Source organism: Centropristis striata, chromosome 20, assembly GCF_030273125.1.
Source record: "Centropristis striata isolate RG_2023a ecotype Rhode Island chromosome 20, C.striata_1.0, whole genome shotgun sequence".
NCBI classification, from domain to species: domain Eukaryota; kingdom Metazoa; phylum Chordata; class Actinopteri; order Perciformes; family Serranidae; genus Centropristis; species Centropristis striata.
This window is the reverse complement of record NC_081536.1, coordinates 30326319-30440571: the sequence shown is the minus strand read 5'-3', so window position 1 is coordinate 30440571 and position 114253 is coordinate 30326319. Positions and strand designations below refer to the sequence as shown.

Here is a 114253-nt window from a genome sequence, read left to right as displayed (position 1 = left end):
TAAATATAAATGCGTCCTTGATTTTGAGGCAGTTGTTTAAGTAACTTTAATATAAAAATGTTTGAGATAGAATCTACCTATTTTGATCACATTAAATATAATCTTTATGTAAATCTAAGTCAAGAGAATTTTGAATTAATCCAACACAATAGAATTAGTCCGTTTTTATTGACAGGCACTTCCTGTTAAGTTGTTATTAACTCAACTTGTAACGTAGTTAGATTTAATTAATAATATTGCGTGCAATCTGTTGCCTCAATTTTATTGAGTAGTTATTGTTTATCTTTTTTTACAGATACTTTCACTTGACAAGATTTCTTAAATCAAGATTATTAAATCTAGAAATAAGCATGTTGAACGCTTAAAATAAGAAATTAACTCTTAAAACAAGATAAATTATCTAACACTTCTAAATCTAAGTTTGTTTTATCTTAAGAACCAAATAATTTGCAGTGTATAAAACAGTATAAATAGGAATACAAAAGGTTTGATGCAAATAAAAAATTACCACTTAAGAACAGCAGACCAACATTAATTGCAAGAAGTAGTTTTGTGCATTTTAAGATTTTAGACTTTTAAGATTTCATGCTCAAATGCATGTAGTTACTGAGGGCCACTTCAAGTGAGGGTGCGGGCCAAATGTGGCCCCCGGGCCTCCAGTTGCCCATCTCTGGTTTAGACTCTGAGAGCTGTGTGCAGCAAAGTGTTGCTCTGCTGCCTAATATAGCTAAGGAAGTTAAAAAAAACTCATTTTCTCTCATTGCCCTTCCTCCTCCTTTTCCTCTTTCACCCGTGTCTGTCTGACAAAACTTTCCAGCGAGGATGTTGACTGAGACAGACGTCCAAAAGGAGAAGTCCGGCTTTGTAAAGACTGGCACGACACCAGTTCAACCAACCCTTTCAGCACTGGATGGCCCTGTTGATCCCACAGAACCGTGGTTTTTTAAAGAGATAATGGACGATACTGTCAGAGCTGGGAGACAAAGACCCTGTTCAAACTTCCAGTCAGCTCCCTGTTACAGTATTATACATACAGGTACATCTCAAAAAGTTAGAATATGGTGAAAAAGTTCAATATTTTTTGTCAATCATTTCAGAAAGTGAAACTCATACATTATATAGATTATTACACGTATAGAGTGAAATATTTCAAGCCTGTTTTTCTTGTAATTTTGATGATTCTGGCTTAGAGATAATGAAAAAACCCCCAAAAAACTCAGTGTCTCAGAAAATTAGAATATTGTGCAAGAGTCCATTGACTTTTCATCTCAAAATTATGACTTTTTATCTTATAATTTAAACTTTTTATTTCATAATTGACTTTAATCTCATAATTATGACTTTTTATCTCATTATTTCAACTTTTTTTAAATCTCAAAATTATGACTTTTTATCTTATAATTATGTCTTTTTATCTTATGATTTTTTAATCTCACAATCATTACTTTTTATCTCAAAATTTTAACTTTTTATCACATTATAATGACTTTTTATCTCATAATTTCGACTTGTATCTCATACTTATGACTTTTATCTAATATTTTCAACTTTTTTAATCTCTAAATTAAGTCCTTGTATCTCATAATTTCAACGTTTTTATCTCATAATTTTGACTTTTTTATCTCAAAATTTGAGAATTGCAAAAGACCAATTTTAAAAAGTATGTTGTAAAAGAAAAATCACAAGAAATACAGGCTTGAAATATTTCACTCTATACGCGTAATGAATCTAATCTTCTATAATGTACGAATTTCACTTTCTGAAATAATTGACCAAAAATATTGAACTTTTTCACGATATTCAGACTTTTTTGAGGTACCTGTCCATGCTGAGCTCACTCAGGTGGCTCTGGCAGTAAATTGAGGTTGGCCTGGGAGTCAGAGGCCACAGAGAGGTCTTTGATGTTGGCTGTGAGATCAAAGCAAGCTGATGACGATGATGATGACGAGGCGTTGCTGTTGGCGACGCGGCGGAAGACAAAGTGGAAGGGCGTGGCCTCGGAGCGGCTGAGGAGCTCCGCTTTGATCTTCTGAGGGTGTGTGTCCGGGGCCAGCTGCTGGCTGCTGCCCTCCATCACCAGGAACAGGCCGTAGTTCTCCGGGTCCGACACTTTAAACTTCTGGGCGCAGAGCCAGCACACCTCCTCCACCGAGGCGTACGGCCGCACCTGCAGCGTCTTGGCCGTGCAGCCGCTGTCCAGCTCCTGCAGCGCCACGCGCAGGTAGTTCTGAGGGAGGAAACACAGTCAGATACAGATAGAGCTCTGGAACACACTGAACACAAGGTCTCGGTGGTACACACAGAATGAAACATTTTATTTCTTAATTTATGTAATTTCTACTAATTATAAAATTTGAATACTACAAAAGACCAACTTTAAGTATGTTTAATATGGAAATGTTGGCCTCTGAAAAGTATGTCCATCTGATAATGACTTTTTATCTCAAAATTATGCTTTTTTATCTTATAATTTCAACTTTTTAATCTCTAATTATGACTTTTTATCTGATAATTATGACTTTTTATGTCATGATTTCAACTTTTTACATTTTTAAAAAGTATGTTTAATATGTAAATGTTATCCTCTGAAAAGTATGTTCATCTATATGACTCAATACTTGGTTGGGTCTATTTGACTTGAACTACTGTAAATGGACTTTTCCGTCATATTCTAATTTATTGAGATACATCTGTATTTGTTAAGTCATACATTGTAGATCCAGTCATGAAGAAATCTTTTATGTTGATCACAGCAACTTTCAACATAAAGGAAGTCCTCCTCACCATCATGTGAGGTGGACTACTGATAATTACTCCCCTCAGAAAGAAAAATCATCAGAGATGTGGGAGAACCAATTCTATTTAAAAATAAATCTTGACTATTCTGGGCCAATAGCTGCCTTCACACAGGTTGGAGCAAGTCAGTGAACTAAGACAAACTACATTACATGTCCTGTAGCCCATTTTTTACTTTAGTCTTAATGTCCATTTGTAATTTATTTAAGTTTTTTTATTTTTATTTGTAATCATTTTTTATTTGTTATAAAAACCTACCTGTTCAGAACTGCTTTTAATGTATGACCAATGCTGTAGATTTTTTTATTGTTTGTTTTTATTTGTAACTGCGTTTTCACTGTGTTTTAACTGTAAAACGTCTTGTAGTACCATGTAAAGCGCTCTATAAATAAAATGTATTATTATTATTATTATTAGCAGTAGTAATAGTAGTAGTAGTATAATGTGGGTTTAAAAAGATCAGTCAATGCAACTTAACAAGACAAGTGAATATAATCTGCTTTTTTACTACACCTTAGAGATAAGAGGCTCTCTTTGGAAGTCAACAACATGTGTCTTTTGGATAAAGAGGACAGACGGTTTGAAAGAGGAGTGAAGGAGTCAATCTGTAGAGAAACCATCTCTCACCAGAGGAGACTTATGACTCCACTTATCCCTCCCCTACAATGCCTCCTTTCATCTCCTCCCAGGAGATTTAACATCCATTCATTTGGCCTCGTGTGGCGACTCTGACCGACATTTAGACTCGGCCTCAGGTGATTCTAATGACACTAATGACTGTACTATGTCTGCAGGGAGTGAAAATTATACCTTGCAATCGGATTTAGCAATAAGGAAATACTGGTGGTTTAAGCCCAGAATCACCATATTATCATAAGTATCCAGACTTTGATAGCGTGATAGCTTTTCTGCATCAGGAACTACAACACAATGGACGGATGAAGGATATCGCTGGATACATCTATGGCACTTTGATCTCATAAATCTGCTACTTTTATCTCACAAATCTGAAACTTCTTTCTCATAGATATGCCACTTTATTCTCATAGATCTGCTACTTTTTTATCCCAGGTTTGCCACTATTTTCTCATAAATCTGTAACTTTTTCGTAGATTTGCCACTTTTAAACTCATAAATCTGCAACTTTTTTCTCCTATGTTTGCCACTTTTTTTCTGTAAATCTGCTACTTTTTTCTCCAAGATTTGCTACTTTTAATCTCATAAATCTGCTACTTTTTTCTCCTAGATTTGCTACTTTTTTCATAAATCTGCTACTTTTTTCTCCTAGATTTGCCACTTTTAATCTCATAAATCAGCTACTTTTTTCTCCTAGATTTGCCACTTTTAATCTCATAAATCAGCTACTTTTTTCTCCTAGATTTGCCACTTTTTTTCATAAATCTGCTACTTTTTTCTCCTAGATTTGCCAGTTTTTCCTCATAAATCTGTGACTTATTTCTTGTAGATTTGCCACAAGTGGTACCTATGGCCCTGTTCAGTGCTGGCATTTACATGCTTTTTTGGGTGATCTGATGCCTCGACAGCCTCAGTACAGATGTAAATTCAGCTGATATGCATTCAGGACGAATTGAGAGTCACTGTGTGATTCTGTTGCTACCTGGAAGTCGTCGATTGACGGTGCAGAGCGTTGCGTGGTGCGTCGGCGGTGCCACTGGTGCAGCGTGTTTCTGGTTTCAGAGCTCAGCACTCTGGCTGCCTGCTCCTCCTGGAAGTTTTTAATCAGGGACATGGCTCCGTAAGCACTGGTCAGGTAATAGCCCCCTGGATGGACAGAGATAAAGGGTTAATGATATGTACATAGAGGGTTAAAACAAATGAGTTTATGGTCTCCAGTTTACCATACAGACCTTCTCCGTGCAGCAGAGAGGGGTCCAGCAGCTCCATCATGTAAAGGATCTCGTTGTCCAGCTGGGGAGCGTCGCACTGAGCCAGAACGTAGGTCAGCATGGGCAGGAAGTCATCAGCACCGTAGAGACGACCTGAGACACAGACAGAGAAGACAATCAATTTACAGATCAGATGTGCCTCTAATATTGAAGAAAAATTCAGAGCTCAGAGACGCTGGTACTATGTGTACTACGTCTGCAGGGAGAGACTTCATTAAATAATACTTTGCAATCGGATTTAGCTTCAAGGAAATACTCATGGTTTTTCTCATAAATCTGCAATTCTTTTCTCCTATATTTGCCACTTTTAATCTAAAAAATCTGCTACTTTTTTCTCCTAGATTTGCAACTTTTTTCTCATGAATCTGCTACTTTTGTTTCTTAGATGTGCCACTTAATTAATCTAAAACTTTTTTTTTCCTCATAGATTTGCCACTTTTAATCTAAAAAATCTGCAACTTTTTTCTCATTGATTTGCCACATTAATCTAAAAATAAAAAAAAAATCTGCTGCTCTTTTCCCCTTTACTTGCCACTTTTAATCTCATAAATCTGCAAAAAAAAATTCATAGATTTGCCACTTTTAATCTCATAAATCTGCTACTTTTTTCTCTAAGATTTGCCACTTTTTTCTCATAAATCTGCTACTTTTGTCTCTTAGATTTGGCACTTTTTTTCTCATAAATCTGCTACTTTCTTCTCTACCTGAGTTGTCCTCCATGATGGTGTAGATGAGTTTGCAGACTCTCAGCAGCATGGTGACCTTCTTCTCGGGGGAGTACATTTTGCTCATGGTGTGGAACTTGTGCTTGATCTTGTCCATGGCCACGGGGTCCGGGGGCACCGCGTCGGCCACGCCCATCTCCTGCGGCTTACGGGCCTTGGCCAGCGACAGGTTTTCCTTCAGCTCCTGCCACTCGCCGCTGCGCACCTGGAACTCCTGCAGGGCCACGTTCACCACCGGCTTGAGGGGCTTCAGGATGCACTTGTGCATGGCCTTCTCCAGGACGGCGTCTGGGGGGAGCACGATACAGGGTTTTCACACAATTTACTTAATTTTTTTCAAAACTGTCCATGCTTCTGTCCATTCTTTGAGAAATGGCAACTTCATATTGTCAGTCTCTTGGGCTTTTTAAAGCCAAAAGTCAATTTTCTCATCTTTATAAGAGCCCTCTCCTTCCATAGCCTCAGTTTGTGCCTCTCATGCATTACCATTAGATTTGAGTTACAGAGCCAAGCAAACATGGATGCCTTACACACATCTTCAACCCGATAGCCCATAAGATCTGAACAGTTACCACAGTGTTAAGGTAGGGCTTAAAACTTTGTGTTTACATGGGCGTTTGTGCCAAGTTTGAAGAGGGTTAGGGTATTCTAGAAACTTAACAGCAGTGAGTGTTGTTAAAGCAACCTTTTCAAATACTGCAGGTTATTACATTTTTTTTATATTCCAAATATATTATTAGATTATTTGTATTGATGGAAGGATGAGCAAAATATCATATTCATTTTCACTTTTTGTTTTAAAGCTTAAAAAACATAATATTTTACTGGAATTTCCCCCATTTGTCCCGGATATCTGGCAGGAACCAGAAATCCTGGTTGTGTTCCTACAACTACAGGATGAATAAATAAATACGCCCAGATAAGACCAAAGACTCTTTGACTGGCAAACTTTTACTTGTATTCTCCACTGAAGACGTGCATTTGTGACTTTAACCCTTGTGTTGTCTGAGGGGTCAAAAATGACCTGCCACCATGTTTAACAGCAGAGGACACCCCCTTAAAGATCTTTTTACAGCTTGAAATTCAATGAATTTTCCTACGAGGACCCCAACATGAGAAAAAGTCAAACACTGCCTCTGTTCATATATGAAAGCTGTTCACCAACAGGGTGCAAATCTTGTTTTAGGGGTCATTTTTGACCCTGCTTCTACAAAAAAATAACACAAAAACCATAAAAACAATCAAAACCGTGCATGCATGCGACCACGTATTCATGCACGCTTGCTTGAAAATTATGTTTACACCTGTGCAGTACCTTTAGCAATAAAAATAATAAAAATAAACCCCTATAGTGAAATAGTAAACCAATTATGTCAGGTGTGTTGTAATAAAATCAAGTGGATTCCACTGATTAAACACATTTTTCTGCACTGTAAAGAGGGAAAACCTCAATATTGGCATAGATTTGTGACGGGTTGTTTCTTCATGCAAAATAGATTTAGGTTTTAAAATTCAATCAAGCTGCTTTATTTAAGGCTGGGGTCTCAAACTCAAATTACATGGGGGCCGCTGGAGGCAGTACAACACACACAAAATTATTTTTAAAAAGACACAAAATTATTTTTAAAAAGACACAAAATGACCAAAAAAAGACAGAATGACCAAAAAAAGACAGAAAATTATTAAAAAAGGCACAAAATTACCAAAAAAGACACAGAATTACCAAAAAGACACAAAATTATTAAAAAAAGACACAAAATTACCAAAAAAAGACAGAATTACCAAAAAGCCACAAAATTATTAAAAAAGGCACAAAATTACCAAAAAAAAGACACAAAATTATTTAAAAAAAAGACACAAAATTATAAATAAAAAAAAGACACAAAATTACAAAAAAAGGACACAAAATTACAAAAAAAAGTAATTAAAGGGACCTTCCACACACAGCATGGTAAAGTGCCATTCATATAAAACTCACATTAAACTTTCATATCAAGGTGAGGGCCACAAAATATCGTCACGAGGGCCACAACTGGCCCGTGGGCCGCGAGTTAGACACCCATGATTTAAGGGGTTTAGTGAAGGTGGGGCGTTTTTGACCCTTAACACGAGGGTTAAATGGTCTTTCTCTTTGTCTGTCTGTCTGCATTCAGTTGCCCGTTTGTCTACTGTCAGTCTATTTTGAGTTATCTACATTTCAGAGCAAACACCACGCCACATTCCTTATCCGTCTTGTTAGTCAGGACATACAAGCTTCCTGCAGACAAGGTCACATTCATCACAATCCAAGACAGCTGTGTTGTTGTTGTTGTTGCTGCTGCAGAGCGTGCATGCATCCACACACTGACAGTGTCAACAACAGCTTTTACAAGCTCAGCGCATGCAACACAACTAACGCAAACCAGTGACACCATAATACAGACAGGATGCATGCAGAGAGGGAGGCCAAACCACAGCCCTGCTGAATAAGGACCATGTGTCCATGCTGTGTGTGTGTGTGTGTTGCTGACTTTCCTCTAGAAACAGATCCAGTCAGCAGTTTATTTGGCTGAGCACATCTGCAGACGCAGATTTTACTTTTCCACCACAGCCTGATGGCATCTCGGTCACAACAGCCGGTCTCTTATGAAAGTCGTTATGAAATGTTGATATTCCACCTTTTCTCGCTGGTTTTACTGGAAACTTTCTCCACACCCACATCACCATTACCATTACCTATGATAGCTTCGCTGGAACCGAACCAGACAGCTCCAACCAGCTCTCACTTCCTCATTCTACGACGTCGTACTCATTGAGAGTTGCCGGTAAGTAGGGCGACCAGCGTCAGCACAAATCACTATTGTTTTTGTTCTGTTGCCAAGACTATGAGACTGAGAGGATTTGTTGGTCTCTAACAGCTTATTCTAGTATTCCAGGATAAGACTTTATTCATGATTGAAAATGGTTTAATATGGCAGTCGGTCTCATTGGAAACTACGACCGTGTAATAGGGCCAAGTATGAAAAAAATAATAAATACGGACCCAAGGGAGAGGGGGAATATTTCGAGAAAAAAGTGGCACATTTACGAGATTAAAAGTGGAAAATCTAGGGGGAAAAGAAGCAGATTTTTTAGAAAAAAAGGAACCTCAACACACCACAGACCTCCAACTTTTTTTCTCATATATCTGCAACTTTTTACTCCTATATTTGCCACTTTAATCTCATAAATCTGCAAAAGAAAAAAGTAGCAGATTTATGAGATCAAAAGTGGCAAATCTACGAAAAAAAAATTGCAGATTTAAGAGATTAAAAATTCATCTCTGAATTAAAGATAAAGTTGCAGATCACAGTACCACTTTGCCACTCATAAATCTGCTACTTTTTTCTCATAGATTTGACACTTTTAATCTTATTTATCTGCAGTTTTATTCTCGTAGATTTGCCATTTTAATCTAGATAAATTTGCTACTTTTTTCTCGTACTTTGCCACTTTTAATCTCAAATCTGCTACATTTTACTCATAGATTTGCCACTTTATCTCATAAATATGCAAAAAAATGTAGTCGATTTGCCACTTTAAATCTCAAATCTGCTACTTTTTTTCGTAGATTTGCCACTTTTAATCTCATAAATCTGAAAAAAAAATTCTCAGAAATTTGCCACTTTAACCTCAGAAATTTGCCACTTTTGATCTAATAAATCTGCTACTTCTTTCTCATAGATTTGCCACTTTTAATCTCATAAATCTGCAAAAAAAATTCTCAGACTTGCCACTTATTACCCCCCTCCCGCAGGTCTGTTTTTTTTTTCATACTTGGCCCTAATACACCTTCGTAGGAAACTACCTATAATTCCATGGCATCCTGAAAGAGTTACTGAAACTACCTGTGGCTCTGATTCATGGTGGACAAAAGTTCTCACCTTATACTCACTTACAGAGATTAAAGGAGAACAAAACTATGTTACAGAACAAGTTCATTATAAAACAGGGGAGTTTCACAACCTGCAACAGGAACAAGGAAAATGTTTTTTTAAGGTTATGATGAAAAAAATTGGAGCCCAAATGATATTGGCAACTATCAATATACATGTTGTCTTTATTAGTGTTTTTTTCAGTTGTATGTATAACTGTTAAATATTCATTAATAAAATTATTTGTTTTTTAAAGCAGCCTTGTGAGTACCTTTGCAGAACCGTATCAGGCAAGCTGCAACTTACAGTTTTTTTGATTACCGACTAATCTCACTTTTCTTGATTAGTTTTTAAATCGTTTGATTTAAAAAAAATGTAAGAAAGTAATGAACAAAGTCCATCACAAGAGCCTGTTGCAGATATCTTGTTTTGTCTATTTAGAAGTCCAAACATAAAGCAATTTAATTTACTACAATAGAGAACTGAGAAAAAAAGCAGAAATGTTCACACTGGAAAAATTAGAACCAGTCAATTTAGGGCACATTTGCTTGAAATGTTACTTAAAGAAGACGCAGATACATTTAAGATTTAGTTTTAGCCATAGTACGCAGTGAAGGGCCTGAATGATGTGAGAAACAAGAAATTAAATGCACACTATGCCTCTGTTATGGCTAAGCAACAAAATGTTTCTTATTTCCAGCATCAGCGACACAAAGTTTAGCGCTCTCTTTGTGTAATTCTAGTAAAAAAAAGTCCAGATTTAAAGACATAGGCATGAGAAAGTTGTGGATGTTACAGGCTGGTAAGTGTAGTTTCACTCTGGTCAGACGTTTGTCCACAACTTAGAGGAATTGATAAGAGTGAAAGCTGACGCCTCTGCATGTTTGTGTCCCGTTCTGGCTTCAAAGTCACAGTCTCCCTCGTGTTGTGTATTGAAACACAGAGGAGTCAGTCAGTCAAGGTCAGCCGCAACAGAAATGACAAAAAAACACTTCCCGCTTGATATAAACATCCTCTGACAAAACATCCTCTAATCATCCACAAAACGGTCCTCTTCTACCCTGAAAATAAGCATTCTGTCAGTCTCAATATTGTACAAATGATTGTTTTTATCTTTATCACGGTGGCCTTCGTTATTATGACGGTGTATTAGGAACAAGTATGAAAAAAATTAAAATATGGACACGTGGAGGAAGGGAATATTTAGAGAAAAAAGTGGCAAATCTACAAGAAAAAAGTATGAAAAAAGTACCACTTAAATCTCGTAAATCTGCTAGTTTTTTCTCCTAGATTTGCCACTTTTTCTCATAAATCTGATACTTTTTTCCCTCGTAGATTTTCCACTTTTAATCTCATAAATCTACTTTTTCACATAGATTTTCCACTTTTAATCTCATAAATCTGTGACTTTTTTCTCCTAGATTTGCCACTTTTAATCTCATAAATCTGCCATTTTTTTCTTGTAATTTTCTACTTTTTCCTCATAAATCTTCTACTTTTCCCTCCTAAATTTGCCACTTTTAATCTCATAAATCTGTGACTTTTTTTCTCCTAGATTTGCCACTTTTAATCTCATAAATCTGCCATTTTTTTTCGTAATTTTCTACTTTTTTCTCATAAATCTGTTACTTTTCCCTTTTGAATTTGCCAATTTTAATCTCATAAATCTGATAGTTTTTTCTCGTAATTTGCCATTTTTAATCTCACAAATCTGCGACTTTTTCGTATATTTGCAACTTTAAATCTCATTCATCTGCTACTTTTTTCTCCTAGATTTTTTTTTCATACTTGGCCCTAATACTTCATTGTACATTCTGTATTCAATCCTTCCAGTTATTAAAAATATATATATATTTTATGTGTGCCAGAGGGTTTTCACCCAACAGATATTTTTTTTTATACTGACCAGTCGACCGAACACAATGAGACTTTATCTTCTAGTGGTAAAGATAGTCTGGTGTAATCAGGAGGAGAGGTGTGTCTGACTGGCCTGTCACTGAACCAAGGATTGCTTACTTCCTGCTTGATAATACCCTTAAAATAGCCTAAAAATAGCCTTAGTATCTCTCATTGAGTCATAAAAACACACAAAACTAGTTCTCTCTTCAGGGCCACCAGACTCCTCTGACAAATCAGTAAAAATAACTTTCAGAACCCCAAAATTGTTCATCTACTGCTGCATCATTCATGTGACTTTCTAATCAAAACTAACATGGCATTGACTGCAATACATGGGTGATTCTCATGAAGCCAGTCTAAGTTCTGTCTGTGAAGATTATAAGGACATACTTTATTAAACTAAATATATTTCACTTTTATATGAATGAACAGTATAGCCATAATGAGGCACAATTCATTGTTTTGTGTTAAAATAATATTTTTGATTCACAAATTCATTACCGTAATGCGTCCAGATAAATGGTTTCATGGTTTCCCCACACTTATATACAATAAATATTTAATAAACTTTATAAACATAAATATACATTTGTTTAAAAATGTATAATTTAACACAATGTAATCAAACATAATGGTTTTTAACAGTGTATAAAGAACAAAATCTGAATGAAAATTGATGAGAAAAAATGGTTAAATGTTACGGTAATGATAGAATCATTTGAATTAAAATATGTGTATTTTTTATTAAAATACATTTTGGTGATACCAGCTACCCTTGATCATATTTAAGTGCTTGCCAAAGGAAAAAAAAAAACTTTCCTTGTTTTGTTTTTTAATTTAAAAATGTGTCACGGTAATAATTTTGCTCACAGTGTCTCTAAAAATGTCAGAAAATACCTTAAAATGTTTTAAAATAGATTATAAATTCATATTAAACAGTGACTTTAGATTGTATATGTTATAAAGGGTCAAAGAAAATATGTATTCAATGCTCTTGGATTTTTGCTATGAGCTGCACCATGTTCATGAGAATCACTCACATGACCTGGTGTCTATGCCATTATTTCCAAACTTATCACAGCTAGGTTGACTCAGCTAGTGGCAGTGTTTACACTACTGATACCCGTACTAGGGGTAGCCTACGTCACTGTTTTTAGGGGCATTTCCACTTGAAAAAGACTGAAAGTGATGCAGACTGAGTGAAACTTTAATACAATCCTGTGCTGCTGACATTCAGGATTCCTGTAATGTGATGACTGCTGATAAAAGACAACAGTTTTTCAACCAATTCATGACTGGATAATTATAGCCCTGTGGTGAACTGTTTGAACAGGGCCAGTAGAAACAGGTTGGCTTCAACAGCTCCTTTCCTCTTTGAGATAAAACCTTCTTTGTGCTCTCTGTTGACGTGTTCCTCTTGTCCAAGGTCTAATGCAGCCACTGAATCTTGGCCTGAATGATTCACAGCGCTCTTCCGGCAGGTGTGTGTGTGTGTGTTCATGTATCTATGTGTGTCCTTTCATACTGCTGTTGTTGCATTGTAAAATGCAAAGGATGGATATAATGAAGGGCAATAAAAGGGGAAATTCAAATGTCAGAATTAGATTACCGGACATTTACATTCAGTCTCAAAAGGTCAGATTGATTTGACTACTTGTGTACTTACTTTCTTTTCAAATAGATACTGACACCATTATTGTTTGATCTTTTTATCAAACTTTTTTAAAACTTTTCATTGTTATTATTGACTTTTACTTTATATATATTATTTTTATCTTATCTTACTTTATTTTTCATCTAATTAATTTCTAACCTGCCTCCAGTGTTTCCTCACTGCTCCATGTTGAGATGGAGCTTCCTCAGTTTGTGGAAGGGAGGGTGTTTGCTTGTTTCTATGTTTCGTTATTTTTTTTTTACATTATTATCGTTATTTTCTCCTTTTTTATGTAAATCGTTTTGTGTTGCATCTCTCTTGTATGAAAAGTGCTATACAAATAAAGTCTGATTGATTGATTGAGCATACAATTAAGTAGAATTAACCTGATGATGATGGCTTCACTAGGAATATATACATAGGCATCAATGCACGTGCACACTTCCAGCTGCAAACACGTGAGGACGAAGTTTTCCGACGTCTTTGCTGCTAAAATACTGAAATGAAACTGCTGCGTCTGCACTGAGCATGCTTTCAGTGACATATCGTTGCAGTAAAAAATTAAGATTTCTACATAAATACATCAATCATTCACACTTCCTAAAAATAACCACAACATAATTGCAAACACAAGCATAAAATGACTTCCACCACCCACAAGGTTGAGTTGAGAATGAGGTCATCACTCTGGAAAAAGAGAGAAATGTTGCAACCGATCAGGCCCAGCAGTTCAGCAGTTGACCCGACTTTTAGCCACATGACATACTGACTATTACAATTCATGTATCCATGTCATGATTCAAATCCACTCCAAAGGGTTCTTCATTGTTCAATGCTCCCTTCCACCAAGTTTAATGAAAATTGGACGAGTAGTTTCTTTCTAATCTTGCCGACAAACACGATAAACGAACCAAGCTTAACCCTGTTATGTTGGGGGTCAAATTGACCCATTTCAAAGTTTAAAGTTTATTTCAAGTATTGTTTGATAAAAAATAAAAATAACTAAAAATGTTTTCTCCTAGATTTGCCACTTTAAATCTCATAAATCTGCAACTTCTTTCTCGAAAAATTAAAAATGTATTTTAATTCCTGTGTGCTCGAGGATTTTTACCCAACAGTTATTTTTCATTAGGATTTTTCTCTGTACAGATTGAGCTTATCAATGCTACTGAAAAATTTAAAATGTAAAATAAAATTTATAAAAAAATCAAAGTCATGTTAAACTATTAGGTTTTATATGTAGGAGTAAAACATCTTGGAACTCACCGATCTGCTCTTCAGGAACCAGGCTCTCGATTGGCGGCTCCAACTCGGAGCTCTGTCGCAGGTAGATTTTCATCTGAGTGATAAACTGTCGGAGAGTCTGCAGCAGCTCCAGTCCCGAGTTGTAGCCCTGCCAGGCCTGGGTGCCTGCACCCTCGCCCATGTAGCTCAGGTAGTCCTGCACCAGGGAGCCGAAGTACGAGCTCCTGTCCCTGGACAGCTCCACCACCCTACGGATCACCCTCTTCTCCGGCGTCAGCAGCGAGTTGAACACCCCGCTCATCTTGCGCAGCTGCCCCTGCAGAGCCTTCTGCAGCACCAAGGCGCTGGCACTCGCACGGCGTTTTGTGCGGTAACCCGGCGGCACCATGGTAAGGTCCTGGTCCTGATCGCTCTCGACGCTTGCACCAAAGTCCGGCTCCTCCTCCTCGTCGTCATCCTCGTCATCATCATCATCCTCCCTCCACGGCAGATGCGACGGAGGGAGGGAGAGCGGGAGGTGGGTGTCGAAGTCTTCCACAGTGGGGGGACTCGGGTCGTGCAGAGGAGGGAGGAAGAAGGCCGAGGACTGAGAGAAATCCAGAGAGTCTGACGAATCCGTGGAGAAGCTCATGTCACTCTGGCGCTGGCCGCCACCACCTCGGCTTTCCTTGCTCGCCTCTTCTTCTTCTTCTTCTTCTCCACCACCTGTCACGTCGGCCTGTTTGCTTGTAAGTGAACCATCAGGAGGGCTGCTGGAGTCCTGTGCACGGGCTCTGGCGGCATTACACTGAGACAGTCTGGCTCTTATGAGGGCCTTCTCAATAGTCTGGTCCTCCAGCGCCAAGTGGCACTGGGCATCTTCCTGGCTGGACGATGGCGAGGCCTTGGCCCGACGTGGAGAGTAGGAGAGAGATGGGAAAGAGATGGGCAGGGAGGGCCTGGGGATGGATATGGGGGAGCTGATGCTGAGTCTCTTGGGAGGGGAGGATGAGGGGCTGATGCTGAGCGAGGAGCCCAGACGATAAAGGAGGCTGGTGCCCCCTTCCAGCTTTTCATTGATCCAGGGAATCTTCTCTGGCATTTTGCGCTGTCGGGGAGGAGGGCCAGGCGTTGCGGCACAATGCGAGGTGGAGGTATGGACCGTTTTTAAGCACTTAGCTTCTGAACTTTGATCTGAGCTACAGACCTGGGGACTGTCCTTCTGTTGAGTGTCCTTATTGGTGGTTTCTAGGCGGTCACTAAGGACTGCTGCCTCCCTCGGCCCTTGCCTTGCTGTAGCGGAGGTATCTGAAGTGGTGCTGTGGACGCCATCTGCTTGGTGCACCTTTATGAAGAGGGGGTTGATGAAGCAGAGTGCTCCGTTGGACTGGCTACATCCAAGCTCAGATGGGCTGCGAGTTTGAAGCTGAGGGCCTCCCGGTGTGGTGGACAAGTGGACAGGTCTCGGGGCAGGGGGAGGTGGTCTGTCAGGAGCAGCTTTTCCTGACGAGGACCCACAGCCCTTCCTCACGTGGCACAACGGAGCATCCCAGAAGCCTGTAAGACAGCGAGAAAACTATATTGTAAGTGTGTGATACAACATGGGGTTAACATTTTCGTGTTGGTAACATTTCTATTGTTTTTATCTTTACCGAGGTGGCCTTTCATTCTTACAACGGCATGTTAGGGCCAAATATGAAAATAATTAAAATACGGACCCCGGGGAAGGGGGGTAATATTTTGAGAAAAAAGTGGCAAATCTATGAGAAAAAAAGTTACAAATTTGTGAGATTAAAAGTGGCAAATCTAGGAAAAAAGTAAGACTAAAGTAGCACTTTAAGCTTGTTAATCTGCATCTTTTTCTCTGAGATTTGCCACTTTTAATCTCATAAATCTGCTACTTTTTTCTGATAGATTTGCCACTTTTAATGTCGTAAATCTGATACCTTTTTTTTCCTAGATTTGCCACTTTTAATCTCGTAATTTGCTTATGTTTTCTCCTAGATTTTGACACTTTTAGGCTCATAAATCTGCCATTTTTTTCTCCTAGATTTGACACTTTTAATCTCATAAATCTGCTACTTTTTTCTCCTAGATTTGCCACTTTTATTCTCATAAATCTGCTACTTTTTTCTTTTAGATTTGACACTTTTTTTCTCATAAATCTTCTGCTTTTTTCTTGTAGATTTGCCACACAGAAGCGAAACAGTGAGAGAAATATATCAAGTGTGTGATACAACATCTAAGTGCCTGGGCCCTGTCCTTTCCCTTGGGGTTATTATTTTCATATTTGGTTTGTAGCCAACATTGATGCCTTTTCTCCAACTGTGAGACAAAAGAATTAGGACTACTGCACTAATCTACCATTGCACGCCAACAGTTGTGAACAGACTTGTGTAAAAATTGCTGGAGTTCCCCCTTTGATAAGCATCAATTTGAGTTATTTTCAGTAGATCATGGAAAAGCTTTGAAAAAAAAACAACCTTTCACTCAACTATTGCAAGCCAAAAGACTGAGGTTTAACAGTACTAGGGTTGGGCTGATGGACAAGATTTATGGACAAGATGATGATTTAAAAGCCCCGCCAACCATCCACCCCTATTAACATTTCTGATTTATTTAATGTTTAATGTTTTATTTAATGTAATGTACAGACTGATTTTACGAGTGCAAACTACTGCTGCCACATCAACGATTCTGGGGTGAAAGAGAGAATTTGTTCACACTAATTCACGCAAGAACTCCCTTTTCTTAACAGTCTATGTAATGCACTAATTTCTTTTTTTATAATTATTTTTATTGGATTTTTCTTTTCAAACAATAAAACAAGACAGCCATTCAACAAACAACAGACACTTCAATCAGAAAGGGAAAAAAAAACATACAGACTCAGACAGACAGGTAGTTCAGGGCTCTTTTTTTCCCCCCATCATGATGGGCTATAATGGCTTAAATAAATAACAGTAGTCATATATTGCAGGCTTAGTCTGGAGATACGTACAGGAAAGTGGGAAGTTTAAAGCTTGGTTTCAATGTAATCCATAAATGTTTTCCAGGTATTCTCAAAGTTATCTGGGGAGCCTCGTAACATAAATCTCAATTTCTCAAGTTTAAGGTGTTGCCTCACATCTCTCAGCCACTGAGTCCAGCTAGGTGACTGAGGATTCTTCCAATTGAGGAGGATCAATGCACTCATTTCTGATGATTTCCGCATGATTTCGTATGAATTTGTGGTGACAAGATCATCGTCCATCACGATGGCTGACAGTCATCAACTGTGTCAACACTGTGGACATTTGGTGGTCATTGCCCAACACTTAACAGCCCATTACTCATAAACTGTGCTCCATAGTAGGTGGCTTACCAAACCAAATAAGATGTGTATAGTCTAATAAGTCCAATGTAGTCTAAGTAAAGTCAATGTCACAGCATGCAAGGACATTCAAAACCTGTTGGCTGTGTCTAAACTTTGCTATTGTGACTATTCCAGCTCACAGCATCAAACATGGGGAAGTAATCAGGCAGAAATAGTTTCACCACTGTTGGCAAAGATTGGAAATATTTTGTTTGTTGGTTTGGAGCGGTTATTCCCTGTCAGCACCTGCGATACCTCCTGCTTTGCTCAGCCTTTTACTTCACATTTTATACTACATATCCACACGCATCCACATAAACAACACTAACATCATTGACTAACACCCCTCAGATCTGCACTGACCTCAAATGTATCTGCTTTATCATAATTATTAACATATCATTGTGCATTTTGCAAACATAAGCAAATTCCATGTCTGTGGAAGAAACTTTATCACTTGTTTTTCCATCTATAACGCCATAAAAAGCAAAGTACTCTCAGGAAAACAAACAGCACAATAATATATATTAATAATAATGCCAAATAGCAGAAATGTATGTATAGAATGTGTATAGAATGTATGTATATGTCTTATTTTTCATATTCTGTTCCTATATGCAATTGTTTTTTTTCTTTTTTTCTTTTCTTATTCTATGTTTTAACTGCATTCTCAACTGCTGTATGTTTCTAATGAAATTCTGAATCTTTACAGTGAGCCGAAGGCAAATTTCCACCATGGTGGATAATAAAGATGTATTGTATTGTATTGTATATTTATGTGTCTGTATCTTGAGCTACTGCGACAACTAAATTTCCCCACTGCGGGATAAATAAAGTCTGATCTTATCTTAAAACTGAAAATTGTACGGACTCTAAGTATACCGAGTATGCAGCAAAAATATATACACACCGAAAAATACTTATCCAAACATTTGCGATAAGTTAAGCATTAAATTATCCCAAATGTGTCCACTCTGTCCATCAGCTCCTAATATGTCAATAAAAGTCCTGCAATTATCTAAAAAATATCTAAAAATGCTGCTGTGCACAAATCACTGCTGTTCACTTTTTGCCGACTAAGCGGTTTCACCTTTCAGGGAGCTTTTCCCCGGGCAGCAAGAAGGAGGAAAACAGCTCTAAAATAGCGTAACACAACTATTAGTTGAAGCTTTAGTACCAGACAGAGCACAATAAGAGAGACAAACAGATAATGCAATGACGGACACTCGTACCAGACACAGAGCAGCTCCTTCACAGCCACCGAGCAGAAACAATACTCACTGTGATCCCAAATCTCAATGACACGTTCACTCTAACTTCTCTTCACAGGCTGAAACTCGGCTGCCTTCTCTGGCTCAATCTGTGTTATGACTCACTCCTTTTAATGTGTGGGCGGGCTGTTAGCGCAGCCCCCTCCCTCCCTCCCTCCCTCTGTGGTCTGTCTCTCTCTTTTCATTTCCCTCTTTCTTTCTGTGACGGCATGAGACACGTTTTCCTATTCCCCTCCTACTCTGCTCTTGTTTACCCCCCTGACCTGTTAGTGCAGGGGTGGGCAATTCATTTAATCCAAGGGGCCACATGAGACAATGTGAACTTAATTCTGCTCAAAATTAATTTAATCACTTTATAAAATACAGTAAATTATCTGGTTTTGAGCTGCTACTGATAATAATACATGTTATGATAGGACTTTAATGTGGAGTAAATCAAATATAGCAGTAAAAAGTAGTAAATACTCCAATCACTATATCACTTTAACATTTATTTTAAACACAACTGTAAATGACCTTTAGCAAGGTTCCTATTGGGGTGTTTGTATTATATAGCTTGTTTTTTTATGTTTGGACATTTTCTAGGTGTTTTACAATGTTGTGATGCTTTTATTTTGAAAAGGCGCCATCCAGAGTGAAATGGGGGCTTTTATTTTGAAAGGTAGTGACAGGAAATAACAGGTGGAACGGTAAAATGAAAACCGAACGGTAAATAATAACAGTGCGTCATAATTCATATAAAGTTGTTATAAAGTATGAAAAAGGCTTCTATGGTGGCTGGCTGACAGGACACAAGGTTTGATAAAGTTTATTTTCTTCTGTCATATATATATTAGTGGCTATATTTGTTGTCTTAACTATAGTAAAAGTGTTAAAAAGTGTTAAAATAAATCTTGTGAACTATCAGTTAAAGAGTCGACCGTCATTCAGCCAGGAATGATACTAAACATACATTCAAACCACAAAAACAATATAGAGCATGTATGTTATGCAGTAAACCAGTAATTTATTAACTTTATGCAAAAAGCAACACATGTTTTTCACAAGTTAACAAGGTAACTCAGTGTTTTTTGTGAAATGCATTTCTGTGCAGGTGTGTATGCACACTTGCACATAAGTAAATCGCCTTCAAAATAAAAGCACTGCGGTTGAATTGGTTTCTAATTTCCGGGTAACCTCACTCAGGCTGAATAGGGACACGCAGGTCTGTGTCAGTGTCTTCTTATTAGGGCCTCGGGGCAATCGCACCGAGCACTGGTCCCATACAGCAATAGCTGTAGGGACCAGTGCTCGGCACTACTGTTATACTGTGGATTTTTTCTTATTCCTCTTCCGGACGCAATTTCGTCCCGCTACTAGTCCAACAACTTGAAGAGTTGCAGGACAAATTATATATCAAAACGTGCGGTTTGATCGGGATTGGTGTGCTATTACTTTTCTCTACAGAATACGAACTACCCAAAATTTTGCATTGAAATGAATGGGACGGGCGACAAAAAATTAGCGAAAAAGAACAATAATTGGAGATTTTTAAACGTCTACTTCTCCGGCATATTTTCACCTAGAGACTCCATTTAAACTTTAAACAGTAGACACAAGTCTTGTGTATTGGTGTATTAATCCACGTGTCGATAGGTCATATAGTTTTTTATCAATCCCTGTTCAATGACCATGATCATTTTTGGAGAAATTCTGAGATTATAATGGGTGTGTATTGCACGGAATGTTCGTGTCACAGTGTGTGACATCATCGCCAGAGTGTAGAGGGAGAGAAAAAATTGTCAAAAAATAAATTTGAAAACTGCACTCCAGGCCGCAAATTCCCCTCTACAGAAATAATTTATACATAGAAATGTAGGAAAATTTGTCTTCTCACTCACAATCCTCTGGTAAAGCTGTCAGAGTTATAGTTTGGGCGTACGACGCACAGATTCGCCACCAAAACCACCAACAGCCTCATTGGCTCCCATATTAAAAACGCAGGGAGATTTCGGAAAAAAGGAAGATGGAACAGTTTTTTTAGATCGCTCTAGCAAAGCTATTTTTTCATTTTTCTTAAAAAAAATCGCATGTAGACATTCAGGAAGAACTCAGGACGCTCAAAGTGAAGTCAGATCAATGATAGGTATTATGGTTTTGCCAAAAATGCTTTCTGTTCGAGGCCAGAAATTTCAGTCCACCTCTGGCTGCTGTCACTCTTTCATTAACAGGTGTCAGTTAATTCTGTTGATTGCTTTGATCTTTGATGTGATTACAGTTACAGATACACACACACACACATGCTCGTAAGCACGCACACTCCTCACACATGCATACACATGCTTCAAGCATGCGCACACACGCACGCACACACACACGCACGCACACACACACAGTAACTTTATGTGATTTTAATTACACACACACACACACACACCGGCAGTAGCCCCCGTGGCCCTTTCAAAATTTCCCCAGAGGAAATTTTCTAGTTCTTCTTGTTACATGCTCAGATTGTATTACCTTTTACCAGTGATTGAAAGTAACACTTAGTAACCAAGCACATTTACTCAAGTACTGTACAATTTTGAGGTAACTTTATACTTCTACTTCACTATATTTTGAGGCAAATATTGTACGTTTAACTCCACTACATTTAGCTGACAGTTTTTTTCAGGTCAAGATTTAACAGGCAAGTGTTTTACAGTCATGGAAAAAATGATCAGACCACCCTTGTTTTCTCTAATATCTTGTTCATTTTAAAACCAAAAAACATTTTTTTCCCACATGCTCTCCATCTCCATAAATTCCCATTTTTGATGGGAGCCATAGAAAGTCTATGAGAACCAATGCATCTTCCAAACCACTTAGAAGATCAATCTTGGTGTCAAAATCTACATTTTCTGGGTCAAGGAAATCCAGGAAAAAAGTATGAGATTAAAGTACCACTTTAATCTCGTAAATCTGCGGCTTTTTCTCAGAGATTTGACACTTTTAAACTCATAAATCTGCTACTTTTTTCTTGTAGATTTTCTGGGTCAATGAATACTTTAAAGCTATGATTTTTGATCAAATAAATTATGTTCATTTTAACCATATATTTATATAACTTCCAACTCAGTTCTAAGCCGCTGGACAAACAGTCATGGTTTTTCAATAAAATTTGATTCAAACATTGAAGGTGTATGCTGTGAGTAATAAAAAAAATCGGTATCTGCCAAAATTGGAGGTCAGGCTTTTTAAAAAATTGGTGATAATTGCAATCAGTTAACCCCGTCTTTACAAAACTTTTTACGTAAGTTTTGAATGCAGGACTTTTACTTGTAGTGGAGTCATTTCACAGTGTGGTGTTAGTACTTTTACTTAAATAGGGGATCTGAATACTTGACACTTCTAATTTTGAGGACTTGTTTTGATTACTCAGTTATGCATACAGGCATGTTCACACAAGTACATGCAAAGTGCTACTGTATAGTAAACCACACACACACACACACACACACACACAGATACTCATACAGCAGGGACTGAGAGCAGAGAGGAATGTGGTTTGGTGTGGTAGGTGTGAGGAAAAAACGGGGGAAAACCAGGTGAGAACAAGGGCAAAGTGTAGAGAAATACGTATGACGGCTGAACTGGAGCCAAAAATACACAAAGATAACACTATACAGGTCATAAAGGCAGTCTTGTTGAGATAAATATAATTAATGAGTGGGTTTAAGAAGAATTTACAGCAACTAGGTAGATCAAACAAACATGCTTCTCACACAATAGACGTGCATTGACTCTGTATTTCCTCTTATCGTGCTGCAACACTTGAGCTGAGTGACCACACTACATGAGCCCAGCACAGTCTGGACCGAGCTGCTCTTAGGTGTGTCTCTAGTTGACTCGTGGTCAAAGGAGTGGCTGTTAAACACTGCATAAATACATTTAATATCCCTGAACGTAATGAGGCCTTTTCACAATAAAAGTCCCGTCTGTCTGCAGCTCTTCATCTGACTCACTGTACCGGTTTCTGCTGGAGCTCATCCTCCCTGCAGCGTTAACAGATTTGTTTTTAATAATGAAAAGTTGCTTTCAAAGCTAATTCGCTGATTAACGCATTTCATTTCCTATACTGTATTCACCTTAAAAATTCCCTTGTTAGGAAATATTGAGTTTTCATGAGCAGTAAATCAACCCTCTCTTGACTTTCCATCTTCCACAGGCTGTAAACAAGCTACTAATATCAAATAAAACTGGGAAAGCTCTTTAATATCAAAGTGTTTGTTATTTTATTTTATGTTATTTTATTTTTCAATACATTCCTATTATACATATTATATCATTTTATACTGTTTTGCTTTTGTTACACAGTCTGACGGATAATGTCTGCTTCTTTAAAGAAAATCATAAATTGAATGATTTTGATGGTTTTCATTGCAGTAAAAATTACTTCACCCAACACACAAAGATCTACATCATGGGTCTCAAACTTGCGGCCCGCAGGCCAATTGCGGCCCTCGTGACGATATTTTGTGGCCCCCACCTTGATATGAAAGTTTAATGTGAGTTTTATGTGAATGGCACTTTACCATGTTGTGTGTGGAAGGTCCCTTTAATGACTTTTTAAAATAATTTTGTGTCTTTTTTTAATAACTTTGTGTCTTTTTTAATAATTTTGTGTCTTTTTTAAATAATTTGTGTCTTTTTTAATAATTTGGTGTCTTCGTTGGTAATTCTGTGTCTATTTTTTGGTAATGTTGTGTCTTTTTTAAATAATTTTGTCTTTTCTTGGTAATTTTGTGTCTTTTTTGGGGGTTTTTTTGTGTCTTTTTTTAAATATTTTTTTGTCTTTTTTGGTAATTCTGTGTATTTTTTTGGTCATTTTGTGTCTTTTTTAAGTCATTTAGTGTTTTTTTAAGTCATTTTGTGTCTTTTTCGTAATTTGCGTCTTTTTTGGTCATTTTGTGTCTTTTTGGTCATTGTGTGTCTTTTTTAAGTAATTTAGTTTTTTTCTGTCATTTTGTGTCTTTTTTTAGTAATTTTGTGTCTTTTTTGGGTAATTTTGATACTGCCTCCAGCGGCCCCCAGGTAATTAGAGTTTGAGACCCCTGCTCTAGATGATCCAGATTATGTGAATGAAAGTGTCGTGGCCAAAGCCTTCCACAGCTGGGACCTTGGAGGGCAGAAAAAGCTCCAGAGGCAACAACAAGCTGTGGCTGAGTCAAAGGCCAGCTGAGCAGGACTCATCTGGACCCGGAAGAGGCTTTTTGTCCCCGGGGCTGAGTCATTTAGCTCAGGAATGCCACTAAATCCTTCAAGCAGGGGGGGTGAGATGGTTGGTAGTTGAGCTGGACTTACAGTATATATATCAGGCTATAGTATATTCTATGTTTTATGTGTTTTACATGAAATAACCACATATAGTTCCACTGTAGCAGCCCTGCAATGTGCAAGAATCACAAGAAAAGTGTCGTCCAGCAGGGGGATTATATGCATTATGTATGATTATATACAGTCATGGAAAAATTGATTAGAAAACCCTTGTTTTATTCCATTTCTTCCACTTCATTTTAATGCCTGGTACAACTGCCTGGTGCCTGGTACATTTGTTCGGACAAATATAATGATAACAAAAATAGCTCATAAGAGTTTAATTTAAGAGCTGATATCTAGACATTTTCCATAGTTTTCTTAAACCTTTCATTAAAATGAACAAAAAATTAAGAAAACCAAGGTGGTCTAATAATTTTTTCCATGACTGTATGTCCAATGGCTCAAAACTGAGTTGGAAATTGTATAAATACATGTTTCAAATGAACATAATCTATTTGATCAAATAATCATCTAGTCATATTCGCAATAGCTTTAAAGGATTCCTCGACCCAGAAAATGTAGATTTTGACACCAAGATTGACCTTCTAGGTTGCTTTGAAGATGCATTGGTTCTCATAGACTTTATATGGAAACCATCAAAAATTGAAACGTATGGTGATGGAGAGCATGTGGAAAAAAATTGGTGCTTTTGGTCCGGCATGTCCAATTTCATCTCAAATCTGGTCTTAAGCCACCTGACTATGTAGACATAAATAAACAACATCTAACTCTACACATCGAACAACAGAGAAACTCTACTCACCCTCTCTCCATTTCTGTCTGATTTCCTCTCTTATCCCCATATGGATGACACACATGGTCCAACAGCTGACATACTCTGGCCTACAGCATGCTGTGTTTGCTGCTCACTGTGTGCACTTCAGGTTGTGGACTGATGTGCAAAAGGGAAATGTAGCGTTTAAAAAAGGGGGCAAGGAGAAAATGCACTTTCACTGTTGAGCAGGGAGTTAAATATGGGTAAAGGAAACACTAGTGAGGCTAGCATCGGTCACGTCTTTCACACATTATTTTCTCACCTTTCTCATCTGTTTTAAAGGGGCCCTGTTGCTGCACATAGGGCCAGGCATTGCCAAACAAAACTGTGGTTGGTTTAAAGAAATACAAACCAAGAAGAACAATCTAAGCATCTAAATTCTGTCTGTGAAGATTATAAGGACATATAGCCATAATGACGCACAGTTCATTGTTTTGTGTTAAAATAATATTTTCTATATTTTTAAACATATTTTTGATTCACAAATTCATTACTGTAATGCATCCAGATAAAAATGTAATGGTTTCCCCACACTTTTATACAATCTTTAAATTAAAAAGGTTGATGATGATTACCTGAGTTAAAACTTAACACTATATATATATATACTATATATATATATATATATATATATACACACACACACATATATATATATATATATATATATATATATATATATATATATATATTCGTTCATCGGTGTGAGAATGAATTCCCAATGGTGGCAGGGTAGGGTAACCTCTGCCACCAGTATGAATGTGTGTGTGAATGGGTGAATGAGAGCAGTCTGTAGTGTAAAGAGCTTTGAGTGGTCAACTAGAAAAGCGCTATATAAGTGCAGGTCCATTAACCAATTATATCCCCATTGGGCCTAAAAATACCAGGATATGAGTTTTGGTCCGTATCGCCCAGCCCTAGATAAAAAGGAACTGCCCTCAGCATAAAGTGCAATCATTTTTACTTATTGCAATTTTAATCTACACTTTTGTTTTATCTCCTGCAGTGGAATCATGAAACTTCACCATCATATCTCACCTTCAGCCCATTAGTTCACAGATTGCATGATGAAATATACTTTTAAAATTGAAACACAAACCTGCTGGTAGTTGGGCGAGCTCTCGGGGATTAGCAGACGTTTTGGCAGGAGGGATGGCTTCAGTTAGCTTCAGCGTGCACGGCAACACATCCCTGTGAAAAATGACAAAAGAGATCAAAAAGAGTGAAATGAATGACTTGAATGCAAACAGAGGGAAAGGGAAATGTGGGTGGGGCTGAGTGTGTGAGTTAAAGAGGGCGGGACTGGAAGCCTTCCAAATAAGTGTGTGTGTGAGTCACTGCACTGGAAAAGAGAAGCACAGTGTGTAGCCGGGGTGTGTGGTGAACGTTCAACCACACTAACCGGCCTCAGTCACGCAAACCTGAGAAACTTATCTACAGATTTGTAAAGGACAAAACCTCTCAGTGAACCCTGGACACTGTAAATGTGATGAATCATTTACAATTGTTCAACCAATAGCCATTTAAAAACTGTGTTTTTCACCTGTGAAGAGCTTTTTCTTGGTTTTGGGGAGCCTGTTTTATTAGTCTCATGTCCACTTGGCAGAATGCATACACTGGAATAAAAGGATCTTTATATTACGTACTTATTCCACACACACAGAAGCAAACGGACAGAGCAAGAGGTGGTGCAAACAGACTTTAATTTGTCATAAGTTTACAATAATACTGTGAAAGTACACTTTCACACCTGAACCTGGCAGCAAAGAGACACAAAACGACCACAAAGAGACATAAAACAACCACAAAGACGCACATGTTGCCTATAGATTCCTTATAAAAAGGAGGCAAAACAACCACTGAGAGATACAAAAAGATCACAAAGAGACAAAAAACATCCAAAAAGAGATGCAAAACAACTTCAAAGAGATGCAAAACAACTACAAAGAGATGCAAAACAACTATAAAGAGATGCAAAACAACTATAAAGAGATGAAAAACAACTACAAAGAGATACAAAACAACTATAAAGAGATGAAAAACAACTACAAAGAGGCGCAACACCACTACAAAGAGGAAAAACAACTACAAAGAGATGCAAAACAATTAAAAAGAGGCAAAACAACTACAGAGAGATGCAAAACAACTACTAGAGACACTAACCGGCCTCAGTCACGCAAACCTGTGAAACTTATCTGCAGATGGACAAAACCTCTCAGTGAACCCTGGACAATTCAAATGTGATGAATGATTTACAATTGTTCAACCAATAGCCATTTAAAAACTGTGTTTTTCACCTCTGAAGGGTTTTAGGGAGCCTGTTTTATTAGTCTCATGCCCACTTGGCAGAATGCATACACTGGAATAAAAGGATCTTTATATTACGTACTTATTCCACACACACAGAAGCAAACGGACAGAGCAAGAGGTGGTGCAAACAGCCTTTAATTTGTCTTTTTAGGCATTACTATTATCAAACGCTAACTCAGTGTAGAAAGAAAGAGCCGTAGTGGTAACGCTGTCTGTGTGAAGTAGCTGTTACACACAGTGGTGGTGGTCAGTGTGGCCGAGGCTTCTTTGCAACATGCAACAGTTTGGTTTGCAACTTGTATTGAAAATGAACCAAGTCCCATCATTATATGTTCACAAGCTTGAGGCTTCAATGCAAAAAAACACAGTGCTGTTTCTTTATTTGCATGAGCTGATCATGCAGAATATATGCATGCAAATATTATAAACACTAGAGGTGTGAATCAGCAGAGACCCCATGGTACAATTTTATCCTGAGTCACAATACAATATTATTGCAATTTTAAGTTTTTAAATAAATTGCATACTGCAGAGAAACCAAAAGGTCTCAAACATCACAAAAACATGTTTATTAGAACATTAGAGTTACATAAGTTTACAATAATACTGTGAAAGTACACTTTCACACCTGGAACTGGCAGCAAAGAGACATAAAACAACCACAAAGACGCACATGGTGCCTATAGATTGCTTACAAAAGGAGGCAAAACAACCACTGAGAGATACAAAAAGATCTCAGAGAGAAAAAACATCCAAAAAGAGACGCAAAACAACTACAAAGAGATGCAAAACAACTACAAAGATGCAAAACAACTACAAAGAGACGCAAAACAACTAAAAAGAGGCGTAAAACAACTACAAAGAGATGCAAAACAACTAAAAAGAGGTGTAAAACAACTACAAAGAGATGCAAAACAACTACAAAGAGGCACAAAACCACTACAAAGAGGCGCAAAACAACTACAAAGAGGCAAAACAACTACAGAGTGATGCAAAACAACTACAAAGAGATGCAAAACAACTACAAAGACATGCAAAACAACTACGAAGAGGCACAAAACAACTACAGTAAGGATGTAAAACAACTACAAAGAGACAAAAAAATTCAAAAAGACACAGAAAACAACTACAAAGAGGTGTAAAATGACCACATAGATGCAAAATGACCACAAACACACCCCAAACAACTACATAGAGACAAAAACAACCACAAAGATGCACATGGTGCCTATAGATTCCTTTGATCTTCTAGTTTCATATGATGCCAGTATCTCCAGTATATTAATAAAAGTGAGCCTGCTACGGCCTTCTTTTAAAAAAAAACGGCAAAAATACTGACACTAAATATGGATACTTGGCGACCATGAATTGATATAATATCTCCACGCAAAATATCCCGATACTCCCGTTCCAATTGTTTCCTCCAGCTCTAATGCATGCATATATTCTAAACACATTACACTTATTCAAAAGGAGGTGACCATGGTGTGAGGCTATTGCACTCTGTCTGAATTCCTGACCTGTGAGTGTGACACAGGTTGGAGGTAGACGACTCAGCACTATAAGCACATTAGCAGATTTCTGAAGGGATTGAAAAACCATGCAGCGTCCCTCTGCCTCTACCAGGAAATAAGCTACTTTTCTGCATAGCCGAGATGATACGATGTGTGTTAGTTTAGGTTACAGTCCGAGAACACTGCAGAATGCCTGGGAGCAGTTTTTGGAACAGCAGTCTAATTACCGTGCAGACAATAGATGAAACAACAAACTGTGAGATAGAAAGCAAACAAAAGTCTTAGGTCACCAGCTACACAACACCGCTGCAGGACAGTGGATCTCTAGGCTGGACTGAAATATCACACTGCTCATGTATCAACAGATGCTCCAGGCAGCTGAGATGTCGGGATCTCTTCAACCACATCTCTCATTCAAAGCTTAATCTGCAGCTATAAAAAGATAAAATGAAAAAAAGAGTTGTGGAACGTCTAATAATTTGTTATGTAGATGTGTTAAGACCAGGGGTCTCAAACTCAAATTACCTGGGGGCCGCTGGAAGCAATATCAAAATGACCAAAAAAACACCAAATTACTGAAAAAAAAGACACAAAATGACAGAAAAAAAACGAAATTACTTTAAAAAAAGACACAAAATTACCAAAAAAGACACAAAATTACTAAGAAAAGACACAAAATAACTAAAAAAAGACACAAAATGACCAAAAAAGACACAAAATTTAAAAAAAGACACAAAATGACTGAAAAAACACTAAATTACTTTAAAAAGACACAAAATGACCAAAAAATACACAGAATTACCAAAAAAGACACAAAATTACAAAAAAAATGTAATTCCTTAAAAAAGAAACAAAATGACCAAAAAAGACACAAAATTATTATTTTTTAAAAGACACACAATTATTTATTTTTTTTAAAAAGACACAAAATTATTTAAAAAAGACACAAAATTACCCAAAAAAGTAATTAAAGGGACCTTTCACACACAACACGGTAAAGTGCCGTTCATATAAAACTCACATTAAACTTTCATATCAAGGTGGGGGCCACAAAATATTGTCAGGAGTGCCGCAATTGGCCCACGAGCCTCGAGTTTGAGACCCATGATTAAGACTGTCAAAAATCTCTACCGCAGTTATGCTTCAAAGGAGAGCAGTAAATTAGAATGATGCCATAAGGTTTAAAAAACAATTATTACAATAAAAGATAAATAATAAAAGAAAGAGCAGGAACAATCACAAGATGTTCTCAGATACACAGAATAAAAATGTCAAAGAAGTAAAAAAAAAAAAGTAAAAAGGACAGTGGTGGAAGAAGTATTCAGATCCCTTACTGCAGTAAAAGTACTAATACCACACTGTGAAATGACTCCACTACAAGTAAAAGTCCTGCATTCAAAACTTACTGAAGTAAAAGTACAAAAGTATCAGCATCAAAATGTACTTAAAGTATCAAGAATAAGCATTCACTATGCAGAATGGCCCTACTGATGTTTTATTACTGTATTATTATTTTTATTGCAGTTATGTAAGCACACAACAGTATATTAAGTAGTTAAAATGCTCCCTACCTTGACAACAGTATCAATAATAATAATAATAACAACAACAATAAAATAATATAATTAGAATAGGCCTATATAAAACTATCTGAGTGGGTCCATTCATACATACATTTTGACGCTGATACTTTTGTACTTTTACTTCAGTAAGTTTTGAATGCAGGACTTTTACTTGTAGTGGAGTCCTTTCACAGTGTAGTATTAGTACTTTTACTGCAGTAACGGGTCTGAAAACGTCGAGAAACTTAAAGTTTAACCCACACAGAGCACAGCTTACGGTCTGGTTTTATGAATGAAACATTTGCATATTATCTGGTTCGGGTAAAACTACTATTTATTTATTTATTTAGCTGACTGCGAAAGAAACAAATCACAGTTTAAACACTTTGTAACCTCGCAAAGAAACACACATTTTACTGCAAAAATGTAACATGGCTGGAAACATTGACATCACGCAACAGGTGGCGAGAACTTGTGCGACACGTCCCGCAGGATTCCTCCACGCAGAATGTCGCTTTATTATTGACGGTGCAACAGTAAATAATGACATTATAATAATAAATAATGCTTTATCAAGACACGAGAGCTCAGTTTGAGTTAGAGAGTTTCTACAGAGGACGTAAACATGGTGTGAGAAGCGCAGTTTCAACACAAAGGAGAGCTTTGAACGGATACTTGCCTATTATACTTGCGGTGTGAAAGGTTTTCCAGTTTGGCAAAAGAAAACTCCGCTTCTCCGACGAATTTCTGGATACGTAGATGACATTATAGCTCCACGTCCGGTAGCTTCGGTGGTTATATGATGTGATAATTATTAAGGGTTTCTTGGGAATTTCTTTCAGGAAAAGCAAGTCCGCCCACCGGCTTCTTCCATGGTCCTCTTCTTGTGAAAAGCTATTAACTGGAAGTGTAAACAACAACTCTTTGTGTCAAAGCGGCCAGAACAACAAGGCGCTTCCGGTTGGGCTTTTCAAAATAAAAGTTGTCATTGTAAAGTAGAAAATATTAAATTAAAACTTGATTTTACCTACGACACGATCGATAAAATGTTTTAACTAGGCCAAGTAGAATTTTTTTAACTTCCTGTGGACTTGCCAATGGTCACTATTCTGCGATAAAATAATATTTTAATATTATTATATACTGTTTATATTCTGCCCCCAAATGCCTTTTATATCTGACAAATCCCAGATTCTACAGTAGGTTATTTCTTGTTTAATCCAGCTGTTACATGATCAAGAGGTAAAACTGGGGCCTTTTAGTAAAGCACACAACTTAAAGTGTAACTGAAAATATACCACACCACTTTTACTGATATCTTTTTAACCAACATGAGTCCTGGTCATCACCACCAAATATTAATTAATTTAATAGAATTTAAAATAAAAAAAAAATAAAAAAAATAAGTAATAATAATATAGAATGGAAAAAATAACCTTGATTTGAGTAAAAGTTCAGTTCTTAAGACATAAACGCGCAGACGCACAGACACACACACACATCACACACACACACACACACACACACACATACATAAATAGACACGCACACATAGACAAACACACACACAGATGCACACAGACACATTTGTGTACAATTTTGAGGTACTTGTACTTTACTTGAGTATTTCCATTTTATGTCATTTTATACTTCTACTCCACTACATTTAGCTGACAGCTTTAGTTAGTTTTCAGGTCGAGATTTAGCATGAAAAACATGATACATTTAAAGTGATTAGACATTTTTTTAATTAAACCTCATAACAGTATATTAAAATTAGCCTTGTCTTTGCAAAATCGAATCTTTACAAAATTTAAACGCCACTTACGTAAATGTATCAATAACAATAATAATAATAATAATAATAATAATAATAATAATGATAATAATAATAATAATAATAATAATAATAATAATACAGTAATATATTTTTGATATATATAACATTCTGAGTGGATCAACCTGCATAAGTACTTTTTCTTACTGTTGATACTTTAAATACATTTAGTTGCTGATACTTTTGTACTTTTACTTCAGTGAGTTTTGAATGCAGGACTTTTACTTGTAGTGGAGTCATTTCACAGTGTGGTATTAGTACTTATACTTATGTAAAGGATCTGAATCCTTCTTCCACCACTGGAAGCAGCATTTCTTCCATGACATTTTTTAAATTCCATGCTTTTATTTTTAAGGCAGAGTCAGACTACTTCCGCAGGGTTTGTTGTGACTGGCCAGCTTGATGGCACTGCCTCCTTTTCGGAAAAGAGGCAAAAACAAACTGCATTAACTTTCATGTCACGTGTCCCAGCTGAAAAAAATGTCCCTTTACAAAGCTTGAGTGTTTCCTCCAGTTCAGAGCCATAACATAACACTGAGGGTCCCTTCTCTAACCTCCTCTACTCCACCAGGGAGCTATAGAAACAGGGAGTCGATGTGTACACCATCTGGAACATGAAGATTAATTGGAAATGCAAAGCAGCACTGTGTGACAAGTTGTTCTAATCATAAATCTATATTTCTGCTGCTACACTCTGTGCAATATAAATATCGTCACCCTGGTAAAATAATCCCCATTTGTCAGTTTTGGAGATTTAAGCAAGTAATGCATTTTTTTTAGCTGAGAAACCTTTTTATTGTCCTCATATCGAGGGAAACCATGCATCCATTAAGTATCTCTGAGAATCTTTAACAGCACTATATCAATCATAGCAATTATTATTATTATTATTTATAATGTTGTCATTACAGTGTTGGGACAATGATGAAACTGGAGAGCATCTATGGGCTACAACCAGAGGTGGAAGAAGTATTCAGATCTCTTACTGCAGTAAAAATACCACACAGTGAAATTACTCCACTACAAGTTGAAGTCATGCATTCAAAACTTACTTAAGTAAAAGTATAAAAGTATCAGCATCAAAATGTACTTAAAGTATCAAAAATAAAATAACTCATTATGCAGAATGGCCTTACTCAGATTGTTTTATATTTTCTAAATATATTATTAGACTATTTGTATTGATGCATTTATGTAAGTATCTTGTGGCTTATTTTAACTAAAATAAAAAAATGTCTAATTACTTTAATTTATCATATTTTTTATCTTAAATCTTGACCTGTTAAATAACTAAAGCTGTCAGCTAAATGTAGTGGAGTAAAAAGTACAAATATACAGTGACATTAATACGTGTTTAAAAGAATGGGATCAAGCCAAATTAATCTGGAGTTTTGTTTTGTTGTCTTTTTTTTGCCTGCATAAAGTTTCTCGATCCGCAATCTAATTTAGTCCAGTTGGTGGCGGTAGTGCACTTATAGGCAGGTTTGCCAACCGCCATAAGCACCAACGAAGAAGAACAAATTCAAAACAGAAGAACCGCTTCTGATCGGACTGAATCAGGTGACATACAAATAAGTTGTTTTTATACCTTAACGGGCGTAATGTAGCTTCAAGGTTTAGTTTTAAGATCAGAGACAAACAGTCCGACACAACCTGAGATAACGTTAATTCGTTTAACGCATGACTGTGTCAGGATTTAGTCACTTAGCACTCAGTTAGCAGCTGGAAGCTAACACTAGCGTTACCAGGGCAACACATGTAATTACCTGAATTTAAAGTGACCCTTGTTATGGTTTAACTGGTTACCGGTGTTATGGTTTAACTGGTTACCGGTGTTATGGTTTAACTGGTTACCGTTGTTATGGTTTAACTGGTGACCGGTGTTATGGTTTAACTGGTGACCGGTGTTATGGTTTAACTGGTTACAGGTGTTATGGTTTAACTGGTGACCGTTGTTATGGTTTAACTGGTGACCGGTGTTATGGTTTAACTGGTTACCGGTGTTATGGTTTAACTGGTTACAGGTGTTATGGTTTAACTGGTGACCGTTGTTATGGTTTAACTGGTGACCGGTGTTATGGTTTAACTGGTTACCGGTGTTATGGTTTAACTGGTTACAGGTGTTATGGTTTAACTGGTGACCGTTGTTATGGTTTAACTGGTGACCGGTGTTATGGTTTAACTGGTGACCGTTGTTATGGTTTAACTGGTGACCGGTGTTATGGTTTAACTGGTGACCGGTGTTATGGTTTAACTGGTTACCGGTGTTATGGTTTAACTGGTTACAGGTGTTATGGTTTAACTGGTGATCCATGTTATGGTTTAACTGGTGACCGGTGTTATGGTTTAACTGGTGACCGGTGTTATGGTTTAACTGGTTACTGTTGTTATGGTTTAACTGGTGACCCATGTTATGGTTTAAGTGGTTAACGTTGTTATGGTTTAATGGTTATGGCAAAAACTCAACATTTAGGTATGTAGAGGAGCTGCTGAAGTTCAAACCGAGCATCAGAATTTAATTTTAAAACACTCAGTTTGGCAATAAAAAAGTGAAAAATGTCCCCCCTAGTCACAAGTCCAAGGGGACGTCTCCAAATGTCTGGTCCGACCATAGAATGTAAACAGTCATCCAGTTAACTGACATATATAAAACTAAATACAAAATCTGACACACTGGATGTAATATGAACAATAGATGGAAATGTTTCGGGCTGTTAGGAAGTCTTTGATTTATTTATTTTATTCCTTTTTACTTTATAAATAGTATAATAGTACAAACACATTGTTATTACGATGTACAGGAAGGAAGAAGGGCTTTAAGGATCCGGTGTTTTCATAAATGATTATGTATTTGTTTGCTTAATCAAATTTTTTCTTTTTTTTGTAAATATGCATTATGTAAATATGCATGTTTTGGGAGAAAGATTGTCAATTGAGTAGTAGAGAAGGGGTAGGTTTAAATAAGCATATGCTTCATCCTACTGCTTTTCGGACATGTTGGGTTCACATTATTACTTTTGTTTTGACTATTGTTATTGTTGTTTTGACTATTCTCATTGGATTTGGTGTTTTTCAGTTTACTTTGTCGTGTTACTCACACAAAACAAAACTAAATATTCCCCCCCATGTTAACTTTTGTATGTCATATTTTATTCTAGAAATATTGATTTTTAAAAAGCTTTTTTTATTAGTTATTCATGAAGCTGTGATGACTGGTTACTCTGTAATGTAGCAGCATAAACACTTGGTAAAAGAAAGCTCTCCACTGAAAATCAATATCTCTCTCTGTTGTTTCCTGTCAGGATGAGTTCCTCCTCCCTCCTCTCACCCCCCTCCCCTCCTCCCCCCGCCCCGCTCCCCCTCTCGTCCTCCCCGTCTCTGCGTGGCTGTCCTGAACTAGACCTGTCCGTCACGCTCAGTCCTGCACCCAAGACCGTCCACACACACCTAAAACCCCACCTACTGAAGACGAGTCAGCAGAGTGAGCAGTCGATGCCTCCTCGCCTCCAGGGACAGACGAGAAGAAAAAACTCACAGGTGAAGACATCATGTGGACCTGGAGTACATTCAGCCCCAACAAAACAAAGCAAAACCTTGTCAAATGTAAACAGCAGTGCCTTGAACTCCTTGTTTGTAACAATAGTACATTAGACAACGATATTCTTTTTAATCGGCTTGTCCCATCGAGAGAAATTTACACTTGTGATGTCTTCGAAGAGTTTGTAAAGTACTGAAGTTTTACACACGTTGTTGGTGATGACGTGCCGTGTGTGTGTGTGTGTGTGTGTTTGAGTGAGTGTGTGAGAGTGCGTGTGTGAGTGAGAGAGTGTGTGTTCTTGCACTTCCTACTAAAATTCACAACGCAATTAAAACTAAAACTAATGAAAAATGTAAAACTATTATAACCTTGCTAGGGAATTCACTATTACAATGAGGGTCCTCACAAAGATAGAAGTACAAGTGTGTGTGTGTGTGTGTGTGTGTGTGTGTGTGTGTGTTGTGTGTGTTTGAGTGAGATGACATCTTCATGTGTTTGGTTTCCAGCAGGTGTGTTTTGATGAGAGAGTGGTCGTCACGGTAACGCCGGAGCAGAGCAAAGACACTTTGCCTCAGCAGCCAATCAGAGGTCAGAGGAGAAGCAGGGGATGTAACCAAGGTAAAAAAAAAAAATAATGATTTAAAGAACGGATGGTGGCCGCTCTAAGCACCATGACTAGTGTTTTTATTTCTACCGCTCCCTGAAAGTCACTGTATAAAATCAAAATTGTGTTCTGGATACATTAAGCATTGCGAAAATCAGTTGGCAAGGTTGTCTTAAATGATTTTGACACAGTCTTGGGAGATTTTGAGTACGGCTAACGCTATTTATATTGCCATGTTAAGACAGAGACAGGTCTTGAACAATTTTTTCACCAATTGCCCGTCTATAAAATGCCATTTTTGTGTCAGAATGTTCAGCAGATATGTGGCCTGTGAAAAATTGCTCCAATATTTACTGTGGTAACTCTGGGACAAAAGACTCTGTCATAATCCGTGCTCCCTTTCATTTCTCCCATTGGAATCAACAGAGTGCAGATAGTCTCCTAAAGGGGGAAACAGTAACTAAACCCATGTGACACAGATACAGGAAGTGAGTGGTCAGTGAAGCTTCTCCCTTCTTAACGGTCTCAGTCTGTAATCAGACAGAGGCAGCAAGACACAGTAACTTGGCTGGAGTTAAAGGAGTTGTAGAGTTAATTCAGTGGCAAAAAGCCTAAACTGTGCACACACTGACTTGTGTAAACACGGCGGCAGTGAAGGAGAATTTGTTTCCATTTTCTTCTCATCGTTCAGACTGTCTCAAAGGAGGCTAAGTAAGAGAATGATCAATTAAACCTGTTTTTTCTTTCCTCTCCTCTGCTTGGTGCAGCCAACACATGGTGGGCGGAGCCTCCCGTTGCAGTGACCAGTCAATATCCGAGCGGTCTGGAGAAGGCGGGGCTAAACACCACTCTGGCGCTGAAGGCGGAGCTTCAGTCACTGCAGGTTCACACTGTTTATCAGTAGGATTAAATCAGTACGTTTACATGACACTTGAAAAAACAAATTATGGCTTCAATCTGACTACAACTGGACAACTGAAGTGCATGTAAACATGTTAGTCCGACCAATGTCGGAGTTCTCCAACTCCGATGCGTTTGGAATTCGATTTTTACCGGCATGTATGACCAGACAACGTGTGCTCCACTCCTGTTTTGGTTTTAGTTTATTTATTTATGTTTTATTTATCTAGGATATATTAATATTTCTTTTACACATTACAATTCAAATGTTTAATATTCTCGAGATTTAAAAAAATCGATCTAATTTTAAGCATAGCTCGATTAAACTGTGCATGTAAACGCACTGAGTGATTCAAAATAGAAAACATTAGCAGCTGGTTCCCATTGTAACCTGTCTGTTGTCCTGCAGGGGGCGGAGTTTAACTCCCAAAAGGTTCTTCAGGAAACCCTGCAGAAGTCAAGGAGTACCAAAAACCTGATCAACACCAGAGCAACTGAAGGTAACACACACACACACACACACACGCACACACACACACACACACACGGGCTGCCTCTTATTTAATTTATGTCATGTCTCTATAAATATATGCTTGTTAATTTAGAAGTTAGCAAACATTAGAAAATGTAAGTCGGGGTGCACAGTGTCATCGAGCTGAAGCTCAGTAACCCTGAAACAGTTTGTGAAGCCTGCACACAAACACAATAGTGACAACTGGTTAAATGCCATTGTTACGACCTTAGTTTGATGTCTAGGGGACACAGGAAGTAACATACTTAGTAAACCCAAAACTAGGCCGAAAAATGGCTGCTGGGTTTAACAATTATCATATTTATTAACATGCAAAGGAATAAACAGAGATGAACAAACAAAACACCACAAAAAAGGAAGCAACTAAATCATCAGGGTCTCCAAGGCCAAAATAACAAACAAAAGTCAACCACTAACTGGAAAATAAGATTCACCTAATCTACAAAACAACACAGACAATACTAAGCTTCCTAACTAAGCAGAAACGGGAGTGAAGGGATGAACAAAAATTGCAGAGAACCCCTACCAGGCTTCCAGACACTCTATGCAAACAAGTTGACTCACAATGGAGCTGTAACAAAAAACAGTGAAATATGATGCAAGGATAAAAAACATTGATGCGTTGCTCAAAATGCTACTTCTCCAACTGATTTCTTGCCCTTTAAGTCTTGTTAAATGCATTAACCCTTTGATGCACAACATCTTGACACCCTTTTTAATGCACAACATGGTTCAAAAATGACCCACATTCATTTTCCATATTATTTAATGTTTGCTGTGTGTTTCTGTGCTCTATCTTTTGACATCAACTTATTTTATGATTGAATATTCCAAGTATTCTTTAAATATCTTGTTTCTGATAACAACAGATCATTATTTCCATTTTGCCACTCATACTTTATGAAGAAAAAAAGTTTTTGTATTATTACATAGCTAACTACTTGGCTAAGTAGCTTGCTAAGCTAACTACTTAGCCAAGAAGTTAGCTAAGTATTTAGCTTAGCTAACTACTTAGCCAAGAAGTTAGCTAAGTATTTAGCTTAGCAAGCTACTTAGCTAAATACTTACCCAAGGAGTTAGCTAAGTAGTTATCTTAGCAAGCTACTTAGCTAAAAAATGGATATGGGTCATTTTTTACCCATGTTGGACATTAGAAGGGTAGTGACACAAAAATGGATTTTATTCAAAAATAAATAAAGGAAAACCTAAAATTAGGATGTATGATGATCAAAAACAAACTAATTGAGGAAAACCTGGAATACTGAATGATGAAAATAATTTATTGCAAAGATATAAAACATAAAAACTATCAGGTCAGTTTAGACCCATGTTGTGCATGAAAGGGTTAAATCAGTTAACAGGCGGTTAATATGTTCTCTCTCTCTCTCTCTGTCTGTGTCTGCAGAAGTGAATGTCTCTCGCTCTCAGCTTCTCTTCACCTCATTGGTCAGTGTCAACGTGCAGCAGGATCAGCTGATCAGCCAGCTGCTGCCCACCAGGCTGACCCCTCCCCTCCCCTGCCACGGCAACCAGACGCCATCAGACGGACCTTCCCTCCTCCTCTTCATGACCTCAGACCACCTCAGACAGAAGTCCGTCCCACTGGAGGAGGAGCCTGTCAACTATAAGCCCCGCCCATCAACGTATCCCGCCTCCTCGACCTTTGACCTCTATAGAAGAGGGAGATGCTGAAAGGCTACAGGAAAGCTCGGATTGGCTGGACGTATTGGTGCACCAGTTGGTCAGACAGATGATAATAATGATCTATTTTTGTAATTAGTATGAACTGTAATCTGTTTTATTGTTGTTTTGTTTTTCTAATAAAGTCTTTAAAGTAAAATTTGTCTGACGTGACACTGTCATAACTATGGCATGACACCTGTCATGAGAATGAAAGTTTTTATGACCTGTCATGAGAATGAAAGTTTTTATGACTTGTCATGAAGTGTAATTCTGTAAATAACGACATGTTTAATGCAAAGTTGACATTGTTTGAGATGTCTTTGCTATCATGACTTGATCAGGGTATCCGCGAGGTCTTAAAAAGTCTTAAAACGTCAAAATAATTTGAATTTAAGGCCTTAAAATGTCTAAAATTCTCTTAATATCTCATAAAATGTCTTAAAAACAGATTTTTGAAAGGTGTTAAAAATGTATTACTGTTATTTTACTTTTATCTTTTATTTAAAACAAATACATAAACTTCAGTCTTCCTTTATAAATGTTTAGATTTTTGAGGACGCTATAACATAACTACATAATTAAGTACATGTGCAGCCCGGTCATAATTTATCAAGCACAACCAGCCAGTGTGTTACAATCAAATCATATCAAAATTACTTTATTCATCCCCGAAAATTTAGCGAAAGCCCACAGCAAAGCCAGATTACTTGTGTAAGATGGGTAAGTGCAAGTTCAACGATTTGTGGCTCCAGAACGGATATTTTAATATTTCTTTTACACATTACAATTCAAATGTTTAATGTTCTCGAGATTAAAAAAAACATTGTTGGGGAAAAGGATGTACTTGTTATGCTCTAATATTGTTATAAAACAAAAACATCGGTACAACGATACTATCGTTTATCATGATAGTTTCTGAGAAAATATATCGTCCTAAAAAATTTGTAATCGTGACAGGCCATCATTAAGCCTCATAACTTTTCACCCCTTTCATAGAGATTTGCAGGTGGAAAAGGTACTCAAAACAAGTGAAATTATTTGTCCATGCAGCAAGATAATTTCACTTGACAAGATTTCTTGAATTAAGATTGTTAAATCTAGAAATAAGATTATAGCGTAAAGTTGAACACTTAAAGTAAGAAATTAACTCTTAAAACAAGATAAATTAACTAACACTTCTAAATCTAAGTTTTTTTTTATCTTGGTAAGAACCAAATCATTTGCAGTGTAGGGAAGCTATACAAAGCATTGTAAAGTGTCATGGGGCTGTGATAATCCTTCAGGTCAAAGCAGGTCATTTTATACAGTGAGGTCAAATTTCAAGAAATGCTCTCACTGCAGTGAAATGGCTACTATGGGGACCAACATCGTCACACTTCATTAAAATTGGGCTCAATGAAACCACAAGATTCCCAGCTTTCTAGTCATATCCCATTTATGTAATTCCAAGACTATTTATGGACTCCAGCATGCAGAAATATTCAACATCCACAACCCAATAAGAGAGCCTTGTCTTGGTGACTGGTTGCCCAAGGCAGTTAGGTTTTTTATCAAAGACGGTCTGTCGTCATGTGGGCATGTATCTGATGAAGTTACACTGTTACACTGTTACTGCCAGCTTAACCCTGCTCAACTATCCTAAAGGAGGGTGGCAAGGTCTGCAGCTCAAGAGGCCGACTGACTGGTTGTGGCTTTCACCAGACCTCAGCAAGAAGCCACAGCAAACCTCATGCAATGAAAGTGCCCCTTTCATTGAGCCGTTTCATGCCGGGCCATTTACGGCTCTGGAACGTCTCGCCTCCGCTATGAACACGCCCGAAGCGGGATGACGGGATCAAATGATCCTACCAATTTTCCGTTTTCAGAGGTAGTCACAGAGGTGGAAAGTGTTGGAAGCGGGACCACCATGAATGGGCCATCCCGGCAAGGAGGAATATTTGATGTTGCGTGTGACGTCTCCACTTGGTCCGACAGTCATCAAATCACCGTTCAGCTAACTGTGCACAGTGGATTTGTTCCTTGTAAACAAACTGGCATGCTAACTGTACATGTGGTGTCCGGTGCTTGTTTTAAACAAACGGAGGTCACTAGGTGAACACGTACTCCTGCAGCACACTGTACTGGTACAAAGCTAACTGTGTGGACTCTTACCACTATGCTACTGTGCAGCACTGCTGCTGCTCTGACTATTGTCTCCTCCCATCTCGTTCCATGATGCCGGGCTGCACTATGAAAGGGCATGAATATCACACCTTCGCGGCAGCACTAAAGTTTCGACGGCTACCATGAAACTTTGGTGGTGGTTCCTCAGCTCTTGCAGGAAGTGCAAAGTGCAAGATAGATAGCATGCAACTCCAAAAGATTGATTGGAGTGTTGTGCTAGCTAAGGTCCATGCCACTGGCTGCGGATGCCTTACTGTTTTGGATGGCTCCCCAGCCCACCAGAGAGGCGCTGGATAGCACCACCTAGTAGGCGTGTTTCCACTGAGTACTTTTTTGGAAAGCGGCTAACTGTTTTGGCTACGCCCACTAGTTAGTTCCCCTCGGCCTCTGTTCCCATACAGGTACTTTTGTAGCGGCTAACCAACAGAGTCCAAATGTGACCACAGTGTTGCCAACTTAGCGACTTTGTCTCTATATTTAGCAACTATTAAGACCCCTCTAGAGACTCTTTCTGGTGTTATTGGAGACTTTTGAAGACTCGTTCCTACTCTTCTTAGTGAGTAGCAGGCGCTGTCCCAAAGCACTCACAAGCGACCCAGTCCTCCTGCAGCAGTCTCTCCCAGCTGCAGTCAGAGCAGGAGATGTTAACCCCTCAGCGTCCAGTTTGCAAATGAATCACGCATTCGCAAAATCGCTGCTGAGACACTTCCTGAGCCGTTAACCGGTGGAGTTGAGCGGATCTTGGGTGGATCCTCTCTCCAAAGCCTCACCCATAGCGGCTCACTAGAGGGAAAAGTACCCAATGGAAACATGCCTATAACCTGTCTTCCAATTGTCCAGCAAGGTGGTGCTAATACAAGGATAGTGCTGTGTATTCAATGGGAGCTGTCCCTGTAGCTGCAGGGGACAGCACCGCCAACGATTTCATGACAGCCACACGGAGGGTATGAAGTGATTAGGACTCCAGCAAGGCTCTGTCTTTCCAAATCATTACTCTTGGCTGCTTCGCTTCACTGCCCAATGAGAGTGGCTGGATTCTGGCAAGAAAATGCTAGAGCCCCTAGCCTCCCTGCCTCACTCTATAACAATTGGTGCAGCAGGCCTGGTCCTGACTGGCCATTCATTCATGCATGGTCCAATTGTAAACAATGAACATATTGAACATGAACATTATATCACAGGCCATTTAAGGTTTAGATGCCCTTGTTAGTCCCACAATGGGGAAATTCAAACTCTGCATTTAACCAATCCTTTTTTACACACTAGTGAACACACCCTGCTTAGGAGCACTGGGCAGCACATTTCTGCATGCCCGGAGAGCTGCGTTAGGTGCCTTAGTCAAGGGCACTTCAGTCCTTGACTTGTCAGTCCTGGGATTTAAACCGGTTACAAGCCCAATTGCTAACGTCTAGGCTAAGGACTGCCCAATATTGTCTACATAAACAAAAAGTCAAAACAAAGAAAATATTTGAGTTATTTCAAACTTAGAAGGGCAATAATATGCAGGCAGTGGCACCATCCAACACACTGATACAGAAGCCAAGGTGGAACGTGGAGGCATGCCAGTTCACGGTTTGCTTTGTTTACACTTTCTTGCAACCTTCGACTGGGCCAATACACACAACCACAGTGGTGCAGAGATCAGCGAGGATCAAATTTTTCGTGAGACAATGCCAATTTCAAAACAGACTGTTGAAGCCAATGCTGCGAGCTGGTATGCCTTCACCACCAGGCTGTGTAGAAACGAACATGCAGCGAAGCAGAGAGGTGCCTGTAAAGCTGCTCTTCTAGCAGACAATGCTGATGTCAAAACACACATGCTGGAACACAAACAACTTTTGCATCTTGGCATTTGACTACTTGAAATCACACAACAGAAGCTTATAAAGCCACGTGTTGCTAATCAACGCATGACCAGCAGAGGGGATGTAGAGAGAGAAAGTGTTGACACAGAAAACAACAATTAAACACAATAAAAAAATGCCTTTTTATAAACGACCACCACCATCTTTAAACTCACTGAAATGCTTTGTTTACATACCTTTATCCCTTAACCTTCACAACGTCTCTACCAGTGGTGGACGAAGTATTCAGATCACTTAGTTCAGTAATAGTATTAATACCACACTGTAAAATTACTCCACTAAAAGTAAAATTCCCACATTCAAAACAAAGTATCAGCATCAAAATGTACTGAAAGTATCAAAAGTAAAAGTACATGTTATGCAGAATGGACCCACTCAGATTGTCTCAATATATTATTGTATTATACTTTTGATGCATTTATATAAGCTTTAATGTACTGTTGTCAAGATAGGGCTAATGTTAAATACTTAATTTACTTTTATGTGGTTTCATTAATAAAAATGCGTAATTATTCTAAATGTATCATGTTTTTTATGTTCAATATTGACCTGAAAAGTAACTAAAGCTGGCAGCTACATGTAGTGGAGTCAAAAGTATGAAGTTACATAAAATGGAAATACTCAAGTAAAGTACCTCAAAATTGTACTTAAGTACAGTACTTGAGTAAATGTACTTGATTACATTCCACCACTGGTCTCTACAGCCCTTTTTTTGCTCTAGGGGTTAAAAAAAACAACTCACCCCACTAAAGTTGAGTGTATGTGTAGGGAAAAGGATTAGCAAGGTGGGAGAAAAAAATGAATTAAGCATTTTGGAAAAAAAGGTAAAAATTAAGAAAATAAAAGTTGAATACAATGATGAGGAAAAAGCCAAAATGTTGTGAAAAAAGTCACCTTTTCAGTTGGTAAAGTAGACTACAACCTGATTTTCCTCAATAAGTCTAATATATGTCTAAAAATAACATAAATTACATTAAAAGAAGATTTTCCCAAAACAATAGTTGTAGCAGCTGCTCCCAGGAATCGCTAAGTCTGTGTCGGGGGATTTTAGTTCTAGTACACCTTAAATATTGTGCTTATTGTGCGATTTTATGACATTGATGTAAATCAGGCTGTAGCTGCAGGAACTGTTGGATAGGGGAAAAAAAGTTACTCTGATGACTTACTGACAACCAATCTGTGAATATCTTTCCAACTTCAAGCATTGCCCTGACTCCACTGCTAGGAAATAATACTCTCATGCAAGAGAGGATTTATGATGAGATCTTTTTTTACTCTGATTGAGGTATGAAATGTAAATGATGATGCACTAACACGACAAAGTTTTACTTAAAAAAAAAACATGACCACAAACATTCTATTTTTAACTCATTTACTACACTTTATAGTTTTTATAAATAAATAGCATTATTACATATTTTTATCTGTTTGAAATTTAGAAACGACAGACCTTAAAGTAATCTTTGTACCCAGTTGTGGAAGAATTAAATACCTAAATAAGAAAAAAGTCAAAGAAATAACATAGTAAAAATAGCAATCAGATTTTAAAGATGTTTCATAATTAAATGAAAAACTTGTTAAAACCTAAGTTAGATTTTCTCTTTAATCAATGAATTATTTTTTTCAGTGCCACAGCAAAATTAAAAAGAGAAAAAATAAAGCAAGGAGGTGTATTATATGAGGGGCCTTATAGGCAATAATACCTCTCACATACACAATATTTTTTAAATTGTGTATGTGAGAGGTAATTCTTCCTTATGTGAGAGGGGAGAATGGATTATTGCCTATACAGCCCCTCATATGTATTGTGTGAAAAAAAAAAACAATCCAATCACAGCTTGAGGGTGGGAGCTGATCATCTCTGGCACAAGCTTGGCACATTAACTTACATTAGTACTTGACTGTTTGCAAAAGCTCCGCCCCCTTAGTTACTGTTGCTATGCTGCCGTTAGCAGCCGTGGAGCGGACCAGCGACATGTTAGCGAGCGTTTTTGGAGTAATACCTCGGCGAGCTAGGCTGCCCATTCATTCATATGTAACTATAGTTACAAACACCTCATCTGTAGGCTACACTCTAGACACTCTAACATGTAAAATAAGATGTCACAGGGCTGTACAATGCTTATAGCTAGCGTCACCGAATCCCACACTGGCTGGCTGCGTTATGTTACGATGTGTTTCTAATTAACTTAGTGGTGTGCAACTAGAGTCTAGTCTTAACTTTCAAACCCTATATTGTTTTAACCGTGTACCTTAGCCTCGAGTTTACCAGAGTCAGCAAAAGGACGCTAACGCTGGTGAATTAGCCTAGCGCTATCGTTTCACTCTCATCTCCCCCTTTAAAACAATGGGCTTTGCTGATTTTTGGGGGGGGAAATGGGATGTTTCTGGTAAATATCACAGTCATCAACCATCATTATCGACACACCCGGTCCAGTTCTGTATTTATTCAGTCCTTCACAATAAGTCACAGTACAGTAAAAATACAGACGTTGCCTATAGCACATGCTACATCAGTATGGGTGATTTACAATCAGGGCACCAGTGAAATCTTATTTTACATGTTTTCTAGAGTGTAGCCTACAGATGAGGTGTTTGTCACTATAGTAACATACCAATGATAGAGATGTTATCAACCTCTGTAGCACCAGTGCTATAAGCAAAAACAGTTAATGTACAGCCCTGTAATGTATCAATGTTCAACATAACGTCCTAACAGGCCATTATGAACCTATTTTATTTTAATCTTTGTAGCATTTTGTGAATGGGCAGCCTACCTCTAGGAGGTATTACTCCAAAAACGCTTGCTAACACAGCGCCAGTCCGTTCCATGGCTGCTGACGGTAGCTTGACGGGCATAGCAACAGTAACTAAGGAGGCGGAGCTTTTGAAAACGGTCAATTGTGATTCATTTAATTAAAACATTCAACAATGTGTATTCTATCCACTTTTTCCATTTCTTTTATTTGTTTTTATTTTAGCATTTTAAGTCTTCCATATCTGATGATATCTGTACAGGTTTTGTAAAAATATAAATCACTTTTTGTAATGCTTCGATCAGTTAGGAAGCAGCGTTACTGTAGTTGTCACATGCAAATATTGTAGAATGAAGTAAAAAATATAATTCATCATCAGAATAATCCATGTTCAACGTTCACAATCACTTTCATTGTGACTTTCCCTTTTTTTTGCAACTCACCATGGTAATATTTACACACGCTCCCATATCCATCAGACTTTTTCCGATCATTCCAATGCTGCAATTTAAAGCTGGTTTTCAGCCATTAAACTTAATCCATTCCCAAAACTCAAACCTAAGTGACGTCCTAGTAATCTACACTAATCCCCAACAGATTCTCGTTTCATGTGATTCACAGTGGCTGTTATCTTTATCTTCGTAACCTCTTTATGTCCTTTCCACGCAGCCACACGACGTCCACACATGTAGCTCTGCCTGTGCTGGAGTCTAGAGAGGACACGATAACTCCAGATCACTGAAGGGGGACCTCAGGCAGCCCAGCACGTCCCCCAGAGAGAAGAGCTTCCTGGCCCCAGCCGCTAGGGTCTCTCTGGACCCCCGAGACTGGCTCACACTAACATGACCAAGTCAGCTGTCCTAGAAAAGAAGAGCAGAAGGATTTAGTCATTTGTATCAGGAATTATGGCATTTTTAGTATTAGCCTTTTATTATAATTTTGGGTTCATTGTGTTTAAATCGTCTTTTCATTATTGCTCTGTATGCTTATTTATGCTTTATCATATCTGTCTAGGGACTCCACAGAAATGTTTATTAATGTGCAATGTCCCATTTCATCAAATGAGATAAAATTAAAAATTATGACAGCATATTACGGCCAAGTATGAAAAAAAAATATGGACCTGGGGGAGGGGGTAATATTTTGAGAAAAAAGTGGCAAATCTACGAGAAAAGAGTAGCAGACTTATGAGGAAAAAAAGTTGGGTTTTTTTCTCGTAGATTTGCCACTTTAAATCTCAAATCTGCAACTTTTGTCATAAATTTGCCACTTTAACTCCTATAAATCTGTGACTTTTTTCTTTTGGTTTTGCCACTTTTAATCGTATAAATTTGCAACTTTTTCCACCTACATTTGCCACTTTTATTCTCATAACTCTGCTACTTTTTTCTCCTAGATTTGCCACTTTTGATATCCTAAATCTGCTGTGACGAGGTCTGGGATTGAACTAGATCAAACCCAGTTGCAGCCAGCTTACATCTATATATTATATTCTGAACAATTCATATTCACTGGAGCATGTTTAAAGTAGGGTGTCATTTCTTATTAGTGGTGTATCTGACTAAGAATTGTCATAGTCAAAGGACATTGGTCAAACCGTGTCCATAGACAACTCATCAGCAAAACTTTTTTGTCTTTTGCCTCACTGATCCCCCTGTGTTTAGCTTTATATTGGAGGAGAAGTATTTTGGAGAATGGCAGAGCCCGTGTGTGTGGGGAGTGAGTGAGTTAGTGAAAAAAGAGTGAGTGAGCAGCAGGCTATCAGCTGCTCCCATGGGCATCATTTATGGTATGGACAGTCGTCATACGTCCCTACCACTTTCTGATTACTCAAAATGATTCTCAAACAGAACACACAAAAGGAGGAGGGAGAAAATCAGGCTTACATGTGTGTTGACTTAGCAGAGATAAGTTTAATTGAGAAAGGTTTATCTACACGAATAAATATTTAAAGCAATACTGAAGACCTGAGAGCTCTACTGCATTATATTCATTATGTTAAGTGTATGATAAGTGTAATTCACTTAAGAAAGGACATTTTTCTACTACAAATTAGTGTATACAAACTCACCAGAATGCAAGACAATAAAATGTTTAGTGCTAAAAAAGTTGGAGAATTCCCAGACGTTCCACTTCACTCACAACATAACATCTTTAAACTAGAACATTTCCTCCCGGGAAATTCTGAAAGGGTCACGGGGGCTACTGCCGGTGTGTGTACACTATGATGAGATTCTTCAGAGATTTCAAACAATTAATACTAGTAATGTTATGATACTATATTATATACAAGGAGCACACCTACAACAAGCATTCCTCTTCAAGTATTTATTTATACAGCAACCTATGACCTTTAACCTCAAAATGTGTGTGTGTGTGTGTGTGTGTGTGTGTGTGTGTGTGTGTGTGTGTGTGAAACGTGTATCTGGAGGAGTGCGAGTGTGTGTGTGAGTGTAACGAAAATCACATAAAGTTACGTGTGTGTGTGAAGCATGTGTATAGGGAGGAGTGTGCGCGCTTACGCGTGCATGTGTGTGTGTGTAACTAGAATCACATAAAGTTACCTGTGTGTGTGTGTGTGTGTGTGTGTGTGTGTGTGTGTGTGTGTGTGTGTGTAACTAAAATCACATTAAGTTACCTGTGTGTGTGTGTGTGTGTGAAGCATGTGTATCTGGATCATGTGTTCTCAACTCAAAGAGTTGCAGGACTAGTAGCGGGAAGAAATTGTCTCCGGAAGAGGAAGAAGAAAAGAAGAAAAAATCAACAGTATACAGTAACAAAGCCCCTCGGTGCGATTGCCCCGTGGCCCTAATGAAAACCTCCAGCCAGCTGTTCTCTCACCTTCCCTTTGTGTGTGATCCCGTTCTGTACGAGCTCTCCGCAGACGCCCGACTTCTCCTGAGAGTCCACGTTACGCCGTGAAGAAACCGTCTGCTCCTTCTGGTTTTCCCAGTGGGCAAAACCTTTATTTTTGGATGTTTTTCTGTGAGTCCTGTATTTCATTTTGGGGAAGGTGTGGGAGCCGCCGTCAGTGCCCCCCCAGCTGTGTTCGGGCCACAAGGAGTCGGTCTGGGTGGCCTGGCTGGTGGTGGCCCTCTGCAGGCGCACAGAGATCCTCTGGGCCGAGCCGGTCATCAGGGTGATGGACTTGGTGTCCCGAGCCGGACCTGCTGACGTCACAGCTGGGAACTCAAACACCTCATCCTCATCTGAAGGAGAGAATGCAGAAAATGATCAACAAGTCAACTGTCCATCATAGTAAATCTGTATCTAATATGTAAAATGAGGTGTAACACTACAATTTGTAGCTGAAAATGACCTTTACAGGTGGGCAGCGCCGGGCTGCTGGGCAGCGAGCTGTGGGTCAGTCTGGCTGGAGAAACGTTTCCCACAGAGCCGGAGCGGATCAGCTTCCTGCAGGCCAGAACCAGCAGCTCCCGACACTGTTTATGACAGTTAACGCCACAGTCTGCAACAGAAATACACACACGTCAGCTTTTAGTCAGGGCAATGTTTGATTGAATGAATTATTCAGTTTCTTCACATTAATCATCATTATTAATCTGAGATTGTTGTTAAATACACAAGATATACTGTATATGTATATATTATAGCATGCCGTTCAGGAAATTATTACATATATGGAATGAAAGTTTGAGAAAATGGATGGAATAATATATATATTTAAAGTCTGAGAATATATATAGGAACCTGAGAATATATAATAAAAGTCTGAGAATATATATATTAAATCCCAAGAATATATGATAAAAGTCTAAGAATATATATAGAAACCAAAGAATATATATTAAAAGTCTGAGAATATATATAGAAACCAGAGAATATATATTAAAAGTCTGAGAATATATATAGAAACCTGAAAATATATATTAAAACCTACATATTGAAAGTCTGAGAATATATATTGAAAGTCTGAGAATATATATAAAAACATGAGAATATATATAGAAACATGAGAATATATATAGAAACCTTTAGTTAAAACCTTCAATATTGCTGCAATTGCTTTAATTACAGGTAAAGTTCCATGTTTATATTCAAGTAATTTTTGGATGCAATTAAATAATACCTTTGCACTTGTAGCCCTGTTTGATGATTCCCCAGAGCTGCAGGTCCAGAAATGTACGGAAGGGCGAGACGGGTACAGAAAAACACCATTAGAAAATAATGTTCATCACATTTCCTGTAACAACATGCATGAGAATGTGGCCTCACACTGTGAAAGTGAATGTTACAGAAACAGAAAGTTAGAGGTACACACAAATCCAGCACAGTGTTCACAGAAGGTGGGCTTCAGGTACGTCATCTCCTGGAAGTTGTGGATGAAACCTGGACCCATCTTACACTGAAGCAGCGGGTTGGCCCGGAGGAAATACGCGATCATCTCATCCTTACTGATGACTCCATCTCTGAGAAAAGACACATGGAGAGGGAGGAGGGAAAGAGAGTAATTTAAAGGTGTACCATGTTGGAAAAAAAAATATCATCCCTAAGATTGAACTAAAATTACAGAATGATAGCAAAGGAGCATGTAGAACCTGATAATGTAATAACCCCGATAATGTAATAAAAATCTGCACTTGAGTCCATTGAAAATATAATAAAACCTGATAATATAATAACTTGCCGATAATGTAATAAAGTGCATTTCCCAATAATGTAATACACTTTTTACCAATAATGTAATAAAGTATAACACCAAGCACCTTTAGATTTCAAGAAGCTGTTGAATGCATTCGTGTGTCATGGATACCTCGTTTGTGAAAAACGGATGAACAGGTCAAAAGTTAATAAACATTCAACTTTGACCTGTTGGTGGCGCTAGAGCTCTTGAGCTAGAGTTGATACACAGTATCACCACTTGAACCCAAGTAATGGGTGGTCTGCTGTTAAATTATTACAATATTGGGGAATTATTACATTATCAGGACTTGCAAAATGAAGGCTAACCTGATAATGTAATAACCTCCCATTAATGTTATACTTTAATGAAAACACAGCTACTGTAAATAATCACTTGAACAGCTACACTCACTGATCTTTGTCCAAGACACAGAAGGAGTCCAGAAAGGGAAAATTGGCAGCAATGCTCTCAAAGTCCTCTTGAGAAATATAGCCATCATGGTCGTGGTCATAATTCCTGAAAACAGACTTCCCAACAACAAAAAACAAGTTAAGCACACACAACTTTACATATGAAAGGCTGTATAGGCCATAATTCATTCTTCCTTCTCACATACACAAAGAATACCTCTCAAATTCACAATTTTACCACTCACATTCACACTTTTACCTCTCACATTCATAATTTGACCTCTCACATTAACAATTTTACCCCACATTCACAATTTTACCTCTCATATTAACAATTTCACCTCTCACATTCACAAAAAATACCTCTCACATTCACAATTTTACCTCTCACATTCACAAAACTACCTCTCACATTCACAATTTTACCTCTCACATACACAATTTTACCTCTCACATTCACAATTTTACCTCTCACATTCACAATTTTACCTCTCACATACACAATTTTACCTCTCACATTCACAAAAAATACCTCTCACATTCACAATTTTACCTCTCACATTCACAAAAATACCTCTCACGTTAACAATTTTACCTTTTTGTGAATGTGAGAAGTTAAATTGTGAATGTGAGAGGTAAAATTGTGAATGTGAGAGGTAAAATTGTGAATGTGAGAGGTGAAATTGTGAATGTGAGAGGTAAAATTGTGAATGTGAGAGGTGAAATTGTGAATGTGAGAGGTAAACTTTCTACATGTGAGAGGTGAAACTGTGAATGTAGCTCTAGCTGTTTTTCTGCATTTTCTGTTCTGTGTGTAAAAAGGATGATTTCTACTCACATCCACCACCTTCCTGATGTGTTTGTTGACCACAGAAGGGTCTGGTTTGGTGGTGACACCGGAGGCCCAGTCCAGTGGGACCAGTGGTTTGTTAGGGGTAGTTGGAGAGGTAGGCTGTGAGGAAGGACACAATAATACATGTACACAGTAAATAATCTGTTAAAGCCAGAGTACACATTCCCAATTCTCCCCAAATTTCCACAGGAGCAAACACATAGTAAAAGATAGAAATATTTTTACATTTTCAAAGTATCATTGTACAGGACGTTTGTTGAATCTGCACCAACTCAGTGTAAACTAAATTGAAGACAAAATACAAATAATTTCAGCTGAAACTTACCAACAATTTGGGGTTTCGTGGTTCCCTTAGCAACGACAGCTCGTAAATTTCATCCTCGGTATAATAAAGGTCTAAAGAAAGCTGAAAATACAAGGAATAACAAACAATTAAAAGCAACATAGTAAGCTTGCATCTAATGTATTGGACTACTGCATATTTGTGAGAAAACAGTTGGAAATATGCAAGTGCTGATTTTTTTCCCTATTACAATTGTATGTATTGCAACTTGGTGCCCCTCCATTAATCAATCCACAGAGCATTATACTGTTGAGTTGTGTTATTCAGTAAAACATGCTAAATGTGCACAAACAAAATAAAAAGAAACTGTCTTATTCTCAAAGAACAATCAAAGGATGAAATGCAGCTGTAAATGCAAAAGTGGTCCCTTTCTATGCAAATGAGCCTCACTGTATAAATTCATGGTCAAATTCATGGAGACCAGTGCCGAACCAAACCATGACAGAAAATAACAAGTCAACTAAGTCTAAATATAAGATAGAAATCCCAGTCTCCTGGATGAGAGTCCTATTTTATGCCCATTTAGCTACTGCAACCTCCTCCCTGCATGGACTTTGTTGCTCTTTATACTACTACTGTGGGACCCAAGTTACATTTACATAAGTAAATTAATACATAACAGTTTGTGTGTTTGTTTGTTTTTGCCACTTAAGTTTTTATTGACAATTTTCTTGCAACTATTAAACAAATACAAGCAAACCAAACACAAAGCTGCCTTGAATGGCATATATCTTTCAATTATTATTTCAGTCCAGTATCAGCATTTAAAGTCCTGTATAGGGTCCATTTTTCCCATTTCCTGTCCAGTTGTTCTTCCTGCAGCCTCAATATATGTGTCAATTTTTCCATTAAAAAGATTTCTTCCACAATTGTTATCCATTGATCCTTCGTTGGTGGTAGTTTGCATGTTTTTAAGGTTAAGTTAAAATCAAAATTTGTTAAAGTCAGATAAAAAATTATGTAATTCATTTTCATGTAAGATCGCTATTTGTACAAAGATTCTTTTGAAGCTTTTGTTTTGAGCAGGTTACTGTGACTTTAAGAGGGTTTTTTTGTTTTGCTTATTTTGGCCATGAGACTGCTTTGAAGTGAATTCCAGTAGTTGAGGGTCAATGAAGGATCGAGCCACATGGTTACCCTACTGTAGTTGTAGTTATTGATTAGGAGAAGTCAATGTTGAACTTTTACCAGAACTGTGGAAAAAAGAAGTATGTTTTATAAGTATTTTATTTTAGTGTTTCTCTCTTCAAGTAACATAACACGTGTAAATCCAAGGTCTTCTGGGCTTCAACCAATACAACTACTATTACTACTGCTATCTAATCTTTCTGGCAGCTATTTATGTGGTGGAAAAGACACGCTGGCGCCTCCTGACACTTCCACACAGCTAACAGCCGGCTCTATATCCCAGCTTTGAGGAAACAAACAAGAAAGTTCTGTCTGTGAAAAAGGAGAACCTGAGGAGCCCTCAATGTACGAGGGGCTGTATAGGCTATAATTCATTCTTCCCTCTCACATTCACAAAAGATGTGTGAATGTGAAGGGTAAAACTGTGAATGTGAGGGGTATTTTTGTGAATGTGAGAGGTCAAATTGTGGATGTGAGGGGTATTTTTGTGAATGTGAGAGGTAAAATTGTGAATGTGAGAGGTAAAACTGTGAATGTGAGAGGTATTTCTTGTGAATGTGAGAGGTAAAATTCTGGATGCGAGAGGTTTTTTTTGTGAATGTGAGGGGGAAAATTGTGAATGTGAGAGGTAAAATTGTGAATGTGAGAGGTAAAACTGTGAATGTGAGAGGTAAAATTCTGGATGTGAGAGGTATTTTTTGTGAATGTGAGGTAAAATTGTGAATGTGAGAGGCAAAATTGTGAATGTGAGAGGTATTTCTTGTGAATGTGAGGGGAAAAATTGTGAATGTGAGAGGTAAAATTGTGAATGTGAGAGGTAAAACTGTGAATGTGAGAGGTAAAACTGTGAATGTGAGAGGTATTTCTTGTGAATGTGAGAGGTAAAATTGTGAATGTGAGAGGTATTTTTTGTGAATGTGAGAGGTAAAACTGTGAATGTGAGAGGTATTTCTTGTGAATGTGAGAGGTAAAATTGTGAATGTGAGAGGTATTTTTTGTGAATTTGAGAGGTAAAATTGTGGATGTGAGAGGTATTTTTTGTGAATGTGAGGGGGAAAATTGTGTACGTGAGGGGTATGGTCTTGTTGTTCGTATGTAATATCCTCCAATATTCTCTAGGGTTGAAATTTGGAATTAGCAAGTGTTTCAATGAGTGCCCTATTAAGGCTTTCAGATACTAGATGGAGTGGTTGTTGCTCACCGTTAACAGGTAGATGAGGTCCATGTTGGGCTCCACTTGGGCCGCTGCACTCTGTAATGACACCAACTCATTGAAAGTCATGTAGAGCTGATGCATCTTCACCAGGTTCACCTTATTACTGTCATGAACCCAGTCAGGAAAGACTACGTGCACCGCGATCAGGTCTTTAAGGTGCACCCCCAGGATGGGAATTTTAAAGCCCGGGCATTCACTGAAAGCCTTTCGGTAGCAGGAGTAGTTGTTGTTGGAAGAAACCAGCTCTATCATGTCGCTCCAGATCTGGGGCAGGGGAGAGGAGAACGTCCAGGTCAGTTTGATGATCGAATCACAAAGACATCAACCTACTGGAAGACTCAGGTAAATCAACAACAGCTGCCTTGAAGCAGCACTCCGTTTGGTCTTCTTTCTTAACTGCGCCACTTCAAGAGTCAGTCGACAGAAACACTCTTTTTCCACGCGAGCGACAAGACATGACAACGTCTTTGTCTTTTAAAATGTTTACTTAAAAACAACAAAGTAAATTACAAGTCTGACGCACGGTCAAAAGACTGTGTTGCTTCCGCCATGTTCTGACTCTAAACGAAACTTAAGATACACAGTCAGTTACCGTAGTTACCACTCTATAGTGACATCACAATTTAAAATTTAAAGCATAGAAACATTTTTAACCCTTTAAACATTACTTATTGTATATTTTAAACTAACATACTCTTAGCATTGCATGAATTACAATGAAATTATTATCATTCATTTTTTTAACTGTTTTTAACTTAAATTATTATTGCTAAATTGGCCCTTATTGGCCCTTACATGCCTGCTCTGTGGAGCTAAATACTGGTTCTTTGTGGGTTACATATCGGGATGAACGAGAACCTCATATACAGTGGTATGCTTTTTTGCATGTTCATAAGCTGCTGGGATACATGTGAACTTAATGTTTTTGTGGATAATCATGGAAGCGTATTTAAAGGCTGGTCTTGACTTACCTTCACAACTTCTGGAGCCAGATAATAGTGAGTCTCCTTTAGTCGAGAAATGGAGCTGTGGCTCAGCCCGCCAACCACCGCCATCAGAGTGTTGAAGTTCTGCAGCTGCAGAAGTTTCTGATGACACAGAGGAACATGTTGAAAACTTCTGTTCTGTTCTCTTGCTAAGTAGGTCAGTGTGTAACATAATGGCCCATTTAGGTGGCATTATCATCTCACTCATATATTTCAGTGTTGGATGATGAGAATGGTAGCCTCGTACTGTTCATGTTTTATGGACAAAAAAAAACAACCTTGAAACACTGAAGATCAAAAAGCTCTGTCCTACCTGAGCAACATGGATGTATTTGGTAATGACCTCTGCGCGGGTCTGAGGCGTTAGCTTGCTGAGCACCATCAGCTGGACCCACTGCGAGACTCCGTTGAACAGAGCGATGGAGCGTTCCAGAGTCGGGTTGTCCACCAAGCATCCGTGGATCACATAGCTCTGGTAATCAGTGAACTAGGGACACAAAGGGGTATTACAGATCAGATATCCAGCTGGTCATCTTCAATCTAATCGTCAGGGGCCTTCTTAGGGTCCCAAAGTCTGCAATGGTCGTTGTACCAAACATATGAAAAATAGAATAAACTTCATACAGACAGTTTGTTGGTGGCTTAAAAAAGTGACATTTCTGGGGGTAAGGGAAAAAGCACAAGAATTAGCCGCAAAGCTATCTATTTGATTACTTTATGTGCATGTTATAAATATTCAAACGTCAAATAAAGCCAAAGTAAACAATTTGTTCATAATAAACATCTGCTTATAGTGTTCACTTTTACCCCTTTTCGACCAGAGCTGGTTCCTGGCTGGTGCCCAATTGCGAACTGTTTTTTGGTTTTCCACCGCCAAAGAGCCGGCTCCCAATTGGGAAAACTGGTTCCACAGCAACACCAATTCTTTGCTGGTCTTGAACCGCGAACTGCGAACCGCTCACGTCAGGGGCTGGGGGCAGGGTTATCCGACCAACAAGACCAACTCGGTGCCGTTAGAGAGACCAACTAACGTGTATCATTTATTTATTTGATTTGTTTAACTGCAATGTGATTGATATGGGGGAGCTAGCGTGCCAAAGTTATCGGGCTAGCGTTAACATTAACATCTTACATTCAGTGTTAATGAGAATGTATTCGTCGTCCATAGTAATCAAGAGCAGTACAGATGTGTTGAAGAGACATGTATAGTATTGATGTGGCTCTAGAGCCTGTGGAAAAACAAACAGGTTCAGAGTTGGTTCACAAGTTGAACCAACTGCGAACCAGCACAGGCACCGGCCTTGAACCGGCCGGGAACCAGCTCTGGTCGAAAAAGGTTATTCAACATGGACAGACTGATCACTGTAAGTGGTTCTAAGTGTATTTATATAAACCAAAGTATTGGACAGGTTGAAATCTTGACCCTTTTAAAGGAAATAGATCACTCAGGGGATGGCCAAAATTATTACAGTTTGTGATGAATACCAAAGTTTGAAAAGTCAAAGTTAGATGATCACCAGAGTCAGTAGAATTCATCCTCTGGACGAATGTCTGTACAAAAAGTCACAGCAGTCCATCCAATAGTCGCAGAGGGACTGACCAACCCTTGAGACCTGGTGCTAGTGTGGCAAAAAACAAGAAATCATTGGACAGAAACCGAGCCGTTTCTAGACATACCGATATCCTCCGGATGGACTTGAACTCCAGGAAGGTGAGATGCTCGGCCAGCTCCATGGGCTCCAGGTGGTCGAACAGCAGCGAGGCCTTGCCCTTCTTAGCCTGCTTCTTACGCTGGGTCAGCTTACGCATCCAGTCGTACGACGGACTACAAATAAAATGCATAAACGATAAGCACAGTCAGGATTAAAATGTCAGAATCACTGTGGTCCTTACAGGTGTTAGGATGTTTGAGCATTGCCGTTGTAGGTTTTCTGTTCTGTTGGTCCTGTGTTATGCAATTAAATTGGCAAATCTACAAGAAAAAAATTATGTGAATTTGTGAATCTGCGAGAAAAACATTTTTTTTTTCACTTTTTCTCATAAATCTGCAACTTTTTTCGTGCAGATTTCTCACAGAGAGACATGGGGACACCATTTAGATATCCACTGAAGTTACCAAATACGGTTCTTTGCCTGTAAAAGGGTTAAAGAGCTTGTCATCTTATTGGTATGCATGATGTATAAATATGCGTTTATGATGCCCATTTTTCAAGCATTCTGACCAGACTAAGATCCCAGTAGGACTGAAATTTTAGGGAAAAGGCTATTCCAAGAAGTCAGAAAAATGTGCAAATGTAACACTGGATGATAATGTGTAGATATCTTTGGTATTTTACTTAATATGCATGTATCTCACCCATATTAAATCACGCCTGAGGGAAATGGGGTGCGAAAGTTGTAGAATAGATTCCATACAAAACAGATGCTCGCTGTTTTTTTAAGAGTTCATGAGTTTGTTCCTGTTTTGGCCGTGAAGTGTGACACGGGTTCGATCCCTGGATCAATATGGTGCAAAATGTGAATTTATACGACCATGTAAGCTTTTCTTAATACGTCATGAAAACAGGGTCAATAAGAAGGTTTTCGTTTGGAGTAACTTGCACAATTTATATTTCCCATGTATGCATGCAGCGATTATCAATTAATTGAACACAGTTTTTCTCATTTGATTGATTTTATTGTAAGCCCATTTGAGTTTACAATAAAATCAATCAAGCAAATCAACAATATAATTGGTGACACTGATTGGGTAGATGTTTTCTGTGTACCCTTGGTGTCTTACATGGTGGAGATGTCGAGGAGTTTGAAATGCTCCTGGCTGCCGAGCTGAGAAGCCACGTGTCTGAACTCCTCTGTTATCTGGATCAGACCCAAGTCCAGGTTGAACTCTGCTGGGAATGTCACAATCCAGTACCTGAACACACACACAGGAACTTCAGCACCATTAAAAAAATATGATATTACTGCCACAATGGAAAACATCCCATTTTAGCTCCAAGGAACTTTCCACGGAGCCATAAAATGACAGTTAGGACCTTGTGACATGTGAGTCACATGTGATGTCCATGTATTGTGGTGGTATGGCGCAGGAAATTCCCTGGAGCTAGTGTCACATTTATAACTAAGAATAGTGGGATGTCCCCACCCTTTGTGACCCGGCTCCAGAGCAGAGTTACTCACAGGTTAAAACAAAAGACAAATGTTCATTGTGAACATTGTAAAGACGGAATTTAACCGCGGCTTGATTTTAATTTATGTGAACTTGGAACTGTATGCCAAGCTAGTGGATCTGGATTAATGAGGGGTCGAATAGGGTATAATTCATTCTTCCCTCTCACATTCATAATTTTACCTCTCACATTCATAATTTTAACTCTCACATTCATAATTTTTAGTGTATGTGAATGGTAAAATTGTGAATGTGAGAGGTATTTTTTGTGAATGTGAAGGGTAAAATTGTGTATGTGAGGGTTTTTTTGTGAATGTGAGAGGTATTTTTTGTGAATGCAAGAGGTAAAAATTGTGAATGTGAGAGGTATTTTTGAGTATGTGAGGGGTATTTTTGTGGATGTGAGAGGTAAAATTGTGAATGTGAGGTATTTTTTGTGTATGTGAGGGGGATTTTTTGTGTATGTGAGGGGGATTTTTGTGAATGTAAGAGGTAAAATTGTGAATGTGAGAGGTATTTTTTGTGAATGTGAGAGGGAAGAATGAACTATGGCCTACACGGCTCCTCATAGTAAAGTGTGAAGTGAAATGAGGTTAAAGTAGCCTTGGCTTCTTTTCTCTGTTTGTTTTGGCTTAGATTAGATTTCCCAGAGGCTGAAAAAAATCCACAATAAAAACTGCTCATGTGTTGCTATGGATGAATGTGTTTGGTACACCTTACCTCATTAAAAAACAGATCTTCAGCCTGGTTCTCTGGAAGTTCTCGCCTTTGCAGTCACGGTACGTGGGGCTAGGTTAAGGACTTTTTTTCCCCAAGATTTGGCAAACCCAACCGTCCACTTCCCAGGACTGAGGGTTTGTATGATTCACTGTGTCTTACCTCTCTTTATGAAGACAGGATTTTGATTTGGCCATTTGGAAAAGGCATAGATACTTTTGTCTTTAGACGTGGTTGCACAACACTTTGTATGAACTGTTTTGTTTGAAGCATACTGAGGCTTCTGCAGTCACAAGAATGGGCAATTTAGAGTCTCCAGCCACTTTTAGCACAGAGAGAACATGAAACATTGGGAAAAAGTTGATTAGAAAAGCTCTTTTCTCTCACATTCTCCTGTGTCCATGCAAACTCAGATGCATGATGCTTCCTTAAACCTAACTACACTGTAAAAAATGTCTGTAGATTTTACAGTGAAAAACTGCTAAACCATGACAGTAAAAGACCGTAAAATGATAAATGGGCTAATTCAGTTTCAGTAACAATGAAACACTGTAAATGTATATATCAGCCAAAATAGTATTGTTTACAGTTTCGTTTTTTGAAAGATACATTACTCCACTGTAAAATACACTGTAATATGTACTTAATGTAATACATATATATATATATATATGTATATATATACATATATATACAAGCCACCACTGTAATTTTTGCATTTATCTTTTGTAAAAAATACTATGTTAAATGTACTAAAAACCATATCTCTAACTAAAATATACTGTAATATTTAATGGTAAAATCTTTAATTTATGCATTTTCATTTATAAAGTATTTTCTTGTCGATTATATGGCAAAACAGTGTTTCTTTTGATGGAAAAACCTTCTATTTATACAGTTAAAAATGGAATAAAATGGCAATCTTAAACGTGAAATCAACAGTGCCAATAGATTTTTACCGTAATATAAAAAAAGTTCTACCGTATTTACAACCAAACATTGACTCTAGTGTGATTAAATCTTAAAACAGATCGCTTGAGAGCATGTACTGTTTTTCCACAAGATACGACCATTCTAATATATTGTCCTTTTTCATGAATGCAGATCTTAAAATCTCGTAACCTGTAGAAGTGGCACAAAAATGGCCTTGTAAGGTAAGTAAGGTGCTCAATGACTGTAAGAACATGATCTGCTACGTTATCTTAACCATGAGATTTAGGTTGGATATTGGTGATATCTTTAACAAACAACACAGTAGAGTAGAAGAACATATTTAAAAGTAAGGTTTTGCTTGAGCTGTAGTTTCACAGGCTTTCTGCCAGATGGGATATATCATCAGTAGTTTTTCCGCCAGTTCTGAGGAGGTAATGTACCAGCGATGCATCAACAGCAGGCTGCGCGGAAGCAGGTTGGCCTGCAGCTCCCCATTGTCATCTATGAATAGAATTGGGTCAAAATATGTATCATAATTATGTCATTAATGTCATGTACAAAGCCTTATCATGTTGCTTTCTTACTTTATTATATTAAAGGATAACTGAGGATGAAACAGATGGAAATAGTCCCAAGCAAATTTCTTTTAAATATACAAAATGTTAGTATAAAGATGAAATAAATGACCATAAACTAAATGCGTTCTGGCTTTGTCAGGTAGGTTAATTTCATGTTCACTTACCGAATGCATGAATGCACTCATTAAGGAGAGCATCAAGAGATGCTGCCTTCTCCAGTGTGGATGATCCCATACTGCCAAGCTGGAGGAAGGACTCAGGTCAGCACTTCCCGCTCACTGCTCCGGACCAATCAGGGTTTTCCTGGAGCAGGAGAAAGACACCAAGAGTCTTTATACAATAGTACGACAATAAATGCATTTTGCTGGTCTGTAACCACAACCAATGATAGCTCAGCAAATGACAAAATAAATATCTATGTGCTGCCTTATCAGTCAGTTAAGTTCATTTTGTTAAAGAGCACCTCCTGCTGGTGGTTTTGTATAGCAGTCATTTAGTGCAGGTAATCTGTGTCTCTAGTTGATGACATCATCAGTATGTGTCTGGACAGTTCTCCATGTCGGAGCAGAGGGAAAGTTCATGCCTTTTTCATCGGACATCATCCAGACGTTTAAGTCTTTGAAAGCATCGTCGGTATGTGAAAGCAACCCTTTAGTTTCTCATTTATTGATGTTTATGCATATTTCTTATAAAGCAGAGACATTTGAACGGATAAATGTACAGGTAGTAAATTTATGTCAACCACACCTTTTTTTTTTTTTTTTGACTTTAGTCCAAGTCATGGCAATAACTATTTCTTTAACTTCTCTCTCCAAATCATGCCGCTCAGTCATGAGTTAAGAGTTCCCTACATCAGAACTTATTTGGAAAAAGCGTTTCCATCTCCCATTTAGCGCAAACAAAAACCATCTCAAGCGAGTGTAAAAACTTGAGGAGTAATAAGAGATACAGTAACACGACACACAGCTTTATTTACCAGCAGTCACTTGGATTTATCGTGAGGGATCCAGCTAAAAACAAGTCTGCCTTTGGTATGTCCATGCTTTGTTTTAATGTCACAGCAAGAAAATTACGTCTCTTGGTTAATTTATTTATTTGTGAGATGGGTTAGCCTGGCTAACACCAGACTATATCACAAATGAGATATAGTCTGGAGGCCACCTATTAATTTTTCTGTAGAGGAGGCGTGGTTTACAATCGTCCAGAGCCGTTTACTGGAAGCTACGAATGTCTATCATAAGCGTCTGTACGTAGCTCTTGGCCAATCGTATCAATTATACCAGATGACGTATGTAGAGCGACAGAAATTTGACGAGGAGGCAGGAACACAACGACCGGGGTCTCGCTAAACCCCATTAGCTTAGCTACTAACGGGGCTAGTTGGTAGATTAGGCTTTTGCCAAATCCTGTTGGAAGCAAGGTTAAAACATCCTTTTTGTTGGTGAAACCGGAGTGTAAAGTCAAACGTTGTTCTTCTTTTAAAATAAACTTTGGTTTATTCTCAAAGTTTATTAAAACTGTCTACAGCTAGATCCAAAGAGAGCTTGGCGTCTGCTGCAGCCATGTTGGATCCGTAAGTAAACTACAAGCTTCCGTCTGTCGAACAGTACGCTTCATCGTCTTGCCGTCCCTCCCCGTTCTGTCATTGGATACCAAAAGCAGAGCTAGAATCGGCCATGGACACCATGCCGCCTTGCAGTTCGAAATGAAATCAAACGCGCAAGGCAGCATGGGTATCCACAGGCTAGAGATGGCTGGGTGAGCAAGCAGAAATCAGTGACTTTCTCAATAGATTTAGCAGCTTTCCATACCCTCTTATTGACTATCTCTTAAAAGCAACTACCAACAAATTTAGTGAAGTATTTAATACTATTTTTTGTTCATTCCTATGCATACTACATAGTCAGCTTTGCTGCAAACAGCACATAATTATACATTAATTATACATACATTTCCTCTCGTGCTCCATTATTCCATTATCCAAGTCAAGTTTATTATATGTTGGTGTCTGCAGTTCTGCATGCCGGAAGGTGAAAGGGCCTGTTCAGGGCTTTATACAGCTTTAGTTTGACGTTGGAGCTGCTAGATAAGACATTTAAAGCCACCTTGTGCCATAGAAATCTGGAACATTTTTTCACAGTATTCAGACATTTCAGAGACGAGTGTTAAAGCTCAGTATTACTGGGTGCAACAACAACAACAAAAAAGCCTTTGTTTTGTTTGCATTTAAAATAAATTTCATTTCATTAAGGACATGCTACACTTGTCAGACTGCAAATTGCATACATAGGTACATAGATTGTGATATAATAAAACATTAGTAGAGGACCAAGAATAGATCCCTGGGGAACTCCCTTTTGCAGGACAACAGGAACAACATTACCACACCTGACAAATTGCACACTATCAGGTCTGAAACCTGAACCAGCCATCACCAGATTGTTAATTAACAAGCATTAATATACTGCACTGAATATCTTGGTCATGTCTAGAAATATAGCAACTTTTACCTCAGCCTGCCTCACTTGTGACAGGTTCTACTGAATAATCAATCAGTTTACTTTATTGCTGACTAGAGTACGACAACGTGGGATTCCAAGATGCTTACAAGTTAAAGCAAGACAGTCGATCTACTGTATACGTGTCCTTACAGGGTCATATACGGGGTTTTGCTGAAGGGGTTTTGCTGGAAACTTTCTGAACATACAGTGAACAGTGTTGCCAGGCTTCTGGCAGAATAATTACAAAACCCCAGCTGATCAACATTCTTCCTGTAGCCTTAATGACAGCCTTACTATGTGCTTTATGGGAACTTTGTCCCAATTACGACATTGCCTCGGTGACTCTACTGGTTACACCGTCTTTAAATCCTCAATAGCCATTATTACAAACATGTTAATTCACTGAAGAAATAAAAGTTGTGAATACTTATGGATTGTGTTTTAGAGAGCCAGAGACAGCTCCAAATAGTTTTTATATCCAACAATTTTTTACACCTGCTCATCCTATGTGGTAAAGGTGTGAAGCCCCAGAGGCCCCATGCTTAAATCCAATCAAGAATTTTTTTCAAACATGTATGGATGACAACAACTGCAGCATTTTATCAAACTTTCAAAAACAAGCTTCACTGCTTTAATTTTTTTTTGAATGAAACATAAAAAAGCTGAACTTTGCAGCGTTATTTCGACAACTTCCCGACATGATATCCTGACTCTTGTCAATATACCTAGACAAGCTGCACATCCTCTGAATGCTCCAGGTCTCTAGTTTATGGTTGTACAGTTTCATGAGGCTGTGATTATCCCAGAGGTCACAGCAGCTCATTTTATACACTGAGGTTGAGACTCAAGAAATGCCCTCACAGCAATGAACTGGCTACTACTGATGACTAACATCAACCCACATGAAGAGAACTGGCCTCAATCCACCAATCTTAGCTTTCCAGTGCTATGCAGTTTATGTCATTCAAAGCCTGTTTAGGGACCTCAGTGTGCACAAATATTCAAATACAGTAGGCGGAAATACACATTTTACTACATCTGGTTATTGCCTAAAATCGCATGTATGTAAAGAGGAGACTTGTGGGAACCTTCATTGAGATAGCATGACATCAGAGGTCACATGACCGCTTTGAAAATCACCATGAAACTTAAAAAAAGCCTAACTTTGCAGCGTTATTTCGACAACTTCGCGTCACGATATCCTGACACACAAAACAACCTCTGAGAGATACAAAAAGATCACAAAGAGACAAAAAAGATCCAAAAAGAGATGCAAAACAACTACAAAGAGGCGTAAAACATCCATATAGATGCAAAAATGACCAGAAAAACATCCAAAACAACCACAAAGATGCACATGGTCCTATAGATCAGTAGTTCTCAACCTTTTTGAGTTGCGACCCCCAATTTAACATGCATGTTGTCTGTGACCCCAGCTCACTGAACAGAATCTCACAGTTCAGATCAGACAAACTCAGTTGATACAACGAATTTTGGACAAATAATGAAGCAGAGAACAACTAAAACATCTGTCTGTGCATTTATATAATTTTTATATTTTATTATAAAATAATAAATCATAAAAATATTATTTTATTGTTTCTTTTAACTTTTACTTTTCCTTTGCTATGAGTTTAAAGGTCCATTCTGACCAAAAAAAGACACAAAATGGCCCAAAAAAAGAAACAAAATGGCCAAAAGACACAAAATGACTAAAAAAGACACAAAATGACCAAAAAAGACACAAAATGACCCAAAAAGACACAAATTGACCACAAAATGATCATAAAAAGACACAAAATGACCCAAAAAATACACAAAATGACTAAAAAAAGTCACAAAATTACCAAAAAAGACACAAAATGACCAAAAAGACTAAAACACATTAACACAGTGGAGACAGAGCTGACTTCCAAAATGATTTGGCGACCCCCAGAAATCATCTTCTAGTTTCACATGATACCACGCAAAATATCACAATATTATGCTGTATCGATTTCTCCCCCGTCTCTACTATGTGGAGTCAGTAGGCTTGGAGGTTGAAGCAGCACAATAACAGAAGTTACTGAGACATTGGAGCACTTGTCAGACCCATCTGTTTCACACCTATAAACAGATCCACAGCAGCAAGAACCAAGTCACTGTCTCATCACTGTGGCTCTGATGCCAGGAACAGATATTATGGATATTCTAGGAAGGACATGTGTAAATATTTTGTGTTGGTGGTTAACATTTTGCATTTGCTCAGTGTTTTTATTCCAATGTGTTGTTACAATACACAGATTATCTTTTGTGTAAAAGTGATATACTGAAAAATAATAATTTCTACTTCCAGTAAAACTATCTAAATGTTACTGAAAGCAGAAAACCAAGTGTTATCTTCATCTAGAATGCAATGCAAACAAAACAAATGCAGTTGCACAACAGGCTTGCAGACTATATTGCATAATTTGACTACAGCAGCAGCAGTGCTTGCCTTTTATCACACATTTTAATAGCTGACTAGACTCATTTGTTGTTGTTTTATTTATTCATTTAACCTTAATTTTTACCAAGAAGTAACATTTCTTCAATGTCTTGTTGACTTTAATACCTGGTACATGTTTGGACAAACATAATGATAACAACAAAAAAGCTGATAAGAGTTTAATTTCAGAGCTGATATCTACATTTTCCATGTTTTTCTTGATAAAGATTTAGGTTATAATCAATAAAACCATGGAAAATGTCTAGATATCAGCTCTTAAATTAAAGTCATTTTGTATCTTTTTTTGGTCATTTTGTGTCTTTTTTAGTCAACATAAAATGTGACTTTGAATCTTTTTTTTACTTTCGAAACACTATCATGCTCAATAAAGAATTAAAAGAAGTTCTATCAATTTATACTAAATATATTTGAGCTTGTCTCCAGTTTTACTTGGTATATCATCATCAAACTGAAACTGGCCTCATGGAGTTTACAGCCAGAACTTTAGAGGTAAATTTACAGTAGGGCTCCACGCTGCTTTGTTTTCTAGTCTGGATGGAGTCAACAAGTCTGGATTATTTGGAGCTTTTGGAGACTCCAGAGGGGTTAAAACATGCACCGGGTCAAATTGACCCACGAACACTATTGCTGATCCTGAGAAACGAAGATAACAGGAGGGATAAGCAAATGCATTAATCTAAGCAAAATGAATATGAAAACCTGTGCAATAACAGCGAGGGCACTTGTTGCTTTGCCTCTGTGACGCATAGACGCCTCCCAAACAACAAACAGGCTGTTCTGAAGCGTCTCTTTCACTTTGTTTGTGTGGAAATCACGCTGCTTTCATGGTGCGTAAAACATTAATGCATTATATGTCGATTGCTACGGGACACACACACACTGACACATTCTTCGTCTTTCTTCCGTCTGATTTCACGGCTCGGCTGTGCATGTTACAGTCAGCTGTGCCCTTTAGCATGACTTGTGCTTTTCTGCCTCCACAATGGGTCACTGTGTCTCTGCCTCTGGTTCCGCAGATGCGTCATTGTGTTTTTATGCATCGTCCACAGTGACACAGACGCTGCTCGTAGGTGCACTCGCGGACAGGAATTACACAACAAATGCATGGACGGTTCACCCTCCCACACACACACACATACATGCTGTACGCTGCTCCTACAAGCTAAGCCATAAATTAAGATCTGTTTAATTTACAATTTAACAGTTTATGCCATTTTTGACTTCTTACCACACACACAACAATGCAACTTAACTACAAATCATCATTTTGTTCATTTGTCTTGAAAAAGGCATCAAGCAGCCCTTTAATTCTCTCATTCTGTTATAAATTTAACATAAAACTACAAGATCAGTATTTCACAAGCAGTCAGATCTTACCCCCCGAACAGCAGCATACCGGCCATAACCATCCAGGCTAAAGATCAGTCCCCTTTCTGAGAAATCGCTGCTGAAAACTGCTGCTGCTGCATGCTGCAAGCTGCTACTGGCTGTCAAGTACAGAGACTCCCATGGTGGAGCTACACTACGCTATCACCTCCTCCTCCTCCTCCTCCTCCTCCTCTTGTTGGTAAATACAGCAGCCTGGAGCAGCAGCAGTCCTGCCATGTGACCTCACTCAGACGGACACATCAGGTTCATTATATCTGTGAGAACTTTCCACTGATGGTTAAATGGCTTGATCTTAACTTGAATCCTAATTACACTTCACTAGAAATTTAAGAAGATCTAAGCCAGGGGTCTCAAACTCGCGGCCCGCGGGCCGATTGCGGCCCTCGTGACGATATTTTGTGGCCCTCACCTTGATATGAAAGTTTAATGTGAGTTTTATATGAATGGCACTTTACCATGTTGTGTGTGGAAGGTCCCTTTATTTACTTTTTTTGGTAATTGTGTCTTTTTTTGTAATTTTGTCTCTTTTTTTTAAAATTTTGTCTCTTTTTTTGTAATTTTGTGGGGTTTTTGGGGTCATTTTGTGTCTTTTTTATAATGTGTCTTTTTTTAAATAATTTTTTGTCTTTTTTTAAATAACTGTCTTTTTTGGTGATTCTATGAATTTTTTTAGGTCATTTTGTGTCTTTTTTGCATCTTTTTAAAGTAATTTAGTGTTTTTTCAGTCATTTTGTGTCTTTTTTGTCATTTTGTGTCTTTTTTAAGTGATTATTTTTTCTGTCATTTTGTGTCTTTTTTTAATAATTCTGTGTCTTTATTTTGGTCATTTTGATACTGCCTCCAGCGGCCCCCAGGTAATTTGAGTTTGAGACCCCTGATCTAAGCTGTTCTCATTCCCAGCTTGTTGTCACATATGGACCCGCTGGCATCACTTTTGAATGCGTCATACTATACGTCAAGCTGTAGCCTTTGTGTGCGTCAAATTTATGATCGATTACGTACAACACACAGTCATGGAAAAAGTTATTAGACCACCCTTTTTCTTCAATTTCTTGTTCATTTTAATGCCTGGTACCACTAAAGGTACATTTGTTTGGACAAATATAATGATAACAACAAAAAATAGCTAATAAGAGTTTAAGTTAAGAGCTGATACCTAGACATTTTCCATGTTTTTCTTGTTAATGATTTTTGGTTATTATCAAGAAAACCATGCTTTGGAGCTTTTGGAGACTCCAGAGGGTTAAGCTTCTCCATGGCCACAGGGATAAAAGAAACCCTTGTTTTTGTTCTGTTATTCTAAAACAGCGGCCAGAGGGCAATAAGAGCCCAAATTCCTTAAAAAAGTGGGTGATCAGGGCAGTAAAGAGTTTATTGAGCCTTGCAGGTGCCACTTACAACAGATGTCCTGCACCCCGAAATACATAAACATTTATGCATGAGGGGCCATTGTACTTTCATTTATGGTTCATTATTTTGTTACCTCATTTGTACCAGAAGCTGTAGAAGCTCTTAAAAGTACATAACCTGACTGCACTACTCAGACAGTGTTTAAAGGGGGAATGATGTTCACATCGGAGCAGACACGCTGGAGTCATGTGTAGTCTGCTGCTGGAGCCGGATGTTACTCTGACCTTGAGTTCAGACAGCTGGGAGGAGGAGGAGAGCTCAGGCAGATGGCCTCGGAGTTTATGACTGTGTGTGTGTGTGTGTGTGTATGTGTGTGTGTGTGTGTGTTTACAGTCAGTCATATGTCCTGCTTTGTTTCATCAGTGAGTGCATAACCTCCACAGCTTGGTTTACTTAGTAGAGGTTGGGGGGAAAATCAATACAGTATAGCATCACGATATTTGGCGTGGCGATTTATCGATTCATGGCCGCCAAGTATCGATATTTAGCGTTCGCTGCTCCAAAGGCAGTAGCGGGCTCACTTTTATGATTATACTGGAGATACTGGTATCATATGAAACTAGAAGGTCTAAGGAATCGACAAAAAAAACAACCTTCAAAATGATTGGAGGAGGAGTTTTAAAAGTTTCTCTAATATCCACGGCAATAAAATTATATAAAACGTTATATAGAAAAAAAAGGAGGTTTAGCGGTTTGGTCTCATAACTTTGACCCTTTCACTGTATTTTCACTTAATGACAGTTTATTTGAACGTTTTGTTCAGTAAAAATGTCTTGTTCAGCGTTTGGTTGGACTAACAGACACTCCAAGGAGTCGCTGCTCAGTTTTCTGGGGTCAGTAACAAACATTTTGTTTTTGTTTTTTTGCTAGCCAAAACTAACATCCCAGTTAATGCTAACGCTATTGCTAACATGAATTAGCAGCGGCTTCTCTCAGTCAGGTTGAGGTGTAGAGAGGCTGTAGTCAGTGATCAGATCCCTCTCCTCCTCCACAGTCCAAATATGGTCTGCTTCCTGTATCGGAAACAAGATGGCGACGAGTGTAACGATGAACTCGATGCTTCCAACGGGCCACAAACCAATGGGTGACGTCACGGTCACCACGTCCATTATTTATATCCAGTCTATGAGCGTGTCCCAATCCACTCTGTCTCCGTCTTCTAGCTCGTTAAGTGCAGCGTATTCTGCATATACAACTGTTTACATCACACAAATAATCTGCTGTGTGTGTTTGATCAAGGCTCCAAGTTTGAGTATAAAGTACGAAATGTTGATAACAACCTTCTCAACCTGCAGGCAGGCAGGGCAGCCCCCTGCTCACCCATTCTTATGGGCTGATAACACCCACTAGTCTAGCTAGTTCATGAGATCTGTGTGAGAGAGAGATGAATCAAAGTACAAAAGATTTGAACTCTCTGAGGTGAACGGCCGTTTGTGAATAAGCCAGTGAGTTGAGAATTTAGTTGGCTAAAACTAAACAGAAAGCTTCTATAACAATCATATTTCATAATAATGATAATACATTTTATTTATGGTCTCCTTTCACGTCACTCAAGGTCTCCTTACAAACAGCAAAAAACATGAGATAAAAGCAAGAACGCAAACAGCCACATAACTACATGAAAACAACAAACAGCAGAAGTGAGAATGGCGAGGTCAAAGAGAAAAGGCTGGTGTAAACAAGTGATTCTGAGCTGTGATTTGAAGGTGAAAATTGTGAAGTATCAAAAGGGCTTATATAGAGCCTGCTGACAGGGGCACAAAGTTTGTTAAAGTTTATTTTCTTCTGTCATATATATCAGTGGCTATTTTTGTTGTCTTAACTATTGTAAAAGTGTTTATTAGCTAAAGCGCTGATGCTAATGTTTGCTATTGTTTTCCCACCTCGTAGCTGTTACGGTAGATTCACAAAGTGGTCAAGGAATGTCTGATTTTTATATTCATGGAGCTACGGTTGTGAATAAATCTTGTGAACTATCAGATAACCCTGTGGAGTCCATCTATTTATTGAAAATAAATAATATAAATAAATATATTTACAGTAATAACTTTATTTATATATGATATGTAGACAAGCTGAGAAAGTTAAAGTTCAATCATAGGAGCTTTCACAGTGTGACATTTATGTTTCTAGACCGTTTTTAAAATGTGAATTTTCTTTCTACAATGAAAACTATTACTATTTTTAATTTACATGCAAATATACTGTTTTGTAGTTTTAATATTTATTATCTTTTCTGCTGTTTTTGTGTGTATAAATGTTTTTTTTAAAATTATATTTCCTTAGACACGTGTCTTTTGTTTGTATTTTCGGTTCCTGGCAGCTTTATACTTTGTTAATTAAAATAAAATGAAAAATCTGACTGATAGCCAAGTTTGTGTGGAGAAAAAGGAGCCATGCATGTGATGTAAGGACAGACTGAAAGATGCTGAACAGAGACAGAAATTAATGCACAGGAAGTTGACAAATTTGAACCAAAATCTCCTGGACTTCAGAGGTTTAAAATGAAAAAAAAAAAACAGTGTTGTAATTTTTAAGTGGCATTTAAATTACAGTGTGTCTTTCTGTAGCATCCCTGGCTGAATGACGGTCAACTCTTTAAACAAAATCCCAACTTTTTTGTGAATTGGGCGTGTAATGTATAACTTATCTACTCGACGAAACCACACAGAAGCTGATTATTCCGTCCTCACAGTATTTGTTTCCATGCTGAATGCTGAGAGGCAGCTGTCCAGAATGAAATATTCACACAACTGTAACAATGTGTTCAACAGCAAAGATTCCTGTCTTGTAACTCACATGCATGTAGAGCAGACAAAAGACAAATTCTTGCCATACTGCTCACGTGCAAGAAACCCACTATGGAGGAAATGTGTGACAATAAATGTACTGTCCATTGGATATCTATCTATATATCTATATAAAGTGACTTCACTCACCTGGGAGATAAACAATACACTTTACATACTGCAGTGTACAAGTTTATATTTTATATTGTATTTTTATTGTGTCTTGAACTCTTATTTTGCACATTATGATTAGTTACTAACTTTATTCTATTTTATTGTATTGGTGTTGTGCTTCTGCTGGAATTGCCAATTTCCCAAGGGATTAATAAAGTTCCTATCTATCTATCTATCTATCTATCTGTTTGAAATACTGTATCATGGACAAAGGCTAGAATCAGTGTATTTACACTCGCCACTTTATTAGGTACACCTGTTTAACTGCTTGTTAACGCAAATATCTAATCAGCCAATCACATCACAGGAACTCAACACATGTAGGCATGTAGACATGGTGAAGACCCGGTTTTTGTGTCCACAAAATTAAATTAAATCAAGAATTATTTTGTCCAATAACAGAAAATTCTCAGTCTATTCATCTCTCTTCAGTCTTTTTATTTCTCCACAATGAGAGTCAAACCCACAGACTGACCAACAAAGTATTCAGTCAAACTGAACTCAACTGATATCAAACGATGTTTGGACGACAACAGCTGCAGCATTTTATCAAACTTTCACAAACAACAAGCTTCACTGCTCTCAATTGTTTTTTTGAATGACACATAAAAAAAAACTTTGCAGCGTTATTTCTTCCGGACACAGTATCCTGACACACCTAGTGCCTATAGATTCCTTACAAATGGAGGCAAAACATCGACAGAGATACAAAAAGATCAGAAGGAGACAAAAAAGATCCAAAAAGAGAAGCAAAACAACTACAAAGAGACATACAACATCCAAATAGATGCAAAATGACCACAAAGACACCAAAAACTATCACAAAGACACATAAAATGACCTCAGAGACATAAAACAACCACAAAACAATGACGCAAAACAACTACAAAGACACAAAAAAAATCAAAAAGAGACAGAAAACAGCTTCAAAGAGGTGTAAAATTACCACATTGATGCAAAATGACCACAAAGACACCCCAAACAACTATATAGAGATACAAAACAACCACAAAGAGACATAAAACAACCACAAAGACTCACATGGTGCCTATAAATTCCTTAAATCTCATAGTTTCATGTGATACCAGTATAATCCTAAAAGTTAGCCCGCTACGGCCTCTGGAAAAAAAACCTAGGAGAAAACACTAAATATTGATACTTGGCGTCCATGAATCGATATAATATTGCCACGCAAAATATGGCGACACTATGCTGTTTCGATTTTTTACCCACCTCTAGCAAAGACAAGCTGCTGAAGTTCAAAGTGAGAATGGGGAAGAAAGGTGATTTAAGTGACTTTGAACGTGGCATGGTTGTTGGTCTGAGTATAAATGCTGATCTAACAACCGTCTCTAGGGTTTGCAGAGAACGGTCCCAAAAAGAGGAAATATCCAGAAAGCCTTGATTCCTTGTTGAAGCCAGAGGTCTGAGGAGACCAGACTGGTTCAACAGGAACTCAAATCACCACTGGTTACAACCAAGGTCTGAAGAAGAGCATCTCTGTACACACAACTCTGTACCCCAACCTTGAAGCAGATAAGGTTCAAACTGCCACATTATTAGGTACAACTTGCTAACTAAGAAAGAAAAGTGGAAGAGTTGTACAGTTTGATGGCCACTTTTCTACCTGTGGCCATCAAACCGTAGAATTCTTCCTCTTTCTGCAAGGAGGAAAGCTAACAGATCAGACTGACTAATGTTAACCCCCTGGAGCCTCCAAAAGCTCCAAATCCAGACTTCTTCATCACATCCACACTAGAAAACAAAGCAGCGTGGAGCCCTACTGTAAATTTACCTCTAAAGTTCTGGCTGTAAACTCCATGAGGCCAGTTTCAGTTTGATGATGATATACCAAGTAAAACTGGAGACAAGCTCAAATAGATTTAGTATAAAATGATAGAACTGGATGGAACCCTCTTATATGTTAGATTTGACACCTTTGTTCACATTTGCAACATTTAAAATTCTTTATTGAGCATGATAGTGTTTTGAGAGTAAATAAAAAGACTCAAAATCTCATTTTATGTTGGACTAAAGGACTAAAAAAGACACAAAATGACAAAAAAAAGACAAAATGACAAAAAAAAAGACATTTTGGATTCAAAAATGGACAAAATAGCCCAAGACTCCATAGAGTTAATAAAGTTCTATCTTTTCTTATTTTAAGGTGGAGTGTATATAATGTGATATATACAAATACCAAAATACTACCAAACACACACAGCAGTTAGACCTGACGAAGACAACGATCCAACTCAAAAACTGACACATGGAACTGATTTCAGTGGTCAATATCAACTCAAACAAGCACACATTAGTCAGAATATTCTATTAGACAAGACTGAAATCCAGGCGGTCACATTGGACGACAGCTTTCTAATCGAACATTGAGGAAACTATGAACGCATCTTACCTTATCTGAGACTTTTAACCAGCCGAGATCTACTAGCAGGTCCACCTTCTGAACATGTTTATGTGTAGATCCACTGTTTGTCTGTTCTAATCCACGTCAAGCTGGATCCAAAAAGCTGCCACTGAAGCCTCCTGCATCGCTCTATGAGAATCTGCTAAGTCTTTCTTCAGATGGCCCTCTATCATTCTACAGCCCTTTGTCTTTCTCAGCCATGCAGAGTAATGCTGTGTATCCAGCCAGCACTGATCCCAGTGTCCGAGTTGTTTGTCTACATGGCCACTAGACTTCCTCCAATTCTTTCCCAACTTAGTTTTCCTGCCCGTGCCGGTCGGTTTCCCTGGACTGAGCTAAATATAGAGGCAAGGTAAAGTGGAAAAGAGCCGGGCAGGAAATGTATCACAATATGCTGGTGTGCAGGTCCGTGTTTGTGTCTTTTTGTCTTAAATCCCACCAACGTTTATGAGTGGAATGCAAGTTTAGGTAATTATTTGTCTTTTCTACTCAGCCACTTCACTCATACTGTGTAGTAAAGTGTGTGTGTGTGCGTGTGTGTGTGTTTGTGTCTACATTGTTGCTGTGTGTTTGTGTGAGAGGGTCAACCCATCCCATACTCCCCTCTAATGACGTTGTACACATTGTTTTGTCTCTCTGGGCTTCTGAAAATGTCTGCCTAAACAAAAAACACTGACTGCACATCCTGCTGCTTGGGCGGACAAAAATAATTGAAATCCAACTTTTGTTGTCTTTCACACATTTTTTTATCAAGGGCCGACGGGACAGTTACTGGAGGGACAAGGGGCTTTAGTAAAGTGTCAAATGGAGGGAAAATTACACTGACTTGTACCTCCTGCAATCCTAAAGATATAGATTCATATTTTTTTGACCCTCTGGAGTCTCCAAAAGCTCCAAAGCATGACTTCTTCATCACGTCCAGACGTGAAAACAAAGCAGCGTGGAGCCCTACTGTAAATTTACCTCTAAAGTTCAAGACAAGATGACCAAAAAAACCCACAGAAGACACAAAATGACTAAAAAAAAGAAGACACAAAATGACTAAAAAAAGACACAAAATGACAAAAAAAAAAGACCACACAAAAAAACCATAGAAGAAGAAACAAGATGACCAAAAAAACCCCCACAGAAGACACAAAATGACCAAAGACACAAAATGACAAAAAAAACACACAAAAAGACACAAAATTACCACAAAAAACAGAGAAGAAAAATTACACAAAATGACAAAAAAAAGACACAAAATGACAAAAAAGACACAGAAGAAGAAACAAAATTACTAAAAAGACACAAAATGACAAAAAAAAACACAAAAGACACAAAATGACAAAAAAAGAGACAGAAGAAGAAACAAAATGACTAAAAAGACACAAAATAACTAAAAAAGACACAACAAAAGACACAAAATGACCAAAATTGTTACGCTAAACACACAAGACACAAATAAAATAGAGTCCCACTAGAATAAAAACCAGAGTTGATGACAGGATCACACAATCATAAGATCACATTTATGTTGGTTTTTCTTTGTTTCTTTTTGGTTCAAAATGTTGATCCAGTAAGTCAGAATAAAAATCTATTATTATCAGGTCATATAGGTGAGGTTGTGCTGAAAAAAAAATACCAACATGGCCTTTAAACATTTTTAAGTGGTGTATACAGGCAGGATGGAAAGGATTCAAAATGGACAAAAAAGCCCAAAACCCTAGAGTTATTGTATCCCATATACAGTCACCCATCAAGTTGGAATTACCAAAACTTTATTAATCAATCTCTCTCAAACATGTCACAATTCTTGTGAGAGGGGCTGATATTCCCTCTCACATACACAAAAAATACCTCTCACATTCACAATTTTACCTCTCACATTCACAATTTTATCTCTAATTTTTATCAAAAATACCTCTCACATTCACAAAATATGCACAAAAATGTTTCTGGACCCTTTGAATTATACTCGTTATCCTCTTTATCACATCTGCTCGTTTGTATTTAGGTTCACATGTAATCATTATAATTAGAATAAATTAAATAAATAAAGACATGAAATGTTTCATTCTGTGTAATGGATCTATATAATGTGTTATTTCCACTTTTTGACATAAATAAACTTTTCTATGATATTCTAATTGTTTGAGATGTACCCGTCGTTAACTTTCATTATCAACATTTCTGTATTTCCCTTAAGTTACTTTGTCATTGCATTAATTCAGTTTTCTGTGAGTTACCAGTTCCTGTTGGTTGCTGCTGACGAGTCACTCTGGCTGGTTCGACTCAGCTGAATCACACACCTTGAGGAGAGTGATTGCCAATTGGGTTAATCCATTTTCCTCCTGCAGCGGGGGGGTAGGATCGTTTTGTTTGCTTTCTTTCTTTTGATAGTGATAGAGTATTTTCCTTCTTATAGTTATTATCTTTATTTCCTTTATTTCTCTGATTAGGTTGCAGAAGGCTGGCATGTGTTATTGTAGTTTGTTTGTAGCATTTTGTTTGAAAATTGTCTATTGCTCAAATTACCTGGGGGCCGCTGGAGGCAGTATCAAAATGACCAAAGAAAGACACAAAATTACTAAAAAAAAAAGACACAAAATGACAAAAAAGACATAAAATGACTGAAAAAACACTAAATTACTTTAAAAAGACACAACATGAAAAAAAAAAAAAAACAGAATTACCAAAAAAGACACAAAATTATTTAAAAAAGACACAAAATGACCAAAAAAAAAAGACACAAAATGACCAAAAAAAGACACAAAATTATTTAAAAAAAAAAACAAAATGACCCAAAAAAGACACAAAATTATTTTAAAAAGACACAAAATTACCAAAAAAAGACCCACAATTATTTTAAAAAGACACAAAATTACCCCCCAAAAAAAGACATTGCAAAAGTGCCATTCATATAAAACTCACATTAAACTTTCATATCAATATTCTGACCTACCTTGTGTGTGAAAATGGCCTGATCAGCCACTATATAGTCATGGAAAAAAATATTAGACCATGTTATCTTTAATTTCTCGTTCATTTTAATGCCTGGTACAACTAAAGGTACATTTGTTTGGACAAATATAACGATAACAACAAAAATAGCTGATAAGAGTTTAATTTAAGAGCTGATATCAAGACATTTTCCATGGTTTTAGTGATAATGATTTTGGTTATTATCAAGAAAACTATGGAAAATGTCTAGATATCAGCTCTTAAATTAAACTCTTATCAGCTATTTTTGCTGTCTAATTTTTTTTTCCATGACTGTATAAGTCCCTCTTGTGTCTTGGTGTTAATCCTGTGTTAAACCCCTGTTTACAGAGAGATTTTTTTAAAAGATTAAGTTAGTTTAGTTTGATTTTTGGAAAATTAAAAAAATATACTTTTTGCAATAAACCACCTGTGTCTTTCCCCATCTATCTGCTCCGTCTCTCACAGCATTAATGAGCAGTTGAACAGGTGTACCTAATAAAGTGACCAGTAAATGTGTTTTTTTTTTTAATTCAAATGGATATATTCTTGCCTGAAAAAATATAAAAACTTAAAATGTGACACAATAGCAGTCCTAGCAGTCCAAATAAGAATTATAAGTGCCTCAAGTCTCATCAGCAGCAGCTGTCAGTGTTCCTGACAGCCCAGTACATAGTGAGTGCATTTATAAGTCACAATAAAATAGACTCCATATGTAAAACACTTCATGTCACAGCCAGTGGAGACACAGTGTATCATCAGTAAAATGCATGAGAGAAACACGGTTGAGAGGCATCGAGTGTGAAGTTTAGAGCTTTGTTAATGTCAAAGGCTGTCTCTTTTAACGTTAAATAATAATAATAACCATGGCCTTTGACACTCTCCAATGAGATACAAGTTTTATCCTCCGTAGGATTATGCAAGCCACTACACAATGCAAGAGGCTTGACCATGGCCGCTTACTTGCTCTCTTCCACATATGCACAAAAATACCTCTCACATTCAAAAAAATACCTCTCACATACACAATTTTACCTCTCATATTCACAAAAATAGCTCTCACATTCAAAAAATACCTCTCACATTCACAAAAAATACCTCTCACATTCACAATTTTACCTCACACATTCACAAAAAAATACCTCTTACATTCACAAAAAATACCTCTCACATTCACAATAATACCTCTCGCATTCACACTTTTCCTCTCACATTCACAATTTTACGTCTCACATTCACAAAAAATACCTCTCACATTCACATAAAATACCTCTCACATTCACCAAAAATACCTCTCACATTCACAATAATACCTCTCGCATTCACACTTTTCCTCACATTCACAATTTTACCTCTCATATTCACCAAAAATACCTCTCACATTCACAATAATACCTCTCCCATTCACACTTTTCCTCTCACATTCACAATAATACCTCTCACATTCACACTTTTCCTCTCACATTCACAATTTTACCACTTACATTCACAATAATACCTCTTGCAGTCACACTTTTCCTCTCACATTCACAATTTTACATCTCACATTCACAAAAAATACCTCTCACATTCACAAAAAATACCTCTCACATTCACAATAATACCTCTCGCATTCACACTTTTCCTCTCACATTCACAAAAATACCTCTCACATTCACAAAAAATACCTCTCACATTCACAATAATACCTCTCACATTCACACTTTTCCTCTCACATTCACAATAATACCTCTCACATTCACAATTTTACCTCTCACATTCACAATAATACCTCTTGCATTCACACTTTTCCTCTCACATTCACAAAAATACCTCTCACATTCACAATAATACCTCTCGCATTCACACTTTTCCTCTCACATTCACAATTTTACCTCTCACATTCACAATTTTACCTCACACATTCAAAAAATACCTTTCACATTAAAAAAATACCTCTCACATTCACAAAAAATACCTCTCACATTAAAAAAAATACATCTCACATTCACAATTTTACCTCTGACATTCAAAAAAATACCTCTCACATTCACAAAAATACCTCTCACATTCACAAAATATGCACAAAAATGTCTCTGGACCCTTTGAATTATACTAATAGTCCTCTTAATCATATCTGCTGTTTGTATTTAGGTTCACATGTAACATGAAACAATCCTGACGCACCTTCACAGAGATTATACAGCCAGACTAGAGATTAATCTTCAAATCTGAGGGTAAAAAAATGTATTTAGTGTACAACTTTGAACTTTTCACAACTGTTTAGTGTCACAGCAGTTGATATTGTACAACTAATTTATGTTTTGATGAAATCGACAATCGTCAAGTTACAATACTGCTGTTCAATACTGCTGTTTTTTGGTCTTTTATACAGTCATGGAAAAATTATTGGACCATTGTTTTCTTCAATTTCTTGTTCATTTTAATGCCTGGTACAACTAAAGGTACATTTGTTTGGACAAATATAACAAAAATAGCTGATAAGAGTTTAATTTAAGAGCTGATATCTAGACATTTTCCTTGGTTTTCTTGATAAAAACCAAAATAATTTTGAAGAAAACCATGAAAAATGTCTATATATTTAGTTGTACCAGGCATTAAAATGAACAAGAAAGCAAGGAGAAAACAAGGGTGGTCTAATAATATTTCCATGACTAGAGATTAAACTTAAAAGTTGAGAAGAAAAAAAAATGTATTTAGTGTATAAGTTTGAACTTTTCACAACTGTTTAGTGTCTAAATTTATAAAATGATCTGTCAAGTTACAATACAATACAATAATGCTGTTTTTTTTTGGTCTTTTATATATGCTTGCCACATCAAACATGAACAAACTTGGTCAAAATGATACAGTTTAGCCACTGATAGCTGAGCACTGTAAAGCAGAAAACACTACAGAATCATCTGCTGCGTAGCAAAGATTGGTGCAAAAAAAAAGTTAAAAACATTACACAAGATCTGAATTTGTGAACTTAAAACCTGTCAGTTCTCCCCAGACACGAGCCCCTGTTAAAGAACGGCTTACCTTGCTGTGATCCAGACAAACATTACTGCCAGATGACCCCGACCACGCAAATCATATTAATCCTGTTATCACGATGTGCTCTTCAGGAGAGCCAATCATGCACCATAAGTGTGGCAGTTTAACACTGTGTCTCCAATAGCTTTCACAAACACTGTCCCTCACTTTTTCACTTGTGCAGTCTATAAATAGATTATGAGTTTACTGGAAACAAAGGTTGGTGGGCAGGACAGCTCTGCAAATATCACTGAGTAGCCTTGTTACAGATAGAGTCAGAGGAGAGGAGCAGACAGAAAGTTAACTGATTCAACTATTGCTCTGTCTCTTATAATGATGTATACAGTTAAAGTATGCCAAAACAGACTCGTAGCATTGAGTTGTCATAATGAACAGAAATAAAGAGGTAAAAATGGTTAGTTTGCAGCGGTTTAGTATGGGGGGCCGTATAGGTCATAATACCTCTCACATTCACAAAAAATACCTCTCACATTAACAATTGTACCTGTCACATTCACAATTGTACCTCTCACATTTACAATTTTACCTCTCACATTCACAATTGTACCTCTCACATTCACAATTGTACCTCTCACATTCACAATTGTACCTCTCACATTCACAATTTTACCTCTCACATTCACAGTTTTACCTCTCACATTCACAAAAAATAACTCTCACAGTCACAATTTTAACTCTCACATTCACAAAAAATACCTCTCACATTCACAGTTTTACCTCTCACATTCACAAAAAAATACCTCTCACATTCACAATTTTACCTCAAATTCACAAAAAACATCTCACATTCACAAAAAATAGGATCACATTCAGTTTCACCTCTCACATTCACAATTTTATCTCTCACATTCACAATTTTAACTCTCAAATTCACAAAAAATACCTCTCACATTCACAGTTTTACCTCTCACATTCAGTTTTACCTCTCACATTCACAGTTTTACCTCTCACATTCACAAAAATACCTCTCACATTCACAGTTTTAACTCTCAAATTCACAAAAAATACCTCTCACATTCACAATTTTACCTCTCACATTCACAATTTTATATCTCACATTCACAATAAATACCTCTCACATTCACAATTTTATCTCTCACATTCACACTTTTAACTCTCAAATTCACACAAAAAAATACCTCTGTGAGAGGTAAAATTCTTAATGTGAGAGGTAAAAATGTTAATGTGAGAGGTAAAACTGTGTATGTCAGAGGAAAGAATTACGGCCCATACAGCCCCTAATAGTTTAGTTACTATGATACGCTGCTTCTGCCTTTATTTCTAAGACACAAAAGTCATAATTTGCTCAAGACATCCTGTTTATGTAAATTTAAATATATATAGGTAGAGATTGAATGTGTATTCTTGACCCTGGAAACCGTTAATAAAACAATAATATCACCCTTATTTAATTAATTTAGAAGTTGAAGAGCTTTTTTACTATATATATATGTTTTTCCTCAACAGATGACTGTAAGTCCTGAGTTGTAAACATCCACACTCCATAGGAACAGGAACATTTCCATCTAGATTTGGGATAACGTGATTCCACAGTCAAGAGAGCACATCTATATAATGGTGAGCCACCTGCTCTGTATAACAAGGGACAGTCCCTTATTTAAAAATAAAACAGCCTCCTGGTGACATGCCCCTGCTCCTTCACACTGCAATGGCATTTTATTACCTGCAGAGGGCTCTACGTGGTAAGACAAGATGACTGTGTAATGTGGGAGTTGGACCTTCATTTACCAACTGAACCATGTAAACATGTAAATCATCCATGTTATTTGTCTAAGTGTAGGCCACTATTACATTCTGATCATAATGTTGTGCATATGATCCCAGTATATAAGACTAAAAATGAAAATAAGTGATCAAATCAGGGACAAATTAAACTAGGTAACAACGTAGAGCATGGGTCTCAAACTCACGGCCCGCGGGCCAATTGCGGCCCTTGTGACGATATTTTGTGGCCCCCACCTTGATATGAAAGTTTAATGTGAGTTTTATATGAATGGCACTTTACCGTGTTGTGTGTGAAAGCTCCCTTTAATTACTTTTTTTGGTAATTTTGTGTCTTTTTTGGTAATTCTGTGTCCTTTTTTGGTCATTTTGTGTCTTTTTGGGTCATTTTCTGCCTTTTTAAAAAATTATTTAGTGTCTTTTTTTTTTTGTAATTTTGTCTTTTTTGGTCATTTTATGTATTTTTCTGTCATTTTTTGTCTTTTTGGTCATTTTGTGTCTGATTTAGTAATTTTGTGTCTTTTTTTGGTCATTTTTGTGTCTTTTTTGGTCATTTTGTGTCTTTTTTGGGTCATTTTGTGTCTCTTTTTGGGTCATTTTGTGTCTCTTTTTAATAATTGTGTCTTTTTTAGTGATTCTGTGTATTTTTTAAGTAATTTAGTGTTTTTTTCAGTCATTTTGTTTCTTTTTATGTAATTTTGTGTCTTTTCTTGGTCATTTTGTGTCTTTTTTTTTGTAATTTTTTGTATTTTTTTGGTCATTTTGATACTGCCTCCAGGGGGCCCCAGGTATTTTGAGTGTGAGACCCCTGACGTAGAGGCTGTTTTAACCATAGACATATATGTCTATGGTTTTAAAGTATGATTTGGGGCGTGGCTACCTTTGATTGACAGGTCACTGACAAGGCGAGCCGTCACCAGGAGAGAAGCAGAACAATGCGTATCCATGGAAACGTGTCAATAAAGTTATATATAACGTTATTTAGATTTAGACGTTTACCGATTTGGTCTCATAACTTTGACCCTTTCACACTGTATTTTCACTTAATGACAGTTTATTTGAACGTTTTGTTCATTAAATGTCTTGTTCAGCGTTTGGTTGGACTAACAGACACTCCAAGGAGTCGCTGTTCAGTTTTCTGAGGTAAGAAAGATACATTTTGTTTTTGTTTTTTTGCTAGCCAAAACTAACATCCCAGTTAATGCTCCAGTTAATGCTAACATGAATTAGCAGCGGCTTCTCTCAGTCAGGTTGCCGGTGTAGAGATGCGTGTAGTCAGTGTCGTCAGATCCCTCGCGCTCCGCCACAGTCCAAATATGGTCTGCTCCACGTATCGGAAACAAGGTGGCGACGAGTATAACGCTGAACTCGAGGCTTCCAACGGGCAGTCCACAAACCAATGGGTGACGTCACGGTGAGTACGTCTATTATTTATATACAGTCTATGGTTTTAACTCACTGGACAAAATAACTACAGTTAAAAACAATGACAACTGTGTACAGCTAGTTGAGCCCAAAGACGAGATTAAAATTAAAGATTAAGATTAAAGATTGAGATTAAATAATAGATACTATGCGACAAAGGACATAAACCAAGTTATATATACCAGGAAAGTGTCTTTTAAACTAGGATTATTGGCCCAGTAGAGCTCACTATGGTGATTAAGACAACTCTAGGAACAATTTAGCTCTAAAATCTTCTTGTCAGTGCAACATAAAACAAACTTGACTTGAAGCAGAGTGGTGGAACTGAAGATACTGTTGTCATTCCTAAATATGTAGACAAACCCAACACTTGCAAGAGACTTCTTTCTAGATTTTTTCCTCAGCTTTTCAATACAATACAAGCAGACATTAAGCATCAGGCATGTTTCAGCAGGACTCACTGTGCCCCAGGGTTAGGGGTAAATTAATCGAGGTCATAAATCTGCTGTTTTCTCTTAGATTTGACACTTTTTTCATACTTGGCCCTAATATGCCGTTGAAGATTTATGTGCATCTTATCATATAAAATAAATAAAATATTTTGGGGTTTTTTAGATAAAAGAAACCATTCACAAACACATTATTGTATAGGATAACTTTCTAAAAAAATTCAACATTTGCAAAGCATTCTCCATAAAGTACCATTGGAGGTAACTGCAAAACAGTGTTCGACATTCGTAGATGTGCCACTTTTAATCTCATAAAGCTGCTACTGTTTTCTCCTACATTTGCCACTTTTTTCTCATAAATCTACGACTTTTATCTCCTTGATTTGCCACTTTTCTCATAAATCGGCTACTTTTTCTTGTAGATTTGCCACTTTTTTCTCAAATCTGCTATTTTTTTTCTCGTAGATTTGCCACTTTTTTCTCAAAATATTACCCCCCTCCCACGCGTCCGTATCTTTATATTTTTTTTCATACTTGACCCTAATACGCCGATGTAGATTTATATGCATCTTATAACATAACTAAAATATTTTTTTGTTGAAATAAAATAAACCATTCACAAAAAAATTCAACATTAGTACAAAGCATTCTCAATAAATTACCATTGGAGGTAACTGCAAAAAAGTGTTGGACACTTAGATTTGCCACATTATTCTTGTAAATTTGCCACTTTTTTCCTCATAAATCTGCTTTTTTCTCCTAGATTTGCCACTTTTTTCTCATAAATCTAATACTTTCTCTTAGATTTGCCACTTTCTCATAAATTTGCTTCTTTTTTCTCCTAGATTTGCCACTTTTTTCTCATAAATCTAATACTTTCTCTTAGATTTGCCACTTTATCTCATAAATTTGCTTCTTTTATCTCCTAGATTTGCCACTTTTTTCGCGAAATATATATCCGTATCCTTTTTTTCTCCCTACTTGGCCCTAATACACCGTCATAAATTTATATGCATCTTATATAACATAACTTACATATTTTTGTTTTTGTTGAAAGAAACCATTCACAAACACATTATTGTATAAGATAACTTTATAAAAAAATTCAACATTAGCACAAAGCATTCTCAATAAAGTACCATTGGAGGTAACTGCAAAACAGTGTTTGACACTTGATAAGGACGTCAACACAAACATTTTAAAAAGCATTAATTGATAACTTGTAGACCAACATCTCGGAGGGTGATGTGGCGTTATTATTGGCTGGCTACCTGAAATCCCCCTTGATCATTTGCAATTTCATTCCTTAAACAGAAAATACAAAACCATGGAATTTAAAATGAAGCAGTAGTACAAACTCTACATACAAAATAGAAACAAAAATTTTAAAGTACCATAAATTGCCAAAATGACACAAAAGTTACGAGTGCAACTGCAAGCATCTTGTGTACATATCCAGTGTCAACCAGTATAAGCTTCAGCACAGGCTGAAATATCTGCATATAAAAATCCATAAATCAACATTGAGACTGATGTGGCTCCATTACTCAGTGAAGAGAAAAACAAAGAGCATAGTTGAACTTAACAAAGATCTGAAAGACAGGCAGACAGAGCTTAACCACTCAAAATGGGGAACTTATACATTAATAAAACTCATCCTGAAGTTTCTGAGCAGTGGCTGTGAACCACTAAAAGGACTGCAGTGACAATAAACCTCAATCCCCACACATAAATCATCTGTGGGTCTGTGGCTGTTTGGTTGTACGATACTTTCCCTTTTGGGCTGCTGTCACTCATCAGTTCATGCTTACACAAATCTAGCACTCACGCAGCCATAATGTGCATCCACCAATATACAACTTTTATTCTTTTGGTACGTTTACAGCATGTCGTCTTCTCCTCCTCCGTACATGTCGGCCAGCTTCTTGAAGCGCGGCCCCCACTCGCCGAGGCAGTCGTAGTCCTGGTCCCCGCTGCTCGACGAGTTCAGAGAGGAGAGGCTTCCCGCGTCTGAGCCGCCTCCCTCGTAGTCGAACACCAGCAGGGAGTCGTAGGGGGGCGCTGTCGGGTCATTGTCTGCTGCCTTCAGGTTCTGTGAAAGGAGCACAAGATATAGGTTCTTATTTTTACACAACATGCAATTTTGGTACACAACAACACAAGGTTGCTATTGGCATCCATAATGAAAATAGTCAAGAAGGTATTTCCATACAAATACTCTGGTGTAACGACTGACCCTCCGCTATCCTGTACAAAACTCTCCTCTTCTCCGTCTCCTCAGGTTTTTTTGGGGCAAACAGACAAATTCTCCTCACGCTTGTGATATTATGACGTTATTTCAAGATAATCACGTTATAACGAGTTAGCGGCTGATCATAGCGTGCTAAAGTTAGCCGTCGATCGATGGCATGCTAGCGTTAGCCGTCGATGTATAGCATGCTAGCGTTAGCCGGCGATCTATAGCATGCTAGCGTTAACCGGCGATCTATAGCATGCTAGTGTTAGCCGGCGATGGATAGCATGCTAGCGTTAGCCGCGATGGATAGCATGCTAGCGTTAGCGGCCGATCATAGCGTGCTAACGTTAGCCAGCGATCATAGCATGCTTACATTAGCGGCCGATCATAGTGCGCCAACGTTAGCCGGCGATCATAGCGTGTTAGCGTTAGCCAGCGATCATAGCGTGCTAACGTTAGCCAGCAATCATAGCGTGCTAATGTTAGCCAGCGATCATAGCGTGTTAGCGTTAGCCAGCGATCATAGCGTGCAAACGTTAGCCAGCGATCATAGCATGCTAGCGTTAGCCAACGATCATAGCGTGTTAAGGTGAGCAGCCGGTCATAGCCGAGCATTAGCGGGCTACCAAGACCAAGACCAACTCCGTGCTGTTGAGACCAACTAAAACGTGCATCATTCATTGACTTGATTTGTTTAACTGCAATGTAATTGATATGGGCTAGCGGGCTAACATTATATATTACATTATAACATGAAAATATCATTATCATGAAATAACTTGATAATATCACGTTATTCCGCTAAAATTTTCATTATCTTGAAATAAATTGTATTCAATACGGTCTTTAAAAAAAAAAGTCTTAAATTTGACTTGTTGAAACCTGCAGAGACCCTGTGTCAATATGTTTGTATGAAGTCTTGTTTTACAAGATGTTGAATGTTTTACTCACATCATCGATGAAGTTGCCGATTTCCTCCGGGTTGGCAGGGCGAGGTCGATACTGAGGAGCCGGCATGAAGTTCGGTGCCACGTCGTTCCTGAACACCTCGGGCCGGTTGTCCAGACCGCGGTGGAGAACACTCAGATCGTAGTCCTGATGAACAACACGTTTAAGAGATTTATCATAATGCATGCAGAATCACATATTGAATGGCCTAATTAAGGTCTGATTTACTGACCTATGTTGAACTGAGGTTGAAGTAGTTTTACTCGTTTACATTTGTTACTTTAGACTACATTCCAGAAATATTGTACTTTTTACACCACTGCATTTATCAAAGAGTAGTTATTTCGAAGCAAACTCAAACACTGAAATGCTGCCAATGTGTTGCTTAGAATGTTAATAATCCTGTAAATATAAATAATGTAAATAATAACAAGAATTCCTTTGTTAGCCAGCAATTTTTGTAGGTAGAGAAAGAAGCAAAAGTCTCAAATTTACCTGATCATCTTCCCCGCCTCCTTCTTCATCGTAGTGATAGATGTTGTCTCTGATATCCTCGGGTGGCAAAAGAAGATCCGTCTTCACCACTCTTCTGCGTCTCGCAAACAGCAGCAGCAGCAACACCAGCACTGAACATACAGAGCACAAAGTTTAATACAAAACACTCAAGATCCATCACCACCAAGTCCAACCATTCCCCAGAGATCAAAGTGGGAGAGGCAAAATCCACTGAACATCAAAAAGCAAAACAGGTCAATACAAAAACTAAGGGAGATTTGCCAATTTTAATCTCATAAATCTATAACATTTTTCTCCTATATTTGCCATTTTTAATCTCATAAATCTGCCACTTTTTGTCCTAGGTTTGCCATTTGTAATCTCATAAATCTCCTTTTTATCCCAAGATTTGCCACTTTTAATCTCAACAATCTGTTGCTTTCTTTCTCATAGATTTGCCACTTTATTGTCATAAATCTGCCACTTTTTTCTCCTAGATTTGCCATTTTTAATCTCATAAATCTGTCTTTTTTTCCTCCTAGATTTGCCATTTTTAATCTCATAAATCTCCTTTTTATCCCGAGACTTGCCACTTCTAATCTCAAATCTGCTGCTTTTTCCTAATAGATTTGCACCTTCTAATCTTATAAATCTCGTGCTTTATTTCTTGTAAATTTGCCACTTTTAATCTCAAATCTGCAACATTTTCTCCTAGATTTCCCTTTTTTTCTCTCTAAATATAACCCCCTTCCCGTCGTAGATTTATATGCATCTCATCATATAACATAACTAAAGTCAAATATCACACTTACTGAGCAGCAACAGGATGCCTCCTAGTATTCCCAGGATGAGGGGCAGACTGCTGGCAGCTTTTGCAAGGTCTTTGCAGGTCACATCTTTTCCCTTGCAGTCGCACACTTTGGCCTGAACGGTGCTGTCCTGCTCCAGGCCCTCGTTGTCGGCAACCCTCAGGACCACAGTGTATTCTCCGCTCGGCAACTCAGAGAATAGTCTCAGGATGATGCCCGTTTCTGCAGCAAAGAGGAAAGTTGAGGCAAACATACTCACTCTACAGTTCCTGCAGGGTTAAAGAGCTTATGTTTTTGTCTTATTCCATCAATATTTTCACAGAAAGGCTCAAAGTCAAACACAAGTGCCTTAACATCTCAACAAACTAAAGACTCTAGGCATTCAAATCTGGGAAAACTATCTCTAAACCTTAACAGAGGCAATGTCTGACCTTGTACCAGAACAATAATTAATTACTATGTGGAGCTCACATTGTGTAGTCCACACCCTGTAAAAAGATGCAGCACCTGATATGAACTTTTTTGCTGCCCAAAACACCAGCAGAGAAAATTTGGTGAACCAATGAGTTTTTATCCTATTTGAATGGATGGTATTAGTTTGTGTTTTCAGTAGTTTATCAATAGTGTACATACTGGAACCATTCATCATAGCAGTCCAGTTGCTCTTTGAGCTGCCCTGTAAAGAGACGCTGAATGGAGCAGCAAAGTCCGGTCCGTCTTTATCCGTTACTGTCAGCAGTTGAGGAGCCGATTCCTTGTTACAAACCTATGAAGACACAATGACAGATGCTTTTGTGTGATATATTTTAAAATCAAACCATGCACAAGTTTTGGACTAACATGCCAAATTCCTCAACACACAAACAAGACGCACCATGATTTTACGTTCCTCGATGGTTGGCGGATTGTCGTTGACATCTTCGAGATGGATTATCAGAGTACCAGTTCCTGTGGCCGGGATTTCATCTGGTGAGGTGACACACAAGATACAGTCCATATTTTTGGGCAGAAGAAAAGCTGATGAGTTAAAGTGTAAGTCTCGTCTCCCACCTACCATTGTCGTATGCACCGATGAGTGCTGTGTATTTGTTTTCCTTGACGAAGAGGGACTCCCTGTCCATCGGAGTTTTAACTTTAATCAGGCCTGTGTCTTTGGCCACGTTCAGCCAGCCGGCAGGGTCTCTAATTACCTTATACCTGGACATAAACAAGAAAATATAAGATAGATGTAAATGCTATGCAAGCAAGCAGATTACAAAAAATATGCTTCACTATGAGACATTCACAGATCAGACCACCAGGAAAAAACATTTAGCGAATATTTACTATATAATGATTTTATTTTTGCTTAGACATGGTAATTTAAGCTTGAAATATAATTTGTTTGAAATGCAATTCTGTTTATGATGGCAGTAATTTAATGCTCATTTTTTTTATCTGAGCTGAATACTCTCTTACGATGGTGTATTAGGGCCGCAAGTATGAAAAAAAAAATACGGACTAGGGGGAGGGGAGTAATATTTTGAGTTAAAAGTGGCAAATCTAGGAAAAAAGAGTCGCAGATTTGTGAGAATAAAAGTGGCAAATCTATGAGAAATTAGCAGATTTATGAGATTAAAAGAAGCAAATATATGAGAAAAAACAGTTTTCCTCGTAGATCTGCCAATTTTAATCTCATAAATTTGCTACTTTTTTCTCCCAGATTTGCCACTTTAATCTCATTAATTTGCTACTTTTTTCTCCCAGATTTGCCACTTTTAATCTCATAAATCTGGGACTTTTTTTTCTTGTAGATTTGCCACTTTTAATCTCATAAATCTGCAACTTTTTTCTCATAAATTTGCAACTTTAATCTCATAAATTTGCTACTTTTTTCTCCCAGATTTGCCACTTTTAATGTCAAATCTGCAACTTTTTTCTTGTAGATTTGCCACTTTTAATCTCATAAATCTGGGACTTTTTTTTCTTGTAGATTTGCCACTTTTAATCTCATAAATCTGCAACTTTTTTCTCCTAAATTTGCAACTTTAATCTCATAAATTTGCTACTTTTTTCTCCCAGATTTGCCACTTTTAATCTCAAATCTGCAACTTTTTTCTTGTTGATTTGCCACTTTTAATCTCATAAATCTGCAAAAAATGTTCTCCTAGATTTGCCACTTTAATCTCATAATTTTCATATTTTTTTCTCTTAGCTTTGCCACTTTTAATCTCATAAATTTGCTACTTTTCCCCCCCCCAGATTTGCCACTTTTAATCTCAAATCTGCAACTTTTTTTCTCGTAGATCTGCCACTTTTAATCTCATAAATCTGCTACTTTTTTCTCCTAGATTTGCCACTTTTAATCTCATAAATATGCTACTTTTTTCTCCTAGATTTGCCACATAATTTGTGATTAATATTTTACCTAATATTTTAATCGATTGACAGTCCAAGCGTATATATATCTTTTCTAATTTTCTCGAGCAGTGATAATCTTTTGTCAAAATACATGCATACAATAAAAAGAGTTTGAACTTACATGACTTTTTGTTTGCGCGCTGTGTCTGGGTCAGAAGCGGTGTACAGCACTATGTCAGTGTCGACAGCAAGGTCCTCTCGCTTCGACACCGTCTTTGTTATCGGATCAAACACTGGAGCTTCGTTGACATCCTCCACGGTCACCACCACTGTGGCAGTGGCAGTGGGCAGGTCAAGTGCAAAAGGAATCTCATTCTCCACTGCAACCAAAAGTGTGTGGCTTTTGCTCTTTTCAAAGTCGAGACCCTGGTAAGCAAAAGCACAATTAATCAGACAAGTGTCTTATCACTCATAATTCCCTCCTTTAGAGATTGTTATTTAATAAGATGAAAATAAGTTGCCAAGAAATATTTAATGGCAAATCTCACAGATTTATAATATTGTGGCAGATTTGAGATTTTATTTACTTCCTACCTTGACAGTAGAAATGATTCCTTCCTTCTTGTTACTTCCTGTTTTCACTGCGAAAAATCCTTCAGTATCACCACTGACAATAGTGAACTTGGCGTTCCAGGCTGGGGAATTTGGCACGTCACCATCGCTTACAGTCATCACGACGATCTGAGCATCCACTTTGTTTTCTTTAACTGTTGCCACATACTGGGAAAACACAAGAAATGTATTAAGTGAGACACATATATACACACACACTACATATACGTACATATACATATGTACTGTGAACGATAAACCGATGTGACCCGATTTTCGGTTTAACAAGTGAGAGACACGGCTGCATCGGTTGCAGCCACCTCAATCGATACAAATAAGCCATGAATTCCTAGGTTAATCCGTTGCAGAGTCATGGATCGGGTATGGCAGGACTTGGAATTGGCTGGTGGCTTCACACACTTACAGTTTGCGTCGGCGTCTCTAAAACTATGTGAGAGCTGAGGCTGCCCACAAAAGGGTTCTTGTGCAACTCCATGGGTCTCCCCCAAGTCTCTTATTTTGCATCCCCGCTTCCCGAACTTGCGTTTTTGTACCGACCACTAGTATGCTGTACTTACGTTGGACTTATCGAAGGTCGGAGCATTGTCGTTGCTGTCTGAGACAGTAAGGATTACTCTGGCTTCTCCCCTCAACCCTTCTCCAACCATGTCCGCTGCTTCAACCGTCAGAGTGTACTTGGGAAATTGCTGTAAGAACAGAGACACAGAGTTGAACTCATTAAATGGAAGGCTTCACATCTTACAGACTTAGCTAGAGCAGAAACGAAACAACAAAATCTTACCTCTCTGTCTAGCCCATCGCCGTTGACTCTGATAGCTCCAGTTATAGGGTTGATTGCAAACATGTTTGGATTGGGCATCCCTGGTTCCTGACTTACAATACGGTACCGGATATCTGAGTTGTCGTTATTCTCCTCGTCAAGATCTATGGCCGTGACCTGAATCACCTCAAAACCTAGAGAGAGAAAAGTCAGGAGTAAAAATGAATTACAGATCTTTCTTGAAGTATTCACAGCACTAAATTAAAGAGGTAACTTAAAAAACAACTTAAGCGACTAACACCCTATGCACACATGCAAGATCAGCAAGAAAGCAATCATACAAGAAATGTTGTTACAGCCATACCTGGCTCCCTTAATGTATCAAAGTTTGGGGTCATAAAGTTTATAGGTTGAAAGTTTAACTGCTCTTTTGTCTCATAAAAGTAAAGTGTTATCCTCTGATGGTACCTCTTTTTGAGGCCTCGGGAACTTCTCCCACGAAGGGGTCTTGAGTGAAACGAGGTTTCTCATCGTTCTGGTCTATCACCTTGACAACAATATCCATAGGCTCCTCAGCTGTTCCTGAACCTTCGGTTACAGCATGTGCTTGAAACTGCAAATGAAAAACACAGCTGTATTACAATACTGTACATGTAAACTTTTATTCCAACTCAACACACATTCACACAAAATCACTCATCTACAGGTGTTGGTTAGGCGCCAAGATAGGCAGTAAGAAGGCTGTTAGCAAGTAAACATTAGGGATGTAACAATTCTATTAAATTTTTTTTTTTTTTAAATCAGATTGGTTTGGTCATGGTTCAAGCCATGTTTGTATTGTACGGTTTATTTTAGCCACGCAGAAGCTTCTGTCGTGATTTAGTTTCTTGAAAAACAAAACACTAGCCTATTTTTCCCCGATCGTTTCTTGTAAATTTGCCACTTCCAATCTCATAAATCTGCTACTTTTTCCCCCTAGATTTGCCACTTTTTATCTCATACATTTGCCACAATTAATCTCGTAGATTTGCCACATTTTACCTCATAAATCTGCAATTGTTTTTCCTAAATTTGCTACTTTTTTCCACTAGATTTGCCACTTATAATCTCAAATCTGATACTTTTTTTCTCATAGATTAGCCACTTTTTTCTTAAAATATTACCCCCCTCCCTCGGGGTCCACATTTTTTTTTTTCAATACTTGGCCCCAATATGACACCGTAGAATTCCATTTCAAGATGAATGAAACATTTCTGTACACAATTGTTCATGGATCACACAGATTGTTACAATCCCATTTAAGTTATTGAACAAAATTAAGAAGGTTAACGTGTCACCCTGTCGTGAGTTTAGGTGATTTGTGTTTCATTAACAACCCTTTGTTTTGTAGGCGTTTCTGAGAATCAAATACTTGATAATCATGTCACGAAAAACGATTGTCTAAATATGTATTATGAGCACAGATGCATGTTTCAACAAGTTTAACATCATTAGAACATACAGACATTGTAGGGCAGCAGAGAAATGGATGATGTTGCATTTGTGGCTTGAAAAGCTTTATTGGATTAATTATTATTATTATTATTTATTATTAATTATCCGCTTATGCTTTTGAATGAATTCTGTAGAGAATGGAGTTATAGGTGTGTTCTGATCATTTAAAGGCGTTAGTACGAAGCTATTATCAGAGAGGACGCTTACATTGTACGTGGCTTGCTTCTCTCTGTCCAGCGGTTGTGTGACATACAGAATGCCGGAGAGACGGTCCATGGTGAAAAGGTCCACAGGCTCCTGATCAGCTCCTGGACCAGTGATGCTGTAGAAGACTTTCTTTACCTTATCTTCATTAGAACGGATCTGGACAAAGAGAAACACACCAGGGCCTGTGTTATACATCTCTTATGACTACAACAATAGTTACAATATTACAAAACAACTTTGACGACAGTATTGAGCAGTGCAGAGGTCTTTGAGTTGCACTGCATTAACATTTGTGGCACAGAAAACAAGAGAGGGAGGGCTGGTTCCAGTATTCCACATCCTGTCCATTATGGTGCGATCTCTGCAGAACAGTGCTGATGCATCATATTAGCATCATGGTGAACCTTTTTATCCCAAGATAACAATTATTAACTAGAAAATGTCTAAAAAAAATATTAAAGTGTGCTTGACTCTGTCCCGTGACTCTGGCCCATACATTATTGACACTGCTAAGTAACTTACAGTATATTATCTCTACTGTTGCTTAGGTATGTGACAGATCAGAGCAGAGCAAATAAACGCAGCTGTTCCGGTGACAGTTGACGCGACAGAGAGAGGGAAAAACAGCATAAAGTGCCCCTCGAACAGACGGCATTTTTGGCCAAACCGTAGTTCCCATCATTGAACCAACTTCACTTTGAGCATCCTGAGTTCTTCCTTAACGTCTAAAATGAGGAATTTGGTTTTTGCATTTGAGGCCTCAAGCGCAGTTTCCAAATGTATATTTTGGCACATTTTTCTCTCCCTTAGCATTCTAGCGATGATGTCATCCACTCTAGCCTCTCCTTAAGGTAGCATTGGGGGGGATTTTGCTGAATAAATTTGAAAACCTTTTGCCAAAACCCTTAGAAAAGTCATAGCACATTTCTTGTCATGGCCGAGCCGGTCGATTTGATACCTGTTTAGTGTATGTGCGACCAAAACTCTGGGAGGAGTAGTCAACCGGAAAAAAACACGTAAGAAACGGAAGGATAATAAAATTAGGATGAAGCCCGGTGAATAGTATATTGTTTACTCTTTCAAGTACACTCAACTAATTAATAACCATTTAGCGAGGGGTTGGGAGAGATTGCAGTGTAATCCTTTGCAGAAACAAATATTCAAAATACACTTGGGTGTAAAAAAAAAAAAAATCCTCAGGAGCTTTGGTTGCACTTACTTGAGATACTTTTAAGGGGTAGGGTCCTCTGTCATTCTCAGAAACATGGAGGTCAGGAATGACCCAGTCTCTCTTCCTCCTCCTTAGCCCATCAACAGGCCCGGGAAACACCAGTATTGGTACTGGTGCATCGGTTGTACTCTGGAACACACAGAGACACATATATAGTAAATTACAGTCACTGAACTCTCATTGGCTTAAATGAGACCCCAGTATTTTAAATGTGTTCATCTGCTGCTGCTGGTTCCTGACCATTTGTATAATTGTTTGCTGCTGTATGTTTTATTTTATGCTACTGTATTGATTTATCACTTTATCACTGCTTTGTACTTACCTTGGACTTATCAAAGGTCGTAGCATTGTCATTGCTGTCTGAGACAGTAAGGATTACTCTGGCTTCTCCCCTCAACCCTTCTCCAATCATGTCCGCTGCTTCAACCGTCAGAGTGTAATTGGGAAATTTCTGTAAGAACAGAGACACAGAGTTGAACTCATTAAATGGAAGGCTTCACATCTTACAGACTTAGCTAGAGCAGAAACAAAACAACAAAATCTTACCTCTCTGTCTAGCCCATCGCCGTTGACTCTGATAGCTCCAGTTATAGGGTTGATTGCAAACATGTTTGGATTCGGCATCTCTGGTTCCTGACTTACAATACGGTACCTGATTTCTGAGTTGTCGTTATTCTCCTCGTCAAGATCTATGGCCGTGACCTGAATCACCTCAAAACCTAGAGAGAGTAAAGTCAGGAGTAAAAATGAATTACAGATCTTTCTTGAAGTATTCACAGCACTTAATTAAAGAGGTAACTTAAAAAACAACTTAAGCGACTAACACCCTATGCACACATGCAAGATCAGCAAGAAAGCAATCATACAAGAAATGTTGTTACAGCCATACCTGGCTCCCTTAATGTATCAAAGTTTGGGGTCATAAAGTTTATAGGTTTAAAGTTTAACTGCTCTTTTGTCTCATAAAAGCAAAGTGTTATCCTCTGATGGTACCTCTTTTTGAGGCCTCGGGAACTTCTCCCACGAAGGTGTCTTGAGTGAAAGTAGGTGAGTGATCGTTCTGGTCTATCACATGGACTAGAATATCGATAGGCTCCTCAGCTGTTCCTGAACCTTCGGTTACAGTATGTGCTTGAAGCTGCAAATGAAAAACACAGCTGTATTACAATACTGTACATGTAAACTTTTATTCCAACTCAACACACATTCACACAAAATCACTCATCTACAGGTGTTGGTTAGGCGCCAAGATAGGCAGTAAGAAGGCTGTTAGCAAGTAAACATTAGGGATGTAACAATTCTATTAAAAAAAAATTATTAATAACTAAATATTGTACGGTTTATTTTAGCCACGCAGAAGCTTCTGTCGTGATGTAGTTTCTTGAAAAACAAAACACTAGCCTATTTTTCCCGACGGTTTCTTGTAAATTTGCCACTTTAATCTCATAAATCTGCTACTTTTTTTCCTAGATTTGCCACTTTTAATCTCGTAGATATGCCACTATTTATCTTGTAGATTTGCCACTATTAATCTCATATATCTGCTAAATTTCTTCCTAGATTTTCCACTTTTTCTCGTAGATTTGCCACTATTAATCTCATAAATCTGCTAATTTTTTTCCTACATTTGCCACTTTTTTCTACTAGATTTGCCACTTTTAATCTCAGAAATCTGCTAATTTTTTTCCTACATTTGCCACTTTTTTCTACTAGATTTGCCACTTTTAATCTCAGAAATCTGCTAATTTTTTTCCTACATTTGCCACTTTTTTCTACTAGATTTGCCACTTTTAATCTCATAAACCTGCTACTTTTTCTCCTAGATTTGCCACTTTTAATCTCGTAGATATGCCACTTTTAATCTCATAAATTTGCTACTTTTTTTCCTAGATTTGCCACTTTTAATCTCGTAGATTTGCCACCATTTATCTTGCAGATTTGCCACTATTTATTTTGTAGATTTGCCACTATTAATCTCATAAATCTGCTACTTTTTCTCCTAGATTTGCCACTTTTAATCTCGTAGATATGCCACTTTTAATCTCATAAATCGGCTACTCCTTTCTCATAGATTAGCCATTTTTTTCTTAAAATATTACCCCCCTCCGCCAGGGTCCATATTATTTTTTTTTCAATACTTGGCCCCAATATGACAGCGTAAAATTCCATTTCAAGATGAATGAAAAATTTCTGTACACAATTGTTCATGGATCACACAGATTGTTACAATCCCATTCAAGTTATTGAACAAAATGAAGAAGGTAAACGTGTCACCCTGTCGTGAGTTTAGGTGATTTGTGTTTCATTAACAACCCTTTGTTTTGTAGGCGTTTCTGAGAATCAAATACTTGATAATCATGTCACGAAAAACGATTGTCTAAATATGTATTATAAGCACAGATGCATGTTTCAACAAGTTTAACATCATTAGAACATACAGGCATTGTAGGGCAGCAGAGAAATGGATGATGTTGCATTTGTGGCTTGAAAAGGTTTATTGGATTTTTCCTGCAGGCATTAAAATGTGATCGCTGCTCTGAAGGTTTTGCACTAAGGGTGAGGTATAACCTGAAAGACATTCTGAAACGTTGACCAAGCGTTCCTAATAATTATGCGCTTATGCTTTTGAATAAATTCTGTAGAGAATGGAGTCATAGGTGTGTTCTGATCATTTAAAGGCGTTAGTACGAAGCTATTATCAGAGAGGATGCTTACATTGTACATGGCTTGCTTCTCTCTGTCCAGCGCTTGTGTGAGATACAGAATGCCGGAGAGACGGTCCATGGTGAAAAGGCCCACAGGCTCCTGATCAGCTCCTGGACCAGTGATGCTGTAGAAGACTTTCTTTACCTGATCTTTATCAGAACCGATCTGGACAAAAAGAAACACACCAGGGCCTGTGTTATACATCTCTTATGACTACAACAATAGTTACAATATTACAAAACAACTTTGACGACAGTATTGAGCAGTGCAGAGGTCTTTGAGTTACACTGCATTAACATTTCTGTGGCACAGAAAACAAGAGAGGGAGGCCTGGTTCCAGTATTCCACATCCTGTCCATTATGGTGCGATCTCTGCAGAACAGTGCTGATGCATCATATTAGCATCATGGTGAACCTTTTTATCCCGAGATAACAATTAATAACTAGAAAATTTCAACAAAAAAAAATTAAAGTGTGCTTGACTCTGTCCCGTGACTCTGGCCCATACATTATTGACACTGCTGAGTAATTTACAGTATATTATCTCTACCGTTGCTTAGGTACAGTCATGGCCAAAAATATTGGCACCCCTAGACTTCTGTCAGATAATGCACCACTTCTCTCAGAAAATTGTTGCAATTACAAATGCTTTGGTATTCACATGTTTATTTCTTTTGTTTGCATTGGAACAACACAAAAAATGCAGAGGAAAAAAAGCCAAATCTGATCATTCCACACAGAACTCCAAAAATGGACTGGACAAAATCATTGGCATCCTCAACTTAATATTTGGTAGCACACTCTTTGGAAAAAATAACTGAAATCAATCGCTCCCTGTAACCATCAATGAGTTTCTTACACCTCTCTACTGGAATTTTGGACCACACTTCTTTTGCCAACTGCTCCAGGTCTCTCAGATTTGAAGGGTGCCTTCTCCCAACTGCTGTTCGGAGATCTCTCCACAGGTGTAGTGACCCGATTGCTACTCAAAAAAGATGCCACTAGTATGATGAGATCCCGTTTATAGTATTTTACGCGCACAAATGAAATTTCCAGTGTCCGTATATCAATTAGCTGAGTTATGCATCACATTTCTGCAGTCAAGAAACTGTGTGCCTCTCGAGCATCTCACACCAATCACGCCGGTGCCTTATATTAACTCATGACATCAGAACCCATAATGAGCGCTCTTCTCCACCCGGTGGTGGGAGGCGCAAACAAACAAGCAAAAAGCGATTTGTCTTCAACCATTTCTGGGTGCTTTTTGAAGTGTGCTTTGGGTCATTGTCCTGCTGGAAGACCCATGACCTCTGACGGAGACCCAGCTTTCTGACACTGGGCCCTACATTGCGCCCCAAAATTCTTTGGTAGTCTTCAGATTTCATGACACCATGCACACAGTCAAGGCATCCAGTGCCAGAAGCAGCAAAGCAACCCCAAAACATCAGTGAACCTCCACCATGTTTGACCGTAGGGACCGTGTTCTTTTCTTTGAAGGCCTCATTTCGTTTTCTGTACAATGATGGGCTTTACCAAAAAGCTCTACTTTGGTCTCATCTGTCCACAGGATGTTCTCCCACAAGGATTTTGGCTTCCACAGGTACATTTTGGCAAACTCCAGTCTGGCTTTTTTATGTCTCTGTGTCCTCCTGGGTCTCCTACCATAGCGTCCCATTTCATTCAGATGGTGATGGATGAGTGCCAGCTGACACTGTTGTACCCCGTGTCTGCAGGTCAGCTTGAATTTGTTTGGAAGTTGATCGAGGTTCTTTATCCACCATCTGAACAATCCTTCGTTGCAATCTTTCATCAATTTTTCTCTTCCGTCCACGTCCAGGGAGGTTAGCTACAGTGCCATGGGCTTTAAACTTCTTGGTGACGTTGGGCACAGTGGACACAGGAACATTAAGATCTCTGGAGATGGACTTGTAGCCTTGAGATTGTCCATGTTTTTCCACAATTTTGGTTCTCAAATCCTCGGACAATTCTTTGCTCTTTTTTCTTTTCCCCATGCTCAGTGTGGTACACACAACACAAAAGGTTGAATCAACTTTCCTCCATTTAAACTGGAAGCAAGTGTGATTTCTATATTGCCAGCACCTGTTACTTGCCACAGGTGGGTTTAATTACAAATTAAAAGGAGCATAACATGCTTGAAAAACAATTATTTCTTACAAATTTGAAAAGGTGCCAATAATTTTGTCCAGTCCATTTTTGGAGTTCTGTGTGGAATGATCAGATTTGGCTTTTTTGTGTTGTTCCAATGCAAACAAAATAAATACATATGTGAATACCAAAGCATTTGTAATTACAACAATTTCCTGGGAGAAGTGGTGCATTATCTGACAGAAGTGCAGGGATGCCAATATTTTTGGCCATGACTGTCTGTCTGTCTGTCTGTCTGTCTGTCTGTCTGTCTGTCTGTCTGTCTGTCTGTCTGTCTGTCTGTCTGTCTGTCTGTCTAGGGGCCACCAATCAGAGCAGAGCAAATAAACGCAGCTGTTCCAGTAACAGTTGACGCGACAGAGAGAGGGAAAAACAACATAAAGTTCTCCTCGAACAGAAAGCATTTTTGGCCAAACCGTAGCCCCCTTCATTAAACTGACTTCACTTTGAGCATCCTGAGTTCTTCCTGAACGTCTACATAAGTGTTTTGTGAAGAAAAATTAGGAAATTGTTTTTTTAGAGCGATCAGAAGAAACTGGTACCTCTGCTTTCCTCCAGAAATGTCTTTTTAACATGGCGGTCTATAAGGCTGTGGGTGGTGTTGGTGGCACATCTGTGTGTCCTATGCCCAAACTATAACTCTGACAGCTTTACCAGACGAATGAGAGTGAGAAGACGAATTTTCTTACATTTCTACGTAGAAATTATTTGTGTCGAGTAGCATTTGCTGCCTCGAGCGCAGTTTCTAAATGTATTTTTTGACACATTGTTCTCTCCCTCAGCATTCTAGCGATGATGTCATCCACTCTGGCCTCTTCATAGGGTAGCATTGGGGTTTTTTTGCTGAATAATTTGAAAACCATTTGCCGAAACGCTTAGAAAAGTCATAGCACACTTCTTGTCAAGGCCGAGCCGGTCGATTTGATACCTGTTTAGTGTATGTGCGACCAAAACTCTGGGAGGAGTAGTCAACCGGAAAAAAAAACACGGAAGAAACGGAAGAATAATAAAATTAGGATGAAGCCCGGTCAATAGTATATTGTTTGCTCTTTCAAGCACACTCAACTAATTAATAACCATTTAGAGAGGAGTTGGGAGAGATTGCAGTGTAATCCTTTGCAGAAACAAATATTCAAAATACACTTGGGTGTAAAAAAAAATCCTCAGGAGCTTTGGTTGCACTTACTTGAGTTACTTTTAGGGGGTAGGGTCCTCTGTAATTCTCAGGAACACGGAGCTTAGGAATGAGCCATTCTCTCTTCTTCCTCTTCAGCCCGTCAACATGCCCGGGAAACACCAGTATGGGTACTGGTGCATCGGTTGTACTCTGGAACACACACAGACACATATGTAGTAAATTACAGTCACTGAATTCTCATTGGCTTAAATTCAGGATCGGGTACATTACATTGACAATATATACATATTTGATTTCATTCTACAGTTTGATATAACTGCTTGGTTTGGTCATTTGAGTGTGAAGGACAAGAACAAGGTTTCCACAATTGTTAAGACTGCAGGGAAGGTGGTAGGCAAGCCACAGAGACCTCTACGACTTCTTTAACAGAGCTGTACTTAGGAAGGCAAAACAGATATTTGTAGATTCTTCACATCCTCTGAACTCTGAGGTTGAGTTGCTTCCGTCTGGCCAACGACAATGAAGACCTCAGTATTTTAAATGTGTTCATGTGCTGCTGCTGGTTCTTGCCCATTTGTACAATTGTTTGTTGCTGTATGTTCTACCGTTTTGATTTATCAATTATGTGTATTTATGTATATTCATAGATTGTATGCTTTTGTGTGTGTCATGCTTGTATCTTATACAGTCATGGAGAAAAAAAAATATTAGACGACCCTTTTTCTTCAATTTCTTGTTAATTTTAATGCCTGGTACAACTAAAACACATTTGTTTGGACAAATGATAACAAAAATAGCTGATAAGAGCCATTTTCCATGGTTTATTGATAATAATCAAAATCATTATCAATTCAATTCAATTCAATTGGCTTTATTGGCATGACGTAACAATGTATATATTGCCAAAGCAAGCATCAGAAAATTATCAAGAAAACCATGGAAAATGTCTAGATATCAGCTCTTAAATTACACTCTTATGAAATATTTCTGTTGTTATCATTATATTTGTCCAAACAAATGTACCTTTAGTTGTACCAGGCATTAAAATGAACAAGAAATTGAAGAAAACAAGGGTGGTCTAATATTTTTTTCCATGACTGTACATTGGAGAAGCCAAAGACAAATCTCCACCTCGGTGGCCAATAGAGTCTAATCTATCCGTCTATCTATCGGATCATGTAAATTTATGAAATTCAAGTCCTGTAAAGATATTTGGAATAGCAGAAAGACATTCTTTCCGCATCTTTCGTCAATAAGTAATTAGTAACTGACAAAAAAGTACTGCGTCATTTCTAACAGAAAGCTTTCAAGGTCTTTTATCCATTCAGGCTTAAGATAAAACACACAAACAGACAGGTAATGATGTTAAATACTAGTATTAATACAGTAACATAGAGCTGCAAGTCAGAGCTTACCAGTATGCAGCTGATAATGATCACTGACTCTGTATTTGGTGACTTTTTAAAGAGAAAAGATGTTCTTCGAAGGGGAGGGTTTGAGAAGAAAAAGCAGTTTTGTTGTCCAATTTTCGACCAATTATATTCATTATTAGCTCATTATTATATTCTTGTTATTGCAAATATCCAACAGCAGGAACGGAGAAAAATTTGCACAGATAATGAATAAGAGCCTACATATTACATCTACTTTGGCTTTTTTTAACAAAAATAGGTGCGAAACGGTTTCATGAAGGCACTATAATAAATTTAAAAAGAAATGCTGTAGAGCAGGGGTGCCAAACTGATCCAGGAAAGGGCCAAGTGGGTGCAAGTTTTCATTCCAACCAAGCAGGAGCACACATGACTCCACCCATCTAATCACCTGGGCTGTCTTCACTTCCTGGATCAGTTTGACACATGTGTCAAACTGATCCAGGAAAGGGCCAAGTGGCTGCAGGTTTTTGTTCCAACCTAGCAAGAGCACACCTGATACGACAAATCAAATGAGTGAAGACAGCCCAGGTGATTAGATGGGTGGAGTCATGTGTGCTCCTGCTTGGTTGGAATGAAAACTTGCACCCACTTGGCCCTTTCCTGGATCAGTTTGACACATGTGCTGTAGAGAAAAGAATGTAATTTGAAATCTAACATGGCTTTAAAATACACGACCTCAGAGGGGCAGTGTTTGTTACTGTAAGTATTCAGAGCCTTTTCACTGTCAAAAACAGTCTCTAACAATGACTTGGTTTTCCCAGGCCAACAACTTAATGTACCTGCAATCTACATTAGTTTTATTTAATTGTTTTATACTGACAGTGAACATGTCGGCCAGTTTCTAATCCTACCTCCGTGTTCGTAGCAGAGTCCGGCTGAGCGTCGTGGTCGTGGTGTGCGTGGTGGTGTCCATGGTGATGCTCTGCATTTTGGTGGTGGTTGCCATGGTGATGCCTTTGGTGCTCTACCCTGACGTGAACACTAAATTTGTGTCTCTGCGTGTCCCAGGTGTGGACGATGAAATCCTGCTGTTCATGCATTGTTGTAGGTATTTTAACCTAAAAAAAAAAAAAAAGGGGGGGGGGGGGGGGGGGGCAGTTAATATCAAAAGGCTGACATTCACTCTACATGACAAAATTAAACTTTCAATGATGTTAAAAAAAATGTTTGATCACATTTTTAACCAACATGTGAAAGGCAGATTGACAACGGATATATCAACAACACTATTTAGTTGTTTTTAGTTACCGCATCTAAAGATAAACCACCTGGATTGTGGCTGAGAAGTAGCAATTTTACTCACCTGATACCTCCCCAAATTATTTTAACTTATATTATTAGGCATAAAAGGTGTGTGAGTTGAGCACTAGGGATGGCCGTTTGGAAGAAACCTGCCAACTGGAGCATCTATAATGTTAACGATCAATTAATCGATTAATCGCTATGTTTTTATACATACTCCAGTATGTGTAAAAACATGCATACATGGGCTTAATTAAAATAAAAGATATATATATATATATACAGTTCTATTCAAAAGCCTGTTTTGATAATGGACGCTTTTATTTTGAAAGGACGAAAAGAGACTTGATCCTGTCGATCCTAAAACTAACTCAAGTGAGATTAAAACTGTAAAGATAACGTCAAGGAGTTCAATGTTTTGGATAAAATTAAACCTAGTGATTCATGCTAGCAAGGTTTAATACAGTAACCAAGTTTTGTTCAAATGAATACTCTTGTATTTCTGTGTGTTTTATAATTGTTATTGCAACTTTTAAAATGACCAAAAAAACGACACAAAATGATCCCAAAAAGACACAAAGTAACCCAAAAAAAGACCTAGAATTACCAAAAAGACCTAAAATGACGACCAAAAAAGACCTAAAAGTGACAAAGAGACCAAAAATGACAAAAAAATACCCGAAACAGACCTAGAAAATATACAAAATGATCCCAAAAATACACAAAACGATCCTAAAAAAAGACGTAAAATTACCAAAAAATACACAAAATGATCCCAAAAAGAGACAAAATGAGAAAAAAATCAAGCAGTTTGCAAACTGTAGCTTTAGTGACTTCAGTGAGTCCTGATACACAGTCACACATAAAAAAAATACACAGATCGATTAAAAATTCAGCGTGATCGACCAAATTCTTAACAACCATTAATAGATCGATTAATTATTCCAATCCCTATTGACCACACAAAGTGTAAATTTGTTGCTCCTGTTGAACTCTACTGACCTTCAGTGTGCCGTCGTGATCAACGTGGAAGCGGCTGTGATCACTTTTGAAAAGAAATCTCGTGCGGTCTGTGCAGTCCGTGAAGTGCACTGGAATTGGACGGAAGAAAAAGTAATTCATTACAAATGCAGTACAAGTATTTGGAACATTAAGTAACATAATACTCCCCATTTGCAAAATCATAAAGAAGTCCTAAGGTGACATTTTATTGCCTCTTTCAGGCAAACAGTGATGTAGATTAAACCTTCATTTAATCACCATTAAAGACTGGAGTCTGGAACTGAAATAAATCAGGAACATTTCACCAAACCATCATGTAGGGCTGGCCGATATATCGATACCAAAATATATATATATATATATATATATATATATATATATATATATATATATATATATATATATATATATATATATATATATATAAAAAATACACAAAATGACCAAAAAAACCCCACAAAATGATCTCAAATAGACACAATACTCACAATAAATACTTGATAATGTAAAATTGCATCATCAAAACAATATTAACGATATTATCGTAGACGATATACATCGCCCACCTCTAGCTGCAGTTACCTTCCCTTTATGGCCACACTATCACACTATCTGCATTACATCATTATGCAAATGCTTTCTGAAAGAGAAACAGATCAGAGGAGTGTTGTGTCTATCGCTGAAGGAAAGCAGAGGCAGAGTCCGTCAAACCGGATCACAAAGTCAGATTGCAAAGGACTCAAAGAAACTTTAATTTCAGTTCTGCTCATTGGTTCCTGAACAAACTACACATTAGCATCAATTCTGACGAGACGACACGGATCAAAACTAAATATTCTGTTTTGTTTAGGCACTACGGGAAGATCAAAAAGAGTTTATTTACAATCAGAAAATCTGCCGCGTCTCCTTGCACACAGTTTGCACTGATCGATCGCATTTTAAATCGCACTTATTTTTGCACCGCAGAACGTTTCTCACTGGATGAGTTTCCGGCGGACCGATTATACTGGAGCACCAACTAGCGTTCATGAGTTCAGACAACAACAAACCACAGTGAACATGAAGGAAGAAGCTGATGAGACGCTTTGGTTGGCCCCGTGGATGATGGGACATTTAGTTACTAAAAACCAACGGATGGACTGAAATTAATTTGATTTTTTTTAACCAGCTGTTGGTAAATCAACAAAGTCTGTTATGGCCTCTGAAGCAACAGAGAGATGTTTTCTAATAGTCAGGGGTTTCCAATGTTCTGAATGTACTGAACCAAAGTATTCTAGTTTACAGAAGGTCTACCTACCTATAGGCTACCTGAATTTATGAAATGTACTATATTTCTAAATATGCTATTGCTACACTTAATGGAAAAAATTGCACTGGTCTGTTGGACTTGAACAAAATAAACATTATTTTTGTTGCTTAAGCTTATGTATTCAGTCATTATTCAATGGTATACTAAAAATCCATGTGAAAAAAATTACTTCTCACTGTTCTCAGGTCAAATATTTATATGTGATTAAAATGCGACTAATTTCGATTAATTAATTACAAAGCCTCTAATTAGATTTTTTTTTTTTTTTTTTTTTTTTTAAATCGCCCTAATAACATTTAAACCAAAAGACAACGATGATTTCAAAAGCAGAACAACATGTACGTCATGACACTTCTCACACACACACACACAAACACACAAACACACAGGAAATGACTAACTCTTTACCTAGCAACACTGCTGATAAAATAAAGTAAAGAGAAAGATCTGCCGTGAGACAGGACTGACTGACGGTTTTCTGACAAACGAGCAGCGGAGGACCAAACGGTTTAGACTTTGATAATGATCAGACGAGCCGCTCCTTAAAGGTTTATAAAGAACCTGAGCCAGAGAGACTGCACTGCTTTTATTTACTTGTACACCATATAAACACTAACAGCTGAGCTCCTGCAACAATATAAATCACAATATAAATCACAAGGTTGTTTTTATTTTTCAGATTTTTTGCTGGTGGAACATTTGGTAGAAAACTGGAAAATTGACTGGCTGCAGCAAGGTTATAATAGTTTGGGACTTTTCACTAGTTTTAATTTAGTTATGAATTTTTGTTTTCAAATCCAGTTCATTCCAATTAGTTTTTGGAGTTAGTTTGCTCGTTTTTATTAGTTTTAATATTGATTTTTATTCGTTTTAGTATCGCTTTTTATTCGTTTTTATTAGTTTAAGTCATAGTTTAAGTTTTGTTTATTAGTTTTAGTTTTGTTGCATTAGTTTTAGTATTGTTGTTAGTGTAAGTGTTAGTTTACTTTGTTTTTATTAGTTTTTGAATTGTTTTTATTAGTTTAAGTGTAGTTTAAGTTTTGTTTCTATTAGTTTTGTTATTGATTTTTTTGGTTTTAGTATAGAATAGAAGTTTTGTTTATTAGTTTCAGTTTTGTTATATCACTTTTAGTTTAGTTTTCATTCTGTTTTTTTTGTTAATGGGTATTTGTTGGGTGCGAGATTCAAAAGGGTTATAATACATGTTGCCTTTATTTTCTTTGCCTTATCTATCTCAGCCTCAATAAAGTTATTGACTCTTTCAGCTCCGGGTGTCTTGAATGTTGGTAGGAGTGAAGAGCTGAACTTTTTGAAGGCGATCGACTCACATAATCACATAACGTCCCAGTCTCAATAAACAGATTCAACAATGTGTTCCTGCATGTTCACTAACCAGCTGTTTGAGCTAAATAAATAGATTTCATATCAACTAAATAAGTTGACAAAGACGAAAAATGAAGGTAATTTTCACTGTAATTTTAGTTTGTTTTAGTTAGTTTTGTAACCAGTTTTCATGAACTATAATAACCTTGGGCTGCACACAGATCCTGCTGTTGTACGATGGTCTTGATGCACATCAGGGTGATTCTCATTAACATGGTGCGGCTCACAGCAATAATCCAAGAGCATTGAATACATATTTTCTTTGACCCTTTATAACCTATACAATCTAAAGTCACTGTTTAATATGAATTTATTATCTTTTTAAAGAATTTTAAAGGTATTTTCTGACATTTTTCGAGACACTGTGAGCTAAATTCATTACCGTAACATATTTTTAAATAAAATAAAAATGAAAGGTTTTGTTTTTTTCTTTGGCAAGCACTTAAATGTGCTCAAGGGTAGCTGGTATCAACAAAATGTATTTTATTATACACATTTTTAATGCAAACAATTCTATCATTACCGTAACATAGAATTACCAAACATTTTCATTCAGATTTTGTTCTTTATACATTGTCAAAAACCATTATATTTGATTATATACTGTTAAATTATAAATTTCAAACAAATGTATATTTGTTTTTATAAAGTTTATTAAATATTTATTGTATATAAGTGTGGGGAAACCATGACATTTTTATCTCGACGCATTACGGTACTGAAATTGTGAATCAAAAATATGTTTAAAAATATAGAAAATATTATTTTAACACAAAAAAAATGAATTGTGCCTCATTTTGGCATATTGTTCATTCATATAAAAGTGAAATATATTTAGTTTAATAAAGTATGTCCTTATAATCTTCACAGACAGAACTTAGACTGGCTTCATGAGAATCACCCATCAGAGGCATCAAATCATGGGTTAGACTTTGTTCATGTAAATATGAGAGCCATTGAAAGTTATTTCCATGCATTACTCAGGATGAAAAGGCTAAATATGCTAGTCTATGTAGCTCATGTTAGCGTTGTTAGGCAGTGCATAATGTACATGCTTGAGAAACAAAGTTAGAGAAGTTTGCCTTCAAGGCTTTCTGCCACAAAGTCAGATTGTACAAGTTAGACTATCAATGTAAAGTTGATTGTGAGCCACAGACCCAAACAGCTTTTTAAGACCAGGAATCCACAATTTATTGTTCATTTTAATGCCTGGTACAACTAAAGGTACATTTGTTTGGACAAATATAATGATAACAAAAACAACTGACAGGAGTTTAATTTAAGAGCTGATATCTAGACATTTTCCATGGTTTTCTTGAGAATGATTTTGGTTATTATCAATAAAACCATGGAAAATGTCTAGATAGCAGCTCTCAAATTAATCTCGTATAAGCTATTTTTGTTGTTATCGTTATATTTGTCCAAACGTATATATATTTGGCTGTACCAGGCCTTAAAATCAACAAGAACTTGAAGAAAACAAGGGTCTAATAATTATTTCCATGACTGTATAAATCAGCAGGTCCTCTCCAAAGAGCCCCCAACTCTTGCTCAGTGCCTGTGTTTGCTCTTACTCCCAATACAATAAACAAGTTAAACAAGACTTTAAAACTCCACAGATCAATCTAGAAACCTGGTTCATGGTCGTGTCACCTCACCAAAGATGTGACAAAGATTTAGGACATGCCAAAAGGAGGAGTTATTCTGAAACAACTGGGAAAAAAGACATTATAAAGCTTCCTTTATCTGACAAACATGCAAAACGGAAGCCGTGCAGGATGTAGCGCTCCTTTTCTTTGGGTGTTTCACACTATTTGAGCAAAGCCTACAGTTTTAGTATTGGTTTTTATTAGTTTTAGTTTTTATTAGTTTAAGTATTGTTTTCTATTAGTTTTTATTAGTTTTAGTATTGATGTTTTACTAGTTTTAGTAAAAGTTTAAGTTTTGTTTATTAGTTTTAGTTTTGTTATATCAGTTTTAGTATTGTTTGTTAGTTTTTGAATTGTTTTTATTAGTTTTTGAATTGTTTTTATTAGTTTAAGTGTTAGATTAAGTTGTTTTTATTAGTTTTATTATTGATTTTTATTAGTTTTAGTATTGATCTTTATTAGTTTAAGTGTTAGTTTAAGTTTTGTTTATTAGTTTTGTAATATTAGTTTCTGTATTGTTTTTATTAGTTTCTGAATTGTTTTTATTAGTTTAAGTGTTAGATTAAGTTGTTTTTATTAGTTTTATTATTGATTTTTATTAGTTTTAGTATGGAGTTTTATTAGTTTAAGTTCTGTTTATTAGTTTTAGTTTTGTTATATTAGTTTTTGTTTAGTTTTCATTAGGTTTTTTCTCTGGCAAACATGCAAAAAGCAAGCCATGCAGGGTGTAGTGCTCCTTTTCTTTGGGTGTTTCACACTATTTGAGCAAAGCCCGCAGAACTGGCTCGGGGACATTGTTTGCCCTGCAGGTAAGAGCATTATAGGAGGTGCAGAGTGAGAGCAAGCTAAGACCTGAACTTGTTTGGGGTTGACAACAATGAGGAGAGCTAATCTGCAGGAGGCCATCTGAGGCACACAGGCACTTAAAGACAATCAGTTTCATCTCTGGCCTTAACTTAGGTCCACATACTTCCAAAAGCTGGAAAGAAAAATCTTCTTTCAAGAATGCACAGTCAGATAATAAATCAATATTATAGTAAATATTGGAAAGAACAGCACACTCCTTCAGGTGTGTGTGCATCAGCGAGAAAAAAAAACAGCTTCCTGGATTTGTTCGTACCTTTTCCCAGTCTGAAGTTCTTCGCCAGGTGCTTTCTGGGCACTTGGAAAACCAACATGTCCGACTTGAATCCAGGCACACATGCTGGCTCCTCAGTCGGCTCTAAAGCAGAAGCCTAGGAGAGAAAAAAAGTGTTTTGATGAGTCATAATCATGCATTAGTGTAATCCCTGATTGATTCTCAATACTTTGCAATACCATTAAATATCTTCATATCATTTGGAATAATTTATTAAGATTGTTCTATGAAAAAAAAGATTAAACCTGCTCGTCACAAGAAACAAGATCTGAAGTTGAGGTTGTCTTTGTTTTGTACATCCAACACAGTGTTGGCAAAGTATTCAGATTAAGTAAAAGTACTAATGTCACACTGTGAAATGACTCCACTACAAGTAAAAGTCCTGCATTCAAAACTTACTGAAGTAAAAGTACAAAAGTATCAGCATCAAAATGTACTTAAAGTATCAAAAGTAAAAGTACTCGTTATGCAGAATGGACCCACTCAGACTGTTTTATATATTCTAAATATATTATTGGATTATTTGTATTGATGCATTTATGTAAGCAGCATCTTATGGCTCATTTTAACTCAAATAAAATTAGAAAAAAGTCTAATTACTTACTAAATGTATCATGTTTTTCATGTTAAATGTATTCCTGAAAAGTAACTAAAGCTGTCAGCTAAATGTAATGGAGTAGAAGTATAAAGTTTAATAAAAAATGAAATACTCAAGCAAAGTAAAAGTACCTTTAAAATTTTACTAAAGTACAGTACTTGAGTAAATGTACTTAGTTACATTCCACCACTGATCCAACAAAAAAAAAAAATAAATCACTTTTGAAAAGCTGGAAGTAGCATTTTTGGAATTCAAAACTTACTGAAGTAAAAGTACAAAAGTATCAGCATCAAAATGGACATAAAGTATCAAAGGTAAAAGTACTTCTTATGCAGAATGGACCCACTCAGACGGTTTTATATATTCTAAATATATTGTTGAATGATTAATGCATTCATGTAAGAAGCATCTAATGGCTCATTTTAACTAAAATAAAGTTTTTTTAAAATGTCTAATTACTTTAAATTCAGCATATTTTTATCCTAAATGTTGACCTGAAAAGTAATTAAAGCTGTCAGCTAAATGTAGCGAAGTAAAATTACAATATTCACCTCTATGTAGTAAAGAAGAAGTATAAAGTTGCATAAAATGGAAAATACTCAAGTAAAGTACTTCAGTAAATGTACTTAGTTACATCTAACAGATATAATATGATTTCAAAAATAGGAGGAAAAAAAAAGAAGAAAATCACTTTTGAAAAGCTGGGAGTAGCATATTTAGTTGTTTTGCATAATTAATTAACAAATGGAAAAACGTGCACAATCATGTAGGCTATATGAAATGTTTTCTGAAGATGATTACATAAAGGTTAAACTCAATGGTATGAATTAAATTTTAATGGCAAATGAGATAGCAAGCAATCCAATCGAAACATGTTTTATAGGGATTGAACCTGCGGGGACAACGTCATCAACGGATTAGGGCGAGGCCGTGTAGACCCACTGACTCCTGGGGGGAGGAAGGAAGAACCTCACTGGGAAAAATGGCGATTTAAGGTTTGCTTGAGTGTAGGGGGCTGACACATTAGTCTAGACATTTATTTTAAATGCCTTGGTATATTTGAATCCCTTATACCCAATTCGGCTTTATTATACATGTCGAAAAAGCACTTATTAAAATACATTTTCGCCATTATCTCATTGAATAGTGCAGAGCCGCGGCAAGTGGTGCGCCTACTTGACTTTTTGATTGAAATTAGGAAAAATTATCCTCAGAAACGGACAAGAAAGTTCTTTTAAAAAACAAAAATGTTCCAGCCGAAGTAAAAAAGTAAGTTAACAACATTAACTACCCGTTTAATTCGCGCCTTCTTAAGTTAAACACCGAGAAGCGACATAAATGGGTGGCAGTTGTTTGAAGAGTTAACGTAAGCAGGAAACTCACCTGAAAGACGACGATTAAAATGGCCAAAATGGCAAATGGAGCGGTCCCCATTTGTGACTTAATCCTCAATCAGTTATTCCTCTCGATGAAAGTAATTAAAAATAAAAAAAATAAATAATTGTAGAAATGAAAAGTATTCCTTTGCGAGTTTTTTTCTGTCGTGTCTTCTCCCCTTGCAGGCAGACTCAGTTTCTGACTCAGTTTCAGCTTGACGAGTTTCAGCAGGTTCTTTCAGCGCATGACGTCAGCTCACAGGTGCGCGCGGGTTCCGTGTTCCCTATATGGTCATAGAGGCTGAACACACCTGGGGAGACACAGACCACAAGTTCCTGTCACGTCCTAGTCATGGCTGAGGTATCACAAGTACAAGAGATGGTATTCAATACCCCGCAAAGCGTTTCTTATTAACCAGAAATGATTCTGAGCTGAGTAGGCAGCTTTCTTCTACTTTCTGTCTCAATTCCTCTTATGGACACCCTCCTCTCTCTCTCTCTCTCTCTCTCTCTCTCTCCCTCTCTCTCTCTCTCTCTCTCTCTCTCTCCCTCTCTCCAGTATTGCCAACGTATCAAAACAAAGTTTGTCTATATATTTAGACAGTACACAATCACAATAATATGACAATACAATCTCCCTCTCTCTCTATCTCTCTCTCTCTCTCTCTCTCTCTCTGTCTCTCTCTCTCTCTTCCTCGCTCTCTATCTTTCAATTCAATAAGACTTTATTGGCACAAATTTTAAAAAATCCATATTGCCAAAACATAAATACAACTTTTTCCAAACATTTCGACAATATACAATCTCTCTCTCTCTCTTTCTCTCTCTCTCAAAACAACCTTTGTCCATATATTTACAGTACACAATCACAATACTATGAACAATAAAATTGATTTATATTATTGATTATAGACAGACAGACAGACAGACAGATAGATAGATAGATCTCTTTCTTTCTCTCTCTCACACACACACCGTTTTGTAAATAAAAATTGTATGCTGAAAATGATTCCAATATGATCATTTTTCATCATTGATGGCACAATGATACAATTAAAAACAGTGGAATGCAAAATCAATAAACTACCTTGTGGAGATTGAGATGACCAATTTATGTGAACCACATCAAGGACTGTTTTCTGTCACCATTATATGAAACCAACACCTAGAAACCAGAGGAATTTCAGGTTCCCCATTTTCACGAAGCTAAATGAGATCCTTGCCAAATAAAAAAAAGGTTTCAGAATGTTGTACACCACCACAGATTTAAGTCGAGAGCTGTTGTGTTAATTATTGATGCTTTACAGAGTTGTATAGTGGTATACTGATACTAATATCTGGATTTGTATATAATCAACATTAAACTGAACATCATCATCAATGTTTTTTTGTTGCCAATAGTCCGTAGTAGGGTCTTGTAATAAACCATTTTCTTAATGTGCTCACTGAAGCCCTTCTCTAGCAATACACATTAATAATTAATCCCTAAAACAAGAGCTATCTCTTCATCCATCCCTTCTTTTCTTCTCTTGACTATGTCGACATCAGCTGACTGAAAAATTAGTAGGTGAATGGCCGTGGACTCCTGACTCCCCAGCAACTTTTATTGCACCTCTTATACGCAAAACCTGCTTTGCTGGTTCAAATAAGGGCTTACATTTGTTTATTGGTTTTTATTTACACCCATTAAAATACTTGCATAGGCTGTTTGTGTACCTGAATTATAAACTGAATTTGAATGAGAAAAATAATAATAATTTCACCCGATGCTGCCATTGTTTTGCAGTTTGCTTTTAAAGTAAACATGCATTTTATTGAACACAACTGGGTGGGTAGCAAGAAAGGTATAGAGGTATAAAGACTAAACTATTAATACACTACTATTTCTATTACATTAGGCAAATATTAGGACTCCATCTAGAGAAAGTAAGGAAATATGTGGACATTCTCAGTTTTTCCAACTATGGCCTGGAAATGTAACTCCATATGATTAAACTGTAAATTTGTCTTTTTGTTAATTCATTTTTTCAATATGTTTTTGGTTTCTTTAGTTCAGTGTAACAATAATGGTGTATTTATCATGTGTATA

The 114253-nt window shown here is 37.5% G+C and overlaps 4 protein-coding genes across 6 annotated transcripts; 1 reads left to right on the top strand and 3 right to left on the bottom strand.

Annotated features, from left to right (window-relative positions):
- Nucleotides 1-1800: 1800 nt before the first annotated feature.
- On the bottom strand, nucleotides 1801-31096 carry LOC131993962 (ras and Rab interactor 2-like). Its single transcript, XM_059323761.1, has 8 exons — nucleotides 31084-31096; nucleotides 30902-30953; nucleotides 25936-26027; nucleotides 14141-15655; nucleotides 5408-5716; nucleotides 4665-4796; nucleotides 4415-4578; nucleotides 1801-2227 (listed from the first exon to the last, which is right to left on the bottom strand). Exons 1-8 carry the CDS (start codon nucleotides 31094-31096, stop codon nucleotides 1835-1837), a joined length of 2670 nt encoding a protein of 889 aa, XP_059179744.1. The 3' UTR covers nucleotides 1801-1834.
- A 2503-nt stretch (nucleotides 31097-33599) lies between these two features.
- On the top strand, nucleotides 33600-39473 carry ppp1r35 (protein phosphatase 1, regulatory subunit 35). Of its 2 annotated transcripts, XM_059359647.1 has the most exons (6): nucleotides 33600-33619; nucleotides 35362-35596; nucleotides 36104-36215; nucleotides 36969-37084; nucleotides 37511-37601; nucleotides 39039-39473. In XM_059359647.1, exons 2-6 carry the CDS (start codon nucleotides 35363-35365, stop codon nucleotides 39323-39325), a joined length of 840 nt encoding a protein of 279 aa, XP_059215630.1. In that variant the 5' UTR covers nucleotides 33600-33619; nucleotide 35362; the 3' UTR covers nucleotides 39326-39473. The 2 variants fall into 2 exon arrangements, with proteins under 2 accessions (XP_059215630.1, XP_059215631.1); XM_059359648.1 differs by lacking the exon at nucleotides 33600-33619 and having other exon boundaries at nucleotides 34951-35596; nucleotides 36107-36215.
- Nucleotides 39474-45866: 6393 nt separating this feature from the next.
- Nucleotides 45867-80378, bottom strand: rasgrp3 (RAS guanyl releasing protein 3 (calcium and DAG-regulated)). 2 transcript variants are annotated; one of them, XM_059359580.1, is made up of 17 exons: nucleotides 80240-80378; nucleotides 61243-61381; nucleotides 60899-61001; nucleotides 59571-59633; nucleotides 58464-58595; nucleotides 57359-57506; nucleotides 55995-56168; nucleotides 55667-55783; nucleotides 54681-54959; nucleotides 52334-52414; nucleotides 51994-52107; nucleotides 51157-51272; nucleotides 50383-50530; nucleotides 50191-50227; nucleotides 49420-49569; nucleotides 48942-49309; nucleotides 45867-46960 (listed from the first exon to the last, which is right to left on the bottom strand). In XM_059359580.1, exons 2-17 carry the CDS (start codon nucleotides 61310-61312, stop codon nucleotides 46952-46954), a joined length of 2109 nt encoding a protein of 702 aa, XP_059215563.1. In that variant the 5' UTR covers nucleotides 61313-61381; nucleotides 80240-80378; the 3' UTR covers nucleotides 45867-46951. The 2 variants fall into 2 exon arrangements, with proteins under 2 accessions (XP_059215563.1, XP_059215564.1); XM_059359581.1 differs by lacking the exon at nucleotides 80240-80378 and adding an exon at nucleotides 74243-74466.
- A 4568-nt stretch (nucleotides 80379-84946) lies between these two features.
- LOC131993189 (B-cadherin-like) lies at nucleotides 84947-112561 on the bottom strand. Its single transcript, XM_059358972.1, has 23 exons — nucleotides 112172-112561; nucleotides 110173-110287; nucleotides 104712-104800; nucleotides 103319-103525; nucleotides 101083-101223; nucleotides 97740-97895; nucleotides 96018-96162; nucleotides 95571-95743; nucleotides 95347-95475; nucleotides 95013-95153; nucleotides 93794-93949; nucleotides 92561-92705; nucleotides 92114-92286; nucleotides 91890-92018; nucleotides 91294-91479; nucleotides 90881-91125; nucleotides 89414-89556; nucleotides 89234-89325; nucleotides 88993-89125; nucleotides 88363-88581; nucleotides 87551-87681; nucleotides 87059-87202; nucleotides 84947-85963 (listed from the first exon to the last, which is right to left on the bottom strand). Exons 1-23 carry the CDS (start codon nucleotides 112220-112222, stop codon nucleotides 85751-85753), a joined length of 3456 nt encoding a protein of 1151 aa, XP_059214955.1. The 5' UTR covers nucleotides 112223-112561; the 3' UTR covers nucleotides 84947-85750.
- Between the last annotated feature and the right edge of the window lie 1692 nt (nucleotides 112562-114253).

What these genes read in the sequence shown, in the direction of transcription:
- LOC131993962 (XM_059323761.1), bottom strand. An exon ending in TCACACCGCAAGTATAATAG is followed by an intron (nt 26,028 to 30,901) that starts GCAAGTATCCGT and finishes CATTTTTCACAG; the next exon opens with GGATGTGTTGCCGTGCACGC. An exon ending in CATCATGGAGGACAACTCAG is followed by an intron (nt 4,797 to 5,407) that starts GTAGAGAAGAAA and finishes TCTGTGTCTCAG; the next exon opens with GTCGTCTCTACGGTGCTGAT.
- ppp1r35 (XM_059359647.1), top strand. Translation starts at nt 35,363, where the DNA reads ATGAGTTCCTCCTCCCTCCTCTCACCCCCCTCCCCTCCTCCCCCCGCC. An exon ending in CGAGAAGAAAAAACTCACAG is followed by an intron (nt 35,597 to 36,103) that starts GTGAAGACATCA and finishes TTTGGTTTCCAG; the next exon opens with CAGGTGTGTTTTGATGAGAG. An exon ending in AAGCAGGGGATGTAACCAAG is followed by an intron (nt 36,216 to 36,968) that starts GTAAAAAAAAAA and finishes TGCTTGGTGCAG; the next exon opens with CCAACACATGGTGGGCGGAG.
- rasgrp3 (XM_059359580.1), bottom strand. Translation starts at nt 61,312, where the DNA reads ATGGGATCATCCACACTGGAGAAGGCAGCATCTCTTGATGCTCTCCTT. An exon ending in GCGGAAAAACTACTGATGAT is followed by an intron (nt 59,634 to 60,898) that starts ATATCCCATCTG and finishes ACCTAGCCCCAC; the next exon opens with GTACCGTGACTGCAAAGGCG. An exon ending in CACGAAACCCCAAATTGTTG is followed by an intron (nt 52,108 to 52,333) that starts GTAAGTTTCAGC and finishes CCTTCCTCACAG; the next exon opens with CCTACCTCTCCAACTACCCC.
- LOC131993189 (XM_059358972.1), bottom strand. Translation starts at nt 112,222, where the DNA reads ATGGGGACCGCTCCATTTGCCATTTTGGCCATTTTAATCGTCGTCTTT. An exon ending in AGAAGCAAGCCACGTACAAT is followed by an intron (nt 92,706 to 93,793) that starts GTAAGCGTCCTC and finishes TTTCATTTGCAG; the next exon opens with TTTCAAGCACATGCTGTAAC. An exon ending in GCGATGGGCTAGACAGAGAG is followed by an intron (nt 92,019 to 92,113) that starts GTAAGATTTTGT and finishes CTGTTCTTACAG; the next exon opens with CAATTTCCCAAGTACACTCT.